We start from the raw sequence: 144,179 nt of genomic DNA, 5'->3' as shown, positions 1-144,179 counted from the left end.
CGCCATCTGAGCTCTCTCTCTCTCCTAAGGTTCCTCGCTAGTACTCTCTGTGTAGGTCGCGATCTTACTAAGTTTTTATGTTGTGTTTTCTAGTGCTTTTTACCTATATATATTAAATACTTAGGTCTAGATCTTATTATTTTTTAGTGTTTTTCTGTTCAGGTTTAGCTTAGTTTTTAGGGAGTTTTTGTAGGGGGTAAAGTTTCTTAGAGATTTACAAGAGATAGAGAAGGCACAAGATAAGCAAGCACAAGAGGCAGAAGACGTGCGAGAGGAGCAAGCACAAGAGGTGGAGATTAAGGTGGAGAAGGTAGAGAAGGCACAAGTGAGCAGGCACAAGAGGTGAAAGAAGTGCGAGAGGAGCAAGCACGCGAGGTGGAGATCAAAGTGGAGAAGACACAAGAGCAGCAAGCACAAGAGGCTCAAGAGGTATGAGAGAAGCAAGCACAAGAGCTGGAAAAAGCACAAGAGGTAGAGAAGGCACAAGAGGCACAAGAGGAGCAAGCTTACGAGCATGGTATAACCTTACGAGCAATACATAAATTAAATAGTAGCATCTCTTTCACTCATATATATATGCTACTGACAAAATCGAACATGGCAGCACCTGAGGGCAAGATTACTCCTTCTAATGATGATTAATTAATATGTCTGTTTAGCTAGAAAAAACAACTATGTTTTAGATTTTGTTATCAGTGATGATGATTTATATGTGCCCATTAGGAACAACAATTCCGTTTTGGATTTTGTTATCAGTGATAGATATCTAGCTAGGGGGTCCTTAATTTTGTAACTACTCTTGTATGAGTTGAATACAACTTGCAGGTATTAATTATATATATGATACAATTAGTCGTTTTTGTTTATATTAATTTTCTATTCATATTAGCTTTCATGGTTTTATATTATTTGTTGGTACCTACTATTGCGTATTTTTTTAATATAAATGGATGGATATATAATATATAAACGTATGGGGGCTAGACCGTAATAAAAGCACAATTAAAAAAAATATATTCATATAAATTACCAACGGCTAAAAATTAGTTAGTAACAGATGACATAGCTAAAATAATCAAGAGACCTACCAAATGCCAACGCAGTAAAACAGATGGTGTAAGTGACATCTGTCATCAGTCGAACAACCACAGAAGATGGCATTAAATCCTAAACGACGTCAAATATCAAACACCGTATGTATGATCGCCATCAGTTCATTACCAAAGTAGATCTGATGGTGTTTCTACATTAAACGACTTATTTAATGACCAGAAAACTATTACTCCCATCGGTCCCTAATTTTTCAACCGATGACGTTGGAGCTGAACGCCATCGGTTTCAGTCGATGGCATATGTGTGTGCATTTCCTATCGGGGCGATAAGCAACAATTCGGAACTCGATGACGAAACACGACTTCGACCGATATAGAAGTGTTTTTCTCCAGTAGTTCCCTAATATTAACATTTTCCCAACAGCGAGGAAATATATAAAAAAAGGAAAAAGATTAAAAATAGAAAAATAAACATACACATGTGACACACACTCCTATGCTGTGAGATCTAATTAAATACGTGACGTGTTTTGTTTTGCTATGATTATTTTCCGAAAGATAATTACGATCATGGCGGACTTATATATATACATGAGGGTCAATTAACCTTTATTTTTATTTTTTATTTATAAATAATTTTCTATATAATTTAAAGTAAAATATCATAGATATCATAAATTGACTCTCATTTTCAGTATGAAAATTTTATATGATTGATCCTTATTGTATGTTTGACCCTCATAGTTCGAAAGTCTGGCTTCGCTCCTAGTCACAACACGTTAGTCACGTTGTAATTAATCACATTTAACTTTTTTTTTTCATAATTTAAGTTAGTTTTAAATTAAGATTCACCATTTGATTAATATTTAACGGTCCTAATAACACGTGACTTACATAACTACATGCTGTGGCAATTTTCCGAATGATGGTTGTTACGTTACGAAATTTTTACAATTAAATTCAAATGAATTAAAAGCAAGAATCAAGTTAATTGTGCTAACAAAATGGAAGTTAAAACCTTAATTTAGATTCCTCTAATTAAGTAAGTTAAGTGTGAATCGAAACCGCGTCGAAATTTCGAGAATTTGAGACTTTACAGGCTCACTGCGTCCGCACTGGTAGGTGACTTTGGGTGACTGACCCGCACTGACTTCTGTTTTCCTTAAATTGCCTTTGAAATTTCTGTGAGTGCGGGTGAGGCCACCCGCACTGCGGGTGGGTGCGGCCGCACTCATGATTTTCTGTGTTGAACTGAAATTGGCTAAGTACTGAGTGCGGGTGAGGCCACCCGCACTGCGGGTCAGTGCGTCCGCATTACGCTCGGACTTTTTCTGAAATTTTGCCAAAAATCTACTAAGTTCTGAGTGCGGGTGAAGCCACCCGCACTGCGGGTGATTTCTGTGTTAAAATTCATTCCAAAAATCTACTAAGTCCTGACTGCGGGTGAAGCCACCCGCACTGTGGGTGATTTCTGTGTTAAAATTCATTCCAAAAATCTACTAAGTTCTGACTGCGGGTGAAGCCACCCGCACTGCGGGTGATTTCTGTGTTAAAATTCATGCTGAAAACTGACTAGGTGCTGAGTGCGGGTGAAGTGACCCGCACTGCGGGTGGAGGACCCGCACCGACACCGATTTTTGCACTGGAAAGTGCTGGAAGGACCTACAAACTGCCGAGTGCGTCCGCACTTAGATCCAGTGCGGGTGAGTGATCCGCACTGGGTGATTCCAAGGGCTTATTTGCATAATTCTTGCTCTCTCTCTCTCTCCCACTTCATTCCTTTACCATTTTAAGTGAAATTTCTGCCAAGAGAGAAGAAAAAGAGCGAGAGAGTTTCCCGTTCCTCTCAAACCCCCGATTGTTGCGAGAAATCAAAACCGGAACCGAGTAAAAGCCCGTGGATCTCTTCTAACTCTCCTATTCGGTATTCTTTTCTCTTTTTGTTTCTCTCTAAAATCTACGATTTCTCGATTTCTCTGGTTTTCGTTTTAAACTCGAGATTTGTGTTCGAATTGCTTGAGGACTAGTTCCTCTACACTCCTTGCTCATTTATTTGTCAATCTTTTTCCTGATTTCCTCCGATTTGTGAATTCTGATTTCTAGGGTTTCGTGCCAAAACCCAAATTGAGTATAATCATGAATTGACTAGTTTAATCCAACTGATTAGACTTATAATCGGTAAGGTTACCTTTTGATCTTGAATTTTTAGAACGTTTAACGGTTAATTTGAGGTTTTGACCAAATTAGGGTTTAACCAATCGGTAAATTGAATTGATCCGAGAACCAAAGTAGTGAAACGGTGATTGATTGTTACCAAAGTGAAATGGTATATGGCTAGAGGGCCTAGATGCATTTGTTCACCGCTATATGAGATTTTTAATAAGAAAGAAGGAACCAAAAAGAATTGATTTGGGACTGTACAAACCCTAAGTAAACGTATAGACCACTGAACCCGAATTAAACTAAGTAAACGGATAATATAGGTGTAGGCTCGGTCGAGCAAGATATCGCGAGACAATTCGAGACGCCCGATCCTTAAATTAAGCGGTACACTCGTCATACTAAGGTGCGGGATTCTTGGACTTGTTTGATACTTTATTTTCAGGAATTAAACTGTTATTCGTTTGTCATGTTGAATCTCATTGATTGCATCATTGAATTGTGTAAAGCATTTGAATAGCCCAATCAAATTAAACTCGAATTGATATGACTTGAGTGATTTGCATGCTGGTATGGTTGTAGGTTGTGTCGATCTATCATGATCTGATTTGATTGAAAGTCACCACGATTTGATTTGATATGTATGTGAATGGATTTACGAAGTTAAGCACTTGAATCCAATGAATTTGCCATGTCGGGCTGTATGCTGACTTGGATTCCCAGGATCCTAAATGACCTTAGGTGAACGGCCCTCGATATTCCCAGTACCGGTTGGGACGAGGGAGGGTGATTATGTTATGAGATGTGATTGGAAATCGTGGGTGACTTGTGTAACGTCTGTGGCTCGGTGGCATTCTCCTACGTGTTAATGCATTTGGAAGGTCAATTGAATATTACGACTATTGGAATGATTCCAAAGAGGATTTTCTTTATGTGATTTGAAACCAGACCGTAATAAACTGTTAAGCCAAGCGATTGCAGATGAGTGTCAGATAAAGGGTCCAGCGGTTGGCCATCTGTAGGTGTCAGTAACCCTACAGATGTGGGTTTGATAATGGTTCAGCTCGAAAGAACATATGTAATTGCTACAAACCCTATTGAATTGAGTTATTGAATTGAGTTAAGCCAAAATATATGTTGTGTTTGAAATTCATCTTGGAAATTCCGTAAACTGTGTTTCAGGTTGATTAAACTGTTGTCGAGCATTGGCATTATGTTATTTATGATTATATATATCTGTTTGAACTGTTATTGTTTGGGTTTCATTGTTGAATATAGAGTTTGATTGCAAGTCCAATAGTCTAAACTGTGGCAAAATTCGCACTGAGAATTTATTCTCACCCCCACCCTCCCGGTTATTTTACAGGTACTGGTGCGACTGATTCCGGAGAGGCACGAGAGTAGTAGGCCTTAGTAGCTTACCACTTGATAACCCTAGATATGTTTTGTTGTATAGATTTAGGGTAGGCCTTATGGTTGGTATCCGGATGAGATACTTATGTTGTATTATATTCTGACCAGACTGTGTACTCTGATTTGTGTATCTATAAACTTAGTTTATATTATTATCTGTTGAATTGTTGAGTAAAATTTGAATAGCCTTGTAAGTATACACGGCGTTGTATGCTTACGGCGGGAGACTGTTACGAACCAGGACCGCGGGGTGTGACAATGGTCATGCCACACAAATAGTTATAATACGGAACACGCAAGTCACAATATGTGATCAACACGTACCGAACTGTGTCGTGACAAAATTATATATACCATGCCATGTTCAGGTGTGTCGTGACAAAACTATACCATGATTGTGTCGTGACAAAACTATACCATGCCATGGTTACAATCAGGGGCGGACCCATAATTTTCGTCAAGGGGGGGACAAAAAAATATCGAATCGAATTTAAATAGCTTATCGGATTTAAAACCCATTAACTAATTGGGTACTCGATAAAAAAAATAATGTTTTGACTTATATTTTCCAATACCCTGACTTATAATTTATGATCCTATAACTTATAATTAATATTACCAATCATAATTCAAGAAATTGATTTTGATTTTAACACTAAATTTAACCCGAATTACAAATCAAACATCCAGAGAGGGGCAAAAAAAATTCCAGGAAGGGGCAAAGTTGATCGGTACCAATAAATCACCACTAAAACTCGAAATCCAAGGAGGGGCGGCTGCCCCCCTCCCGTGCTACAGTAGATCCGCTCCTGGTTACAATACACATAGTACAAATTGGTCTGTAATACGGATTAATGTTTTCGTTTTCAAAATCTTAACTGTCAATTCGAACCGTTCAACATAATTTCCATATAAATATTTACTTATAGACTGAATTTCCATATTACTATTTTTTAAGATAGGTAGCTTGATCTAAAATTCTAAAATTCTTGACATAAAAAAAGTGATTTTCTACCCATCTTAAAAAAGAGTAAAAAAGTTCTGAAAAATATAAAATTTGATATGCAAGTACATATTTATATGGAAATCATGTCGAACGGTTCAGATCAACTATTAGAATTTTGAAAACGAAAATATTGATATATATTACGGACCAATCCGTGCTATACATAGTAACATAGACTCACTCTTGATTTTTTTGTTGTGTAAACTAACCATATGTGTTTTGATTCTATAGTCATACACTGGATAATATCCAGTCAAAACTATTCTGTTAAAATCGTTACCAAACTGGACTGTTGCGGAGAGAAGAGTTTGTTGAAATTAGTTTGCAGACAGAGACTGCTTCAAAAAATAGTTTTGTTGGAAGTGCGTGGAATGGAAATTTTGTGGAAATTAGGTAGGAGAAATAAAAATCTCCTTTCTCTTCACAATTTGTCTGGAGATTACATAGTTGAATGCTGCTGCTCCATCGTGGATCCTAATTGCTGTACTACTTCTACCAGTTATTGCGTACAGAAAATTAGAAACCACTGAAAACTGGGACCTAGCAGGTTTATGCTTCTAGAAATTCAATTATCGCCGAGGGACCTATAGAGTGGACAAAACGTGCTGTCCCGTGACCAAGTTAATTTTTCACGTGCCGTGCCGTGACTAAAATATCAAGGGGTGGTCATGACACGCGAATAGTCATGCCACGTGAGTCATGCTGTGCCTAACCGTGCCGTGACCAAACCTACCTCGCGTGACCATTTAATCATAATTTAAGTTAGTTTATTCAAGATTCACTATTTAATCAATATCTAATGGTTCTAATTACATGTGACTCGCGTGACTACGTGCCGTGCCGTGACACCAAGAAGTGCACGTGACGTGACGTGACGTGCAGTGTCGTGCCAAAGTTTTAAAAGAACTTATTAGCAACAACATTCCAAAGGTAAAAATTACATGACCATATGAAAAGATTAACCTCCTTAATCAACTTTCGGTTTCCATGCCGTCACATGGAAAAGTGCCCTTCCCTTCCAACCCTGCACGAGCCAATTATCATCTTCTTCAATAAAAAATCGCTTATCATAAACATTTCTCACCAGATTACTACATTCTTTCACTATGTCTGGATCCACTGGTAATTGTTCAAAGCCGGCTCGTAGGTTCCTGCGCTGCCACTGCTTATGGGTCTCTGGTCTCTCTATCCAGTCTGACCCCTCGCATGCTACAACATTGATAATATCATGTACAAAATACATATTTTCTGGCAGCTGCCTTTCTTTATTTCCACGTGGAATTGTTGTGTCTAGCAGATCAAATAACACAGAGTAAGTTGACAAGACCTGCCTAAAGCGGGTGAGGAAGTAGGGGCTGTATGATCTGCACAACCCTCCTAGGATAAAAACTTGGGGTTTGATTTGCCGAATGAGTTTGAGAACTCGATTTCTCGGACTATCAATTTCAAAGGATTCATCTTTCACTTTCTTGAAGCTAATCATGCTATTTACAATAACCACTTCATCATCTTTAATGTTAAGATCCTCAATATGAATCAATTCCCACTGCGAAGCAATTGCTTTGTACTCGAAAGGTACGCTAAAACTTCTAGCATACTCTTCAAACCTTCGTCCCATATCTTCTACCCGTTTAGCAGGGCGAAACCCTGGCTCAGGAAACTCTATACCAGTAATTCTAAGTTGCGGAGGCCTGCCTTCCCTTTTAGAAAGAGCTTGGATCAGAGATGGCCACTGAAAGCCATAACTAATACCAAGATCAATTACGTGCAGTTTTCTGGCATTCTTTGCGGCATTAAGTATACTGTGGTTAGAAAAACAGTAAAAAACCCTTGCAAATGGAGCTGCTTTGAGGAACAAATGGTAGGCCTTGAGGAAGTAAATGTCTGGAATGCTGACTCGTTTAGAAACAAGTCCCTGATAATACTCCCTTCCAGCACCAGCCAAGCGAGCTTCCAGTGCATCAGCAAGGACAGATGCAAGCCTTTGGATTCCATTTCCATTTGGAGAGGATTGCATTCTTATGTTGTTTAGTAGCTCCTGAGCTCTAAGTCGATCATTTATAGCAACTGCCTCAGAACAATTGATAAGTAGTGTGTAATGATCGATATGACCCTCTTGGATTTCTGCTTTATAGCCTGAGCTTGCTTCATGTTGCAAGATTTCTTGTAGACTCCAAATTTCTTCTTTCATGTGGTCCTCTCCATGGTGAAGCAGCACTTTGTCGAAAACATCATCTGTAATGGGCTCTTCAGAGTATATCATAGACATTTTGCGGTTTGGCCCCTCTAAAGTATCCAAGTCCCAGCAATTTGAGTTCCTTTTAATCATCGATTTCGACATTGTCCTGACATTCCCTTTCTCAACCAATTTGAACCCTACTGTGTTTTCATCTTTCACCTCAGCATTATCCACATAAATCATCTTCTCTTTAATATCAGTAGCCAAAATGTTGATATTTGGAAGGAACTTCAATCCTTCTTCAATTCCTTTATGGAATTCCATGACTGGTATTGTCCTTATCAACGAGTCATGCATGGAGATCTTACTTGTTGAATTGAAGCCAACTTGAACTTCTGAAATGCAAAAGGTGGAGCTACTGTCTGCTTCTGATTGGCAAGGAGCTACCGGCTGTTTATCCAGAGAAAATGGGTACTTTTGACCAAGGATTTCATAGAAGGGCTTCTCGATCTCTTGGAGAGCATCCTCATCTTTACGAGCGGTAATGTTTAATTCATCTATTTCTTCTTCCAGTAAACACCTACTTATGAAATCCAACGTTGGGTCCATCAGAAAGGCTTGCTTACCTGTGTTCGGCACAAGATTGTTATTTGGTTGTTTTTAGGGGCAATTTGTGTAAAATTTGTGGGATTTTAATTGTTTTTTCCTGACAAAAGTTATCACACTGGAGGTTGAGTGGTTTGATAACATTGACCTGGGACTTAAATTCAACGAAACAAATTCAGTGCAGATACATTTTGTTGATTGTTGAAGAAAAAGTTTGCAATGCATAACTAGAAAGATGACAAGGAGCTGAAATTATTTTGGTTACAAGCATATATACTTCTGGCCTTCTGGGGCTATGAACAAATTTCTGATTTTGTTTCACATAGAATTCCGAACAGACTTATTAAAAAAAAAATGAAATTTTTGAATCGGCCGATCTTTCTGTATCAAAAATTGAATGTACTCTTTGTCTAGAGTATTTAATAAATCAGAATATTTTATATAAATAAAAAATTCTCCAAATTATTGGTTTGATTCTCTGGTGGAGGGTCTACAGTTGTACGGTTGAAAAAATAGGAGATTATCTCAGGATATAATATTGTTAGCAAAATTTTAATTTTGGTCACGAAGCTTCAAATATTTTACTTTGGTCCATATGCATCAGGCTCCGTTCTTTCACCTGGTATTCAGAAAATATGATAATGGCAAATCAACTTTCAGACTTCCAATTTTTTTTACCATCTTATTTAAAAAAAAAAACCATTTAACTACTTTTTTCAGAAATTTGATTTTATTATGTTCGCAGTTTAAAACTGCAGAACTAGAAATGTAATTTCACAGTTTCAAACTACAAAACTAAACGAACTCTGCAGTTTAAACTATACGGAACCGTCTTTACTAGTTCACCAAATATTATTTTTTTTATTTTTTTTTTCACACAAGTCACTTCTACATTTCAAAACGTGCTACTATATTTCAAAAAGATAACACACTGATTCGTTGAGAAAAAAAGACCACTTACCAAGGGATGTGGTTAAAAAAGAAGAAGTTGGTTTTGTAGTTAACAAATCTGGTCCGCAGTTTCAAACTGTGAATTCGCAGTTTATAACTGACAAAGTATATTTCGAAATTTCAGAAATAAGTGATTATTAAGTTTACTTATCACATCTTCGATTCGTAGGTGCGACGACCTACAACGTCTATTTACCATTCAATATACGTAACACAAGGTATGAATCTTTTTTATGCATTGCTGATAGCATCCTTTATTTTTACCATATCCCAATTTATTTACAATAATTATCTGACATTTTATAGTGGGTGATGCTAGAGATATAATATTTGCACCTTGTCAGATACAATAAACTCAAATCTCATACCTTTAGATGGCCCTGCTATCAATTATAACTTCAAAAGCGTTTCACTGTCTTCATCTAACAAACCTGTAAATCACACAAGGAGAAACGGGTGATAAATAATAAATTATTTATGAGTGCTGATTGCCACTCAGATTATTGGATTCAAAGGAAATTCATATTTAGAATGAAATCACTGCATGAGAAACTAACAATTCATTTCATAATGACAAATGCAAATGCTCAATAACAATATCCAATTGAACAACAAAAATTTCATAAATAAATCAAAACTCTAAGAATTATCAGAATAAATGGTTTGAGTCAAAATATTTTAAACCATAAAAATCTGATAATGTTGGGACATAATCTTTACAACCACTAAGTCTGGTAACATTTGGTTTTTTAACTTTACAATTTCTAATCTGGTAACGCTGATAGTTACCATAACATGTATATGTCGTGTCAAGGCTTACAATGTTATAACTATCCTGACAATTTATTAACGAAACCAATACGAAACCAATATTACAATACTATCATTATCAGAAAGAAAATCAATGATAAGACAGTTACCATAGTTCATTAGTCTTATAATAATAATAAACATTTATTCAATATCCCTACCCAACTGGTACTGGATTCAGTTGGGGCCATTCACCGTATGCGCATAAGGGTCCTGGAATAAAGTCTACTAACTAGCTAGACTTTACGATATATTAATCATTTTTCTCCACTATATGGAGGTTTAAGGATTACAATAGTCAATATTCAATCAATTCAATCACTGTGGTCTCAATCAATCATTTGCAATAAGAATCAACCAATCGATAAACAATATCAACATGATAGTCAACAGACTTACATGTAATTCAGTTTCAATTGTATTGGGCTATGCATATGATGCAACAGTTCAATCAATGTAGTCAATCAAATATTCAAAATGTACATCGAGTTATGATTTAATTCCTAGTAATGGATCTCAAACTAATCCAATAACCCCGCACCTGATATCGTAGGGCAACATGTGAGATCACTAGCAGTCTATTCTTCCTAAATACTCTGTCTTGTCATTCTCTTACTTAATTTTGCCTATAACAAAATAATATATATACATATGTCATGATCAATATTTATACTAATTAAGTACAACATAACAATTTACGTATTCTATTATTTAAATCTCAATTATGTGCTTATTCAATAAGCTATGTTCATTATTTCTAATAAAACATTTGTTAGCGTTTTATTTATATTTTAAAGTCATATAGTGCTCCATATATTCAGTCCAATAAGTCTAGTCCAATTCATTTTCAGTCCAATCAATCATTATAATTCAATTATGTTAGGGTTCTCTTTTTAGAGATTTATGTTGCTATAAATTATGTCATTTGTATTCTATGTAAGAATGAAGTCAAGAATACAATTAAGCTTCCTCATGAATTTTGTCTATTATTTCTTGCCTCTCCTTCGTCGAAACCCTAACAAATTGGTATCAGAGCCATGTTAGATAGAAGAGGGTTCAATCATGGCGAAGAAGAAAAAGAAGAAGAAGAAAAGGAGGAAGTTTGATATTTGTTTCCGCTATTAAGATCTGTCGATCCATATCCCTCTCCTCTTTCGCTTTTGAGTTCGTGGATGTGCTAACACTGATTGTTAATTGCCAATTCCTCTTGTTGAGCTGCTTAGTCAGTGCATACACCAAGTCGCGTGAGTCGATTCTTTTGGACCACGCCATGACCATTTTTGAATTAAGTCCGTGAAGTTATACATCAAGTCAATTCAGACAGAAGATCAGGCATAGGCGCATTTTGGCCAGGATTTTCAGGTAATTCCAATTTTGATAATTTGTTAATTGGAATTTTGGTGATTTGGTGATTTGGTGGTTGGTTATTTGGGTGGTTTGGTGTATTTTGGTTATGGGAGGATTTTGAGAATCGGGTAATTTTGGCGAAAATGTGTTTTGGTTGGTAATGGTTATATTATCATGGATTCAAACCCTAATGGATAACACCACAAGGATCTGATCTGTACAACTACATCACGTTTGTATCACACCGATACACAAAGTGTAGTTATGGTGAGTAGTTTTCAGATTTTGGATGATTTTCTGATAGTTTATGTGATGATAGTTGTGTTGTGGTAATTCCAATTTTGGTGATTTTGGAGATCAGATATTTTGGTATTTTGGTGTTTTATGTCATTTAGGAACTTTTGATTTGGATGATATAGTTCGACCATGTTTGACATCACGAGTTTTGTGCTTTGACATGTGCGGAGGATAATGACTATTATTGTCGGATATTGGAGGGATTGGATAATAGGGGTCTTTTATTTCAGGATGAAATTTCAAGTCAAGGGGAGGATTATTATGTATGCCTCTTATCTTATCATATATTTCATCAGGCTTGATTTAGCAGGATGTGAGAATAGTAGGCAATGTTTAGCAGGCTATATTAAGGAGGAAGAAATTAGTATTTTAGTATATGATATTTTAAGATGGGTCATTTATAGGGTTATCTTTTTAGAGATTTATGCTGCTATAAATTATGTCATTTGTACTTTATGTAAGAATGAAGTCAAGAATACAATTAAGCTTTTTCATGAATTTTGTCTATTATTTCTTGCATCTCCTTCGTCGAAACTCTAACAAATTCATTTTTAGTATTTATTTCAACTAAGCTCTGTCATATGAATTTCAATTTCCTTCAAACTTTTACAATTGATCTTTATATATGTACATTCGCACCAAGGCCACTCTAAAAGGTTTTATTTACCAACTCCTAATATTTTTGCAAATTCAACCTTCTACTTTCCATTTCTTTACAATCACGACACTGAAATTTATATTGGTATACGAGTAACGGAATTCATCTGGTACGGATGGGTACTACTTTTCATATTGTACCGAACACCATGCAAATCACTTATTAACATATTAGAAAACAATTAAATAGTCGGTACAAGATAAGTTGTTCGTACCAAAAAGGTATAACCGGCCAGAGATGAGTTCTAAACGAAAGATTCGAGAATCAAATCACCAACGTAACCTTGTTACGTCCTAGATATCTCAACTAAAACCAACATAAGTAATTTAAGCACCACCATAATTATATAGTTCAGATTCGATTAAAGAACACATGGAAAAAGAGGAGGCCTTAGTCAATTCAATTGAAATGCATAATTAAACAAGTGAAATGGAACTGATTAATTTGAACAAGATCTTAACTTTATATTATTTAACCTAATTAATCAATTTCCAACTTACAAACAGGACTTTCTAATTCAATTTACATCAAAATCAACCAAATCAAGTGAAATGGAACTGATAATTGAGATAGAGGAATACCAAATAATAGCTCTAGTTGCATTGAGAGAATAAGAGCACATCCATCCAGTGATTTAATCACCAGCTCAACCAACCAACTTCTCTGTTTTCTTCATTTCTTTTCCAATTTTTTTGCTTGTTTCTTGTTATTTACTTCTCTTTCATTTACGGGAGAGAGAAGCAATCCCTTTAATTAAGGGAGAATAAGAAGGTGGTGTCTCAGTCAACACAGGCCGCGTGGCCTTGTACCATTTATTCATTTTTTTTTCTTAAGTTTTTTTTTTTGAGAGAGAGGAAAAAAGAATGTTATTGTTCATATATTCAATCTTCAAAGAATGGTACACGGTGGAAATTTTTAAGAGAGAAAAGTACACGGTGGAAATTTTAGGAGAGAAATGTACACCGAAATTTTTATTAATAGAAAATTAATTAATTAAATATCGATAATGGAGAACGAATCTGAGTTTTTTCGAGATATAGGAAAAAAATTATAGTTTATAACATCCTCTGGACATTATAGATTATCACGGCCTGGAACGGCCTGGAACGGCCTGGAACAGTGTTTGCTCCTGGCCAAAACAGGGTCTGCTTCTGCCAAAGCAGGGTTTGTTTCTGACAGAAACAGAGGCCGAAACAGGCTGTTCCTGGCCGTGATGGTCTATAACGTCCAGAGGACGGATGTTATAAACTCTCACGTTTTCTCTCAAATCCATTCTCCATTATCGATATTTATTTAAATATTTTCTATTAATATACGGTGGAAAATTTTAAGTTGATTGATCCAAAGATGGAAATAAAAACGTGGGTACACATACCATTTAAAAATTCACTTTGCAATTCAACCATTAAATTACCAAGCTTCAAAAATTAGTCCACATGTAGCAAATTATTTATTCTTAATATGCTGATTACTTCTATCTTATTTATACTAATCCAATTGATTATTTCTTATGTCTGCAATCTATTAAAATTCTCATTTCAGACTTTATACATTTCTTAATATTTTAGAATTTTCAATTAGTAACATATCTTTATATCAATCAAACATAATTTTAAATTATCAATTTCACAGTAATTCATGTCAAATTAACTTAGTCATTCTTATTAACCAATTCAGAAAAATGATATTTTCATTTTAAATGTCAATCACTCACTGAACTGTATTGATATGTATTACGGACCAATCCGTGATATACATAGTACAATAGACTGACTCTCTCTCTATTTTTTTTTTTTTTTTGTAGACTAACCATATGTGATTTGATTTTATAGTCGTACACTAGATAATATCCAGTCAAAACCATTCTGTTAAAATCGTTACCAAACTGGACTGTTGCGGAGAGAAGAGTTTGTTGAAATTAGTTTGCAGAGAGAGACCTGCTTAAAAAAATAGTTTTGTTGGAACTTGGAAGTGCGTGGAATGGAACTTTTGTGGAAATTAGGTAGGAGGAATAAAGATCTCCTTTCTCTTCACAATTTGTCTGGAGATTACATATATAGTTGAACGCTGCTGCTCCGTCGTGGAATCCTAATTGTACTACTTCTACACGTTATTGCCTACAGAAAATTAGAAACCACTGAAAACTGGGACCTAGCAGGTTTATGCTTCTAGAAATTCAATTATCGCCGAGGTACTTAGCAGGTTTATATTCTTAATTTATAAGATCGCATTCAGAATCAACATTTGAAGTACACAGCATTACACTACAATTATTTTAAAGATAATTCTAAGGTACAGCTAAAAAAAGTTGATCATTGACTAGTCATCAATAAAATTTGGGACTAAAATTCTATTAATGGAATACATAACTATTTAGCAACAACATTCCAAAGGGAATTTCTTCTTCTTTTTTTTAAAAGGAAAATTACATGACCATATGAAAAGATTAACCTCCTTAATCAACTTTCGGTTTCCATGCCGTCACACCTGCACGCACCCGCTCTTCGCTTACATCACATGAGAATCAGGATTAAGTAAAATGACAAAGAGGTTGCTAGAAAGTCTTAGGCAATCAATTCAGGTAAATTCGTCCATATAAATGTAATTAGACTTGTGAGGCCGGTAAATAGATGCATTTTACCTCAAAGGAAGTGCTGGGTGATTAGGATGAAGCAGCGGAGAATGCTAATTGGTTAGTATGATTTGGGGTGTTGTGTGTGTGTGTGTGTGTGTGTTTCAAATTGGTTTGATTCTTTGGTGGTGGGGCCTGCGGTGGAAAAATAGGAGAGGATGTGTATTCTAAGCAAATTTTCCACAAAAAATCTTGATTATATGCATAGTTGCATACAATGTTTTAATATTTGGTCTATTCGGCCGAATATTCGTATTCGGTTGGAAACCGATTAGGAAATGAGTATTCAATACAATATTCGGTTTCGAATACTTGGCCGAATGTTCAGCCGAATATATTTTTCTGCATATTATCTATTCGGCCGAATATTTCCGAATATATAACAAGAATCCGAATAAGAACCGAATATTTCTGAATAGAGAATAATAATTTGAATAAGAACCGAATAAGTTATAATTTCATTTATTTAAGTTTGAACTTATGTTTTATTTATGCTTATTTGTAGTTATATAATTTGTACTGTGAGTTGTTAACTTGTTTTAACTTGTGTTATGTTTTATTTATGTTTATTTGTAATGTTTATCTATATTTATCTACGTTTATTAGAGTTAATGCCTATAATTTTTCATTTGAAAATATGAATATATAAATCCGAATAAAAATCCGAATATTCGGCCGCATACTGTATATTCGGTATTCGATGGCTTTCTGAATATCGAATAAGAACCGAATATTAAAACACTGATTGCATACAACTCATTACGAGAGTGAATCAGTACAAAAGTAGATTTATTATTAAGACTGGTTGAACCAACAATTTTTCATAGTTTCCATTCACACCGAACACACCTTGTAATTCACGATGAACGAGCACTAATTAAACATAATGATGTACGCATGACCTCATACAATTGTGTAATTCATTTATCTATTAAGAGAGGTTTCAGTCCCTTATGATCACAATAAATTTTTTTATGAACAGTATATAATTCTTTTCTAAAATAGCCAACATCAATACAAAACCTCATGTGTATATTTACATTTATATATTGTTTTAATGAATCCTTAGACCGGCCAACTTAACAGAAATTTACATCGACAACAATAAGAACTACATATACTTGAAGTTTTTAAAACCTATTCTTTCGATATAAATATTAATAGTTTTATTCGCCGTGTTCTTACAAAATTATTTAATCTTTCCAAAAAAAAAAAAAATTGGAGGTGTATTCAGGAGTGGAGTTAAAAAAAAATAGAACTGAAAAGACCGTAAAAATAAAATAGTGTTATTTAATTTTATGCGAAGACAAAAAAATGTTTGTGTTTATAAGAATTATAATGATTTAGTGGACAAATAAATTGTTCTACTTGCGGGTGCAATCTGTAAAGTTTCATGCAGTTTCTTTTAATTATTCCAAAATAATGTTATAATTTTTAGGAAAAAATTAATTTCTAACACTTAGGATGTTGAAGAGGGTCCCAATTAAATTAGGAGAAAAAAGAGTACTGTACTTTGGGAGGATCATGAAACATAGCATTACAGTTTGTTAGGTTGGTACAGAGCAGTATCAAATCAAGAATGTTTTAGTTAATTTCATGACCGAGCAAATAAAAAGAAATTTTTTAGAAAATAGGATCATGTAATAAATGCATGTTTAATGTACAATATAATTGAGGTGTCCGTAAGAGTTTGGTGGTTGCAAACTTTCAATTTTAAAATAAACTGGTTTTTATGTATAACGAATACATAACACAGTTTTGCTACCATCTGAAGAGAACGATAGGAAGTAAGATAAAAAATAAATATATGAAGTAGAGTTATAAGATTAACATGTTGAAAAAAATAGCTTAAAGTATACATGCATTACACCATAATTATTAAATATAATTGTAAAGTAACCCAAAAAAGTATTGACTAGTGTCATCAATAAAATTTGGAACTGAAATTCTATCAATGGAATAAATAACTTATTAGCAACAACATTCCAAATGTAAAAATATATAATTAAAAAAAAAATGAAAATTACATGACCATATCAAAAGATTAACATCCTTCATCAAGTTTTGGTTTCCATGCTGTCACACCAACAATTACCCTTCCTTTCCAACCTTGCAGCAGCCAATTATTATCTTCTTCAATAAAATATCGCTTATCATAAACATTTCTCACCAGATTACTACATTCTTTCACTATGTCTGGATCCACTAGTAATTGTTCAAAGCCGGCTCGTAGGTTCCTACGCTGCCACTGCTTAACGGTCTCTGGTCTCTCTATCCAATCCGACCCATCACATGCTACAATATTGATAATTTCAGGTACATGAAATATATATTCTAGCAGCTGCCTTTCTTTATTTGCACGTGGAATTGTTGTGTCTATCATATCAAATAACATAGAGTAATTTGACAAGACCTGCCTAAAGCGGGTGAGGAAGTTGGAGCTGTATGATCTGCACAGATCTCCTTGGATGAAAACTTGGGGTTTGATTTGCCGAATGAGTTTGAGAACTTGATTTCTCGGACTATCAATTTCAAATGATTCATCTTTTACTTTCTTGAAGCTAATCATGCTATTTACGATAACCACTTCATCATCATTAATGTTAAGATCCTCAATATGAATCAATTCCCACTGTGATGAAGCAATTGCTTTGTACTCGAAAGGTACGCGAAAGCTTCTAGCATACTCTTCAAACCTTCGTCCCATATTGTTTATCCGTTTAGCAGGGAGAAACCCAGGCTCAGGAAATTCTATACCAGTAATTCGAAGTTGAGGAGGTCCGCCTTCCCTTTTAGCAAGAGCTTGGATCAGAGATGGCCACTGAAAGCCAAACCAAATACCGAGATCAATTACATGCAGTTTTCTGGCATTCTTTGCCGCATTAAGAATATTGTGGTTTGAAAACCAGTAATGAAACCTTGCAAATGGAGCTGCTTTGAGGTACAAATGGTAAGCCTTGAGGATGGAAATGTCAGGAATGTTGACTTGTTTAGCAATAAGTCCATGATAATACTCCCTTCCGGCACCAGCCAAGCGAGCTTCCAGTGCATCAGCAAGGACAGACGCAAGCCTTTGGATCCCATTTCCATTACGAGAGGATTGTATTCTTATATTGCTTAGAAGCTCCTGAGCTCTACGTAGATCATATATAGCTACTGCCTCAGAACAATGGATAAGTAGTTTGCAAAGATCGATATGACCCCCTTGGATTTCTACTTTACAGCCTGAGCTTGCTTCTTTTTGCAGGATTTCTCGTTGACCCCAAATTTCTTCTTTCATGTGGTCCTCTCCATGGTCGAGCAATACTCTGTCATAAACATCATCCGTATTCGGCTCTTCAGAGTATATCATGGACATTTTGCTCTTTGGCCCCTCTAAAGTATCCAAGTCCCTGCAATCTGTGCTCCTTTTAATCAAGGACTTCAAGTTCGCCCTGACATTTTCTTTTTCAACCAATTTGAAACCTACTGAGTTTTCATCTTTCACCTCAGCATTATCCACAGAAATCATCTTCTCTTTAATATTAGTAGCCAAAATGTTGATATTTGGAAGGAACTTCAATCCTTCTTCAATTCCTTTATGGAATTCCATGACTGGTATTGTCCCCATCAATGAGTCATGCATGGAGATCTTACTTGTTGAATTGAAGCCAACTTGAGCTTTTGAAATGCAAAAGGTGGAGCTATCCTGATAAAATGGGTACTTTTGCCCAAGGATTTCATAGAAGGGCTTCTCGATCTCCCGGAGAGCATCCTCATCTTTACGAGCGGTAATGTTTAATTCATCTATTTCTTCTTCCAGTAAATACCTACTTATGAAATCCAGCGTTGGGTCCATCAGAAAGGCTTGCTTACCGGTGTTCGGCACAAGATTGTTATTTGGTTCTTTTCAGGGGCAATTTGTGTAAAATTTGTGGGATTGTAATTTTTTTTGCCTGATAATAGGTATCACACTGGAGGTTGAGTCTACATGTAATAAAATTTAATTTTGAAATTAATTTTACATATAGTCAAGTGGTCCAAATACGTTCAAAGAATGAATGCATTAAAATTAATTTGTTAACCTTTTTTTTATTTTGACCGCTTGACTTTAAACTAAATTAATTTGAATGTTTAAAATTTTCACATGTAAAAGCATCACTCGTAAGGTAGGTGAGTTTCAACGGTTCGGATTCATCATTTGAAATCGATTTGACGGGTTTTAGACCTGAGTTCTACTCACAAGCATATATACTTAGTGTTTTCTTTCTCAATTACCATAGTTGAAGAATAAATTATAAATAAATATTTTCAGCCAGGTGGGACTCTGCACCCATGCATAGCTAGAGAATTATGAGAAAAATGCTTGAAGCTATTAATCCTCAACTCCAAAATAATACCTAGACCAACGACTCGAACCTAAAATCACAAAAAGAAGGTAAAAAAAAAAATGTTGTAAATAGAAACATATTACCTCAAAGGAAGTCCCGGGTGATTAGGATGAAGAGTGGAGAAGGCTAATTGGTAACTCATCTCGGTATGAAGTAGGTATTAGTATGATTTGGGGCTAGGGATTCTGAACTGGGACTTCTGTTAACAAAAATATTATAAAATAATAAAGGAAACAGAAAATATTATAAAATAATATAGTAAACAGAAAATTTTATAAAATAATATAGGAAAGAAGAAATAGGTACGACTTCTGGGGCTATGGATTCTTGGAAAAAAAGTAGGTATGACTTCTGGGGCTATGAACAAATTTCAAACATTCAAAAAGAAAATAACCTTTAAATTTCTGATTTTGTTTCACATAGAATTCCAAATAGACTTACGAAAAAAAAAATTGAAATCTTTGAATCTGCCGATCTTTCAGAAATAAGTGATTATTGAGTTTATTTCTTTTAAAATATGGTAAATAAATAAAAAAAATTCAGTTCAGTTTGGAAAACCATACTGTAACAAGTCGTGAAAATCTGCACTACACAAAGTTGTAACTTTAAATTTTATCACCGAAGAGGTTCTACGAAAAGAAATTGTTGTTTTTCCGTTGGTAACATATGCATGCCACAAAATATCATGATTATATGCATATGACTCATTTAAGAGAGTGCGTATCCTCTTAGATATCTCAACTTTTGCGTGACGAACGTGTCCGGTGCCTATTTGGGGTGATGTAGGGGTCAGTATTATGTGCGCTTTGAGATTTGTGCAGAGCGTATTTAAACGGTTGGGATTTTTCATAAAATCACGCAAAGTTTGAGATATCTCAGAGGATACGAATTCCATTTAAGAGAGAGATAATCAGTAGAAAAGTAGTTTTATTAGTAATATAAAAAGACGAGTCAGACTAACATGATACTAGTGTTATTTCAAAATAAATAACACCACATCTTAAATCATTAAATCTGCTTTAATATTCGTACAAAATGAAGTAAAAGCGGGGAACCGGGACGGAAGAGGTCTTAGAAGTTAGAACCCTCCGTTAGCGCCTTCGTTAGACAACACAACCCCCACGCCCACTCTCTCTCTCTCTCTCTCCTTGGCTCTCGTCTAGCCCTAGCCTTCCGCTGCCCTCAGTCGCGCTCGCCTCAGCCGCACCCTCGCCTTAACCCTTGCCTCACCCGCCTCATCTTTCCTCAGTTACCCTAGCCCTAACCTTCGCTGCTTCGCCTCAGCCGCGCATTCGTCCGAGCCACGCGACCTCATCTAACTATGCCTTGCGTCGTCCGGCTCAGCGCCTCCGCTAGTATGAAAACTAACCCGATTTCATGCTATCCGCTTTATTAATTTAAGATATGTTGCCTTGTTTGTCTTTTGATTTTAGAATTGGTGTAAATGGAGAATTCTTACTTCAATGTGTCCTAAAGTTGCTCGATGAAATGCCAAAATGAAAATAAAAGGTTGTCTCTTATGTTTGTCTCCTGATTTGAGAATTGGTTTAAATGGAGTTTGCAATTTAACTCCTTTCTAATTTATTTTTTGTTATGTAAGAACTTGGAGTTTGCAATTTGTCTCTTAATTTAAGCATGTTATGATAATAAGTCAGCTAAGCTGATGTTTAAATACACTTAGAACATTCTAGGCTGAAAGAAGATCTCAGTGACTGAAACCTCCGGCTGAAGTAAGAAAGGGGATGCGAATGTGTAGTTATTGTCATGGAAAAGAGGGTCACAACATGTCTACTTGTCCGAATGTAAAAGCATTTGTTACTAAATTATGTTCAAAATATAGATTGATTTTACAAATATTTTCATTCTTATTTCTCAATTGTAGAGAATGAGGCTGAAAGTTCATTCAAGAGTCTACTTGTCCGAAGATAAAAGTATTTGTTACTAAATTATGCCAAATAGTTGATAGTTTGATTTTACTAAAATTTGCAGTCTTATTTTCCAATTGTAGAGAATGATGGCTGAAAGTTCATTCAAGGGTTAAGCATAAGTGTTTTGGAGCGCATGATCATGAAGACAACAATAAATACAACAACGAGCGTGAGAGTGAAAATGACAACTTGTATTGACCGTGTTTATTTCGGTATATAATGGAATAGTAATATTTTGGTAAAGAAAGGGATAGTTATATTTTGGGGTATATGCACCATGGGGTATATATGAGAATGTTCACAAATCTTATAAATTATGTATCTATCTCTTTGTATTTTTTGAACTGAGAATTGGTATGAAATGCTTCTTTTGTATTTTTTGAACTGAGTGCTAGTTGCACTATGTGATTTACCTGTGATGTTTCTGGTTGGTACCAGCAGATTTTTTGTTATGTTTTGGGGTTTGTTGTCGTTAAACAAATCAAGCAAGTACCACTGTACCAGTTCCTGACATTCATTATACCAGTACAAATTGTTATAGTTTTTTTCTGTTGAAACCTATCAAAATAATTTTGTACTCAACAATTATTTAAATAAAGAAATGGAAAATGAATGATTAATAGAAGAGGAATCTGCCTCATGCAACAATTTGTATTCACTTATCTTTCTTAGGTATGTGTATCAGTATCATGAGAGAGAGAATCAACTGGTCACTAGACTATCATTTTCTTACAGTTTAACATTCTATTTATTATGATTGTAATTTATTTAATTTTTTTCATTACTATAATAATCTGTACCATTACATAACATTTTGACCTGTGAGTATGTTGATATAAAATGATCACTAGTATCGTGCCCGTGCGTTGCAACGGAGACGTATTACAAGTTATCTTTGCATGTCAATTCATACACAATTGTTTTTTTTTAGAATTATTTACAACACATGAAAAATATATATTAAATTTGAAGTTAGATGTTGCTAGCCAACAAAAACAAAAATAAACAACAAAAATAACTTGTATGTTGCTAGACAACTTGGATGCAAAATGTACAATGACAAAGTATTCCATCTTAAAATATATGCAACATACTATCATAAAAAAAAGAGTAAAAAAATCAAAAGAAGAAAAAAGAAATCATGCTTTGTGTTCTTACATTTACTGACAGATCATTCTTTTTGTTCGTTATTTTTGGGAAGGTTATAACTAAAACCAAGCATGTTAGACCCTACATCTTTTACCTACAATTAACTCATTAATCCTCTTGTCTTGTTACTGTTCTGATTCCTCTTCCTGGAAGATTGATGAGTCCAGTTCCATTTGCAAACCCATATCACATTTGAACTGTGTACTTGGTACCTGGCCCTTGAAAGCTTGTGTTATTTCTGCTCACCCAATTTGCAATTTGATGCAGCTATTCCAACGATTTCCTTGGCATATAGGTTAGTTTAATGTGTACTCCTTGTGTGCCTGGTACGTGGCTGCACAGTGTGCCACCGATGCTGCCGCTCTCCAGTATGGCAGTACCTACAGGTTCTGAGAAGTTGTTGATGTCACCGTGATCCTACAGTCCGAGAAAATGTCGAATCTTCCATTTTAACAAAGAACAACAGATTTATAGTAAGTAATACAATAACAACAACCAAGCCTTTAGTCCCAAACAGATCTGTAGTAAGTAATAGAATTACCTTTTTTAGTGTATTACCTTCTGGCAATAGTACAAAAGTATGTCGGAAGTTCTGGAAATAAAATAAAAAAAGTCAGAGATTGGTGACTTAAGAAAAAAAAATCTTGAAAGTACAAGCAATTAATTACCAGACTTGTGGCATTCATGTTTTCGTTTGAGTTCTTTCTTTTTGATTTTGCAGCCCTCATTCCAGATTTATGAATATTCTAAATAAATAAAAGGATATTAAATATTTAATCAACAAAGTATAATTAACAATTGTTGAATTTCAAAACTTGTGCAAAGAATACTACAAAAGATAGTATAAAGTTTGACAATATCAGACACTATAATTCAAAGGGTAGTTTAAAGTTTATGACAAGAGGCGCACCATAATTTAAAGGACTTAATGGCAGCCATATTTTTGCAAAGAAGCCCAAAATTTGTTACTTATTTTTTGTTTGAGATTCCTAGCAAGTTGACATTTTGTTTTATTGATTTGCAAAGAAGCCCATTATAAAGGAAAATCATAAACACACACAGAGATATATAAATAGAGAAAGAGAGACCTTGGAAGTAAGTTCATCTAAAGTCGGGTAGGCGACAGTCTCAAGCTCAGTAATGTGTGCATCTAGGAAGCTACAAATTGCTTCTAGTGCTACTTCTAAAGCACCAAACTCAAATGTTGACTCTAAAATTGAACACAATACAAGAAAGCATTATATAATATAAGATTTCATACATAGTTCGACGAATCTGGCATACTGCACAAAGATATAACTACCAATAGTGAATAGTTCAAACTATCAGTTTAAATTGCCTAAAAATCCTAGCTACCCACCTCTTTCTATTTTCCAAAAATAAAAGGACCGAATTGTAAAACTGTCTCCCTCACCTTCTGACTACTCCTAGTCTATTACCAGTAAACTGAAAACAAGGCCTCTGTTGCGCTTTTGAACATATATAATACTCAAGGAAAACTCAAACATAACGATTATATTATATAGGATCATACCTATACAGGCACAAGTGAAGAATGAAAAGAAATTGCCAATAACAGACAACAGCCTAGGAAGCCCATAACCTTTAAATTTAAATAAACAGAAAAATAAGGTAAAGTCAGTTAGCAAAAGAGCAAAATTAAATAATTGAAAGTGTTAATCCTGTACCTGAAAAAATAGCCTGAAATCCTTGCCAAGGGTTATATCATGAGCAATCATTAACATACTATTAAACCTAGCACGAAATGTAGCAGCTGCACTGTTAACCATTTCTTCTGACACGACCAATTCTGACAGAGGCTTCAATTGCCTGATCAATGTAAATTCCTTTTCAAATTTGATTTATGGACTGTAAAAGAGAGGGAACTTTGCAAAAAAAAAAAATTACAAGAATTTATGTGAATCGGCAATATCAGACAATCTTTTGTGTTGTACTAAGTGCAAAAAAGAAACACCCACCAAAAATAACATGAGTTCCAGTGGTTCAAAAAATCGAAGAGAGGGAGAGAGAAAACCTTCATTCTAACTCAAAAATGTCTACAAATTTCAAACACATTTGTACCTTGTGTGACCAATTAAAAATAATATAACTGCTAAATTGAACCTCACTCTTATTGCTAAAAATAATATAACATTTTTATATAACTGCTAAATTGACACAGTCTCAATTGCACAGCCGATGGCCCGAGGAGCAGCGCTGTTTCAAAAAGCTTGCATTGTTTGCCATGACATGGGAGTCAACATCATACAACCTGTAATTTTTTTAATACTTATAATTAGGAATTATAAGCAATATTTACAAACTTCAATTTATTCAAATGTATCTTTTTTCAGGGTGCCACTCTTTTCACAAACGATCTACAAGGTAATGCATCTGAAATTTCTTTTTTCAGAAATACTGGTAGAAAACAACTTATGACAGAACCAATAATTTGATCTCTTGTAGGAATGGGATTGTAACAGAGGAGGATATATACAACATTACTATGGAAAAGGAAGAATGCCGGTACGTAATTCACGCATTGCATTCTTCTTATGATTGACTGGTACCAGTCTGGATTAGGATTACCAATATTATAATTGGGCATGTTTTGCTGAAACCTAAATATGCTTGGTCAGTACCCAACTGGTACCTGTTCTAAACTGCAGTGTACTGGTACACTGATGATAATGCGGATATTGATATAGGGTTTTGGAGAGAAATGCATGCCGAGAGGTCAGTGCACATTCGGGCCCCGCTTACAAGAGGAAGAGATCAGGTTTTTTGCAGAGTTTGTCAAGTCACAGGCTGATAATGGATGGCCAAAGGTCGAAAGCTATGCCGATTGATTGTTCTTCACAAATTAAATTAACATTTCAAATATTCATGCTAGCAGAGTCTGTGGAGAGGAAGAAATTAGGATATTTTTGTAAATTTAATAGATGCATGGCAAGTGTTACATTCAGAAATTTTAAAACTTGATTAAATTGATAAACCGATCAATTTGCTTAAATAAAAAGTTTAATTAACTTAACGATCGTTCAGAAATTTTCTGACCGACTAAAACGAAACTAAAAATTTCGTAATATTAATAATGTATGAAAATATGTATAATAAAATTTAGAGATTAGAAATAAAATAAAATATAGCACTAGGAATAAAATTATAATTATTCGGTAAATTAGAAACTTAGAAAATTCGTTACAATTCTTTTTAAGTTAGGAAAGAAGAAATTTATTTAATTAGATTCGTGTAAATAAATAAATAAATTGAATTCCAAATAAGAGCATAATTATACGAAATTATTCGTGCAATTGGATTTTAGAATTTATAAAACTAGTTCATTTAGGAATGTTATAGAGTTAATGGAATATATAAAAATTATATGAATTGAGAACGAATTATTCGAATCTTAAATTGAGAACGAATTATTCGAATCTTAATTTGAGAAATAAATGTCCGAAATATACATACGAAATTAATTAAAAATTTACGAAACCCGATTTGGATTTTTATAACCAAAACAGATTATGAAAACAAAGAATGAAAACCAAATTAGAATTTCAGAATTTGTTGAACCCTTGGATTTAACCCAGCACGAATCTTGATGCATCTTTTTTTTAATACACTCTTCTCTCCATCCTCTCCTCTCCCTCCACGGGACAGAACCCTCCCAAATCAGCCCCCCCCCCTTCCCTCTCTGTTACGCCAAGGAAAAGAAAAAAGACAGGGGGCTCCGCCCCCCCCCCCCCCCGACCCCGTCGCCGGCGAGCCACCCACGGCCACCCTCTCCCCTCTCTCCTTCTCGACTCGGACAGCCCCAAGCCGCCTCTCTCTCTCTCGGTTTCTGCCCTCCCCTCCCCTCCCATGAAACCCTAGTTTCTAGGGTTTAGGCGTGGTGCTGCCCCGGGGTTGGCTTGGTGCCGTGATGGTGATGGCTTGGTGCTGCCTTGGTGCCCGCTTGTGCTCGAGTGAGGTGGCCGCAAGGCGAGACGAAACCCTCGGACCCGATCAATTTCTTCCGACATTTTTCTCCTTCGGTTAATTTCTAAAATTCGTGAATTATGTATTGATGAATTGATTAATGTCGTAGGATGTGAATTGACTAATTATCGAAGTACGGGTTGTTGATTTTCCCGACTCGATCGAATTGCTAGAATAAATTAAGTATAAGGGACTATGTTGCAAATGATTTTTATTAAGGGTCGGAATTGTAAAATGTATGACCATGGTGATTTGTATGAATTAAAGGGGCTAAAATATTGAAATGAATATGACATGATGTGTATGTGTAAATAGAATTGGGTTTCGGCTTTGAGAATTAAAATAATGGAATTGGAGTAAATTGTGAATTGTTAATTAGAGGCTTAAACCTTTGCAAAAATTTGGTCCTTTAATTAAAGTAAGTAGATGTGATGATTTTAAAAACTACTAGGATCGAATTGCAAATGTTTAAAGTAAAGCGGTTTAATTGCAAAGTAGACACCAATGTGTGAAATTATATTAATTGAGGACCAATATGAAAAAGATGTGAATTTATATGAATGATAGCCGTGACTTTGCGGTTGGGATATACTCGAATCGAATTGAAAGGATTGATTGTTTTGGGCCTTAGTAAATTGGACTTGAATTAAAATGATTATAAATGAGCCGAAAGGTATAAAAGAATTGACGAATTGAAAGACGGCTTTTGGAAATTAAGTTTTGAGAATGTAACCGAACTAAACCAAGTAAACGTATAATATAGGTGTAGGCTCAGTCGAGCAAGATTTCGCGAGGCAATTCGAGACGCCTGATCTTTAAGTTAAGCGGTACGCTCGTCAATCAGGTGCGGGATTCTTGGACTTGTTTGATACTTTGTTTTCAGGAATTAAACTGTTTATTCGTTTGTCATGTTGAATGATTAATTGTTGCATATTTTGGAATTCATGCTGTATATTGATTATTGCATAAATGAGAATGATTGAATTGTTTTAGTTAAGGTTGATTGGCATGTTGGTATGGTTATTAATTGTTTAGTTCTATGAATTGTGCTTGTTGTGAATGAATCTGCCAGGCCGACCTGTTTAGGTGGCTGGATAAGGTAACGGTGACCTATCCGTTGACCTGTGTTTACGAATTTGCCAGGCCGACCTGTTAAGGTGGCTGGATTCAGGTGACGCTGCTGACTTATGCGTCGATCTGTAGAATTTGCCAGACCGACCTGTTTAGGTGGCTGGATTCAGGTGACGCTGCTGACTTATGCGTCGATCTGTAGAATTTGCCAGACCGACCTGTTTAGGTGGCTGGATTCAGGTGACGCTGCTGACTTATGCGTCGATCTGTAGAATTTGCGAGACTGACCTATATGTGTGGCTTGAGATATATTTGCTTGAGATTTAGCAAAGTTGACCTGTATAGGTAACTTTGAGTCCGTGTGTTTGCATAAGTGTCAAGTTGACCTGTATTGGTGACTTGTAACCGGACCTTAGGAAATGGTTAAGCCAAACAGCAATTGCAGATGGGTGTCTGATAAAGGGTCCAGCGGTTGGCCATCTGTAGGCGTCTGTAACCCTACAGATGTGGGTTTGATAACGGTTCAGCTCGAGAGAACATCTGTAATTGCTACAAGCCCAATTGAACTGAGTTAGGAATCGAGTTAAGCCAAAATATATGTTGTGTTTTGAAATCCATATTGAAAATTCCGTAAACTGTGTTTCAGGTTGATTAACTGTTGTCGAGTAGTGGCATTCTGTTATTTATGTTTTCTTATATAACTGTTGCATTGTTTATGGTTTGGGTTTCATTTTTGAATATAGAGTTTGATTGCAAGTCCAATAATCTAAACTGTGGCAAAATTCGCACTGAGAATTTATTCTCACCCCCACCCTCCCGATTATTTTCAGGTTTATTTTACGGACGCAGCGAGTGAGGATATTGGTAATGCATATAAAAGATCCACTGCCTTGCGTGTATATGTGACGCTTGATTTATACACGCGGCAGACTGTCAGACCCCCGGTGGATTTGGGGTGTGACAGCAAGTCAGCTAGCACCGAAGAGAACAACAAAACGGCCGTCAGAAAATCAAGCACCAGAACAGCACAAAGCCAGCATCAGAACGGCAACAACTAACACCAGAACGGCAACAACCAAGCACCAGGACAGCAAGGGCCTCGATCAAGAATCGCAATCGAAAGCTTTAAAGCTTCGATCTCTCTCTCTCAATCAACGAAAACCAGAAAATAGAGGGGAATAGGGCAAAAATCTCAGCACATGAGCACAAATAAACAACAAGCAAGCAAGCAAATCCAAAACGAGAGAGAGAAAGAGGTACAAATACTCGAGGAGAAGAGAGAGGCGCCCCAAACCGTACCCTTCTCTGCCATGGACAAGATCCGCGTCAATTCGAATTCAATACGGGCGGCCTCCTCCATTCCTTTCTCCAAGAAGCAACAAAGAGAGAGATAGACCGAGTGGGGTCGGAAATCAGAGGGAGAAGGAGCGTGGAAGTGAGAGGAGGCAAGAGGGGTGAAGAGACGGAGCGGAAGGAAGAGAACGGGGTGAAGAGGGAGCGCCAGGAAGTGTTTTAGGTTTTTAGGGATCCTATGTGGCGCGAACAGTGGGGTCTTGTGTGTTGAAGAGTAAAATTTAGAAAATTCTGATCTGAAAATTGAATGGCTGATATTAATTCCGAAAATTTAACTTTTAATCACAACCCTTGCAGGATCTAGACATTAAGCTCCTTAATAAGGTAGGGAGATAACCGACTGTCATTAGTCTCCAGTGATCAGACTCTTTCTTTCTGTATATATACGTATATACATGTTCTCCATTGATCATTTACTTTTCTCATGTATTTTTTTTTTGAGTAAACAACTTTATTTGGATTGTATGGATATTTATTTGAGAAGTTTTACTTGAAAAAAATTGTAATGTAATTGTATTAACCATTAAATTTAAATAAATTTAATTATTTATTCTAATACATACCATCATATTGAACTGAGGGTTAGATTTAATTTTGGTTAAAAATTGGATGAGGTTTAAAAATTACCTAACAATACTAATGTAACGTGAATCAAAGAATATATAATTGCAAGAAAAGATTTTATTTCAGAATTTAACCAAGTACAGGATACAAGAAATGGCGAAAGTCAAGTTCAGCTGAAAAATATAAAATTGCTTAAAAATTCACTAATCCAACCTAATACACATCTTGTCTTTTATACGCAAAACTGAATTCAAAGAGAAATTTCAAATTTCACTGATTAAATCATGCTAATCGTTAATCTGTGCTCATCTGATCCTTTCTTCATAAGACGAATTGGGCCCCTCTTCAGATCGAAACAAACAGAGAGCAGCGGTGGGCGAGGGAGGGCATGGACGGGGTTCTGCGAGAGCGAACGCGAGAGAGAGCGTGTCGGTGGGAGTGGGGTGGGGTGGGGGCTGTAACGAAAGAGGTAACGGAGGGTTCAATATTAGATTTTCTTCCGTTTCTATTTCTTTGATGGAGCGCTGTACTTTGTACGAATATTAAAGCAGATCTAATGGATTAAGATGTAGTGTTATTTAGTTTGAGATAACACTAGTGTTATATTAGCCTGACTCTAAAAAGACTGATTGGATTACTTTTCTATTGTGAAAAAACACTCATCTCCTATTGTATCAATAATAGGATAAATTATGTTTTTGATAAAAATCACAACGTTCTGTTTCTATTTGAATCAGTTTTATTTTTCCTAAATAAAAATAATCGTTTAATTGTGAGTTTCTTTTGGATGAAAAATTGTGAGTCCAATCAGTCTTTTTATATTAATAATAAAACTACTTTTCTACTGATTCTCTCTCTCGTAAATGAGTCATATGCATATAATCATGATATTTTGTAGCATGCATATGTTACCAATGGAAATATAGTATGATGATCATTATTGTAGAAATTAAAAGAACCAAATAAGTAATTTGATATGATTTCTTGTGACTGTCAAAAATTAAAAGTTACAACTTTGTGTAATGAAGATTTTCACGACTTGTTACAGTATGGTTTTCCAATCTGAACTCAATTTTTTATTTATTTACCATATTTTAAAAGAAATAAACTCAATAATCACTTATTTCTGAAAGATCGGCAGATTCAAAGATTTCAATTTTTTTTTTAGCAAGTCTGTTTGGAATTCTATGTGAAACAAAATAAGAAATTTAAAGGTTATTTTCGTTTTGAATGTTTGAAATTTGTTCATAGCCCCAGAAGTCATACCTACTTTTTTCCAAGAATCCATAGCCCCAGAAGACATACCTATTTCTTCTTTCCTATATTATTTTATAATATTTTCTGTTTACTATATTATTTTATAATATTTTCTGTTTCCTTTATTATTTTATAATATTTTTGTTAACAGAAGTCCCAGTTCAGAATCCCTAGCCCCAAATCATGCTAATACCTACTTCATACCGAGATGAGTTACCAATTAGCCTTCTCCACTCTTCATCCTAATCACCCAGGACTTCCTTTGAGGTAATATGTTTCTATTTACAACATTTTTTTTACCTTCTTTTTGTGATTTTAGGTTTGAGTCGTTGGTTTAGGTATTATTTTGGAGTTCAGGATTATTAATAGCTTCAAGCTTTTTCTTATAATTCTCTAGCCATGCATGGGTGCAGAGTCCCACCTGGCTGAAAATATATAGTTATAATTTAATCTTCAATTATGGTAACTGAGAAAGAAAACACTAAGTATATATGCTTGTGAGTAGAACTCAGGTCTAAAACCCATCAAATCGATTTCAAATGACGAATATGAACTGTTGAAACCCGTCTACCTTACGAGTGATGCTTCTACATGTGAAAATTTTAATACTATAATTTGTTTTAATTATTGCTCCATTCAATCCAAACAAGGCTTGTTCCGTTGAAATAATTAATACAAATTCTATTTAAAAAAAAACAATCCCGGTATAGATATATACACTAGACAAAAGGACTTGGTGCCACAAAATCGTCACTAAATACAGGGAAGCCAAAACATTTATGTATGGAGCGGGACACATAAAAATATATATATATGGACACATTTTTTTGTCAATATACAACTTTTTTCTATATTAGGTGAGGCAGAATTCCCCAAGTATTTTGGTTACAAGCTTACTTTGTGTTTTCTTTGTCAATTACCATAGTTGAAGAGAAAATTATAACTAAATATTGTTAGCCAGGTGGGACTCTGCACCTCTGGCTAAATAATTATTAGAAAAAAATCTAAAAAAAAGGTGAGATGCTCGAAGCTATTAAACCTCAAACTCCAAAATAATAATCAGACCAACGATACAAACCAAAACACACAAAAAGAGGGTTAAAAAAAAACAAAAAAGGATTTCTAGTAAATAGAAGCATCTCACCTCAAAGGAAGTCCTGGGTGGTAAGGATGAAGCAGCGGAGAAGGCTAACTTAACTGGTCAGGGTGATTTGGGAGCAGATCACCTGCCCCCCGGGGTGCAGGATTTTCCTGCCCCCTCAGTCACTGTGGGGTGGGGTCGGGTTTAGGGTGGGTGGGGCCGGGTTTAGGGTTTGGGGTGGGTGGGACCCACTAACAGTGACTCTGGGGGCAGGAGATTCGATCCCGGGTGATTTGGGGTCTGGGCTAGCGCTGGTCAAATTGGTTTGATTCCTTGGTGGTGGGACCTACCGGTGGAAAAATAGGAGAGGATGTGTATTCTAAGCAAATTTTCCATTTTGGTTCCGAAGCTTCAAATATTTTATTACTCAGTTCATACCAACTTTCGGACTTGGAAAACCATATTTGTAAAACGTCATGAAAAATCTTCTTTGTAACTTTTAATTTATCACCGAAGAGATTTTGGGAAAAATATGGTTTGATATTATTGCTATGGAAGAATTTTGGTTTATTGATGCTTTAATTTTTTTTTAAAGACAGGTATTTAATTGAACTCATGAGAGGGGCATTACTTTGAGTTATATATGTTGTTAAACAAGGAATAAGCTTTGTTTTTAGAGGATTTATATACTTTTATTAGATCTATAGGATCTCAAATTATTTTTTTAACACAATTTGAATAAGATCTAAAAGAAGGGGTAATCTTTTTATATTATTCTTGGTTCTACATACAGATGTGATGCAATTGTTTTTTTTTATTTTTTTTTATATAATTTTCTATTGCAGAGGAGAGGGTAGCTGAAACAAGTGGTTTAGAACGTCATGTTGATGACAGTAGTTTCCAGTAGGACAACATAGTTGGAATAAGTGGGTTAGAGCCAAGAAGTGAAGCAGAGTCTATAGGTTAATTGGCTGTTAGTAGTGTTTAGTTAGTTAGTTGTTTTGTTATGTTTTGATGTTAAGTAGTTTTGTGATAGATATCAGTAGGAAATATGTTGGTTGTTCATTTGCTTGTGTAATGTTAGGTTATAGGTAAGTAGATATATGGTAAAGATTGGTATCAGCTTGGTACCAATATCCAGCCACAAAAAAAAAAAAAAAAAATTATGCGCCGAAAACTTTACTAGCAAACTAGTCCTTAAAACTAGATCAGAGATGCATTTAAAATATAAGAAACCATAGATTAATTATAACATATTATAGAAAATTAAAGGTACACAAGGTCACAGCAAACTAGTCCTTAAAACTAGATCAAAGCCGCATTTAAAATATAAGAAACCATAGATTAATTATAACATATTATAGAAAATTAAAGGTACACAAGGTCACATACATTAAGCGTTCTCTAAAATTCATTATTTAAATGAGTTAATTAATTGAAATAATTTTAATTATCCGATTTAATTTGTGAAAGTCACAAGAAATCATATCACATTATTAATTTTATTCGTTTAGTAGTTCTAATTGTAAAAAAAATAAATAAACAATCTGTTTAACTATTTGGCGCACTTTTAATTTCTACAATTATCATCAATAAATCATACAATATTTCAGTTGTCAACATATGCATGCCTCAAAAAAAAAAAAAATTATATGCATGCAACTCATTATGAGAGTGAATATGTACAAAAGTAGATTTATTATTAAGACTGATTAGACCAACAAGTTTTCATCTGGAAGAAACTCACAATTAAACAATATAAAAATCAATCCATATTTAATTTGATTTTTGACTATCTACGGTTTCAGTTTTACTAGCTAGGTCAAAACTTGACTTTGAGTGGTTTCTCATAGTTTCCATTCACACCGAACACCTTGTAATTTTAATAACCTGGTTTCAACAAAAACAAAACAGTAAACATAAATGTTGTATGCATGACCTCATACAATTGTGTAATTCATTTATTTATTAAGAGAGGTTTCAGTCCCTTGTGATCACAATAAATTTTTGTATGAACAGTATACAATTCTTCTCTGAAATAGCCAACATCAATACAAAAACTTATGTGTATATTTACATTTATATTGTTTTAATGAATCCTTAGGCCGGCCAACTTAACCGGAATTTACATCGGCAACAATAAGAACTACATATACTTGAAGTTTTTAAAACCTATTTTTCGATATAAAATATTAATAGTTTATTCGTTGTGTTGTCACAAAATTAGTTAATTTTTTTCAAAAATAATACTTTGGAGGTGTATTCAGGAGCAGAGTTAAAAAAAAAATAGAATTCAAAAGATAATATAAATAAAATATAGTGTTATTTAATTTTATGCGAAGACAAAAAAATGTTTGTGTTTATAAGAATTATAATAGTTTAGTAGACAAATAAATTGTTCTACTTGCGGGTGCAATTAATCTGTAAAGTTTCATGCAGTTTCTTTTAATTATTCTAGAATAATGTTATAATTTTTAAGAAAAAAAAATAATTTCTAACACTTAGGATGTTGAAGAGGGTCCCAATTAGATTAGGAGAAAAAGAGTATTGTACTTTGGGAGGATCATGAAATAGATCATTACAATTTGTTAGGTTTGTATAGAGCAGTATCAAATCAAGGATGTTTGAGTAGTTAATTTCTTGACCGACTAAATAAAAAGAAAATTTTAGAAAATATATAAGCTAATGTAACTGCCAAATGCATGTTTAATGTACAATATAATTGAGGTGTCCCTAAGAATTTGGTGGTTGCAAACTTAAAAGTCTGTAGGCAATTGCATTGAACTAACAATATACAAGATAGCTATTAAGTACACATGTTTCATTTGATTAAAATAGAAAGTACGAAAACCTATACATTGCGCTACCTGTAAAATTATCTAATTTACTCTGTCAGAAAATAACAGATATGTGAAGCCAGAGAATGCAAATTGGTCTATTCACTCCCAATTAGCAAGTAAGGTTTTCCGATTTTCTTCTCTGGGAATGTGTTATGCTCCAAGAGCTTAATTGAATAGAAAATGGAGTATATTTTGTGGCAAAGTAAGAATTAAGAAAGAAATTGGGTAATTTGGTAAAATAGCAACTAAGCATATAACTTGAAATAAGAGTTTTTAAGAGTTACAAAATTCATCTCGCCTAATAAACTTCTCCTCTCTGGCCTTTATATATATAAGGCTTAAAAGAAAATGGAAATAAATCTTCTAATTGGCTGACAGAGCTGTAATTCCTGAAAGTTCAGAAGTTTCTAACAGAACCTTATTCTTAGCAATCCTCTCCAGTGCCTTATCTATACCGCTCTACAATTCTTACAGAACAGTTGTCTCCAGTACTGCTTCAATGGTGAGATGACAGCGATAATTGAAGCGGTCCCCTTCGCAATACCTGATTTTCCTGTTCACGCCTTTAGAGAGGTTTCTTACAGCCTGGGCCCCTTTACGTAGACTCCCATCCTTTTCAGTCGATAATTTCCCCGACAAAAGCCCAGTGTCCGAGCTGATTGACTTAGGCCCAACAAGCCCGTGTAAATAATCAACTTCCATCTCCTCTTCTCTCTTTTCTAGTTACAACGGTATTTCCTAAATTGGAGATCACCATAGCTGACAGAATGTAGACACAGCAGTAATTTTTTGAGTTGCATGTAATTCTTTCTTGAAGGCAAAACGTCTTCTTCTTTTCCAAACTGATGTCGCCGCTCAAAGGAATGTGCAGTCGAGAGACACTGAATCAAATCGGACCAGAATAGTCACCACTTAGAGAGGAGGAAGAAAATGACACTGAATCTAATCGGACCGGGACAGTCACCACTCAGCCGAGAAGGCACTGAATCAAACCGGACTAAGAACTGAATAACTGGCTCAGAACAGTCACCACTCAAAGAGGTGGAAAAAGAAGGAGAATGTTGGGGTTTATACACGGAAACACTTAAGGAGTGATTTCGTCGAACACCTTACGGGCATACACCAATACCCGAATCAAATGGAGAAATATGAAAGTTAAACAAGAAGCTAACTCAAACAAGCAATCAAGCACAGAAAATAAAAGAGAGACAAGATTTTATATAGAAACCCTTAAGGAAAAAAATCACGATAGTACACGGCACAATTTCACTAGTTCAAAGAGTCTTTACAAGTACAAGGAGATTTACAAGTCAATAACACTTTTTTTCACATTCTCTTACAATCTCACACACTAATATATAAGATTCTCAAGTGTATCAGTGAATTGGTACAAAGAGAGCAAATCCTAGAACAAGGCTTCGTTTAACAGAGAAGAGAGTAGCTCACAATATTTCATTCGGCTCAATCAAAGGATAGTGACATCACCTTTTAATTAAACTCAAAACCAATTGCCATCGGTTTTCTTCCTTTGCCGATATAAGAAGTACCAAATCAAAGCAGCAGCTTTAATTAAAACAATCAAAGGTCATTGCCAACGGTTGACCAAAACTACAGATGGCAAAACATCAAACATCAAGCCGATGCTAAAATCAATCAAAGTCATCTGTTTTGGCTTCTCTGCCGATGGCAAAGCTCAAATGGGCTGAGCCCATTTATTTAACTTCATATTATAATAATTTCTCACTTGAAGTCAAAGCTCTCACTTGATCTCACAAATATCGCACCGCGTTTCAATATCCGAGTTACTCAACCAACCCAGATCATCTCCTTGTCTGGAGGCACCACCTTCGTGAACATGTCGGCAATCTTTTCAATCACATGAACCTTTTTCACGATCAATTGCCCACGATCAAGCACATCAACATGAATCAAGTGGTATTGCACATTTATGTGCTTCATCATCTTTGAGTGATACGTTGCATTCTTTTCATGGTGTATAGTGTTTATATAATCACAGTGCACAACATACGTACTCATTTTGCTTCAATTTAAAGTGTCAAAACAAACCCTTCAACCAAATCATCTATTTGGTCACTTCATTCAATGCAACGTATTTTGCCTTGGTTGTAGACAAGCCAACAATGTCTTCCGTACAAGACATCCAACTAACGGCTCCACTGTTGATACGGCTCAACTATTATGGCAGCAGAAGATATTGTTGATACGGCTCACCTGTTATGGCAGCAGGAGATTTATCATTTGCTATGTTTCCCATTTATCATTTATTATGATTCCTTTTGTATTATTTTAAATATAGCAGAAAAAATATGTAAACTAATTAGGAAAGAAAATCTTGGTTACTTAGCCTCCAAGAAATCTTAGTTATAAGAGGAGGATGGCGCCTCTCTTGTAAGTATGAATTCAGTTTTTACCATTAAAATAAAATAAGGGTGGGAAGGGAGTTTCAAAGGAGTTGTGTGTTCTTTCTTGTATTTCTCATAAGTTGTCATCCACCACTGATAGTAAAAACACAACGCATTGTAAAATTTATTGCCTTTTCACAACCTGCATGAATAGCGTCAACATACATATCATCATTCTCCAACACAAACTCCTATCTATTTTTCAATGATTTCCTTTCCTTTGAAAGTTTCACAAACTCCCAAGTCTCATCATGTAGATGCAATAAGTTCATTTCATCCTTCATTATCCCTAGCCACTTGGTTTTATCCGAGCAATCAATAGCCTCATGAAATTACTCGGGTTCATCCGCTTCCACAAATAATGCATAACATAGAGAAGGGGAATACATTTGTGTAGGTTGAGAAATCCGAGTTGATCTCCTCAACTCTTGTACCGAGGTATTAGTGTGCTCATTTTCGCTTGCACCTCCATCCTCATGCGCCTCCACCGACTCACTCTCATCCTCATGATTATCACCATCATCTTGAGGACGTGTCACCATTCTAGGTGCAACACTTGCATCAACATGCTCCTCCACATGTCAATCTTCATTTTGCTCATTCTCATGATTTTCCATGATCACATTTTCACGGAATATGACATCTCGACTTCTAATTGTCTTATTTTCAATAGGATCCCAAATCCTATAACCCAAATCATCACCGCCATAACCAACAAATACACACCTTCATGACTTGACATCAAGCTTATTCCTCTTCACATTTGGAATTTTCACATAAGCTTCACAACTAAAAATTTGTAAGTGAACATAAGAAATTTTCTTACCACTGCACAAAGTTTCCGGTATGCCACCGTCTAATGCCACGCTTGGTGATCAGTTGATTAGATAAACCACAGTGTTGGCCACTTCGGTCCAAAATGATTTTGGAAGACCCGAGTGAGACAACATACTTCTAATATGCTCCACAATGGTCTAGTTCATTCTTTCAAGGACTCCAATTTCTTGCGATGTATATGGAACTGGCTTCACTCTCTGAATGCCATTTCTCGCACAAAAAGTTTTAAAATTCATAAGAGCAAAATTCACCACCATTATCCGTTTGTAAACATTTGATGGTATTTTCAATCTCATTTTCAATACAGATTTTTAACTTCTTAAAAGTTTTAAAAACTTGATCTTTTGACTCCAAGAGATAAATCCAACACTTTCTAGAAAAATCATCTAAGAAAATAACAAAGTAAAATACTCCACCAAGAGATTTGACATTAAATGGGCCACACACATCGGAATAAATCAATTTCAATGATTTCATTTTTCTATGGGATTCATTCATCTTAAAATTCACTCTCTTTGTTTTTTTTTATAATACAATGAACACAAAATTCAAGAGATGAATAATCAAAACAAGGAATAAAATTTTCATGTTGTAACACCTTCATATCTCTTTCACTTAGATGACCAAGTCAGTTGTGCCACACTTGCATATCCGCATGCTCACTTGTCGTAGCCACAATACTTCTTTGAGGTGCTCCATGAAGAATGTACAAACTTCCATTTTTTTGCCCTTTCATTAATGTCATGCAACCTTTTGACATCTTCCACGATCCCTCGCCAAAAGTCACAACAAAACTGTCATCATCAAGTTGACCCGCTGAGATTAGATTTTTTGTAATTTCGGGTACATGCCTCACATTGCTCAATTTTAATTGCCTTCCATTAGCTTGCTGAAGCTCAACATCGCCAATTCTGACAATCCTACATGGCTAGCCATCACCAAGATAGACATTTTCACCATCTACCTTTTGATAATTGACAAAATAAGAACGATCCGAGCATATGTAGAATGAGGCACCGGAATCCAACATCCAAACATCCATGTTTGAACTCACACTACAAACCACGCTTAGTGTCACCGCATCTCCTCTTTCATTGGAAACTATACTTATTTCACCATCATGCTTCTTATACTTTTGCTTGCCTTTCAAAAGAGGACAATCTCTCTTCAAGTGCTTTTCCTTTTTGCAAGGCCAACAAGAAAATTTTCGGCCTTAAGATTCAACCCTTCTACCGGAGGAATTGTTCCTAGTAACCGACTTTCCCTTTTCACCAACCGTTAATGCCTCACTAGGACCGGTTTCCAATTGGGTTGTAGCCTTCCTAATTTCCTCATTCAACAATGAAGCAACAACATCACTTAACTTGAATTTGTTGTTGTGTTGGCAACGGTAGTAACAAGAGTATCCCAACTAGTAGGCAAATAACTCAAAAATAATAAGCATAATACTTTTTCATCAAGATTTACCTTCAAGTTGAGCCGCAATCGAGTTGAACTCGCTCACATGCGTTCTTATTGATATGCCATCCTTCATCTTCAAGAGAAATAACAGCTTCATAGCATGCATCTTGTTTACACCCGAAGGTTGCTCATATGATTGCTCCAATGTGGTCCAAAGCTCATGAGCGGTCTTACATTAGTAGACATCAAATAAGATAGATGGTGAAATACACGGCCTTATAGCCGCCAAACATTTCCGATCAAGCTTCTCCCATTCATAATCTTCCATATTCATAGGTTGCGCACTACTACCAATCAATGGTAAATACAACTCCCTCGACACCAAGTAGACCTCCATCATTATTTTCCAAATAGACCAATTGCCATCATTCAACTTCTCAAATTCCATAGCCTTCTCCATTCTTCACGTGTAATCACGACACAAGCTCAAATTAAACCAACTCAAGGTTCAATCACTTCTACACCAAAGCCCAACGTGCTCTAATACTAATTATTGGGGTTCTTACGCTGAAGGTCTCAAGGAGTAATTTCGTTGAATATCTTGCTGACATACACCAATACCCGGATCAAATAGAGAAATATGAAAGTTAAACAAGAAGCCAACTCAAACAAGCAATCAAGCACAGAAAATAAAAGAGAGATGAGATTTTACGTGAAAACCCTTGCGGGAAAAAACCATAGAAGCACATGGTGCAACTTTACTAGAACAAAGAGCCTTTACAAGTACAAAGAGATTAACAAGCCAATAACACTCTTTCTCACAGTCTCTTACAATCTCACACACTAATCGATAAAATTCTCAAGTGTATCAATGGATTGGTACAAAGAGAGATGTTCACACAAAAGTATGTACAAAGTTTCAGTACAGCAAGCTGTACCTTTTAACCTTGTTTACACCTTTCGAATCAGATTGCAAGTGTACAATCCTATCGAGCAGTATACTCAGGGTATCAATCCACAGGACGGTTCAAGTCTAATCTAGACAATTACTCAAACTAATTTGGTTCTAGAAGTTCTGCAAATGGTTGGTTTGTTTTAAGTTCCTAAATTTGATTGCAATAATTAAATGACAGTAATTAAAAGTTTGGTTTTATCAGATAATAAAAGGTGTTTCCAGGGTTTCAGATTTCATCTTCCAACTCTGCCTCTCAGCACCATTCACGCAACCCGCTTCCTTTCAGAAGCGACCCTTATGACGCGGCCGGCGTGGGCATCGAGTGAATACAGCATGTTCAGTTTTCTGTGTCGGTTCTCTGCGTAAGGCTCTACTGACTGTACCTAATTCTCCTAAACCTCAACTCTCGTTTATTGGTTTAATAAACCTGGTAACAAAAATGCAATTTCACCTTCTTAGGTTTCCAACCCTAAACTCATGTTTATTGGTATTCAACCTGAGTTATTTGTTTTGTTTACTAAGGCATCCATTATCTCATGATAATTAGAAAGGTTCACCTAGCAGTTACTAATTGGTCTCGAAGACCTACCTCAAATACTTGGTCTGGTTGAAAGAAACATCAAGGCCAAAATACTAGAAAAGATGCTATAGACATCTAACAGTAGACAATCAAGAATCATCCAATCAATTTCAACCAAGCAATTAAAATAGTACTCAAATCAAATAAACACAAATATTCAACACAGATTCAAACATGCATAATAAAACAGAGTTTCTGACTACATCATAACCCTAGAAACTAAGATATATACTCAGACATAATCAAAAAGTAAATAAAACAATTGGAGAAAAGAGAGTTCATAATGAAATGATAAAACCCGATGAAGACAAGCTTCCTGCCGAGCCTCCCTCTTCCAAACCCTTGAAACAAAGTGGAGAATAATGGTGGTTGTGTAAAGATTGCTTCCAAAAAGGAGATATATCCTTCTTCCTGCTGTCTCCCCCTTATTTATAGCTATTTTGTGACTTGGGGAGCAACCAACCAATGATGGAAGGTGAATCAATCGAGATCTCATGGGATATGGCAATAAATTCAACTGATGCCTTTCTAAAATGATTTCTATGATTGGCACATTACAAATTCTGATTTATAACCTTCCTAGAATTGTAGATCATGTTGTCCTCTTTCCAGCAAGCTTTTATTTTCATAAAACAGAGTTTGTATGACCAAGATATGGTCAAAATACGAAAAGATGTTCAATCGAGATCTCATGGGATATGGCAATAAATTCAACTGATGCCTTTCTAAAATGATTTCTATGATTGGCACATTACAAATTCTGATTTATAACCTTCCTAGAATTGTAGATCATGTTGTCCTCTTTCCAGCAAGCTTTTATTTTCATAAAACAGAGTTTGTATGACCAAGATATGGTCAAAATACGAAAAGATGTCGAAAGCTGGAATTTCCATATTTGCTCTGTCGGCTTTCTGCGAGATCCGCGTCACAACTGACGCGACCTGCGTTCTGCCTCTGTTTATGCTGTGAGCCAAACTTTAAATGTGCATAACTCATTATCCGTAACTCTGTTTTCAGTGTTCTACCACTTTTCAGAAAGCTTGCGAGAAGATCTATAATTTGCTCCATTTCTTGTAATTTAAATAGACTTCGGTAGTAACTTGATTCTTGGTATAATTCTAAACTAAATTAAACTAAATTAACCTAAATGCATGAAAATTGGTCAAGTTATTGATTTGAAACCCTAGGCAAAAGTATACATATATCATGGTCATCAAATTTCGCCAAGCTTAAACCTTGCTTGTCCTCAAGCAAAAACCCAAACCTAGGCATCGGGCCAGTATCTAAACTTACCAAAGTTCCATTTAAATTCCTAATTGCGAAAAACTTACATTATCTTGCCATTATTAAAAACCTCGAGAATCCTTTTGGAGAACAATTTGTACTTCCCTTGATCAATTATAATTCACCCCACAATTCGATCAATTAAATTTCATATTCAAAGATGCTTTAATATTTGCAAAAACTAATCATTTGAATTTATCAATATTTCATTCTTCTACCAAAATTATGCCCTCATTTTGTGGTGATTTTCTTTTGTCACCCCCCAAACTTGGAACAAGCTTAGGTTAGAAAGTCACGGACTTCGTGTGTTGATGTATGCAAAAGTTTTTTTCTTTTTAAAGTTTGGGAGACGAGCTCAAAGGCACCCAATAGGACTTATTGGCAATACTCTTATGTTCTCCATCTTTTCATTTATTTCATCACTTTTTCTTACTTTTTTTATTATTTCTTTTATTTTCGCATACATCATGAATACACACATCCAATGGTATTCTTTCATATCAATGGATATCCCAATCTTTCTTTATTTAAATCCTCATTTTCCTATTTAAAAGACATAAATCGGTTTCCAAATGCTTTTTTTCGATAAAATTCAATTTTTCATTTTTTTTAAATCTCAAAACATCTCATCCTATACAATTTTTTGATCAAACATGGGGTTATTTCTAATTTTTCAAAGTCATCCAAATTACAACCAAAAATTTTCAAATAAGTCCTTAATCCTAGCAATCACACAAATTTATCACCTAAAAATGTAAATTTTTGAAAAATAAACATGACCTAAATACAAATACAGTTTTCTTCTATTCAACCCCCCCCCCCCCCCCCCAAGCTTGAATGAAGCATTGTCCTCAATGCTTGAATTCACACAAGAAAAAGTAAATAGAAGAAAATATGAAAACTAACCAGACATGGAGTGAGGGGTGAGGTGGGGGCGCCTCACTGACTGGTGAGAGGTGGGTCGGGTGGATCTGGACGAAGTGCCCACTTCTGAGGTGTATAGACTGTGTGCTGATCTGCACAGTCCGTATGGTGGTTTACTGGTAAAGTCCTGAGCATACATGTTGCTGGTTGCGCGCTTGTCAGCTTCTCGATCAAGTCCCAGATCACAGTTTGCTGAGCTTTCATTATAATACCTCGAATCACCATTTGCTGACCTTTCAAATCCTCCAAGAATCTGAGGTTGCGAGCCGGGTCGAGGTCTGCATTTAAAATCACAGGACAAGATTTATTTGGGTCTGGGAACTCATACCTGAGGTTAGCTAGAAGAGGCTTGAGCTCAGGAGTCGGCGACTCTGTTTGGGTTTTGACGCGGTCCGCGTCAGGTGTACGTGACCCGCGTGCAGACCTCACGTCAGCTTGATCCGACCCGCATTCTCTATTTTCCAAGCCTTCGGACTGTGGCACGCGGCCCACGTGGGATTCATCCGGCTCGTGTATTAGATCCTCTAGACTGTCAAAATTTGCTTCTGCCCGCATCTGCTCCTGCAAATTAGCCAAATAATCGAAATAATCCATAATTATCCGTGTATCAAATCCTTCCGGTCCGTATTGCTTACGAGATTGTTCTTTGGCCAATTGATCGACCACATTAAGCCAGCAACATGTTTCTGTTTTGGAGGGGCGCTTCATAGCTCGGTTGAGATTAAACTCCACTTTCTCATCTCCAATCCGCAGAGTCAGAGTTCTGTTCTCTACGTCAATGAATGTTCGAGCTGTCTTCAAGAATGGTCATCCTAGAATTATAGGGATTTCCTTGTCCTCCTCCATCTCCATGACAACGAAGTCAACAGGTACATAAAACTTACCAACCAGTACCGGCACGTCTTCTACTATGCCAAGTGGTAATCTGACAGAAGAATCAGCAAGTTGCAGAGTCATGCCTGTAGGTTTGAGCTCGCCTACTCCCATGCGCTCGAAGATGGTGCATGGCATGAGACTCACGCTCGCCCCTAAGTCACATAGGGCTTTCTTGATCGAGACCTTTCCCTTTGGTGCAAGGAATTGAGAATTTACCAGGGTCCTCCAGTTTTGGCGGGAGTTTGCTACTCAAGATTGCGCTGCACTGCTCCGTGAGTTTCACCTTTTCATGTTCCCCCAAGCTGTGCTTGATCGAGAGGATGTCCTTGAGGAACTTAGCATATGTTGGTATTTGGGTCAAGGCGTCAGTGAATGGAATGGTGACATGCACCTGCTTTAGCGTCTGGATGAAGTTGGCGAACTGTTCATTGAGCCTAGACTTAGCTAGTCTCTGAGGAAAGAGTACAGGTGGTCTATAGGGCGATGGCTTTTGGGCCCCCTTTCTGCCCTGGTTGTCAGGTTCCTTTGATGCGGCCCACGTGTCAGTGATGCGGCTCGTGTTCATAAGGTTCTCGGTGCTAACTACTGGTCGAGTTGACTCAACGCGGCCAGGGTTTCCTTCTCCAGGTTGTAATGCGGCCCGCGTGAGATTGACGCTATATGCGTGCCTTGTGGTCTGGTCTGTTGGCATTTTTGGTCCTTCGTACTAGGTCCCACTTCGTAATGTGATCGATTTTACCTCTTCTCTCGAGCTGAGCTCTGGTTGACTGGGCAGCCTTCCAAGTTGTGGTTGGTTGGAGGCGGCTTGTTGATCGATTGCGTTTCCCATTCCCTCTTTTGAGCAATCAAACCGGCTAGTTGAGCATTCATTGCTTGTAGTTGCTCGAACATCATCTGGTTCATCTTCCCTTGCTCATTCATGAAATTACTCACAGCGGGAGCGATATATGGCTCAGAAGGACCGGATTGAGGTGCTTGGTTGTTCTAATTGGGGAAGGAAGCATTCTGGTAGAAGTTCTTGTTGTTGTTACTAGAAGGGTTGTTGAAGGAGGGATTGTTGAATTGGGGTCTCAGAAAGTGGGATGATTCATTGTTGAGATAGTTTACTTGCTCGGGTTCCTCATCCCTTTGCGGTAGTGGGCAATGCTCGTAAAAGTGCCCTTTGTCCCTACACATGACACAAGACTATGGCTGTTGGTTGACTGCCTTCACACTCAACTTTTCAACTGCCTTCTGCATAGCGTCCAGCTTGGTGGTCAGAGCAGTGATCTGATCGACCTCAAAGCGGCCGCCACCTCCAGCTCGGGTGTTGTCGCGGCCGGACCACTGTTGGTTCTGCGCCATGCTGTCGATTAGGTTCATCGCTTCATGAGGTACTCTTTCCATCAAGGCTCCACCTGCAACAGCATCAACAGATGTGCGAGTGCTTTCTATTAAACCATCATAAAAAGTCTGAATAAGCAACCAATCAGGTATACGGTGGTGTGGACAAGAGTATTGCAATTCCCTAAACCTTTCCCAGGCCTCATTTAGGGGTTCATCAGACCTTTGTCTAAAACTGGTCAATTGGGTCCTAACCTTAGCAGTTCTTTTGTGGGGGAAAAAATCTAGTCAAAAACAGTTTTGATAATTCCCTCCAAGTGTTTATTGAATCCCTTGGTAATGACCCTAATCATTTCTTGACCTTATCCCTAAGAGTAAAAGGAAACAATGCAAGTCTGGTATAATCAGTGGTTGTGCCATTTGTTCTAATGGTAGTGCAACACTCAAGAAAAGTTTGGAGGTGAGCATGTGGATCCTCATGATCCAAGCCATGGAAGGTGTTCTGCTGCACTATGTTGACAACACTCGGATTGAAGTTCGGTTGGTATCCGACAATCCTTGGCAGCCTGATTGCTTCTCTCACGTCTCCAGCTCTTGGTACATTGAACTCTCGCAAAGTCCTTGGCACGAAGTTAGCCATGTCATCATCAGAATAAGCATCATTGAAGTCCTGATCCCTGTCTTTATCATCCGTGTGGGTACTCATCTTTGTTGTGCTCGAATGGTGAGAGTGCTCAGACTCTCTCTTTGACGCGGGTCACGTCTGTTGTGATGTGGGTCGCGTCAATGGTGGAGCGAGTCGCGTCAAGAGGCGGTTGTGCAGGAACAGTGGCGTCTGGAGGAGTTTCGTGAGAAAGTGGTCCTTTGCTCCTCAGTTGGTAATCACCTGTGGGAGGTGGTACGAAAGCCAGATTATTCCTATGATAAGAGAAAAAAAAAAGATACAAATTAAAATATAGATTAATTAATAAAACTAAAAATCCAGAAAATAAATGATGCCGTCCCTGGCAACGGTGCCAAAAACTTGTTCACACAAAAGTATGCACAAAGTTTCAGTACAGCAAGCTGTACCTTTTAACCTTGTTTACACCTTTCGAATCAGATTGCAAGAGTACAATCCTATCGAGGAGTATACTCAGGTATCGATCCACAGGACAGTTTAAGTCTAATCTGGACAATTACTCAAACTAATTTGGTTCTAGAAGTTCTGCAAATGGTTGGTTTGTTTTAAGTTCCTAAATTTGATTGCAATAATTAAATGACAGTAATTAAAAGTTTGGTTTTATCAGATAATAAAAGGCGTTTCCAGGGTTTCAGATTTCATCTTCCGCTTTGCCTCTCAACACCATTCATGCGACCCGCTTCCTTTCAAAAGTGACCCTTGTGACGCGACCCGCGTCAGGTATGACGCGGCCGGCGTGGACATCGAGTGAATACAGCATGTTCAGTTTTCTGTGTCGGTTCTCTGCGTAAGGCTCTACTGACTGTACCTAATTCTCCTAAACCTCAACTCTCGTTTATTGGTTTAATAAACCTGGTAACAAAAATGCAATTTCACCTTCTTAGGTTTCCAACCCTAAACTCATGTTTATTGGTATTCAACCTGAGTTATTTGTTTTGTTTACTAAGGCATCCATTATCTCATGATAATTAGAAAGGTTCACCTAGCAGTTACTAATTGGTCTCGAAGACCTACCTCAAATACTTGGTCTGGTTGAAAGAAACATCAAGGCCAAAATACTAGAAAAGATGCTATAGACATCTAACAGTAGACAATCAAGAATCATCCAATCAATTTCAACCAAGCAATTAAAATAGTACTCAAATCAAATAAACACAAATATTCAACACAGATTCAAACATGCATAATAAAACAGAGTTTCTGACTACATCATAACCCTAGAAACTAAGATATATACTCAGACATAATCAAAAAGTAAATAAAACAATTGGAGAAAAGAGAGTTCATAATGAAATGATAAAACCCGATGAAGACAAGCTTCCTGCCGAGCCTCCCTCTTCCAAACCCTTGAAACAAAGTGGAGAATAATGGTGGTTGTGTAAAGATTGCTTCCAAAAAGGAGATATATCCTTCTTCCTGCTGTCTCCCCCTTATTTATAGCTATTTTGTGACTTGGGGAGCAACCAACCAATGATGGAAGGTGAATCAATCGAGATCTCATGGGATATGGCAATAAATTCAACTGATGCCTTTCTAAAATGATTTCTATGATTGGCACATTACAAATTCTGATTTATAACCTTCCTAGAATTGTACATCTCGTTGTCCTCTTTCCAGTAAGCTTTTATTTTCCTAAAACGGAATTCGTCTGACCAAAATATGGTCAAAATACGAAAAAATGTTGAAAGCTGAAATTTTTATATTTGCTCTGTCGGCTTTCTGCGCGACCCGCATCACAACTGACGCGACCCGCTTGGAGTCTGCGCGGCCGGCGTCCTGCCTCTTTTTATGCATGCATTACACTATAATTATTTTAAAGATAATTCTAAAGTAACCCAAAAAAGTATTGACTAGTCATCAATAAAATTTGGGACTGAAATTCTATCAATGGAATAAAGAACTATTCGAAATTATAATTGGATTGTGGTATTGGATATAGAAGAGAAGAGTTAATATAACAATTTCTTTTATTTAATTGAGAAGAATTTACAAGTACAAGCTTTGTATTCACGCCTCACATACATTCTCTGATTCATTTCATTTACACAAGCTCTATATCCTATATATACTAATATATGTTGGTGTACTAAAGTTGTTAGATTTTACATATTTATTCTACCGACGTTGATTACTCTTATACTAACTATGATAAATTACAAGAGTATTGAACTTTCTAGAATAATCCACTTCCATCATAACCGGCAATATATCTTGAATACTCTAGAATTTATTAATGGGCTTGGGCCTTCCTATAGTAATTGGTGCTGTAAATTTTAACACTCCCCTTCAGCACCAACTTGATTCTCAAAATTTTGATTTGTCGATCGATTTTTGTATCTTCTATTCTCTCCCCCTTGATCTGAAATTCCGTATGGATTTATTGCCAATGACTTCACGATCTTTTGGTCGATCTACAATCTTCCGAGTGTTATTTTTGAAAGTTTTGATGCTTAGATAGCAAGGAATAAAACAAAAATTTATTCGACTCAAAACAAACGATCTAGTTATTGTAAGTGCAAGAAACAATCTTAATTAGCCTAATCAAGAATGGAATAACATAATACCTTGGATTTGATCTCCAAATCAAATCAAGAAGAGTTGTCTTGCTTAGCAACTTCTTATTCCCTTCCTCCTTCAATGGTGGTTGTGCTTTAGCCCCTCAAATGACGAGCCTCCTTAGGTATCCACCGAGAGATTAAAGAAATACTTGTATCTCTAAGGCTAGTAAGAGATTAACAAGTTGAACCTTAATCCTAGTTTCACCCTCTTCTTAATTTCTGAAAACTTATTAGAGGATTTCTAGATCTCAACACATGAGAAAAATTGGAAGAGAGGAGAAAAGAGCAAATTTCGGCCAAGATATATTTTACAGAATTTCTGACCTTTCGGTACTAAAATCCTTATATCTTTTTCTAGGTAACTCCAAACGATTTGAAATCTTCACCATTGGATTCTAGACTCCAAGGGATACAGATTACATAGGTCATGCGTCCAGAATGATTAGTATTTACCCTTTCAAATTCCAGTTCAAAGTTACCTAAAAAATCTGTCCAGAAACTTCTTTGCTCTTTAATGAGATTGATTAGATTTAATGACATATTTAAATATTCCTTAAATCATGCCATTACTAATCAATTCTCCCCAGCATATATTTGGGCTTTGGGCTTAAACATATTAATCATATTAATATTTAATTAAGTCCACAATCCCATACATTAAAAGAGGCCAACATATAAATTAATATTCCATGTTAATTTATATGCATCTCTCATTTGTCAAAAGCTATTTAAAATATGTCAAACATACTTTAAATATTACTAGGATTATTTTATAACATCTCCATGTCATAAAATTGTTCATATATTAATAACATATAATTTGTACAAATTAATTATAACTTCTTATAATTAACATAGCACATATTATATACATATCACATATGCTTTATTAATATATTTTCTTTTAATCTTTCATATGGTGTGACCCTATGGGATCCCATCATTATGGCAATAGAATTAAACATTTTAATTCTATAAATCAATGATACAACTAGCCATGGTATATTGATTACCCAAATGATGTGGATGAAAAAGCACAATGCAAAATCACGATCCCTGTAACATTAAAAATGTTGTTGTGTCAATTCCTTGCCACATGATATCCAAATAATCGTAAGGTAGGAATGTGTCATCCTTACCAATTATTCTTTCTTGATTTCCTGAAGTTTAATTATGATATGATTATCATATAATCATATTGCATGCACATAATATAAACTTTATCAAGGGGCCCAGAGATATCATCACTTATATTAACATATAAGGGACAATGGTTTCTTGATACGAATCGTTCTTCCGCATAAGTTATATGCACTGCAGTAACTGCCTTTATAACTCCTGGTTAAAGAGAGCGTTGGACAGTACCAACAATACACATCCCTTATGTAAGAAAAATAAATATCTCAACCAAAGAATTCTAGACACAATGAAATATCAATGACACAGAACACAATCCATATGATATTTCATTCTTGGGTCTGTCCAGTGCCATACATCTCCATGTATGCACATGTGTGATTAGATCGATAACTCCTTATCGTATAACCTATAGAACATGGCCATCATCTAATCACCACACTTATCTTATATGGTCAACCAGTGTACCTTTGCTGATTGCCAAGATAAGGAACATTTAAGAGTAAACAAATTTATTCATTGTGAAGTTCTACAATTTAAGTCATCAACTCAAATGATCCACTAATATGAATACTCAAGGTACAAAATGATAGAATCATTCACTAATAAACTAAACATATCATAGATATGATATGGGTCTAGGACACCAACACTAACAATTTTTCTCAATCATTTGCCTTTTTTCCTTTATTGTCTTTGTCAAATTTTCATGCTTCACAACCTCTTCAAAGCTTTTGAGGTTCAACAAATGAAAAATTAGATGACTCGCAAATTTCTGGTAAAGATCTTACTTGCTTGGGGAATGAATACGATATCGTAGACCTTTCTTTAGCTCTTCGAGTAGCACTTAGGTTTGATCCTGGACTGGAAGTAGTGCTTGAACTTGACCTGTCTTGGCGTTGTGTTTCACCTACATCTCGTGGCTTAATCACCTCATTTCTTAGCGTCAAATGCGGAGCGTAGCTTATGTGGAGTGGGAAGCTTCTAGACTTCTCCATTTGTATTCTTGCTATTATTTGATTTTTATTTCTTCGATCGAAAATTTTGCAGCCTCCATCTTCAAAATGAACAGCATATCCATTTTTTACTAGTTGTCCCACACTCAACATATTTTGTTTTAGCTAGTAGTACATCTCGGATAAATTTTGGACCCATCTTGGTTTGTACAACAATACTTCCTTTGCCTTTTGATTCAACAATTGAGCCATTTCCCATACATACCTTTGTCTCATACGAAGTGTCAATGTGCTGAAATAATTAACCATTCCCGGTCATGTGATTTGTGCAACCGCTGTCAAGGTACCAAATATTGCCTTTTTCTTCTTTGGCTGAGTGGCACGCATAGAAAATGCTTTCATGACTCTCACTTTCTTCTAGGAAGTTTGCTCGGTCATTAATTCTTGATCTGGACATTCGTGCTTTGTGGCCAATCTTCTTGCATTTGTTGCATCTCTTTGTTGACCAACATTCAAATGTACTATGGTTCGATCTTTTGTGTATATCGCACCATAAATTTGAATAACTCAAACCTGGTGTTTTCTCTTTTGCGCTGACTGCTTTTCTACATCTTGTCGCAGACCGCCGCATTGGTTATCTTGTTGACTTATGGGGTTATATCGTGATCGGAAGCCCAGCTTGGAATGGAATGCATCTTCCACTTAATTTCCTTCGTGTTGGAGCTTTCTTTCTTCATGTGACTCTAAGAAGCTCATCAGTTGTTGAATTGAAAGCGTCGATATATCTTTCGATTCGTCTATCGCAGTAACGATGTAATCATACTTATCTGTGAGGCTAATTAAAAATTTTTCGACTACCTTCTGATCAGAGATGTCTTCTCCATACATCCACATTTGGTTGACAATTTCAAGAACTCGCAAGAAGTACTCCTTGATCTTCTCCGACTCCTTCATTTGGAGGTTTTGAAATTGTCTTCTTAGTGTTTGCAGCTTCATTGCTTTCACCTTCTTGGAGCCTTCAAACTCCTCCTTCAAAGTCTCCCATGCTACCTTGGATGAAGTTGCTACACTTATTCGTGGAAATAGACTTTCAACAACACCCTGTTGAATTAGAAACAGGGCCGTAGCATCCTTCATTTATTGTTGTTGTTGCTCCGGCGTCAATGCTCCCGTTGGTGCCATAAAACCTTTTTCAATGACATCCCACAATCCCTGCGAGAGTAGCAGCGTCCGCATCTTGATCTTCCACATGGCATACTTTTCTTCCGTAAATATGGGAACCATCGACTGTGCCATAGTTACGTCAATACCTAAAGACATCGACTTAAGATGCTTCTTATTCATGAACGCCCTTGTGTAGTTCGCTAACTTCATACTAGCTCTAACCTGAAGCTCTGATACCAAATGTTCGAAATTATAATTGGATTGTGGTATTGGATATAGAAGAGAGGAGTTAATATAACAATTTCTTTTATTTAATTGAGAAGAATTTACAAGTACAAGCTTTGTACTCACGCCTCACATACATTCTCTGATTCATTTCATTTACACAAGCTCTATATCCTATATATACAAATATATGTCGGTGTACTAAAGTTTCTAGATTTTACATATTTATTCTACCGACATTGAATACTCTTATACTAACTATGAGAAATAACAATAGTATTGAACATTCTAGAATAATCAAATTCCATCATAACCGGCAATATATCTTGAATACTCTAGAATTTATTAATGGGCTTGGGCCTTCCTATAGTAATTAGTGCTATTAATTTTAACAAGAACTTATTGGCAACAACATTACAAATGTAAATATATATTTATATATATATATATATATATATATATATGAGAAGGGATCAAGTTATAACAATTTTTGAGTTACAACAAGTTACAACAAGCATTTTTTACATTTTCAAAGTCCAAATCGTTGATCCAAACCATTAGATGTGATCTCTACAATAAAATGTGCTTGGAGACCAAATTTTACATTTTTTGGAGTTTTTTTACTATTTATTAAGATGGGTACAAAATTCAATGGTATGAATTTGACTACTTTTTGTACCCATCTTAATAAATAGTAAAAAAAAAATACCAAAAAATATAAAATTTGGTCTCCAAGCACATTTTATTGTAGAGATCAGATCTAATGGTTTGGATCGACGATTTGGACTTTGAAAATGTAGAAAATGAAAATGTTGTAACTTGTTGTAACTCAAAAATTGTTGTAACTTGATCCCTCCTATATATATATATATATATATATATATATATATATATATATATATAGAGTTAGGCTGGGGTGCTATGGATAGCATAGTGGCCTCTATGCTACGGCTCAATATTCGAGTTTTCAAAATCCAAACGGTCGATCCGAACCGTTCATCTTATTCTCCATATTAATATCTGCTTGGAGACCAAATTTTACATTTTTATGAATTTTTTTACTATTTATTAAGTATTTTACAAAATTGTTGATCCAACGGTGGCTGCACAAAACAGTAAAACCGTTGGATTAGCGATTTTCAAAGTGGCTTAATAAATAGTAAAAAAATTCAGAAAATTATAAAATTTGGTCTCCAAGCAGATATTAATATGGAGAATAAGATGAACGGTTCGGATCGACCGTTTGGATTTTGAAAACTCAAATATTGAGCCGTAGCATAGAGGCCACTATGCTATCCATAGCACCCCAGCCTAACTCTATATATATATATATATATATATATATATATATATATATATATATATATATATATATATATATATATATATATTTAAAATGAAAATTACAGTATCATATGAAAATATTAGCATTCTTCATCAAGTTTTGGTTTCCATGCTGTCACACCGACAAGTACCCTTCCCTTCCAACCTTGCACGAGCCAATTATCATCTTCTTCAATAAAATATCGCTTATCATAAACATTTCTCACCAGATTACTACATTCTTTCACTATGTTTGGATCCACTGGTAATTGTTCAAATCCGGCTCGTAGGTTCCTGCGCTGCCACTGCTTAAGGGTCTCTGGTCTCTCTATCCAGTCAGACCCCTCGCATGCTATAATATTGATAATCTCAAGTACAAAAAGCATATTTTCTGGCAGCTGCCTTTCTTTATTTCCACGTGGAATTGTTGTGTCTATTAGATCAAACAACACAGAGTAAGTTGACAAGACTTGCCTAAAGCGGGTGACGAAGTTGGGGCTGTATGATCTGCATGCATCTCCATGGATGAAAACTTGGGGTTTGATTTCCCGAATGAGTTTGAGAACTTGATTTCTCGGACAATCAATTTCAAAGGATTCATCTTTTACATTCTTGAAGCGAAGTATGCTATTTACAATAACCACTTCATCATCATTAATGTTAAGATCCTTAATATGAATCAATTCCCACTGCGAAGCAATTCCTTTGTACTCGAAAGGTACGCTAAAACTTCTGGCATACTCTTCAAACCTTTGTCCCATATCTTTTATCCGTTTAGCAGGGCGAAACCCAGGCTCAGGAAATTCTATACCAGTAATTCGAAGTTGAGGAGGTCCGCCTTCCCTTTTAGCAAGAGCTTGGATTAAAGATGGCCATTGAAAACCAAATCTCATACCCAGATCAATTACGTGCAGTTTTTTGGCATTCTTTGCCGCATTAAGAATATTGTGGTTAGCAAACCTGTAAGACACCCTTGCAAATGGAGCTGCTTTGAGGTACAAATGGTAAGCCTTAAGGAAGTAAATGTCTGGAATGCTGACTTGTTTAGCAATAAGTCCATGATAATACTCCCTTCCGGCACCAGCCAAGCGAGCTTCCAGTGCATCAGCAAGGACAGACGCAAGCCTTTGGATCCCATTTCCATTACGAGATGATTGTATTCTTATCTTGCTTAGTAGCTCCTGAGCTCTACGCAGATCATATATAGCTACTGCCTCAGAACAATGGATAAGTAGTGTGCAAAGATCAGAAGGATCCCTTTGGATTTTTGCAGTACAGTTTGAGCTTGCTTCTTTCTGCAGGATTTCTCGTAGACCCCAAATTTCTTCTTTCATGTGGTCCTCTCCATGGTCGAGCAATACTCTGTCATAAACATCATCTGTATTGGGCTCTTCAGAGTATATCACGGACATTTTGCTATTTGGACCCTCTAAAGTATCCAAGTCCCTGCAATCTGTGCTCCTTTTAATCATGGACCTGGAGTTCGCCCTGGCATTTTCTTTATCAACAAATTTGAAACCTACTGAGTTTTCATCTTTCACCTCAGCATTATCCACATAAATCATCTTCTCTTTAATATTAGTAGCCAAAATGTTGATATTTGGAAGGAACTTCAATCCTTCTTCAATTCCTTTATGGAATTCCATGACTGGTATTGTCCCTATCAATGAGTCATGCATGGAGATCTTACTTGTTGAAATGCAAAAGGTAGAGCTACTGTCTGCTTCTGATTGGCAAGGAGCTACCAACTGTTTATCTAGAGAAAGTGAATACTTTTGCCCAAGGATTTCATAGAAGGGCTTCTCGATCTCCCGGAGAGCAGCCTCATCTTTACGAGCAGTAATGCTTAATTCATCTATTTCTTCTTCCAATAAGTACCTACTTATGAAATCCAGCGTTGGGTCCATCAGAAAGGCTTGCTTACCTGTGTTCGGCACAAGATTGTTATTTGGTTGTTTTCAGGGACAATTTGTGTAAAATTTGTGGGATTTTAATTGTTTTCAAAGTGGTAGGATTATCACACTTGAGGTTGAGTGGTTTGATAACATTGACCTGGGATTTAAATTCAGTGAACCAAATTCAGTGCAGATACATTATGTTAATCATTGATAATCTTAAATTAATTCAGTCGGTTCTTTCTCTGATGGCGTAGGGGCATAATTAACCGAAGATCCTAAAAATTTAATTGTCGATAACCTTAAATTAATTTTTATTACAAAGAAGTTTAATTAGATATATTTTATTTTATTTTGTGGTTATTTTTTTACCGAAGACTCTCAAAATTTAATCATTGATAGTCCAAAATTAAATTTTATTAGAAAGAAATACAATTAGATATATTTTATTTTATAGTTATTTTTCATCGAAGATCCTAGTTACAAAAAAGTCCAATTAGATATATTTTATTTTATGATATGGCTATTTTTCACTGAAGACCTTAGAAGTTTAATCGCCGATAGCTTAAATTAATTTTTATTACAAAGAAATCCAATTAGATATATTTTATTTTATTTTGTGGTTATTTTTCACCGAAAATCCTAGATGTTTAATCGCCGATAGCCCTAAATTAATTTTTATTATAAAGTAGTCCAATATTGGTCAAAATCTGTGAAAATACCACCGGTTTGGTCAATTTTCAAAATCGATCGAAAATGTGGGTAGTTGTCACATCCCCGGTCTGGAGGTGCGACAACCTACCGCGTATATTTATCATTCAATATATGTAACATAGGTCATGAATCTTTTTATGCATTCCCAATAACATCCATTATTTTTGCTACATCCTTATTTATTTACAATAATTATCTGACATTTTATAGTTGATGATGCTAGAGATATATTCTCTGCACCCTATCAGATATAATACACTCAAATCTCATACCTTTAGGTGGCATTGCTGGTAATTATAACCCCAAATGCATTTCTCTGTTTTTGTCTAAAAAAAACCTGTAAATCCCACAAGAAAAATGGGTGAGTGCTAATGGCCACTCAGATTAATTATTGGATTCTAAGGAAATTCACATAATTCACATTCAGAATGAAATCACTGCACGAGAAACTAATAGTTCATTTCATAATAATGAATGCAAATGCTCAATAATAGTATCCAATTGAATAACACAAATTTAATAAATAAATCAAAACTCTAAGGATCTCATCAGAATAAATGGTTTGTGTCAAAATCTTTTAAACCATAAAATATGGTAATGTTGGGACTTAATCTTTAGAACCACTAAGTCTAGTAACATTTAGTTTCTTAACTTTACAATTTCTAGTTTGGTAACACTGACATATACCATAACATGTATATGTCGTGTCAAGGCTTATACTGTTCTAACTATCATGATAATTTGTTAACGAAACTAATATTATAATACTATCATTATCGGAAAGAAAATTAATGACAAGACAGTTACCACAGTTCATTAGTCTTATAGTTATAATTAACATTTATTCAATATCCCCTACCCAACCAGTACTGGATTCATTTGGTGCCATTCACCATATATGCATAAGGGTCATGGAGTAAAGTCTAGTAGCTAGCTAGACTTTACAATATATTAATCATTTTTTTTTCCACTATATGAAGGTTCAAGGATTACATTATTCAATATTCAATCAATTCAATCATTGTAGTCTCAATCAATCATTTGCAATAATAATCAATCAATCGATAAACAATATCAACATGATAGTCAACAATCTTACCTGTAATTCAGTTCAATTGTATTGAGCTATGAATATGATGCAACAGTTCAATTAATGCAGTTAATCAAATATTGAAAATGCACAACGAGTTATGATTTAATTCCTAGTCATAAATCTCAAACTAATCCAATAACCTCGCACCCGATATCGTAGGACAATAGATGAGATCACTAGCAGTCTATCCTTCCTAAATACTCTGTCTTGTCGGTCTCTTACTTAATTTTGCCTATAACAAAATAATATATATACATATGTCCTGATCAATTTTTATACTAATTAAGTACAACATAACAATTTACATATTCTAATATTTAAATCTCAATTATGTACTTATTCAATAAGCTATGTTCATTATTTCTGATAAAACATTCGTTAGTATTTTATTTATATTTTAGAGTCATATAGTGCTCCATATATTCAGTCCAATAATTAAGTCTAGTCCAATCAATCATTAAAATCCAATTCATTTTCAGTATTTATTTCAACTGAACTCTATCATATGAATTTCAATTTCCTTTAAACTTTTACAATTGATCTTTATATATGTAAATTCGCACCAAGGCCCCTCTAAAAGGTTTTATTTACCAACTAATATTTTTGCAAATTCAACATTCTACTTTACATTTCTTTACAATCACGACACTGAAATTTATATTGGTCTACGAGTAACCGAATTCATCTGGTACGGATAGGTACCAGTTTTCATATCGTACCGAACCCCGTGCAAATCACTTATAAACATATTAGAAAACAATTAAATAGTCGGTACAAGATAAGCTGTTCGTACCAAAAAGGTATAACTAGAGATGAGTTCTAAACCAAAGATTCGAGAATCAAATCACCAAAGTAATTTAAGCACCACCATAATTATATGGTTCAGATTCGATTTAAGAACACATGAAAAAAAGAGGAGGCCTTAGTCAATTCAATTAAAATGCATAATTAAACAAGTTTTCTGTTAATTTGAACAAGATCTTAACTTTATATTCTTTAACCTAATTAATCAATTTCCAACTTACAAACAAGACTTTCTCATTCAATTTACAGCACAATCAACCAAATCAAGTGAAATAGAAATGATAATTGAAATAGAGGAATACCAAAAACTAGCACTAGTTGCAGTGAGAGAATAAGAGCACATCCATCCAGTGATTTAATCACCAGCTCAACCAACCAACTTCTCTGTTTTCTTCCTTTCTTTTGCAATTTTTTTGCTTGTTTCTTGTTATTTACTTCTCTTTCATTTACGGGAGAGAGAAGGAATCCCTTTAATTAATAAGGGAGAATAAGAAGGTGGTGTCTCACTCAACACTGGCCGCGTGGCCTTGTCCATTTGTTCATTTTGTTTTTTTTAAAAAGAATGTTATTGTTCATGTATTCAATCTTCAAAGAATGGTACACGGTGGAAATTTCACAGTAATTCATGTCAAGAAATTATCAAGAAATTGTTGTTTTTTTCTAGTAAATAGAAGCATCTTATCTCAAAGGAAGTCCTGAGTGGTTAGGATCAAGCAGCGGAGAATGAATTGGGGTCAAGGATTCTTTGGTGGTGGGACCTGGCCGTGGAAAAATAGGAGAGGATGTGTATATATTCTAAGCAAATTTTCATTTTGGTTACGAAGCTTAAAACATTTTATTACTTAGTCCATACCAGACTTTCGGACATGAAAAACCATATTTGTAAAAAGTCATGAAAAATCTTACATTATACCCAGTTTTGATTATACAAAGCTGTAACTTTTAATTTATCACCGAAGAGGTGCTGGGAAAAAAAAAATGTTGTTTTGACAAGATTATAATTTCTGCGCCGAAAACTTTATACCAACAAACTAGTCCTAAAAACTAGATCACAGGAAGCCGCATTTAAAATATAAGAAGCCATAGAATAATTATAAAATTTTATAGAAAATTAAAGTCACTGAAGGTCACACAAAATCATGAAGGGTTATCTGAAATTCACGATTTAAATGAGTTAATTGATTGAAATAAATTATAATTTTCAAATTTTAATTGTCCGATTTAATTTGTGAAGTCACAAGAAATCATATCACATTATTAATTTTATTCTTTTTGTAGTTAGACGTGTAAGAAAAATAAACAATCTGTTTATTATTTGACATCCTTTTAATTTCTACAATGATCATCATATTATCTATATATATCTCAGTTGTCAACATGTACATGCGTCAAAAAAATAATAATTATATGCATGCAACTCATTACGAGAGTGAATCTGTACAAAAGGTAAATTTATTATTATAAGACTGGTTTCATCTAGAAGAAACTCACAATAAACAATACAAAAATCAACGCAGATTTGATTTTTTTGACTAGCTACGGGTCAAAACTTGACTTTGAGTGCTTTCTCATAGTTTCCATTCACACCGAACACCTTGTAATTTTAAAAACCTGGTTTTAACAAAAACTGCACAGCACTACGCGCAAAAGCAAAACAGTACCAAAAGAGGGTAATAATTCAGAGACCAGCCCTGAACGAGCACTAATTAATCATAAATGTTATATGCATGACCTCATACAATTGTGTAATTCAATAATTCATTTATCCATTATGAGAGGTTTCAGTCCCTTATGATCACAATAAATTTTTGTATGAACAGTATATAATTCTTTTCTAAAATAGCCAACATCAATACAAAACCTCATGTGTATATTTACATTTATATATTGTTTTAATGAATCCTTAGACCGGCCAACTTAACAGAAATTTACATCGACAACAATAAGAACTACATATACTTGAAGTTTTTAAAACCTATTCTTTCGATATAAATATTAATAGTTTTATTCGCCGTGTTCTTACAAAATTATTTAATCTTTCCAAAAATAATAATTTGGAGGTGTATTCAGGAGAGGAGTTAAAAAAAAAAATAGAAGTGAAAACACTGTATAAAAATAAATATAGTGTTATTTAATTTTATGCGAGGACAAAAAATGTTTGTGGTTATAAGAATTATAATGATTTAGTGGACAAATAAATTGCTCTACTTGCGGGTTTAATCTGTCAAGTTTCATGCAGTTTTTTTATAACCGGTTTAGAAGACAAATTTGAAACCTTTAAATTTGAAGATGGTGAAAGTATCCATGATATGTATAATAGACTTATGAATATTCAAAATGAATTTACCGAATTGAGAGAGCCGCTTTCTAACAATAAGCTTGTAGGAAAGCTATTGAGGGTGATACTCATGAGGGATAGATGGTCCGGATTGGTGAATGCCCTTGAAGCAATCCAATGCACACATGACTCATTCACACTGGATGACCTCCACGCACATTTTCGAAGCTTTGAAGAGAAACTACAGCAATCTGGAGAGCTAAAACAAAACTAAAAGTCAAAGACCATAGCTTTCTCAGCACAAAACTGTAACTTTCCTAGCTCCTCAAACACCCGTTTCTCAAATGATCAATTTATAAACAAAATTGATTATGAATCATTCAAAGATGCCCTTCTTTTATCCAAAATGTTCCAAGGAATGCTCGATTTCGAAAGAAAATACAATAAGAAATGAGAAGAGAAAAGCAAAAGAGTAATGTACTTTGCTTGCTATAGAGAAGGGCATACTATCCAAACATGCTTCAAGCTATTTCCACAATTGAACAATACGGATGGTGAAGGGCAACAAGACTGAAAGCCAAGGCAAAAATATGAGGGATACAAGAAGAAAAATGCCAAAGCAATACAAGCCTTATTTTCGGATAGCAAGGCGGAGCAATCCAATACGGAATCTGAAAATCAAGAAGAGACCAACCTTGCCTTGATGGCAAGTGTAGGTGAAGGTCCATCAACAATTGACATAGACTCAATTATCACAAGCAAGAACATAACCGATGAAACTACCATCAACTTTTTCATAGAGCTTGCAAAATCAAGGAACGCTAAGAAGAGATATAATGGAGTCGAAACCAATGATACAAGCACCAATGAGGGTGGTGAAGAGTATAATGGAACAATTGATGATGCAAATTGGATAATCACCAATGAGACCAACAATGACTTGTATTCCAATCGGTTAGAAACCAATGATACAAGCACTTTCATAAATGAAATTCTAATGCAATCCAATGATAAATCTAGGTTGCAATCTCTCCTTGATGAGTCAAATAAAATCTTGATTGAAAATGAATGTTTTATTCAAAAAATGCTTACCAAAAATAACATGTTAGAATGTGAAGTTAGGAATTTAAAAGCATCACACATAGGTACACTAAGTATTTTAAAAGTTAAAATTCAAACTTTGAAAACCGAAAACTGGGCATTAAGGTCTCCTAGTGATCTTTCAAATATCACTAGTTTAGATCCTTATTACGTGGATAATTTGATCAATGGCCAATTGTATCGCAAAATGGATACAACGGGTCTTGGATACAAGAAGGATCAATCCTCATTTGCATCCAACCATTCACAAAGCCCAAAAGGAAAAATGGGACACACTCAATCTTCAAACACTAAAAATTATAAATTTAAGTTCAATTGTGATCAATACTCTACTTACTAATTTTTCACCAAAAAAGGCAAGACTCCCTTGAGAAAGGAGACATCCGAAGTGAAGCATTCTCATGACTTAAATGCTAAACAAGATCAAAAGTCATCAAATTATGCATTTAGGTACAAGTATAATAATAAAAATTATAAAAAAAATAATTTTCAAAACAATAGTAGAAGTACATTTAATCCAAAAGGGTCAAATAAAACTTATTTTAAAGGACTGGATGGATGGTTTTATGAACTTAAAAATAAAAATCTTTACAAAACCAAACTCAAAGAAGGAGTTTGGTAAGAGATGTTCCCCAACATTATAACAAACCTAAGTGTATTTCATCTCGTGTCACACCTAGGTTTTGTGATACGAATAATAAGATTCATGAGGTAAAAAGAAAATACCAAACCACTTTCAAGCAAGGTTCTACTACTAAAAAACAATCAATTACATTGTGTAATTATTGTTGCAAAATTGGTCACACCTCTTTGGAATGTGTATTTAGGAATGCAAACAACAACCAAAATATTGTTTGGGTTCCTAAATGTAAACTAGCTTAGGTTCACATTTAATCTCCCCTAAATTATTATAATTGCCAAAAATTGAGGGGGAGATTAAAACAAGGTATATGTTAGTTACTAACTCAACAATAACTAATATATACTTTGTAGGTGCGTTTGATTACAAGTCAAAAGAAGAGTGCTTGGATTATTGATAGTGGATACTCACATCATATGACCGGTGATAAATTAATTTTTAAATTTTTAGAGCCATATGATGGAGGTACGGTTACCTTTGATAATAATCAAAGAAAGGGCTCTATTATTGAAATAGGCTCAATTGGTAACCAACACTTGACCATATCCAATGTATACCTTGTTGATGGGTTAGACTACAACTTAGTGTTAGTAAGTCATGTGACTCGGGATATTATGCTAAATTTGATATTAATGCTTGTCACATAGTTAGGTCTTCGGATGATGCTTTAATTTACTCGGGTAAAAGAAATATAAATGTTTATTACTTGTATTTCATCCACTTTGATTCCGGTGAAACATGCTTAAGTGCCATATCAAGTGGATCTTGGCTATGGCATCATAGATTATATCATGTTTCAATTGATACCATTAAGAAATTTGTCAAATTAGACCTTGTTCGTGGTTTACCAACACACAAACTAGAACTTGAATGATTTGCGATGTATGTGTTCAAGGTAAACAAATTAAAAGTAGTTTTAAATCCAAAGACATGGTTTCAACCGATCAACCATTACAATTACTACATATGGATCTATTTGGACCAATTAGTATACTTAATTTGGCCAAAAAGAAATATGCATATGTGATTGTAGATGATTATAGTCGCTTTACTTGGATTTTGTTCCTACAACACAAGAGTAAAACAATTAGTAACTTTATTCAATTTTGTAAATGTGTTGAGAATGTAAATTAATTACTTTAACCCTTTCAAAATGTAAATGAAAGATATGTACCGATTTAGTTTAACCCTTACAAATTAATTACTTTAACCCTTACAAATTAAAGAACCTTTTCAGTATTAAAAATGTAAATGAACGGTATGTACCGATTTTTTCATCGGTAGCATAAAAGAATATCAAAATTTCACCCATACCATCGATTTCGGGCAATTTCATTTTCTGAATTATTCCGCAGCAGCTGTTAAAATCTGCGTTATTCTCTTTTGAAAAATCGGTCGTCTCATAACACAGATTTCAACTGCTGAATAATTCAGCGGTTGTGGTATAAAATGAAATTGTCCGAAATCAGATATTTGTTTAATTTTTTTTTCTATGAATAAAAAAATGGCAATGTGTGTATGTGTGTGTGAGAGGGAGAGAGAGAGATGAGACCTGGTAGGTGCACAACTTAACATAAAGAAGGGGCATGCCCTGGTGCGAACAGGTATACTGCCTGGTGATCCGGTTTACAGTATCTGGTACAAAATCCAGTACCAAGTTCAGGTACACCTGATCTCTGTCGGTGGTAGAATAGAAGTAATGCTTGAGAGAGACTATGTTGGGGAGATCTAACATTTGCATTATCTGTAATTCCCTGTTTTTGTATCTTTTATCTTGTAGCACCTTTTTTATGGCCACCATTTATCCCGTTTCTCTGCATTTTGCTTAAAAAGAAAGATATATTTCATTTAGTAAAGATCAATTGACTAGACTGTCAAGAAGTGAAAAATTTTGGCATCTGTGCTTGAGAATTGTTGGATATTTTCACTCTTCAAGTACTTTATATATATATATATTTTTTTTTTATTTTGGAAAGTTCACGTGTTGGTTCTGAAACTTACAAAGTGAAAGTAGTTGGTTTTTGTAGATAGAGAAACTGGTAGGGTGTTAGAAAAAGTAAAGATGACTGTATCGTCCAAAATTTGAACCCATTAATAACTCCCGTAGATGCCAACAAAAATATTCTCATTCAATTGATTTCTCCTTTCTATGCCTCAGTGTTCTAGAATCGGAATCAAATGGAGTAGTTTACTTAAAAATAATTGAAATTATCCATGAATTGTACCAACGACAATCAAAGAGAAAAATAATTATAAATATCAGACTTTTTGTCAACAGTTCCATTCCTCATCTTTTTTAGAATTAGTGCTTTATTGCAACCACTATATAAAACTACATGCTTTCTACGAATGAGAATGACAATAAGTGTCATCTGCGAATAATCTTATAAACAAATATTGTGATACCTGACATATAATGCACTTGATCACCTTCATCTTTTTTACCAAGCAAGTTTAAGTGAGAAGTTGTTTGTACATATCGGTTTCTCTCCAGGCATTCTGACAAGCCAGTATTTACTGTCCCAATTCTCTCACAAAAGGCCAATAACTCCTATAACCAAGATAAAGCAAAACTTTAAACAATTGATAAGTATAGGCATTGTACATTACCTCAGGTCAACAATTGGCCCAGGACCCTAATACTAATAGTTTAATAACAGCTGACTGGTACAACAAAACTGGTACACACCCAAACCTATTTCGATTTCTAAGTAAAAACAGCAAGCTATTTCAATTTCCAAATCGATCTCGGCTAGATCCAAACATGAGTCCAATTAGTTAGTGGAATTTACTGGATTCACATGAGAAGCCAATCATGTGGATCCTGATATTACAGAACGTAAACCCTCATTACTGTTTGTCACATACAGTACAGTATGCGAAACCTGATATTACAGAAGTAACCCTCCTTACTGCTTCTAATTTACAAATGTATTAATTCAAGCCAATTTTAATTTAAATAAGGAATTACCAATCCATCTAACTAAAATTATTATGGTAAGTGTGCAAGGTTCAGACCAAAACCAGGAATCACAACATACTAAACAGGTACATCAATAAATCGGTTAATTGCTAGGGATAGAACCCAAACCAAAGAAAAAACTTCATCAAAAGAGATTAGCATTTGCCTGGTTCTGTTATTCTACATTGTTATGTAAGTATTTTTGCCAATAATTATTCCTACCTCACTGCATTACCTCAAGTACGAAGTATTCAGGTATGTCACAGAAGTCATTAGGTCTGCAAATTAGCAAAATATTATCTTAACTTGTGCATCAACAATCTAATAACATTTTTCATACACTTCTGGAGAAGTAAAGGAAAGAACCTGGGTAATCCTATATCAGGAACAAATCGGCGACTCTTGTAGAACTTAACCAAATGGAGTAAGCCTGTCAAATCAGTTTCCTGCATATTAATAAAAAGTACAGACAAGATCAGCACCTATATGCTTATATTAGGAACCATTATTGCAGAAAGGAATTCTATATATCAAGTGTCTTGTCATGATAAAACTGAAGAAGAGCAAAGGTCATAGGAGAACACATTACAAAAGGAAAGAATGGTACCTCAGAATCCGTCACTGCTAATGTGTATGCCACCTCCATTCTTACTCTCCAAAACGCCTATGAAGCCCAAATTATAAAACTAATCACAAAAGGGAACAAAAATATAAATTTTTTTTGCATGTAGCATTAATAGATTTACCTTTGAATCATGGAGGAAATTATTGAGAGCATTAACAATGGAGAAGGAGAGCTGGGAGAGTTTCTCCAACACTGTAGAACTGAGAACGACAGACCTGAACCTAGGGTTTGGTGTCAGTGCATGCGACACCTTGTCTAGGGTTTACATCGCGCGTCGCCGCTTTGCCAGAGAGAGGAGATTGGGTTTACATCGCGCGCCGCCAGATCGGGTTTAGCAGATCGCATTGCCATCAGTTTATTTGAAATGGGGAGAAGGAGATCGCGGGAGAAGGTAACCTCAATTTACTTTTTTACCCTCCCAACGAAAATTTGGAGTGAAAATCTATAATGGTAGCAAAATAACCTGAGCTGTTTGATTAACCGAAAATGAATAGTACCAGTTCAAACTTAATCCATAGAAGCCTTTGCCTTAAATAAACTGGTTTTTATGTATAACGAATACAAAACACAGTTTTGCTAACATCTGAAGAGAATGATAGGAAGTAAGATAGAAAAAGAAATTCATGCTAATTTGATTTATAAGATCGCCTTGAGAATCAATATATGAAGTAGAGTTATAAGATTAACATGTTAAAAAAAATAGCTTGAAGTACACAAGCATTACACACTAATTATTTTAAAGATAATTCTAAAGTAACCCAAAAAAGTATTGACTAGTATTCAATAAAATTTGGGACTGAAATTCTATCAATGGAATAAAGAACTTATTAGCAACAACATTCCAAATGTAAAAATATTTACAAAAAAAAATTACATGACCATATCAAAAGATTAACATCCTTCATCAAGTTTTGGTTTCCATGCTGTCACACCAAGAAGTACCCTTCCCTTCCAACCTTGCACGAGCCAATTATCATCTTCTTCAATAAAATATCGCTTATCATAAACATTTCTCACCATATTATTACATTCTTTCACTATGTCTGGATCCACTTGTAATTGTTCAAAGCCGGCTCGTAGGTTCCTGCGCTGCCACTGCTTAAGGGTCTCTGATCTCTCTATCCAGTCTGACCCCTCGCATGCTACAATATTGATAATATCAGGTACAAGAACCATATTTTCTAGCTGCTGCCTTTCTTTATTTTCACGTGGAATTGTTGTGTCTAGTAGATCAAAGAACACAGAGTAAGTTGACAAGACTTGCCTAAAGCGGGTGAGGAAGTTGGAGCTGTATGATCTGCACGTATCTCCTTGGATGAAAACTTGGGGTTTGATTTGCCGAATGAGTTTGAGAACTCGATTTCTCGGACAATCAATTTCAAAGGATTCATCTTTTACTTTCTTCAAGCGCATCATACTATTTACGATAACCACTTCATCATCTTTAATGTTAAGATCCTCAATATGAATCAATTCCCACTGCAAAACAATTCCTTTGTACTCAAAAGGTACGCTAAAACTTCTAGCATACTCTTCAAACCTCCGTCCCATATCTTCTATCCGTTTAGCAGGGCGAAACCCTGGCTCAGGAAATTCTACACCAGTAATTCGAAGTTGCAGAGGCCCACCTTCCCTTTTAGCAAGAGCTTGGATTAGAGATGGCCACTGAAAGCCAAATCTAATACCTAGATCAATTACGTGCAGTTTTCTGGAATTCTTTGCTGCATTAAGTATATTGTGGTTAGAAAAACAATAATACACCCTTGCAAATGGAGCTGCTTTAAGGTACAAATGGTAGGCCTTGACGAAGGAAATGTCTGGAATGCTGACCCGTTTTGCAACAAGCCCTTGATAATACTCACTTCCGGCACCAGCCAAACGAGCTTCCAGTGCATCAGCAAGGACAGACGCAAGCCTTTGGATCCCATTTCCATTACGAGAGGATTGTATTCTTATCTTGCTTAGTAGCTCCTGAGCTTTACGCAGATCATATATAGCTACTGCGTCAGAACAATGGATAAGTAGTGTGCAAAGATCGATATGACCCCCTTGGATTTCTACTTTACAGCCTGAGCTTACTTCTTTTTGTAGGATTTCTCGTAGACCCCAAATTTCTTCTTTCATGTGGTCCTCTCCATGGTCGAGCAATACTCTATCATAAACATCATCTGTATTGGGCTCTTCAGAGTATGTCATGGACATTTTGCGGTTTGGACCCTCTAAAGTATCCAAGTCCCTACAATCTATGTTCCTTTTAGTCATGGACCTGGACTTCGCCCTGACATTTTCTTTTTCAACCAATTTGAAACCTACTGACTTTTCATCTTTCCCCTCATCAGTATATACAGAAATCATCTTCTCTTTAATATCAGTAGCCAAAATGTTGATATTTGGAAGAAACTTCAATCCTTCTTCAATTCCTTTATGGAATTCCATGACTGGTATTGTCTCTACCAAGGAGTCATGCATGGAGATCTTACTTGTTGAATTGAAGCCAACTTGAGCTTTTGAAATGCAAAAGATCGAGTTACTGTCTTCTGATTGGCAAGGAGCTTCCAGCAATTTATCCAGAGAAAATGGGTATTTTTGACCAAGGATTTCATAGAAGGGCTTCTCGATCTCTCGGAGAGCATCCTCATCTTTACAAGCGGTAATGTTTAATTCATCCATTTCTTCTTCCAGTAAATACCTACTTATGAAATCTAGCGTTGGGTCCATCAAAAAGGCTTGCTTACCTGTGTTTGGCACAAGATTGTTATTTGGTTGTTTTCAGGGGCAATTTGTGTAAAATTTGTGGACTTGTAATTTTTTTTGTCTAGCTAAATTTACCACACTGGAGGTTGAGTGGTTTGATAACATTGACCTGGGACTTAAATTCAGCGAACCAAATTCAGTGCAGATACATTTTGTTAATCGTCCATAACCTTAAATTAATTCAGTCGGTTCTTTCTCGGATGGCGCAGGGGCAGTATTAACTGAAGACCCTAAAAATTTAATCGTCGATAACCTTAAATTAATTTTTATTACAAAGAAGTTTAATTAGATATATTTTATTTTATTTTGTGGTTATTTTTTACCGAAGACCCTAGAAATTTAATCACTAATAGTCATAAATTAAATTTTATTACAAAGAAATACAATTAGATATATTTTTTTTATGGTTACTTTTCACTGAAGACCCTAGAAATTTAATTGTCGATAGCCCTAAATTAATTTTTATTGCAAAGAAGTCCAATTAGATATATATTTTATTTTATGGTTATTTTTCACCGAAGACCCTAAAAGTTTAATCGTTGTTAGCCCTAAATTAATTTTTATTACAAAGAAGTCCAATTAGATATATTTTATTTTATTTTATTTTGTGGTTATTTTTCATCGAAAATCCTAAAAGTTTAATCGCCGATTGCCCTAAATTAATTTTTATTATAAATAAGTCCAATTAGATATATATTTTATGGTTATTTTTCACCGAATTCAAATCAGCGATTAAAATTCTATGGTCTTCGGTGAAAAATAACCATAAAATAAAATATATCTAATTATATTTTTTTTGTAATAAAAATTAACTTAAGGCCATCGGCGATTAAACTTCTAGGGTCTTTGGTAAAAAAATAACCATAAAATAAAATAAAATATATCTAATTGGACTTCTTTGTAATAAAAATTAATTTAGGGCTATCGGTGATTAAACTTCTAGGGTCCTCGGTGAAAAATAACCATACCATAAAATAAAATATATCTAATTGGACTTCTTTGTAATAAAAATTAATTTAGGGCTAACAACGATTAAACTTTTAGGGTCTTCGGTGAAAAATAACCATAAAATAAAATATATATCTAATTGAACTTCTTTGCAATAAAAATTAATTTAGGGCTATTGGCAATTAAACTTCTAGGGTCTTCAGTGAAAAGTAACCATAAAATAAAATATATCTAATTGGATTTCTTTGTAATAAAAATTAATTTATGGCTATCGGCGATTAAATTTCTATGGTTTTCGGTGAAAAATAACCATAAAATTAAATATATGTAGTTGGACTTCTTTGTAATAAAAATTAATTTAGAACTATCGGCAATTGAATTTTTAGGATCTTCGGTAAATAATAACCACACCACAAAATAAAATATATATAATTAAACTTCTTTGTAATAAAAATTAATTTAGGACTATGCGATTAAACTTCTAGAGTCATCAGTGAAAAATAATCATAAAATAAAATAATATAATCTAAAAATTTGAATTTGATGAACTGAAATATCAATCAAATTTTGGCTTAGTACCGGTGAGTTCTTCACTGGTTAAATAGTTAACAATATGGTTATTTTGTTGCTGGAAAGATTGGTCAAAATCGGTTAAAATACCACCAGTTTGGTCAATTTTCAAAATCGATTGAAAACGTGGGTAGTTGTCGCACCCCTGATCCAGAGATGCAATAACTTACTACGTCTATTTATCATTCAATATACTTAACATAAGACATGGATATTTTTATTCATTGCTAATAGCATCCATTATTTTTGCCACATCCTAATTTATTTACAATAATTATCTGACATTTTATAGTGGATGATGCTAGAGATATACTCTCTGCTCCCTGTCAGATATAATAAACCCAAATACCATACCTTTAGGTGGCCCTGCCGACAATTATAACCCCAAAAACATTTCTCTGTCTTCGTCTAAAAAAAACCTATAAATCCCACAAAGAAAAACGGGTAAGAAATAATAAATTATTTCTCAGTACTTATTGTCACTCATATTATTGGATTATAAGGAAATTCACATTCAGAATGAAATCACCGCACAAGAAACTAATAGTTCATTTCATAATAACGAATGCAAATACCCAATAATAGTATCCAATTGAACAACACAAATTTCATAAATAAATCAAAACTCTAAGGATCTTATCAGAATAAATGGTTTGGGTCAAAATCTTTTAAACCATAAAATCTGATAATGTTGGGACTTAATCTTTACAACCACTAAATCTAGTAACATTTGGTTTCTTAACTTTACAATTTCTAGTCTGACATATACCTTAACATGTATATGTCGAGTCAAGGCTTATACTATTATAACTATCTTGATAATTTATTAATGCAACCAATATGAAACCAATTGTACAATATTGTCATTATGTCGTGTCAAGGCTTATACTGTTCTAACTATTACAATACTATCATTATCGGAAAGAAAATCAATGATAAGATAGTTACCACAGTTCATTAGTCTTATAGTCATAATAAACATTTATTCAATATCCCCTACCCAACCGACACTGGATTCAGTTGGAGCCATTCACCAAATGCGCATAAGGATCCTGGAGTAAAGTCTAGTAGCTAGCTAGACTTTACAATATATTAATCATTTTTCTGCACTATATGGAGGTTCAAGGATTACAATATTCAATATTCAATTAATTCAATTATTGTGGTCTCAATCAATCATTTGCAATAATAATTAATCAATCGATAAACAATATCAACATGATAGTCAACAATCTTACCTATAATTCAGTTTCAATTGTATTGAGTTATGCATATGATGTAACAGTTCAATCAATGTAGTCAATCAAATATTTAATATGCACAGCGAGTTACAATTTAATTATTTGTCATGAATCTCAAACTAATACAATAACCCCGCACCTGATATCGTAGGGCAACAGGGGAGATCACTGGCAGTCTATTATTCCTAAATACTCTGTCTTGGCAATCTCTTACTTAATTTTGCCTATAACAAAATAATATATATACATATGTCATGATCAATATTTATACTAATTAAGTACAACATAACAATTTACGTATTCTAGTATTTAAATCTCAATTATGTGCTTATTCAATAAGCTATGTTCATTATTTCTGATAAAACATTCGTAAGTGTTTTATTTATATTTTAGAGTCATATAGTGCTCCATATATTCAGTCCAATGAGTCTAGTCCAATTTATTTTCCGTCCAATCAATCATTAAAATTCAATTCATTTTCAGTATTTATTTCAACTGCGCTCTGTCATATGAATTTCAATTTCCTTTAAACTTTTACAATTGATCTTTATATATGTAAATTCGCACCAAGCCCCTCTAAAAAGGTTTTATTTACCAACTCCTAATATTTTTGCAAATTCAACCTTCTACTTTACATTTCTTTACAATCACGACACTGAAATTTATATAGGTATACGAGTAACCGAATTCATCTGGTACGAAAAGGTACCAGTTTTCATATTTGTACCGAACACCATGTAAATCACTTCTTAACATATTAAGGATTCTAATTGCATTAGAAAACAATTAAATAGTCAGTACAAGATAAGTTGTTCGTACCAAAAAGTTATAAACCAAAGATTCGAGAATCGAATCACCAATGTAACCTTGTTACGTCCTAGATATCTCAACTAAAACCAAGATAATTAAGCAATTTAAGCACCACCATAATTATATGGTTCAGATTCGATTTAAGAACACATGGAAAAAGAGGAGGCCTTAGTCAATTCAATTAAAATGCATAATTAAACAAGTTTTCTGTTAATTTGAACAAGATCTTAACTTTATATTTTTTAACCTAATTAATCAATTTCCAACTTACAAACAAGACTTTCTAATTCAATTTACAGCAAAATCAACCAAATCAAATGAAATGGAAATGGAAATGGAAATGATAATGAAATAGAGGAATACCAAAAAATAGCACTAGTTGCATTGTGAGAATAAGAGCACATCCATCCAGTGATTTAATCACCAGCTCAACCAACCAACTTCTCTGTTTTCTTCTTTTCTTTTCCAATTTTTTTGCTTGTTTCTTGTTATTTACTTTTCTTTCATTTACGGGAGAGAGAAGGAATCCCTTTAACTAAGGGAGAATAAAAAGGTGGTGTCTCACTCAACACTGGCCGCGTGGCCTAGCTTGTACCATTTGTTCATTTTTTTTTCTGAAGTTTTTTTTTTTTTTGAGAGGAAAAATGAATGGTGTTGCTCATGTATTCAATCTTCAAAGAATGGTACACGGTGGAAATTTTAGGAGAGAAAAGTAAGAGATAAATAATTCAATCTTCGAAGAATGGTACACGGTGGAAATTTTAGGAGAGAAGTAATAAAGATGGAAATAAAAACGTGGTTTCCACATACCATTTAAAAACTTCACTTAATCACTTTGCAATTCAACCATTAAATTACCAAGTTTCAAAAATTAGTCCACGTGTAGCAACTTATTTATTCTTAATATGTTCATGACTTCCTAATATGCTAATTACTTCTATCTTATTTACACTAATCCGATTGATTATTTCTTATGTCTACAATTTATTAAAATTCTCATTTTAGACTTCATACGTACATTTCTAAAAAATTTAGAATATTTAATTAGTAACATATATTTATATCAATCAACCATAATTTTAAATTATCAATTTCACACTAATTCATGTCAAATTAACTTAATCATCCTTATTAACCAATTCAGAAAAATGATATTTTCATTTTAAATGTCACTTACTTACTGAGAAATATATTCAGACAATTCGTATATTATTTTCAGTTATCAATTTCATTATATATATTTTACGTAGTGTTACATTATTTATTTTTAAATATGGTAAATAAAAAAAATTAAGTTCAGACTGGAAAACCATATTGTAACAAGTCGTGAAAATCTACATTACGCAAAGTTAAAACTTTTAATTTTATCTCGGAACAGGTTCTAGGAAAATAAATTGTTTTTTTTTTTTCTAGTAAATAGAAGCATCTTACCTCGAAGGAAGTCAAACTGGTTTAATTTTTTTTTCTAGTAAATGAAGCAGCGGAGAATGATTTGGAGTCAAACTGGTTTGATTCTTTGGTGGTGGGGCCTACCGGTGGAAAAATAGGAGAGGATGTGTATTCTAAGCAAATTTTCCATGTTGGTTCCGAAGCTTAAAATATTTTATTGCTTAAAAATACCAGACTTTCCGACATAGAAAACCATATTTGTAAAAAGTCATGAAAAATCTTACATTATACCAAGCTGTGATTATACAAAGCTGTAACTTTTAATAAATTTTTGTATGAAGTATACAATTCTTCTCTAAACAGATCGTGATTAAAACCATATTTGTAAAAAGTCATGAAAAATCTTACATTATACCAAGCTGTGATTATACAAAGCTGTAACTTTTAATACAAAACCTCATGTGTATATTACATTTATATTGTTTTAACGAATCCTTAGGCCGGCCAACTTAACAGGAATTTGCACCCCTTATTAACATAGCAAAACATCTCAAAAATCATGAAAATTGACCGACATGCAGTGTTGACATCATAGAACAAGGTTGTGAAGTTTTGTACGAAATCTCCAAACAGATCGTGAGATATCAAGACTGTATGTCGGTCAATTTTCGTACACAATTTCACTCAATTCCAAAAAAAAAAAAAAAAATTGGACCGTAAATATTCTGTGTGGTCCGAAAAAAAAATAGATTTTAGACTGTAAATATTCTGTGCGGTTCGGAATTTTAATTCCGGACCGCAAATATTATGTACGGTTTGGGCATTTTTATAATTTTTTGTAAAACCTGGCTATTTTTAATAAAATATTTATTTAAATGGGTAAAAATAAAAATCACGGGAAGTTTTTAAAACCTATTCTTTCAATATAAAATATTAATAGTTTATTCGCTGTATTCTGGAGCAGAGTTAAAAAAATAGAACTGAAAAGACCGTATAAATAAAATATAATGTTATTTAATTTTATGCAAAAACAAAAAAATGTTTGTGTTATAAGAATTATAATGATTTAGTAGACAAATAAATTGTTCTACTTGCAGGTTCAATCAGTAAAGTTTCATGCAGTTTCTTTTAATTATTTCAGAATAATATATAATTTATAAGAAATTTTTTTTATAACATTTAGGATGTTGAAGAGGGTCCCAATTAGATTAGGAGAAAAATAGTACTGTACTTTGGGAGGATCATGAAACAGAGCATTACAGTTTATCAGTTTTGTACTGAGCAGTATCAAATCAAGGATGTTTGAGTAGTAAATTTCTTCACCGAGCAAATAAAAAGAAAAATTTTAAGAAATACGATCGTGTTTCTGCCAAATGCATGTTTAATGTACAATATAATTGAAATGTCTGTAAGAGTTTGGTGGTTGCAAACTTGCAATTTTAAAATAAACTGTTTTTTATGTATGACGAATACATAACACTGTTTTGCTACCATCTGAAGAAAACTATATAGGAACTAAGATAAAAAAGAAATTCAAGCTAATTTGATTTATAAGATCACCTTGAGAATCAATATATGAAGTAGAGTTATAAGATTAACATGTTGAAAAAAATAGCTTAAACTATACATGCATTTGTTGTACCCTAAAATGTTACCAATTAAATAAATGGAAATTGGTACCTATTTTTAAAATGCTTGAATAATGCTAGATATGCATAAAATCTCCCCAAGATGAAAGGGAATGACATATTAGAATTCATAACAATATTCTATATGCAAAACCATGAATTTTGATATTTTATACAAATTCTAACTCAAAATGGTTGGAGAGTTATGAATTTTGAAAGAAATTGCTGACATGGCATGCCCTGATTGGTGCCACATAGCACAGGGTACCCCTAGCAATAAACATGGTTTCTCTGGGTGCAAATTGGGAGTTCCTAAGCTTAAACCTAACCCTAGGGCCCACTGTCAGCCCCTCAGAGTTAAATTTCGCTGAGTATTGGAGATGGATGAATCCCAGTACATGAAAAATGAACTCCATGCACCAAGCTGACAGTGAAATGGTGCACCATGCACCCAGCTCAGCTAGTTTAAACTCAGCCCCTTTGGTCCCTTCGATTTGAGTGCGCTTGGAGCTCCATGAGCCATACCACTGCCCCTTGCGCGGCTCATAATACACCAAGCCTATATATATTTAAATCAAGAAGGGTTATGTGCTCTAAGCCGTTGACATGCGGGGCCCGTGCCCTGACATCGTCCCCTTCCTCTCTCTCACGCGCCATAGCCGAAGTTTAAAGCTAAAATCCGAAGCAATTAAAGAGATTCAATGCAAACTCTCACCTCAAAATCAAAAGGTGTCGGAAATATCCTTTCTATACCCGAGAATTGAACAATGTCTCTCTCTCACAAGCTTTGATTTTAGCCGAGAAAGGAAAAGGGACAAAGTTGTGAACTTGAGTTTAGAGCATAATTGGGCTTTGGGATTTCACAGGGATACTCAATACACTCAGGCGATGCTATCTATGCTCTCAATTTGAAGTTTAATGGACTCAGAGAGATGAATTGAGCAAAGAGCACCAGCTCAGCTCCTGCCATGGCTGAGAGCGTCGAATTGATTATACAAAATTTAAAAGAAATTGATTTAAAAATATTGAGAAATGTATGTTCTTCATATCATTTTGATCCAGAATTTGATTCAGTACAAATCAATGCTTCCAAGATGATCTAAATCTTTCCAGATGATGTATATGACCCCATCGAATGTTTAATTTTACTCAAAATACTTTGTACCACCTATTGGTACCAAGTCGGTATTGAAACCGAAACTATAAAGTTCCAATCATGCCTAAAGCTCCTACAAACATAAAATTGGTGCTTCTAACATCTTCTATAGCCTCACACAATCTCAAATGATCAAACAATTAAAAGAAATCCCAAGGAAATCGACTAAAATCGACTTGAGGCTCAACCGGTACCGATAGGTACTGTAGATGCCCATTACGCCGCCTCTGATGGTCGCCGACGACCGACAATGGCACCAATGGACTCCTGGTAACCTCACGATCACAACCATGCCCTTGGCCGGCGCCGCCGTGGCCTAGATCGGCCGGACTTAGTTTGTCAGAGAACCCTAAGCTGGAAAACCCTCTGCACGATCCTCAAAGCAAGAAACACAGGTCTTAAAGCAATCTGTTTAATCCAATGAACCAAATTCAAAATCAAACCCAATGACTCTCTCACAGCATAGGGCCCACTTATCAATTTAAATAAATCATCTCTGCACCAATCTCAAAGCTCAATGATCTCAATCCAATGGCTTGTGCACATCTCAAAAGCCCAAAAGCCCAAATCTCAAAGACCTGCACTAATCTTAAAATCCACATGTGACCAGAAGATGATCTTTTGTATATAAGCCCCTTTGTTTATTTAAAATATGCAGAGAAACCCCTGTAAATTTACACAAAGGCCCTTGTCAGCATAAAACCTTCTCAAATAAGCCCTTAAAGGTCCATTTTACAATCCAGACCCTATCAAAAGCCAAAATCACAGCTTCAGGTCCCAGGGAATTTACAAACAAGTCCCTGGAAATATAAAATCTTTACAAATACGTCCTTTTTGACTATAACTTTCTCATACTAAGTCCAAATCAACTCAAATCAGTCCCAAATGAATCCAAATTCAATCCTCTATAATTCCAAACAATATTTGAACATATTCATGTCTCAGCCATAATCTGAAATTACCAAAATGCCCCTCTTAACATATTTTCACAAATAGAAATATGAAAATGATATTTAAATACTCCTTTCAAATTAAGAACATATAAACCAAAACATGCCTGTAAATTAAATGAGAACCAACCATATGACCAAAACAGACTATACATGAGCCCTTTTTAGCCCTATTATTCAATTCAACCCAAATTGGCACAAATCCTGGAATGCATGAGGTATTCAGTCTGACCCGAAAGGTCTTTCTGATGTAATTAATGGCGGGGGCTTGCGCTCGTCGGGAGTAAAACGTCCTCACAATCGAAAATAAGAAAACCTCCGACAACTGATCATGAACGTAGGTTGTCACAAGGGGTGAACCAGGAGGAATGCAGGAAGAAATCCCGAGTGAATGTCTTCCCCTGAGTTCGGTGACCTGTTCACATTCAAAGAACCAGAGCACTAAACCCAGCTGGGAGCATTTCCACTCACCCACATATATAAAATCCGCACCGTTAGCTAACCTGACGCCGTGCAACTTTCTGCGCCCTACAGCATTACACCATAATTATTTTAAATATAATTGTAAAGTAACCCAAAAAAGTATTAGTCATCAATAAAATTTGGGACAGACATTCTATCAATGGAATAAATAACTTATTAGCAACAATATTCCAAATGTAAAAATATATAATCTTTTAAAAAAAAAACGGAAAATTACATGACCATATCAAAAGATTAACATCCTTCATCAAGTTTTGGTTTCCATGCTGTCACACCGAGAAGTACCCTTCCCTTCCAACCTTGCAGGAGCCAATTATCATCTTCTTCAATAAAATATCGCTTATCATAAACATTTCTCACTAGATTACTACATTCTTTAACTATGTCTGGATCCACTGGTAATTGTTCAAAGCCGGCTCGTAGGATCCTGCGCTGCCACTGCTTATGGGTCTCTGGTCTCTCTATCCAGTCTGAGCCCTCGCATGCTACAATATTGATAATCTCAGGTACAAAAGCGATATTTTCTGGCAGCTGCCTTTCTTTATTTCCACGTGGAATTGTTGTGTCTAGTAGATCAAAGAATGCAGAGTAAGTTGACAAGACCTGCCTAAAGCGGGTGAGGAAGTTGGAGCTGTATGATCTGAACAGATCTCCTTGGATGAAAACTTGGGGTTTGATTTGCCGAATGAGTTTGAGAACTCGATTTCTCGGACTATCAATTTCGAAGGATTCATCTTTTACTTTCCTGAACCGAACACTGCTATTTACAATAACCACTTCATCATCTCTAATGTTAAGATCCTCAATATGAATCAATTCCCACTGTAAAGCAATTGCTTTGTACTCGAAAGGTACGCTAAAGCTTCTAGCATACTCTTCAAACCTTCGTCCCATATTGTTTATCCATTTAGCAGGGCGAAACCCAGGCGCAGGAAATTCTATACCAGTAATTCGAAGTTGAGGAGGTCCGCCTTCCCTTTTAGCAAGAGCTTGGATCAGAGATGGCCATTGAGCGCTAAATCTAATACCTAGATCAATTACGTGCAGTTTTTTGGCATTCTTTGCCGCATTAAGAATATTGTGGTTAGAAAACCAGTAATACACCCTTGCAAATGGAGCTGCTTTGAGGTACAAATGGTAAGCCTTGAGGAAGTAAATGTCTGGAATGCTAACTTGTTTAGCAATAAGTCCATGATAATACTCCCTTCCGGCACCAGACAAGCGAGCTTCCAGTGCATCAGCAAGGACAGATGCAAGCCTTTGGATCCCATTTCCATTACGAGAGGATTGTATTCTTATCTTGCTTAGTAGCTCTTGAGCTCTACGCATATCAAATATAGCTACTGCCTCAGAACAATGGATAAGTAGTGTGCAAAGATCGATATAACCCCCTTGGATTTCTACTTTACAGCCTGAGCTTGTTTCTTTTTGCAGGATTTCTCGTTGACCCCAAATTTCTTCTTTCATGTGGTCCTCTCCATGGTCGAGTAATACTCTGTCATAAACATCATCTGTATTGGGCTCTTCAGAGTATATCATGGACATTTTGCTGTTCGGACCCTCTAAAGTATCCAAGTCCCTGGAATCTGTGCTCCTTTTAATCATGGACCTGGAGTTCGCCCTAACATTTTCTTTTTCAACCAATTTGAAACCTACTGAGTTTTCATCTTTCACCTCAGCATTATCCACAGATATCATCTTCTCTTTAATATCAGTAGCCAAAATGTTGATATTTGGAAGGAACTTCAATCCTTCTTCAATTCCTTTATGGAATTCCATGGCTGGTATTGTCCATATCAATGAGTCATGCACGGAGATCTTACTGGTTGAATTGAAGCCAGCTTGAGCTTTTGAAATGCAAAAGGTGGAGCTACTGTCATCTTCTAATTGGCAAGGAGCTACCAACTGTTTATATGGAGAAAGTGGGTACTTTTGCCCAAGGATTTCATAGAAGGGCTTCTCGATCTCCCGGAGAGCATCCTCATCTTGACTAGCGGTAATGTTCAATTCATCTATTTCTTCTTCCAGTAAATACCTACTTATGAAATCCAGCGTTGGGTCCATCAGAAAGTCTTGCTTACCTGTGTTCGGCACAAGATTGTTATTTGGTTCTTTTCAGGGGCAATTTGTGTAAAATTTGTGGTATTGTAATTGTTTTTTCCTGACAAAAGTTATCACACTAGAGGTTGAATGGTTTGATAACATTGACCTGGGACGACTTAAATTCAGCGAACCAAATTTAGTTCAGATACATTTTGTTGATTGTCGAAGAAAAAGTTTGCAGTGCATAACTAAATAAAATTACATGTATGAATACATGCAAGTTCAAATGAATAATTGTCTGCATATCATGCAACAATTTTTGGCTGAAAATATCCTCCTTTTAGTTCCTGTAAGCAACCGATTAAGTAAAATGACAAAGAGCTGAAATTATTTTGGTTACAATTGAGCATATATACTTAGTGGTTTCTTTCTCAATTACCATAGTTGAAGATTAAATTATAAATAAATATTTTCAGTCAAGTGGGACTCTGCAGCTCTGGCTAAAGAATTATGAGAAACATGCTTAGGGGTGTCAATGGGTACGATACGGATCGGGTGGAGATATTTTCATACCTGCACCCGTTATGATAATAAAAAAAAATCTTTATCCTTACCCGTATTTTCAAATATGGTACGGGTCGGGTAAATGGATAAAAAAGTGCCATGAACATTTCGATTTGTGTTTTCGATAAAATATTTTTTTAAAATAAGAAAAAAATAATAATGAATACAACTAATTTGTATTATGAAAATTTAATAAAATACAAAAACTTTATTGTATCATGTATCATCTTCATACAAATATATATCTATATATAATTTTATTTTTTTTAAATTGTCTTATATGAAAACGAGTAAGATAACCGAAAAAAATCATTACTCTTACCCGTACTCAATTAGCTAACGGAAAAAAAATCTTATTCTTACCCGTGTTTTCGGATAAGATACTGGTCGGGTAAACAGGTAAAAGAGTGCCATTGACACCCCTAAACATGGTTGAACCTATTAATCCTCAACTCCAAAATAATACCTAGACCAACGACTCAAAACCTTCAAGAACAAAAAAAGGGTAAAAAAAAAATTAGTGTTGCAAATAGAAACATATTACCTCAAAGGAAGTCCTGGGTGATTAGGATGAAGAGTGGAGAAGGCTAATTTGGGGCTCGGAATTCTGAGCTGGGACTTCTGTTCACGAAAAATATTATAAAATAATATAGCAAACAGAAAATATTCTAAAATAATATAAGAAAAAAGTAGCTATGACTTGTGGTCTTCTGGGCTATGAATAAATTTCTGATTTTGTTTCACGTAGAATTCCAAACAAACTTATTAAAAAAAAATGAAATTTTTTTAATCGGTCGATCTTTCTATATCAAAAATTGAATGTACTCTTTGTCTAGAGTATTTCATAATATTTTATATAAATAAAAAATTCTCCAAATTATTGGTTTGATTCTCTGGTGGCGGGCCTACAGTTGTACGGTTGAAAAAAAATAGGAGAGGATCTCAGGATATAATATTGTTAGCAAAATTTTAATTTTGGTCACGAAGCTTCAAATATTTTACTTTGGTCCATATGCATCAGGCTCCGTTCTTTCATCTGCTATTCAGAAAATATGATAATAGCAAACCAACTTTCAAACTTCCAATTTTTTTTTACCATCTTATTAAAAAAAAAGCCATTTAACTACTTTTTTCAGAAATTCGATTATATTAGGTTCGCAGTTTAAAACTGCAGAACTAGCTAGAAATATAATTTTACAGTTTCAAACTACAAAACTAAACGAACTCTGCAGTTTAAACTTATATGGAACCGTCTTTACTCCGAGATTTTTATTTTTACCCAAAAAATAAATTATTTTATTATAAATAACCAAAATCACGACAAAATTTTATTTCTACCCAAACCGTAAATAATATTTACGGTTTGAATTCTTAACAAACCTGTAAATCACACAAGGAAAAACGGGTGAGAAATAATAAATTATTTCTCAGTATTGATTGTCACTCAAATTATTGGACTCGAAGGAAATCCATATTTAAAATGACATCACTGCACGAGAAACTAACGAATTTCATAATGACAAATGAAAATGCTCAATAACATTATCCAACTGAACAACAAAAATTTCATAAATAAATCGGAACTATAAGAATTATCAAAATAAATGGTTTGGGTCAAAATATTTTAAAACATAAAATCGGGTAATGTTGGGACTTAATCTTTACAACCACTAAGTCTGGTAACATTTCATTTTTTAACTTCACAATTTTTAGTCTAGTAACACTGACAGTTACCATAACATGTATATGTCGTGTCAAGCCTTACACTGTTATAACTATCCTGACAATTTATTAACGGAACCAATACGAAACCAATATTACAATACTATTATTATTTGAAAGAAAATTAACGATAAGACAGTTACCACAGTTCATTAGTCTTATAATCATAATAAACATTTATTCAATATCTCCTACTCAACCGGTACTGGGTTCAGTTGGGGTCATTCACCATATGCGCATAAGGGTCCTGAAATAAAGTCTACTAACTAGCTAGACTTTACGATATATTAATCATTTTTCTCTACTATATGGAGGTTTAAGGATTACAGTATTCAATATTCAATCAATTCAATCACTGTGATCTCAATCAATCATTTGCAATAATAATCAACCAATCGATAAACAATATCAACATGATAGTTAACAGACTTACTGGTAATTCAGTTTCAATTGTATTGGGCTATGCATATAATGCAACAATTCAATCAATGTAGTCAATCAAATATTCAAAATGCACAGCGAGTTACGATTTAATTATTAGTAATGGATCTCAAACTAATTCAATAACCCCGCACCTGATATCGTAGGGAACATATGAAATCACTAGCAATCTATTTTTCCTAAATACTCTGTCTTGTCAGTCTCTTACTTAATTTTGCCTATAAAAAAATAATATATATACATATGTCATGATCAATATTTATACTAATTAAGTACAACATAGGAATTTCTGTATTCTAGTACTTAAATCTCAATTATGTGCTTATTCACTAAGCTATGTTCATTATTTCTGATAAAACATTTGTTAGTGTTTTATTTATATTTAGAGTCATATAGTGCTCCGTATATCAGTCCAATAAGTCTAGTACAATTCATTTTCAGTCCAATCAATCATTAAAATCCAATTCATTTTCAGAATTTATTTCAATTTCCTAAAAACTTTTACAATTGATCTTTACACAAGTAAATTTGCACCAAGGCCCCTCTAAAAGGTTTTATTACCAACTCCTAATATTTTTGCAAATTCAACCTTCTACTTTACATTTCTTTACAATCATGACACTGAAAATTATATAGGTATACGAGTAACCGAATTCTTCTGGTACGGATAGGTACCTGTTTTCATATTGTACCGAGCATCATGCGAACCACTTATTAACATATTAGAAAACAATTAAATAGTAGGTACAAGATAATTTGTTCATGCCAAAAAGGTATAACTAGAGATGAGTTCTAAACCAAAGATTCGAGAATCGAATCACCAATGTAACCTTGTTACGTCCTAGATATCTCAACTAAAACCAACATAATTAAGCAATTTAAGCACCACAATAATTATATGGTTCAGATTTGATTTAAGAACACATGGAAAAAGAGGACTTAGTCAATTCAATTAAAATGCATAATTAAACAAGCTTTCTGTTAATTTGAACAAGATCTTAACTTTATATTCTTTAACCTAATTAATCAATTTCCAACTTACAAACAAGACTTTCTAATTCAATTTACAGTAAAATCAACCAAATCAAGTGAAATGGAAATGATAATTGAGATAGAGGAATACCAAATAATAGCTCTAGTTGCATTGAGAGAATAAGAGCACATCCATCCAGTGATTTAATCACCAGCTCAACCAGCCAACTTCTCTGTTTTCTTCTTCTCTTCCAATTTTATTTGATCTATGTTTTTTTTCTTGTTTCTTGTTTCTTGTTATTTACTTTTCTTTCATTTAGAGGAGAGAGAAGGAATCCCTTTAATTAAGGGAGAATAAGAAGGTGGTGTCTCACTCAACACTGGCCGCGTGGCCTTGTACCATTTGTTCATTTCTTTTTTCTTAAGTTGGCATTGTTCATGTATTCAATCTTCAAAGAATCGCACACGGTGGAAAATTTTAGGAGAGAAAAGTACACAGTGGAAATTTTTAGGAGAGAAAAGTACATCGAAATTTTTATTAATAGAAAATTAATTAATTAAATATCGATAATGAAGAATGGATCTGAGTTTTTTCGAGATCTAAGGTAAAAGTGATAGTTTATAACGTCATCTGGACATTATAAACTATCACAGCCCGAAACAGTGTCAGTTTCTTCCAAAACAGTGCCAGTTCCTGACCCAAACAGTACCAGTTCCTGGCCAAAACAATGTCAGCTTCTGCCAAAACAGGGTCTGTTTCTGACAGAAACAGAGGCCGAAACAGGCTGTTCCTGGCCGTGATGGTCTATAACGTCCAGAGAACGGATGTTATAAACTCTCACGTTTTCCCTCAAATCCATTCTCCATTATCGATATTTATTTAAATATTTTCTATTAATATACGGTGGAAATTTTTAAGTTGATTGATCCAAAGATGGAAATAAAAACGTGGGTCCCACATACCATTTAAAAATTCACTTTGCAATTCAACCATTAAATTACCAAGCTTCAAAAATTAGTCCACATGTAGCAAATTATTTATTCTTAATATGCTGATTACTTCTATCTTATTTACACTAATCCAATTGATTATTTCTTATGTCTGCAATCTATTAAAATTCTCATTTCAGACTTTATACATTTCTTAATATTTTAGAATTTTCAATTAGTAACATATCTTTATATCCATCAAACATAATTTTAAATTATCAATTTCACAGTAATTCATTGCAAATTAACTTAGTCATCCTTATTAACCAATTCAGAGAAATGATATTTTCATTTTAAATGTCAATCACTCACTCTCTCTCTATTTTTTTTTTTTTTTTTTGTAAATTAACCATATGTGTTTTGATAATATCCAGTCAAAACCATTCTGTTAAAATCGTTACCAAACTGGACTGTTGCGGAGAGAAGAGTTTGTTGAAATTAGTTTGCAGAGAGAGATTACATAGTTGAACGCTGCTGCTCCGTCGTGGAATCCTAATTTAATTGTACAACTTCTACACGTTATTGCGTACAGAAAATTAGAAACCACTGAAAACTGGGACCTAGCAGGTTTATGCTTCTAGAAATTCAATTATCACCGAGGTACCTAGCAGGTTTATGTTCTTTTATTTATATAAGATCGCATTCAGAAATGATCAGAATCAACATTTAAAGTACAGTTATCAACATTTGAAGTATACAGCATTACACTACAATTATTTTAATTTTTAAAGATAATTCTAAGGTACAGCCAAAAAAGTTGATAATTGACTAGTCATCAATAAAATTTGGGACTAAAATTTTATTAATGGAATAAATAACTTATTAGCAACAACATTCCAAAGAGAATTTATATATATATTTTTTTAAAACGGAAAATTACATGACCATATAAAAAGATTAACCTCCTTAATCAACTTTCGGTTTCCATGCCGTCACACCTGCACGCACCCGGTCTTCGCTTACATCACATGAGAATCAGGATTAAGTAAAATGACAAAGAGGTTGCTAGAAAGTCTTAGGCAATCAATTCAGGTAAATTCGTCCATATAAATGTAATTAGACTTGTGAGGTCGGTATAGATATATACACTAGACATACAAAAGGACTTGGTGCCACAAAATCATCATTATATAATGTCTAGATTCTGCAAGGGTTGTGATTAAAAGTTGAATTTTCGGATTGAATATCAGCCCTTCAATCACATAACTTATCTTTTTTTTATGTGTAGAAGTCTATATTTAGTTAAATATTTACCCGCTACACGTAATGACATACTTACTGTGCACCATTTCGATTGTAAGATCTGTAAAAATCTTTCACTAAGCGCCTCCCTCCCCGATCCCACCCCTCCCTTCCCGATCCCTTCTTCCAAAAAAGAAAAAAAAACCCTAGAAACTAACGGTCCAGATGTAATTATTGTTTGATTAGACGGTTCACATGTGGCTTGATTATGTTTTTGGTGCTTTCGGTAGTGCACGGTTGAGCGGTTCGCATTCGATCTTGTGGAATCAACACGACATATTGGCACCGTTAGATGGAACACGTGTCATGATCCTGAAGGAAACAGTTCGGCTGAGGTTGAATGTCGACATTGTGGCGCGATTTAATAAAACAAGTGGGCCCACTAGCTGATAAATAATGCTTTGCAAAGGCTTCTATGGACATAAGGATCTATTTGTAAAATGAACATATTTTTATTTTCAAAGTTCAAACAGTCGATCCGAACCGTTCATCTTGTTCTCCATATTAATATGTGCTTGGAGACCAAATTTTACATTTTTCTGAATTTTTTTACTATTTATTAAGATGAGTACAAAAAATATCAAATTCAGACCATTGAATTTTGTACCCATCTTAATAAATAGTAAAAAAATTCAGAAAAATGTAAAATTTGGTCTCCAAGCACATATTAATATGAAGAACAAGATGAACGGTTCGGATCGACTGTTTGAACTTTGAAAATAAAAATATGTTCATTTTACAAATAGGTCCTTATGTCCATAGAAGCATCACTCATAATGCTTTGTCGATCCTTCGTGCGATGACAATTTTTTTTAAATGCCCAAAATACTAAAAAGAGTAACATTTACCCATGCTATTAGGTGGAGCAATTACAGATCTAACGCATCTATAAAAATAAAATTACATATTTTAGTTTGCTTATTCAATAAATTTATTTTGCTTTACTTTCTCAATATCATCCTACGTTAGTTCATGTCCCCTTTGAACATTTAACTTGGTGAAAGTGTTTTTGTCTGTACTGTTTCTTAATTATTCTATAAAGGAGTCTATCACGTATTGGTTTTTCAGGCAACTTAGCAACATCTTGGGTTTCAGCAGCTTGCATTGTCAACAAGTTAATGATGTGTGTTTTCATCAATCTATGTTAATTTGTCAAAACTGAAAATAGTATTTTATTATATTTTTTTCAATTTGGACAATTATAATATACTTTTTATATTTTATTTATTTATTTTCAAAAATGTTAGACTATATCGAAGAGGATCAATAGCAATAATACTTCAAAAAAATTTCATGTTATATTTTATCTTCTTTTTTTCATTTATTGTTGTTTTTTTTACTGTTATTTATTATTTGGATCTCTGTTTTTTTCTTAATTTTGTGCGAATATCAATAACAAAATCTTTTCATATTCTATTCAATTATATAATATGGCCCCGTCGCAACGCACGGGCACGATACTAGTATATATATATGGACACATTTTGTGTCAAGGTACATCTTTTTTCTATATTAGGTGAGGCAAAATTCCCCAATTATTTTGGTTACAAGCAAACTTTGAGTTTTCTTTGTCAATTACCATAGTTGAAGAGAAAATTATAACTAAATATTTTCAGCCAGGTGGGAGACTCTGCATTTCTGGCTAAAGAATTATTAGAAAAAAATCTAAAAAAGGTAAGATGCTAGAAGCTATTAAACCTCAACTCCAAAATAATAACCAGACCAACGATACAAACCAAAAAACACAAAAAGAGGGTTAAAAAAAAAAAAAGGATTTCTAGTAAATAGAAGCATTTTACCTCAAAGGAAGTGCTGGGTGATTAGGATGAAGCAGCGGAGAATGCTAATTGGTTAGTATGATTTGGGGTGTTGTGTGTGTGTGTGTGTGTGTGGTTCAAATTGGTTTGATTCTTTGCTGGTGGGGCCTGCGGTGGAAAAATAGGAGAGGATGTGTATTCTAAGCAAATTTTCCACAAAAAATCTCGATTATATGCATAGTTGCATACAACTCATTACGAGAGTGAATCAGTACAAAAGTAGATTTATTATTAAGACTCGTTGGACCAACAATTTTTCATCTAGAATAAACCCACAATTAAACAATACAAAAATAAACGCAGATTTGATTTTTGACTAGCTACAGGTTTTAGTTTTACTGGGTCAAAACTTGACTTTGAGTGGTTTCTCGTAGTTTCCATTCACACCGAACACCTTGTAATTCATGATGAACGAGCACTAATTAAACATAAATGATGTACGCATGACCTCATACAATTGTGTAATTCATTTATCTATTAAGAGAGGTTTCAGTCCCTTATGATCACAATAAATTTTTGTATGAACAGTATACAATTCTTCTCTAAAATAGCCAACATCAATACAAAACCTCATGTGTATATTTACATTTATATTGTTTTAATGAATCCTTAGGCCGGCCAACTTAACAGGAATTTACATCGGCAACAATAAGAAATACATATAATTGAAGTTTTTAGAACCTATTTTTTCGATATAAAATATTAATAGTTTATTCGTCGTGTTGTCACAAAATTACTTAATTTTTCCAAAAAAAATAATTTGGAGGTGTATTCAGAAGTGGAGTTAAAAAAAAATAGAACTGAAAAGACCGTATAAATAAAATATAGTGTTATTTAATTTTATGCGAAGACAAAAAAATGTTTGTGTTTATAAGAATTATAATGATTTAGTAGACAAATAAATTGTTCTACTTGCGGGTGCAATCTGTAAAGTTTCATGCAGTTTCTTTTAATTATTCCAGAATAATGTTATAATTTTTAGGAAAAAAATAATTTCTAACACTTAGGATGTTGAAGAGGGTCCCAATTAGATTTGGAGAAAAAGAGCACTGTACTTTGGGAGGATCATGAAACATAGCATTATAGTTTGTTAGGTTGGTACAGAGCAGTATCAAATCAAGGATGTTTTAGTTAATTTCATGACCGAGCAAATAAAAAGAAAAATTTTAGAAAATAGGATCATGTAACTGCCAAATGCATGTTTAATATACAATATAATTGAGGTGTCCGTAAGAGTTTGGTGGTTGCAAATTTGCAATTTTAAAATAAACTGGTTTTTATGTATAACGAATACATAACACAGTTTTGCTACCATCTGAAGAGAACGATAGGAAGTAAGATAAAAAAGAAATTCAAGCTAATTTGATTTATAAGATCACCTGAAGATAATCAATATATGAAGTAGAGTTATAAGATTAACACGTTGAAAAAAATATCTTAAAGTATACATGCATTACACCATAATTATTAAATATAATTGTAAAGTAACCCAAAAAAGTAATGACTAGTGTCATCAATAAAATTTGGGACTGAAATTCTATCAATGGAATAAATAACTTATTAGCAACGACATTCCAAATGTAAAAATATATAATTTTAAACAAAAAATGAAAATTACATGACCATATCAAAAGATTAACATCCTTCATCAAGTTTTGGTTTCCATGCTGTCACACCAACAATTACCCTTCCCTTCCAACCTTGCAGGAGCCAATTATCATCTTCTTCAATAAAATATCGCTTATCATAAACATTTCTCACCAGATTACTACATTCTTTCACTATGTCTGGATCCACTGGTAATTGTTCAAAGCCGGCTCGTAGGTTCCTGCGCTGCCACTGCTTAGGGGTCTCTGGTCTCTCTATCCAGTCTGACCCCTCGCATGCTACAATATTGATAATATCAGGTACAAAAAAAATATTTTCTGGCAGCTGCCTTTCTTTATTTCCACGTGGAATTGTTGTATCTAGTAGATCAAAGAACGTAGAGTAAGTTGACAAGACCTGCCTAAAGCGGGTGAGGAAGTTGGAGCTGTATGATCTGAACAGATCTCCTTGGATGAAAACTTGGGGTTTGATTTGCCGAATGAGTTTGAGAACTCGATTTCTCGCACTATCAATTTCGAAGGATTCATCTTTTACTTTCCTAAAGCGAACAATGCTATTTACAATAACTACTTCATCATCTTTAATGTTAAGATCCTCTATATGAATCAATTCCCACTGTGAAGCAATTGCTTTGTACTCGAAAGGTACGCTAAAGCTTCTAGCATATTCTTCAAACCTTCGTCCCATATTGTTTATCCGTTTAGCAGGGCGAAACCCAGGCTCAGGAAATTCTATACCAGTAATTCGAAGTTGAGGAGGTCCACCTTCCCTTTTAGCAAGAGCTTGGATTAGAGATGGCCATTGAGCGCTAAATCTAATACCTAGATCAATTACGTGCAGTTTTCTGGCATTCTTTGCCGCATTAAGAATATTGTGGTTCGAAAACCAGTAATACACCCTTGCAAATGGAGCTGCTTTGAGGTACAAATGGTAAGCCTTGAGGATGGAAATGTCTGGAATGCTGACTTGTTTAGCAATAAGTCCATGATAATACTCCCTTCCTACACCAGCCAAGCGAGCTTCCAGTGCATCAGCAAGGACAGAGGCAAGCCTTTGGATCCCATTTCCATTACGAGAGGATTGTATTCTTATCTTGCTTAGAAGCTCCTGAGCTCTACGCAGATCATATATAGCTACTGCCTCAGAACAATGGATAAGTAGTGTGCAAAGATCGATATGACCCCCTTGGATTTCTACTTTACAGCCTGAGCTTGCTTCTTTTTGCAGGATTTCTCGTTGACCCCAAATTTCTTCTTTCATGTGGTCCTCTCCATGGTCGAGCAATACTCTGTCATAAACATCATCTGTATTCGGCTCTTCAGAGTATATCATGGACATTTTGCTCTTTGGACCCTCTAAAGTATCCAAGTCCCTGCAATCTGTGCTCCTTTTAATCAAGGACTTCAAGTTCGCCCTGGCATTTTCTTTTTCAACCAATTTGAAACCTACCGAGTTTTCATCTTTCACCTCAGCATTATCCACAGAAATCATCTTCTCTTTAATATTAGTAGCCAAAATGTTGATATTTGGAAGGAACTTCAATCCTTCTTCAATTCCTTTATGGAATTCCATGACTGGTATTGTCCCCATCAATGAGTCATGCATGGAGATCTTACTTGTTGAATTGAAGCCAACTTGAGCTTTTGAATTGCAAAAAGTGGAGCTACTGTCTGCTTCTGATTGGCAAGGAGCTACCAGCTGTTTATCCAGAGAAAATGGGTACTTTTGCCCAAGGATTTCATAGAAGGGCTTCTCGATCTCCCGGAGAGCATCCTCATCTTTACGAGCGGTAATGTTTAATTCATCTATTTCTTCTTCCAGTAAATACCTACTTATGAAATCCAGCGTTGGGTCCATCAGAAAGGCTTGCTTACCGGTGTTCGGCACAAGATTGTTATTTGGTTCTTTTCAGGGGCAATTTGTGTAAAATTTGTGGGATTGTAATTGTTTTTGCCTGATAATAGGTATCACACTGGAGGTTGAGTGGTTTGATAACATTGACCTGCGACCTAAATTTCAGCGAACCAAATTCTGTAAGCAACCGATTAAGTTAAATGACAAAGAGCTAAGAAGAAAGCCTTACGCGATCAATTCAGGTATATTCGTTTGATTATCTGCATATTTGTCGTCGATATGATTATGACTAACCTTATGAGGCCGGTATGAATAGATGAAGGACTTTAATGTGACTAAATACAGATAAGCAAGAACATTTATATATTGAGACATTGTTTTTAAATACATCTTTCTATATTAGAAGAGACATAATTCACCAATTATTTTGGTTATCAGCATAAAGTCGAACTAGGTGAACTAGGGTGTTCTTCATCAAGTCTCTTGGTGAACTCAAGTCTAAAACTAATCGAATCGGCATTAAATGACGAATCCGAACCGTTGAAACCTGCCTACTTAACGAGTGATGCGTCTACATGTAATAAAATTTAATTTTGAAATTAATTTTACATATAGTCAAGTGGTCCAAATACGTTCAAAGAATGAATGCATTAAAATTAATTTGTTAACCTTTTTTTTATTTTGACTGCTTGACTTTAAACTAAATTAATTTGAATGTTTAAAATTTTCACATGTAAAAGCATCACTCGTAAGGTAGGTGAGTTTCAACGGTTCGGATTCATCATTTAAAATCGATTTGACGGGTTTTAGACCTGAGTTCTACTCACAAGCATATATACTTAGTGTTTTCTTTCTCAATTACCATAGTTGAAGATTAAATTATAAATAAATATTTTCAGCCAGGTGGGACTCTGCACCCATGCATAGCTAGAGAATTATGAGAAAAATGCTTGAAGCTATTAATCCTCAACTCCAAAATAATACCTAGACCAACGACTCAAACCTAAAATCACAAAAAGAAGGTAAAAAAAAAATGTTATAAATAGAAACATATTACCTCAAAGGAAGTCCTGGGTGATTAGGATGAAGAGTGGAGAAGGCTATTTGGTAACTCATCTCGGTATGAAGTAGGTATTAGTATGATTTGGGGCTAGGGATTCTGAACTGGGACTTCTGTTAACAAAAATATTATAAAATAATAAAGGAAACAGAAAATATTATAAAATAATATAGTAAACAGAAAATATTATAAAATAATATAGGAAAGAAGAAATAGGTATGACTTCTGGGGCTATGGATTCTTGGAAAAAAGTAGGTATGACTTCTGGGACTATGAACAAATTTCAAACATTCAAAAAGAAAATTACCTTTAAATTTCTGATTTTGTTTCACATAGAATTCCAAACAGACTTACTAAAAGAATCTTTGAATCTGCCGATCTTTCAGAAATAAGTGATTATTGAGTTTATTTCTTTTAAAATATGGTAAATAAAAAAAAATTCAGTTCAGATTGGAAAACCATACTGTAACAAGTAGTGAAAATCTGCATTACACAAAGTTGTAACTTTTAATTTTATCACCGAAGAGGTTCTACGAAAAGAAATTGTTGTTTTTTCAAAATTATAATTTATGCGCCCTAAAAACCAGATAAACCGCTTTTAAAATATAAGAAGCCATTGATTATATAATATCATAGAAAATTAAAGTGACAGAAGGTCACATTAAACCATGAAATGATCTAATTCACTATTTAAGATTAAATGAGTTAATTAATTGAAATAAATTTTAATTGCCGGATTTTTGACAGTCACAAGAAATCATATCAAATTACTTATTTGGTTCTTTTAATTTCTACAATAATGATCATCATACTATATTTCCGTTGGTAACATATGCATGCCACAAAAAATCATGATTATATGCATATGACTCATTTAATAGAGAGAGAATCAGTACAAAAGTAGTTATATTATTAATATAATTAAAAAGACTGGTTGGACTCACAATTTTTCATCCGGAAGAATTCACAATTAAACGATTATTTTTATTTAGGAAAAAATAAAACTGATTCAAATAGAAACAGAACGTTGTGATTTTTTATCAAAAAAATAATTTATCGTATTACTGATACGGTGGGAGATGAGAGTGTTTTTTCACCGTATCAATAATATGAAGCTTTTCTCTTTTATTTGAGAAAAGGTTTCTATTCACCTCTATCCGTCCACGATTTGTCCACTAACGAATTTTATCCAATTCTAACGGATTATATTGTGTCATGAGCTTAACTAGTGCCTGTGTCCATTTAAAAATATAAAATTATATGCCCAACATGCAAAATATATATTTTACATACATCTCTCGACATGTTCGAAACCAAATATCTCTCGACTGACAAAGCAGCAATGCATCCTGAATCAGCTCCACTGCAGCCTGCCTCCACTCATGATCCTATCATTTTGTATGAAAAGAAGTCAAATTAACAATGCTTCATATCAAGGAATTCAATCCTATACACATTCCAAATATAAAATCAAATGGTGCCGTTTTAACAAAACCAAATCACAATTAAGCCTCAATTGTGCAATTAAGCCTCCATTTATAACCCAATTTTGCCTCAACTATCCCAGTACTCAAGTTTAATTTGACACAATTTACTCAATTTTACATGAGCCGTGAAATTGACCATTAAATCAAGCCAATTATTTCACTGTTACCCTTGATACATGTGACAAGAGCATTAAATCAAGCCAATTAAATCAAGCCGTGAAATTTCAAAAATCAGTGAGAACTGTTTACTTACGAGGAGAGAGGAGGTTTGACTACGATTACCTTCCTCCAGTGATACATCTGACAAGAGCGACCTTCGCCTGAGTCTCTTGCTCAACCGCGATGCGAGAGATGAGAGGTCGGTGTCGTCAAAATCGTCAGCGAAGGAGTTGAGCGACGGAGGGAGTAAACCCTAAGGTGAGCGGCGGAGGGTGGTGAGCGCCGGAGGGAGTAAACCCTAAGGTGAGCGGAGGGGATATGCTAAGGTGAGCGGGAGGAAGAGCTGTGCGGAGGGAGAAAGAAGCAGTTTTGAAAAACCCTAGAGATGCACATTTTGATGAGTGAAAAATGGTGTGCGGGAGAGAGAGAGAGAGTGGCGGGAGTGAAATACAATTTTCACTGCATTAGTATCAGTTTTTTACAAACAGCCGACACTAAAGTATTTGTGTCGACCTTTTGTAACAGCCGACACTAATAAATACTATTTATGTCGGCCTTTTGTAAACAACCGACACTAATAGTAAACAGCCGACACTAAAAGTATTAGTATCACATTTTTAAGACGTCCGATACTAATGAGGCCACACTAATTGTACATTCTCCACTAGTGTCCGTGGGCTCCTGGAATATACTCTTCACGGTCGACACGTTCCTCAATCTCTAGATATGAACCTAAGTTTACTAACTTAAATTATTTTTGTTTCCAAATAATAAATAATTATAATATGTAATTATTTAAAGATTAAAATATTCAGTTTGTAAAGATAGAGAGTGTGAAATATGAAAAAAAATATATGATAGATTATAATAGTGTGAAATGAATTGTGACAGTGACTATAGTTAACAAATGAAAAGTAATTTTTGGAGATATTTAGATACTTCGTATAGTTTAATGTAAACAATGTTGAACGCAAGTTTTATATTTAAAATAAGCAAATTACGATGAATATACGGAAATAGATAATAATAGATAAATATCACATACCTATAGAAGTAATGAAGAACATAGAAGAAACGGTTTAAGTCAAAAACTGAGAGGTCAGACCGGATCAAAACAGAGGGGAATTATTGTTCACGGTTACTGTTTACACGAGTTATTGTTCACGGGTCAAGAGAAGAGGGTGAGTGTGTTTTGTGAAGAGAGAGAGACTGTGCATGTTAATATAATTAATGACTAGTCTTCATGAATAGATGCAATTGCACTCTTTGGTTGTTTAAAAGGTTCAATATGAAATGGCGCAAGTAAAATGCTGCTTAGGAAAGGATAAGGGCAGTAAAGAAAATTGGACTCGACCAGTAAAGGATTGATTTTCGAATATGGGCTGGGGTTTATTTAAGGAAATATGGGCTTTAGAAAATTAATTAATTAAATTGGGCTGAAGATAAATTAGAAAATATGGACTGCAGATAATTAATTGGACTAAGGTCTAAGTTGTACTTTAATTTAAATTTACGTGGTGTTACAGTTCTTTCCTCCTCTTCTAGTAGAGATCTTACTATTCCTTATTGATATCTCCTTTGTATAGCCTCCACTAGAGTGAAACTCTAGTTCTATATGCTCTCTGATATGTATAATCTTCTGTGGTTCGAGAGAACTCTTTCTCAGGCGTCCATATGCTTATATAGGTCTTGATTGGAAAGTTAGATCTGTAACCGTTATTTCTTGCAGCTTTTGCGTGTGGATGCCTGAATAACATGCGGTTTGGCTGAGATCCACACAAGCGGTTATAACCAGCTGCGATAGCTCTTTTGGGTAGCATGGGGATGAAGGCATCCGTGTGGCTGAGGATGAGATGTCAGAATTGCTTGTTTTATAGCTGTTTTTGCTCCAATATCATTGAAAATCTGCAATTCTCTAAAATTAGGTGAAATAACAAAAAGTAATCTGAATCTCTAAAAAATAAGTAATTGTAACTCGATAAATGACAATAATATAGATTAAGTGATAGGGAAAATAATGACTTATTTGACCATATCACATCGGCAACAATAAGAACTATATATACTTGAAGTTTCTAAAACCAATTCTTTCCATATAAAATATTAATAGTGTATTCACCGTGTTGTCACAAAATTACTTAATTTTTCCAAAAATAATAATTTGGAGGTGTATTTAGGAGCGGAATTAATAAAAAATAGAACTGGAAAGACCGTATAAATAAAATATAGTGTTATTTAATTTTATCGTGTTATTTAATTTTATCGTGTTTATAAGAATTATAATGATTTAGTAGACAAATAAATTGTAAAGTTTCATGCAGTTTCTTCTAATTATTCCAGAATAATGTTATTATTTTTAAGAAAAAATTAATTTCTAACACTAAGGATGTTGAAACAGAGCATTAGAGTTTGTTAGGTTGGTACAGAGCAATACCAAATCAAGGATGTTTGAGTAGTTAATTGCATGACCGAGCAAATAAAAAACAAAATTCTAGAAAATAGGATCATGTAACTGCCAAATTCATGTTTAATGTACAATTAATATAATTGAGGTGTCCGAAAGAGTTTGGTAGTTACAAACTTGCAATTTTAAAATAAACTGGTTTTTATGTATAAGATTATCATGTTAAAAGAAAATAGCTTGAAGTATACATGCATTACACTATAATTATTTTAAGGTAACCCAAAAAAGCATTGACTAGTCATCAAAAAAATTGGGACTGAAATTCTATCAATGGAATAAAGAACTTATTAGCAACAACATTCCAAATGTAAAAATATTTTTTTAAAATAAAATAAAATTACATGACCATATCAAAAGATTAACATCCTTCATCAAGTTTTGGTTTCCATGCTGTCACACCAAAAAGTACTCTTCCTTTCCAACCTTCCACAAGCCAATTTTCATCTTCTTCAATAAAATATTGCTTATCATAAAAATTTCTCACCAGATCATTACATTCTTTCACTATGTATGGATCCACTGATAATTGTTCAAAGCCGGCTCGTAGACTCCTGCGTTGCCACTGCTTAAGGGTCTCTGGTCTCTCTATCCAGTCTGACCCCTCGCATGCTATAATATTGATAATCTCATGTACAAAAAGCATATTTTCTGGCAGTTGCCTTTCTTTATTTCCACGTGGAATTGTTGTGTCCAGTAGATCAAAGAACACAGAGTAAGTTGACAAGACCTGTCTAAAGCGGGTGAGGAAGTTGGGGCTGTATGATCTGCACACATCTGAAAAAATGAAAACTCGGGGTTTGATTTCTCGAATGAGTTTGAGAACTCGATTTCTCTGACTATCAATTTCAAAGGATTCATCTTTTACTTTCTTGAAGCGAAGCATGCTATTTACGATAACTACTTCATCATCATTAATGTTAAGATCCTCAATATGAATCAATTCCCACTGTGACGAAGCAATTGCTTTGTACTCGAAGGGTACGCTAAAGCTTCTAGCATACTCTTCAAACCTTCGTCCCATATCTTTTATCCGTTTAGCAGGGCGAAACCCAGGCTCAGGAAAGTCTATACCAGTAATTCGAAGTTGAGGAGGTCCGCCTTCCCTTTTAGCAAGAGCTTGGATAAGAGATGGCCACTGAAAGCCAAATCTAATACCTAGATCAATTACGTGCAGTTTTCTGGCATTCTTTGCCGCATTAAGAATATTGTGGTTAGAAAACCCATAAGACACCCTTGCAAATGGAGCTGCATTGAGGTACAAATGGTAAGCCTTGAGGATGGAAATGTCTGGAATGCTGACTTGTTTAGCAATAAGTCCATGATAATACTCCCTTCCGACACCAGCCAAGCGAGCTTCCAGTGCATCAGCAAGGACAGACGCAAGCCTTTGGATCCCATTTCCATTACGAGAGGATTGTATTCTTATCTTGCTTAGTACCTCCTGAGCTCTACACAGATCATATATAGCTACTGCCTCAGAACAATGGATAAGTAGTGTGCAAAGATCGGAATGAACACAAATTTGAACTTGCTTCTTTTTGCAGTTTGAACTTGCTTCTTTTTGTAGGATTTCTCGTAGACCCCAAATTTCTTCTTTCATGTGGTCCTCTCCATGGTCGAGCAATACTCTGTCATAAACATCATCTGTATTGGGCTCTTCAGAGTATATCATGGACATTTTGCGGTTTGGACCCTCTAAAGTATCCAAGTCCCTGCAATCTATGCTCCTTTTAATCATGGACCTGGACTTCGCCCTGACATTTTCTTTTTCAACCAATTTGAAACCTACTGAGTTTTCATCTTTCACCTCAGCATTATCCACGGAAATCATCTTCTCTTTAATATCAGTAGCCAAAATGTTGATATTTGGAAGGAACTTCAATCCTTCTTCAATTCCTTTATGGAATTCCATGACTGGTGTTGTCCCTATGAATGAGTCATGTACGGAGATCTTACTTGTTGAATTGAAGCCAACTTGAGCTTTTGAATTGCAAAATGTGGAGCTACTGTCTGCTTCTGATTGGCAAGGAGCTACCGGCTGTTTATCCAGAGAAAATGGATACTTTTGACCAAGGATTTCATAGAAAGGCTTCTCGATCTCCCGAAGGGTATCGTCATCTTTTTGAGCGGTAATGTTTAATTCATCTATTTCTTCTTCCAGTAAACACCTACTTATGAAATCCAGTGTTGGGTCCATCAGAAAGTCTTGCTTACCTGTGTTCGGTACAAGATTGTTATTTGGCTGTTTTAAGGGGCAATTTGTGTAAAATTTGTGGGATTGTAATTGTTTTTCCTAACAAAAGTTATCACACTGGAGGTTGGGTGGTTTGATAACATTGACCTCGGACTTAAATTCAGCGAATTAAATTCAGTGCATATACATTTTGTTAATCGCCGATAACCTTAAATTAATTCAGTCGATTTTTTCTCGGATGGCACAGGGGCATTGTTAACCGAAGCCTCTAAAAATTTAATCGTCAATAACCGTAAATTAATTTTCATTATAAAGAAGTTTAATTAGATATATTTTATTTTATTTTGTGGTTATTTTTTACCGAAGATCCTAAAAATTTAATTACTGATAGTGCTAAATTAAATTTTATTACAAAGAAATACAATTAGATATATTTTATTTTATGATTATTTTTCATCGAAGATCCCAGTTACAAAAAACTCCAATTAGATATATTTTATTTTATGGTGTGGTTTTTTTTCACCGAAGATTCTAGAAGTTTAATCGCCGATAGCTAAATTAATTTTTATTACAAAGAAATCCCATTAGATATATTTTATTTTATTTTGTGGTTATTTTTCACCAAAAACCCTAGAAGTTTAATCGCCGATAGCCCTAAATTAATTTTTATTATAAAGAAGTCCAATTAGATATATATTTTATTTTATGGTTATTTTTCACCAAAGTCAAATCGACGATTAAAATTCTAAGATCTTCGGTGGAAAATAATCATAAAATAAAATATATCTAATTGAATTTCTTTGTAATAAAAATTAACTTAGGACTATCGGTGATTAAACTTCTAGGATCTTCAGTGAAAAATAACCATAAAATAAAATAAAATATATCTAATTGGACTTCTTTATAATAAAAATTAATTTAGGGTTATCAGCAATTAAACTTCTAGGGTCTTTTGGTGAAAAATAACAACATCATAAAATAAAATATGTCTAATTAGACTTATTTGTAATAAAAATTAATTTGAGGCTAACGGTGATTAAACTTCTAGGATCTTCGGTGAAAAATAACCATAAAATAAAATACATATCTAATTGGACTTCTTTGTAATACAAATTAATTTAGGGCTATCGGTGATTAAACTTCTAGAGTCTTTGGTGAAAAGTAGTCATAAAATAAAATATATATCTAATTGGACTTCTTTGTAATAAAAATTAATTTAGGACTATCCGCGATTAAACTTCTAGGGTCTTCGATGAAAAGTAACCATAAAATAAAATATATATCTAATTAGACTTCTTTGTAATAAAAATTAATTTAGGTCTATCAGCAATTAAACTTCTAGAGTCTTCGGTGAAAAATAACCATAAAATAAAATATATCTAATTTGATTTCTTTGAAATAAAAAATAATTTAGGACTATCGGCTATTAAACTTCTAGGGTCTTCGGTGAAAAGTAACCATAAAATTAAATATAGCTAATTAGATTTCTTTGTAATAAAAATTAATTTAGGATATCGGCTATTAAATTTCTAATTTTTTCAGTGAAAAATAACCATAAAATAAAATATATCTAATTGGACTTCTTTGCAATAAAAATTAATTTATGACTATCGGCAATTAAATTTTTAGGGTCTTCGGTGAAAAATAATCACACCATAAAATAAAATATATCTAACTAAACTTGTTTGTAATAAAAATTTATTTATGAATATCAGCGATTAAACTTCTAGAGTCTTCAGTATCGGCGATTGACTTCTATATTCTTTGGTGAAAAATAATCTTACAATAAAATAATATATATCAAAAAATTTGAATTCGATGAACCGAGATATCAATCAAATTCTAGCTTAGTACCGGTGAGTTTTTCACTAGTTAAATTGTTAACAATCTAGTAATTTTGTTGCCGAAAAGATTGGTCAAAATCGGTGAACATACTACCGGTTTGGTCAGTTTTCAAAATCGATCGAAAAAGTGGGTAGTTGTCAACCCCCCCCCCCCCACAACCCCAATCTGGAGGTGCGACAACCTACCGCGTCTATTTATCATTCAATATACATAAGGCATGGATCTTTTTATGCATTGCCAATAGCATCTATTATTTTTGCCACATCCTAATTTATTTACAATAATTATCTGACATTTTATAGTGGATGATGCTAGACATGTACTCTCTGTATCTTGTCGGATATAATAAACCAAAATCTCATATCTTTATGTGGCCCTGCTGGCAATTATAACCCCAAAAGCATTTCTCTGTCTTCGTCTTAAAAAACCTATAAATCCTACAAAGGAAAACGGGTGAGAAATAATAAATTATTTCTTAGTGCTGATTGCCACTTAGATTATTAGATTTTAAGAAAATCCACATTCAGAATGAAATCACCGCACGAGAAACTAATAGTTTATTTCATAATAACGAATGCAAATGCTACATAGCATTATGCAGTTGAACAACACAAATTTCATAAATAAATCAAAACTCTAAGGATCTTATCAGAATAAATGGTTTGAGTCCAAATCTTTTAAACCATAAAATATGGTAATGTTGGGAATTAATCTTTACAACCACTATGTCTAGTAACGTTTGGTTTCTTGACTTTACAATTTCTAGTCCGGTAACACTGACATATACCATAACATGTATATGTCGTGTCAAGGCTTATACTGTTCTAATTATCCTGATAATTTATTAATGGAACCAATAGGAAACCAATATTACAATATTGTCATTATGTCGTGTCAAGGTTTATACTATTCTAACTATCGTGATAATTTGTTCTTGAAACAAATACGAAACCAATATTACAATACTATCATTATTAGAAAGAAAATCAATGATAAGACAGTTATCACAGTTCATTAGTCTTATAGTCATAATAAACATTTATTCAATATCCCCTACCCAACTAGTATTGGATTTAGTTGGAGCCATTTACCATATGCACATAAGCGTCCTGAAGTAAAGTCTTGTAGCTAGATAGACTTTACAATATATTAATCATTTTTCTCCACTATATGGAGGTTCAAGGATTACAGTATTCAATATTCAATTAATTCAATTATTGTGGTCTCAATCAATCATTTGCAATATGAATTAATCAATCGATAAACAATATCAACATGATAGTCAACAATCTTACCTATGATTCAATTTCAATTGTATTGAGCTATGCATATAATGCAACAGTTTAATCAATGCAGTTAATCAAATATTCAAAATGCACAGTGAGTTACAATTTCATTTCTAGTCATGAATCTTAGACTAATCTAATAACCCCGCACCTAATATCATAGGGCAACAGGTGAGATCACTAGTAGTCTATTCTTCCTAAATACTCTGTCTTGTCAGTCTCTTACTTAATTTTGCCTATAACAAAATAATATATATACATATGTCATGATCAATATTTATACTAATTAAGTACAACAGAACAATTTAAGTATTCTAATATTTAAATCTCAATTATGTGCTTACTCACTAAGCTATGTTCAGTATTTATGATAAAACATTCATTAGTGTTCTATTTATATTTTATAGTCATATAGTGCTCCATATATTTAGTCCAATAAGTCTAGTCCAATTCATTTTCAGTATTTATTTCAACTGAGCTCTGTCATATGAATTTTACAATTGATCTTTATATATGTAAATTGGCACCAAGACCCCTCTAAAAGATTTTATTTACCAACTCCTAATATTTTTGCAAATTCAACCTTTCACTTTACATTTCTTTACAATCACCACACTGAAAATTATATAGGTATATGAGTAACCGAATTCATCTGGTACAGATAGGTACCAATTTTCATATTGTACCGAACACCATGCAAACAACTTATTAACATATTAGAAGAGTAGAATTAGGGTGTTCTTAATTTCACTAACCCCTTTGATGAACTCAAGTCTAAAACCCATCTAATTTGTTTCAAATGACAAATCCAGATCGTTAAAACCCGCTTATATTACGAGTGATGTGTCTATATGTGAAAATTTTAAACATTCGAATTAATTTAGTATAAAGTCAAGCGGTCAAAATTAGAAGGTTAATAAATTAATTTTAATGCATTCATTTTTTGGAACTTTTTCGACCACTTGACTCTATGCAAAATTAATTTTAAAATTAAAAATTTTTACATGTAAACGTATCACTCCTAAGGTATGCGGGTTTTAACAGTTCAAATTCGTCATTTGAAACCGATTCAATGAATTTTAGACTTGACTTCACCAAGAAGCTTGATGAACTTAAGAACGCCCTAGTTTTACTCCATATTAGAAAACAGTTCAATAGTCTGTACAAGATAAATTGTTCGTACCAAAAAGGTATAACTAGAGATGAGTTCTAAACCAAAGATTCGAGAATCAAATCCCAGATGTAAACCTTGTTACGTCCTAGATATCTCAACTAAAACCAACATAAGTAATTTAAGCACCACCATAATTATATGGTTCAGATTTGATTTATAAGAACACATGGAAAAAGAGGAGGCCTTGGTCAATTCAATTAAAATGCATAATTAAACAATTTTTCTGTTAATTCGAACAAGATCTTAACTTTATATTCTTTAATCTAATTAATCAATTTCCAACTTACAAACAAGACTTTCTAATTCAATATACAGCAAAATAAACCAAATCAAGTGAAATGGAAATGATAATTGAGATAGAGGAATACCAAATAATAGCACTAGTTGCAGTGAGAGAATAAGAGCACATCCATCCAGTGATTTAATCACCAGCTCAACCAACCAACTTCTCTGTTTTCTTCCTTTCTTTTGCAATTTTTTTGCTTGTTTCTTGTTATTTACTTCTCTTTCATTTACGGGAGAGAGAAGGAATCCCTTTAATTAATAAGGGAGAATAAGAAGGTGGTGTCTCACTCAACACTGGCCGCGTGGCCTTGTTCCATTTGTTCATTTTCTTTTTCTTAAGTTGATATTGTTCATGTATTCAATCTTCAAAGAATGGTACACGGTGGAAATTTTAGGAGAGAAAAGTAAGAGATAAAGATGGAAATAAAAACGTGGGTCCCACATACCATTTAAAAACTTCACTTTGCAATTCAACCATTAAATTACCAAGTTTCAAAAATTAGTCCACATGTAGCAAATTATTTATTTTTATTATGTTCATGATTTCTTAATATGCTAATTACTTCTATCTTATTTACACTAATCCGATTGATTATTTCTTATGTCTATAATATATTAAAATTCTCATTTCAGACTTTATACATTTCTTAATATTTTAGAATTTTCAATTAGTAACATATATTTATATCAATCAAACATAATTTTAAATTATCAACTTCACAGTAATTCATGTCAATAATTAACTTAGTCATCCTTATTAACCAGTTCAGAAAAATGATATTTTCATTTTAAATGTTACTTATTGAGAAATATATTCAAACAATTCGTATACTATTTTTAGTTATCAATTTCATTATATATATTTTACATAGTGTTACATATATTATTTCTTTTTAAATATGGTAAATAAAAAGAAACCTTGTAATTCAGTTAAGACTGGAAAACTTGTAACAAGTCGTGAAAATCTACATAACGCAAAGTTGTAATTCATTGATGGTGGGACCTGGCCGTGGAAAAATAGGAGAGGATGTGTATATTCTAAACAAATTTTGCATATTGGTTCCGAAGCTTAAAATATTTTATTACTTAGTCCATACCAGACTTTCGGACATGGAAAACCATATTTGTAAAAAGTCATGAAAAATTATACAAATTAAACCATAGTTGTGATTGTACAAATTAAGCTGTAACTTTTAATTTATCACCGAAGAGGTGCTGGGAAAAGAAATGTAGTCCTAAAAATTATAATTTATCACCGAAAACTTTATACCAACAAACTAGTCCTAAAAACTAGATCACAGGAAGCCGCATTTAAAATATAAGAAGCCATAGAATAATTATAAAATTTTATAGAAAATTAAAGTTACAGAAGGTCACGTACATGAAGCATGTTCTCTAAAATTCACGATTTAAATGAGTTAATTAATTGAAATAAATTATAATTTTCAAATTTTAACTGTCCGATTTAATTTGTGAAGTCAAAGAAATCATATCACATTATTAATTTTATTATTTTTGTAGATCTACATGTAAAAAAAAAAAAACAATATGTTTATTATTTGGCGTCCTTTTAATTTCTACATTGATCATCATACTCTCTATATTTCAGTTGTCAACATATGCATGCCGCAAAAAATAATAATTATATGCATTCAACTCATTACGAGAGTGAATATGTACAAAAGTAGATTTATTATTAAGACAGATTAGACCAACAAGTTTTCATCAAAACTTGACTTTGAGTGGTTTCTCATAGTTTCCATTCACACTGAACACCTTGTAATTTTAAAATCCTGGTTTTAACAAAAACAAAACAGTAAACATAAATATTGTATGCATGACCTCATACAATTGTGTAATTCATTTATCTATTAAGAGAGGTTTCAGTCCCTTATGATCACAATAAATTTTTGTGTGAACAATATACAATTCTTCTCTGAAATAGCCAACAGCAATACAAAAACTCAAGTGTATATTTACATTTATATTGTTGTAATGTATCCTTAATTAGGCCGGCCAACTTAACAAAAGTTTACATTGGCAACAATAAGAACTACCAAGGTTTTAAATAGGGATATGACGCGGAAAGACTAAAAAAAAGCTATCGCGAATAGCAAAAGCTATTCTACATAGTGTTTTTTGTTTAAAAATTTATATTTTATATTTCTACTAATTATCAACATTATCTAAAATCTCATAGAGTAATAAGTAACACAAAATTGATTAAGGAATTAGAATATTCATATTGAATCAGTACAAAGTCCAAATTACTATTCAAAATATCCCTAATAATATTATAAACTATCTATCTTTTTCTATTCAAAATAACCTAAGCAACATGGTATAAACTATAAAAAAATTTCTATTAAAAAAACCTAAGTATCATGGAATAAACTATCTATATTTTTCTATTTAAAAATAAAATCAATCTGGACATCAAACAAATTGATCTTCAAAATTAATTTTCAGTTGCGTCTTTACATAAAAGCTCATGTAATATAGCGTGTGCTATAGCATATAGCGTGTAGCGCAAATAGTGGTCCGCTATTACCGCTATAGTGGTCGTAGCTGAAAGAGTGTACTTTTAACCCATAGCTTAGTGTTTAAGTTCGAAAACACCATAGCGTCGCTATTTAGAACACTGAGAACTATACATACTTGAAGTTTTAAAACCTATTCTTTCGATATAAAATATTAATAGTTTATTCGCCGTGTTGTCACAAAATTACTTAATTTTTCCAAAAATAATAATTTGGAGGTGTATTCATAAGCGGAGTTAAAAAAAAATAGAACTGAAAAGACTGTATAAATAAAATATAGTGTTATTTAATTTTATGCGAAAACAAAAAAATGTTTGTGTTATAAGAATTATAATGATTTAGTAGACCAATAAATTGTTCTACTTGCGGATTCAATCTGTCAAGTTTCATGCAGTTTCTTTTAATTATTCCAGAATAATATTATAATTTATAACAAAAAAAAATTATAACACTTAGGATGTTGAAGAGGGTCCCAATTATATTAGGAGAAAAAGAGTACTGTACTTTGGGAGGATCATGAAACAGAGCATTACAGTTTGTTAGGTTGGTACAGAGCAGTATCAAATCAAGGATGTTTGAATAGTTAATTTCACGACCGAGCAAATAAAAAGAAAATTTTTAGAAAATTGGATCATGTAACTGCCAAATGCATGTGTAATGTACAATATAATTAAGGTGTCCGTAAGAGTTCGGTGGTTGCAAACATGCAATTTTAAAATAAACTGGTTTTTATGTATAACGAATACATGCATAACACAGTTTTGCTACCATCTGAAGAGAACGATAGGAAGTAAGATAAAAAAGAATTCAAGCTAATTTGATTTATAAGATCGCCTTAAGAATCAATTTATGAAGTAGAGTTATAAGATTAACCTGTTAAAAAAAATAGCTTAAACTATACATTCATTACACCATAATTATTTTAAATATAATTGTAAAGTAACCCAAAAAAGTTGACTAGTCATCAATAAAATTTGGGATTGAAATTCTATCAATGGAATAAATAACCTATTAGCAACAACATCCCAAATATAAAGACCATATCAAAAGATTAACATCCTTCATCATGTTTTGATTTCCATGCTGTCACACCAACAAGTACCCTTCCTTTCCAACCTTGCAGTAGCCAATTATCATCTTCTTCAATAAAAATCGCTTATCATAAACATTTCTCACCAGATTACTACATTCTTTCACTATGTCTGGATCCACTCGTAATTGTTCAAAGCCGGCTCGTAGGTTCCTACGCTGCCACTGCTAAATGGTCTCTGGTCTCTCTATCCAATCTGACCCATCACATGCTACAGTATTGATAATATCAAGTACATAAAATATATATTCGAGCAGCTGCCTTTCTTTATTTCCAGGTGGAATTGTCGTGTCTAGAGATCAAAGAACACAGAGTAAATCGACAAGACTTCCCTAAAGCGGGTGAGGAAGTTGGAGCTGTATGATCTGCACACATCTCCTTGGATGAAAACTTGGGGTTTGATTTGCCGAATGAGTTTGAGAACTCGATTTCTCGGACTATCAATTTCAAAGGATTCATCTTTTACTTTCTTGAAGCGAATCATGCTATTTACGATAACCACTTCATCATCATTAATGTTAAGATCCTCAATATGAATCAATTCCCACTGTGAAGCAATTGCTTTGTACTCGAAAGGTACGCTAAAGCTTCTAGCATACTCTTCAAACCTTCGTCCCATATCTTTTATCCGTTTAGCAGGGCGAAACCCAGGCTCAGGAAGATCTATACCAGTAATTCGAAGTCGAGGAGGTCCACCTTCCCTTTTAGCAAGAGCTTGTATCAGAGATGGCCACTGAAAGCCAAATCGAATACTTAAATCAATTACGTGCAGTTTTTTGGCATTCTTTGCAGCGTTAAGAATATTGTGGTTCGAAAACCAGTAATGCACCCTTGCAAATGGAGATGCTTTGAAGTACAAATGGTAGGCCTCGATGATGGAAATGTCTGGAATGCTGACTTGTTTAGCAATAAGTCCATGATAATACTCCCTTCCAACACCAGCCAAACGAGCTTCCAGTGCATCAGCAAGGACAGACGCAAGCCTTTGGATCCCATTTCCATTACGAGAGGATTGTATTCTTATCTTGCTTAGTAGCTCCTGAGCTCTATGCAGATCATATATAGCTGCTGCCTCATAACAATGGATAAGTAGTGTGCAAAGATCGGCATGATCCCTTTGGATTTCTGATGTATAGCTTGAACTTGCTTCTTTTTGCAGGATTTCTCGTAGACCCCAAATTTCTTCTTTCATGTGGTCCTCTCCATGGTCGAGCAATACTCTGTTATAAACATCATCTGTATTGGGCTCTTCAGAGTATATCTTGGACATTTTGCTGTTTGCCCCCTCTAAAGTATCCAAGTCCCTGCAATCTATGCTCCTTTTAATCAAGGACTTCGAGTTCGCCCTGATATTTTCTTTTTCAACCAATTTGAAACCTATTGAGTTTTCATCTTTCACTTCAGCATTATCCACATAAATCATCTTTTCTTTAATATCAGTAGCCAAAATGTTGATATTTGGAAGGAACTTCAATCCTTCTTCAATTCCTTTATGGAATTCCATGACTGGTATTGTCCTTATCAACGAGTCATGCATGGAGATCTTACTTGTTGAATTGAAGCCAACTTGAGCTTTTGAAATGCAAAAGGTGGAGCTACTGTCTGCTTCTGATTGGCAAGGAGCTACCAGCTGTTTATCCAGAGAAAATGGGTACTTTTGACCAAGGATTTCATAGAAGGGCTTCTCGATCTCCCGGAGGGCATCGTCATCTTTACGAGCAGTAATGTTTAATTCATCTATTTCTTCTTCCAGTAAATACCTACTTATGAAATCCAGTGTTGGGTCCATCAGAAAGGCTTGCTTACCTGTGTTCGGCACAAGATTGTTATTTAGTTGTTTTCCGGGGCAATTTGTGTAAAATTTGTGGGATTGTAATTGTTTTTGCCTGACAAAAGTTATCACTGGAGGTTGAGTGGTTTGATAAAATTGACCTAGGACTTAAATTCAGCGAACCAAATTCAGTTTACATACATTTTGTTGATTGTTGAAGAAAAAGTTTGCAGTGCATAACTAGATATGATGACATGTATGAACAATTTTCAGCTGAAAATATCCTTCTTTTTAGTTCATGTAAGCAACCGATTAAGTAAAATGACAAAGAGCTGAAATTATTTTGGTTACAATTGAGCATATATACTTAGTGGTTTCTTTCTCAATTACCATAGTTGAAGATTAAATTATAAATAAATATTTTCAGTCATGTGGGACTCTGCAGCTCTGGCTAAAGAATTATGAGAAACATGCTTAGGGCTATTAATCCTCAACTCCAAAATAATACCTAGACCAACGACTCAAAACCTACAATAACAAAAAGAGGGTAAAAAAAAGGTTGTAAATACAAACATTTTACCTCAAAGGAAGTCCTGGGTGACATGCTAGGATGAAGAGTGGAGAAGGCTAATTTGGGGCTAGGGATTCTGAGCTGGGACTTCTGTTCACGAAAAATATTATAAAATAATATAATAAACACAAAATATAATAAAATAATATAGAAAAAAAGTAGGTAGGTAGAACTTCTAGTCTTCTGGGTCTATGAACAAATTTCTGATTTTGTTTCACATAGAATTCCAAACAGACTTATTAAAAAAAAGGAAATTTTTGATTCGGCCGATCTTTCTGTATCAAAAATCGAATGTACTCTTTGTCTAGACTCTAGAGTATTTCATAAATCATAATATTTATTGGTTTGATTCTCTGGTGGCGGGTCTACAGTTGTACGGTTGAAAAAATAGGAGAGAATATCAGGATATAATATTGTTAGCAAAATTTTAATTTTGGTCACGAAGCTTCAAATATTTTACTTTGGTACATATGCATCAGGCTCCGTTCTTTCATCTGGTATTAAGAAAATATGATAATAGCAAACCAACTTTCAAACTTCCAATTCTTTTTTACCATCTTATTTAAAAAAATAAACCATTTAACTATTTTTTTCAGAAATTCGATTATATTAGGTTCGCAGTTTAAAACTGCAGAACTAGAAATATAATTTTACAGTTTTAAACTACAAAACTAATTAAACCAACTTTGCAGTTTAAACTATACGGAACCGTCTTTACTAGTTCACGAACTTATTTTTTTTAACACAAGTCATTTCTACATTTTAAAACGTGCTACTATATTTCAAAAATATTAGGCCCCACTTTTTTTTAACACGCTGATTCGCCAAGAAAAAAGACCACTTACCAAGGGATGTGGTTAAAAAAAAAAAAAAAAGTTGGTTTTGTAGTTAATAAATCTTGGTCTGCAGTTTCAAATTGTGAACTTTATATATGGTTTTGCAGTTTATAACTGCAGACAAAATATATTTCGAAATTTTAGAAATAAGTGATTATTGAGTTTATTTGTCACACCTTCAATTCGGAGGTGCCATGACCTACAGCGTCTATTTACCATTCAATATACGTAACACAAGGCATAGATCTTTTTTATTCATTCCAATAGCATCCTTTATTTTTACCATATCCCAATTTATTTACAATAATTATCTGACATTTTATAGTGGATGATTGTAGAAATATACTATCTAGACCCCGTTAGATACAATAAATACAAATCTCATACCGTTAGGTGGTCCTGCTATTAATTATAACTCCAAAAGCGTTTCACTTTCTTCGTCTAACAAACCTATAAATCACACAAGAAGAAACGAGTGAGAAATAATAAATTATTTCTCAGTGCTAATTGCCACTCAGATTATTGGATTCGAAGGAAATCCATATTCATAATGAAATCACCGTACGAGAAACTAACAATTCATTTCATAATGTCAAATCCAAATGCTCTAAGAATTATCAGAATAAATGGTTTATAACATTTGGTTTTTTAACTTTACAATTTATAGTCTGGTAACACTGGTAGTTACCATAACATGTATATGTCGTGTTAAGGCTTACACTGTTATAACTATCCTGACAATTTATTAACAGAACCAATACGAAACCAATATTACAATACTATCATTATCAGAAAGAAAATCAATGATAAGATAGTAACCACAATTCATTAGTCTTATAATCATAATAAACATTTATTCAATATCCCCTATCCAACTGGTACTAGGTTCAGTTGGGGTCATTCACCATATGCGCATAAGGGTCCTGTAAAATTAAGTCTAGTAGCTAGCTAGACTTTACGATATATTAATTATTTTTCTCTACTATATGGAGTTTCAAGGATTACAGTATTCAATATTCAATTAATTCAATCACTGTGGTCTCAATCAATCATTTGCAGTAAGAAACAACCAATAGATAAATAATATCAACATGATAGTCAATAAATTTACATGTAATTCAGTTTCAATTGTCTTGGACTATGCATATATGATGCAACAGTTCAATCAATGTAATCAATCAAATATTCAAAATGCACAGCGAGTTACGATTTAATTCCTAGTCATGAATCTCAAACTAATCCAATAACCCCGCACCTAATATCGCAGGGCATTATGTGAGATGACTAGCAACCTATTATTTCTAAATACTCTATCTTGTCAGTCTTTTACTTAATTTGGCCTATAAAAAATAATATATATACATATGTCATGATCAATATTTATACTAATTAAGTACAACATAACAATTTCTGTATTCTAGTATTTAAATCCCAATTATGTGCTTATTCACTAAGCTACGTTCATTATTTCTGATAAAATATTTGTTAGTGTTTTATTATATTTATAGTCATATAGTGCTCCATTATGTCAATTAAAATAAATTTATATCAATTATGTCCAATTCATTTTCAGTCCAATCAATCATTAAAATCCAATTATTTCAATTATGTCAATTAAAATAAATTTATATCAATTATGTCCAATTCATTTTCAGTCCAATCAATCATTAAAATCCAATTCATTTTCAGTATTTATTTCAATTTCCTTTAAACTTTTACAATTGACCTTTACATATGTAAATTTGCACCAAGGCCCCTCTAAAAGGTTTTATATATCAACTCCTAATATTTTTGCAAATTCAGCCTTCTACTTTACATTTATTTACAATCACGACACTGAAAATTATATAGGTATACGAGTAACCGAATTCATCCGGTACGGATAGGTACCAGTTTTCATATTGTACCGAGCACCATTCAAACCACTTATTAACATATTAGAAAACAATTAAATAGTAATTAACTACAAGATAAGTTGTTCATGCCAAAAAGGTATAACTAGAGATGAGTTCTAAACCAAAGATTCGAGAATCAAATCACCAATGTAACCTTGTTACGTCCTAGATATCTCAACTAAAACCAACATAAGTAATTTAAGCACCACCATAATTATATGGTTCAGATTCGATTTAAGAACACATGGAAAAAGAAGAGGCCTTAGTCAATTCAATTAAAATGCATAATTAAACTAGTTTTCTGTTAATTTCAACAAGATCTTAACTTTATATTTTTTAACCTAATTAATCAATTTCCAACTTATAAACAAGACTTTCTAATTGAATTTACAGCAAAATCAACCAAATCAAGTGAAATGGAAATGATAATTGAAATAGAGGAATACCAAAAATAGCACTAGTTGCATTGAGAGAATAAGAGCACATCCATCCAGTGATTTTAATCACCAGCTCAACCAACAAACTTCTCTGTTTTGTTCTTTTCTCTTCCAATTTTATTTGATCTATGTTTTTTGGCTTGTTTCTTGTTATTTACTTTTGTTTCATTTACGGGAGAGAAGGAATCCCTTCAACTAAGGGAGAATAAGAAGGTGGTGTATCAGTCAACACTGGCCGTGTGGCCTTGTACCATTTGTTCATTTTTTTTTTCTTAAATTGGCATTGTTCATGTATTCAATCTTCAAACAATGATACATGTTGGAAATTTTAGGAGAGAAAAGTACACGGTGGAAATTTTTAGGAGAGAAAAGTACATTGTGGAAATTTTTAGGAGATAAAAGTACACCGAAATTTTTATTAATAGAAAATTAATTAATTAAATATCGATAATGGAGAATGAATCTGAGTTTTTTCGAGATATAGGGAAAAAGTGATAGTTTATAACATATTCTGGACATTATAGACTATCATAGCCTGGAACAGTGTCAGTTCATGCCAATACAGTGCCAGTTCCTGCCAATACAGTGACAGTTCCTGGCTAAAACAGTGCTAACTTCTGCCAAAACAGGGTCTGTTTCTGGCAAAAATAGAGGCTGAAACAGGTTGTTCCTGGCCGTGATGGCCTATAATGTACAGAAACAGGTTGTTCCTGACCGTGATGGTCTATAATGTACAGAGGACGTTATAAACTATCACGTTTTCCCTCAAATCCATTCTCCATTATTGTAACATCCCGGAAAAAAATGAATTATTATTATTATTACTAACAAATACTAAATGTAACAATTATCGATATTTATTGAAATAATTTCCTATTAATATACGGTGGAAGTTTTTAAGTTGATTGATACAAAGATGGAAATAAAAATGTGGGTCCCACATACCATTTAAAAGCTTCACTTTGCAATTCAACCATTAAATTACCAAGTTTCAAAAATTAGTCCACATGTAGCAAATTATTTATTCTTAATATGTTCATGATTTCTTAATATGGTAATTACTTCTATCTTATTTACACTAATCCGATTGGTTATTTCTTATGTCTAATATCTATTAAAATTCTCATTTCAGACTTTGTACATTTCTTAATATTTTACAATTTTCAATTAGTAACATATCTTTATATCAATCAAACATAATTTTAAATTATCAATTTCATAGTAATTCATGTCAAATATTTATTAACCAATTCAGAAAAATAATATTTTCATTTTAAATGTCACTCACTCACTGAACTGTATTGATATGTATTACAGACCAATCCGTACTATACATAGTACCACAGACTCACTCTCTCTCTCTCTCTCTTTTGTAGACTAACCATATGTGATTTGATTTTATAGTCGTACACTAGATAATATCCAGTCAAAACCATTCTGTTAAAATCGTTACCAAACTGGACTGTTGCGGAGAAAAGAATTTATTGAAATTAGTTTGCAGAGAGAGACCTGGTTAAAAAAAAATAGTTTTGTTGGAACTTGGAAGTGCGTGGAATGGAACTTTTGTGGAAATTAGGTAGGAGAAATAAAGATCTCCTTTCTCTTCACAATTTGTTTGGAGATTACATAGGACACGTATCCTCTGCATTAATGTACCGTTTGAGTTAATTTCTGAACTGTACGATTAGAATTCGGATCAATTCGGCCCAAGCCTATAACGCACGGGGTCCTTTAATATTAGTACAGATCTCAATCGGATGGTCCACATATATAGTTGAACGCTGCTGCTCCATCGTGGAATCCTAATTGTACTACTTCTACACGTTATTGCCTACAGAAAATTAGAAACCACTGAAAACTGGGACCTAGCAGGTTTATGCTTCTAGAAATTCAATTATCGCCGAGGTACTTAGCAGGTTTATATTCTTAATTTATAAGATCGCATTCAGAATCAACATTTGAAGTACACAGCATTACACTACAATTATTTTAAAGATAATTCTAAGGTACAGCTAAAAAAAGTTGATCATTGACTAGTCATCAATAAAATTTGGGACTAAAATTCTATTAATGGAATACATAACTATTTAGCAACAACATTCCAAAGGGAATTTCTTCTTCTTTATTTTAAAAGGAAAATTACATGACCATATGAAAAGATTAACCTCCTTAATCAACTTTCGGTTTCCATGCCGTCACACCGATAACTGCCCTTCCCTTCCAACCTTGCAGGAGTCAATTATCATCTTCTTCAATAAAATATCACTTGTGATAAAGATTTCTCAAATATGATGGTTTCTCAAATTGCCTACCTGCACGCACCCGCTCTTCGCTTACATCACATGAGAATCAGGATTAAGTAAAATGACAAAGAGGTTGCTAGAAAGTCTTAGGCAATCAATTCAGGTAAATTCGTTTGATAAATTCGTCCATATAAATGTAATTAGACTTGTGAGGCCGGTATAGATATATATACACTAGACATACAAAAGGACTTGGTGCCACAAAATCATCATTATATACAGGGAAGCCAAAACATATATATATGGACACATTTTGTGTCAAGGTACATCTTTTTTCTATATTAGGTGAGGCAAAATTCCCCAATTATTTTGGTTACAAGCAAACTTTGAGTTTTCTTTGTCAATTACCATAGTTCGGATCGACCGTTAGGATTTTAAAAACTCGAATATTGAGCCATAGCACGGGAGGCATCTATGCAACTCATAGCATATTAGCCAAATCCTTGTTTTAATTAATGAATCCTTAGGCCGGCCAACTTAACAGGAATTTACATCAGCAACAACAAGAAATACATATAATTTAAGTTTTTAGAACCTATTCTTTCGATATAAAATATTAATAGTTTATTCGTCGTGTTGTCACAAAATTACTTAATTTTTCCAAAAAAAAATCGGAATTAAAAAAAAAAAAAAAGAACTGAAAAGACCGTATAAATAAAATATAGTGTTATTTAATTTTATGCAAAGACAAAGCAATTAGATTTGGAGAAAAAGTGTACTGTACTTTGGGAGGATCATGAAACATGGCATTACAGTTTGTTACGTTGGTACAGAGCAGTACCAAAGCAAGGATGTTTTAGTTAATGTACAATATAATTGAGCTGTCCGTAAGAGTTTGGTGGTTGCAAACTTGCAATTTTAAAATAAACTGGTTTTTATGTATAACGAATACATAACACAGTTTTGCTACCATCTGAAGAGAACGACAGGAAGTAAGATAAAAAAGAAATTCAAGCTAATTTGATTTATAAGTTTACCTTGAGAATCAATATATGAAGTAGAGTTATAAGATTAACATGTTGAAAAAAATAGCTTAAAGTATACATTCATTACACCATAATTATTAAATATAATTGTAAACCCAAAAATGTATTGACTAGTGTCATCAATAAAATTTGGGACTGAAATTCTATCAATGGAATAAATAACTTATTAGCAACAACATTCCAAATGTAAGAATATATATTTTTTAAAAAGAAAATGAAAATTACATGACCATATCAAAAGATTAACATCCTTAATCAAGTTTTGGTTTCCATGCTGTCACACCAACAATTACCCTTCCCTTCCAACCTTGCAGGAGCCAATTATCATCTTCTTCAATAAAATATCGCTTATCATAAACATTTCTCACCAGATTACTACATTCTTTCACTATGTCTGGATCCACTGGTAACTGTTCAAAGCCGGCTTGTAGGTTCCTGCGCTGCCACTGCTTAGGGGTCTCTGGTCTCTCTATCCAATCTGACCCCTCGCATGCTACAATATTGATAATATCAGGTACAAAAAAAATATTTTCTGGCAGTTGCCTTTCTTTATTTCCACGTGGAATTATTGTGTCTAGTAGATCAAAGAATGCAGAGTAAGTTGACAAGACCTGCCTAAAGCGGGTGAGGAAGTTGGAGCTGTATGATCTAAACAGATCTCCTTGGATGAAAACTTGGGGTTTGATTTGCCGAATGAGTTTGAGAACTCGATTTCTCGGACTATCAATTTCGAAGGATTCATCTTTTATTTTCCTGAATCGAACAATGCTATTTACAATAACCACTTCATCATCTCTAATGTTAAGATCCTCAATATGAATCAATTCCCACTGTGAAGCAATTGCTTTGTACTCGAAAGGTACGCTAAAGCTTCTAGCATACTCTTCAAACCTTCGTCCCATATCTTTTATCCGCTTAGCAGGGCGAAACCCAGGCTCAGGAAATTCTATACCAGTAATTCGAAGTTGAGGAGGTCCGCCTTTCCTTTTACCAAGAGCTTGGATCAGAGATGGCCACTGAAAGCCAAATCTAATACCTAGATCAATTACATGCAGTTTTCTGGCATTCTTTGCCGCATTAAGAATATTGTGGTTAGAAAAACAGTAAGTCACCCTTGCAAATGGAGCTGCATTGAGGTACAAATGGTAAGCCTTGATAATGGAAATGTCTGGAATACTGACTTGTTTAGCAATAACTCCATGATAATACTCCCTTCCGGCACCAGCCAAGCGAGCTTCCAGTGCATCAGCAAGGACAGACGCAAGTCGTTGGATCCCATTTCCATTACGAGAGGATTGTATTCTTATCTTGCTTAGTAGCTCCTGAGCTCTACGCAGATCATATATAGCTACTACCTCAGAACAATGGATAAGTAGTGTGCAAAGATCGATATGACACCCTTGGATTTCTACTTTACAGCCTGAGCTTGCTTCTTTTTGCAGGATTTCTCATTGACCCCAAATTTCTTCTTTCATGTGGTCCTCTCCATGGTCGAGCAATACTCTGTCATAAACATCATCTGTATTGGGCTCTTCAGAGTATATCATGGGCATTTTGCTGTTTGGACCCTCTAAAGTATCCAAGTCCCTGCAATCTGTGCTCCTTTTAATCATGGACCTGGACTTAGCCCTGACATTTTCTTTTTCATCCAATTTGTAACCTATTGAGTTCTCATCTTTCACCTCAGCATTATCCACATAAATCATCTTCTCTTTAATATGAGTAGCCAAAATGTTGATGTTTGGAAGGAACTTCAATCCTTCTTCAATTCCTTTATGGAATTCCATGACTGGTATTGTCCCTATCAATGAGTCATGCACGGAGATCTTACTTGTTGAATTGAAGCCAACTGGAGCTTTTGAAATGCAAAAGGTGGAGCTAATGTCTGCTTCTGATTGGCAAGGAGCTACCGGCTGTTTATCCAAAGAGAATGGATACTTTTGACCAAGGATTTCATAGAAAGGCTTCTCGATCTCCCGGAGGGCATCGTCATCTTTTTGAGCGGTAATGTTTAATTCATCTATTTCTTCTTCCAGTAAACACCTACTCATGAAATCCAGTGTTGGGTCCATCAGAAAGGCTTGCTTACCTGTGTTCGGTACAAGATTGTTATTTGGTTGTTTTCCGGGGCAATTGTGTAAAATTTGTGGGATTGTAATTGTTTTTACCTAACGAAAGTTATCACACTGAAGGTTGGGTGGTTTGATAACATTGACTTGGGACTTAAATTCAGTGAACCAAATTCAGTGCAGATACATTTTGTTAATCGCCGATAACCTTGAATTAATTTAGTCGGTTTTCTCTTGGATGGCGCAGGGGCATTATTAACCGAATCCTTTAAAATTTTAATCGTCTATAACCTTAAATTAATTTTTATTATAAAGAAATTTAATTAGATATATTTTATTTTATTTTATTTTGTGGTTATTTTTTACCGAAGATCCTAAAAATTTAATTAATGATAGTCCTAAATTAAATTTTATAACAAAAAAAATACAACTAGATGTATTTTATTTTATGGTTATTTTTCATTGAAGATCCTAGTTACAAAAAACTCCAGTTAGATATATTTTATTTTATGGTGTGATTATTTTTCACCGAAGATTCTAGCAGTTTAATCGTCGATAGCTAAACTAATTTTTATTACATAGAAATCCCATTAGATATATTTTATTTTATTTTGTGGTTATTTTTCAAAGAAAACCCTAGAAGTTTAATCGCTGATAGTCCTAAATTATTTTTTATTATAAAGAAGTCCAATTAGATATACATTTTATTTTAGGGTTATTTTTCACCAAAGTCAAATCGACGATTAAAATTTTAAGTTCTTCGGTGGAAAATAATCATAAAATAAAATATATCTAATTTGATTTCTTTGCAATAAAAATTAACTTAGGGCTATCGGTGATCAAACTTCTAGGTTCTTCAGTGAAAAATAATCACAAAATAAAATAAAATATATCTAATGGGATTTCTTTGTAATAAAAATTAATTTAGGGCTAAAGGCGATTAAACTTCTAGGATATTCAGTGAAAAATAATTATAAAATAAAATATATATCGAATTGGACTTCTTTGTAATAAAAATTAATTTAGGGCTATCAGCGATTAAACTTTTAGGGTCTTCAGTGAAAAGTAACAATAAAATAAAATATATATCTAATTGGACTTATTTGTAATAAAAAATAATTTAGGGCTGTCAGCGATTAAACTTCTAGGGTATTCGGTGAAAAGTAACCATAAAATAAAATATATATCTAATGTGACTTCTTTGTAATAAATATTAATTTCGGTCTATCGGCGATTAAACTTCTAGGGTCTTCAATGAAAAATAACCATAAAACAAAATATATCTAATTGGATTTCTTTGTAATAAAAATTAATTTAGGGCTATCGGCGATGAAACTTCTAAGGTCTTCGGTGAAAAGTAACATTAAAATTAAATATATCTAATTGGATTTCTTTGTAATAAAAATTAATTTAGGCTATCGGCTATTAAATTTCTAAGGGTTTCGGTGAAAAAAACCATAAAATTAAATATATCTAATTGGACTTCTTTGTAATAAAAATTAATTTATGACTATCGGCGATTAAATTTTTAGGGTCTTCGGTGAAAAATAACCGCACCGTAAAATAAAATATATCTAACTAAACTTCTTCGTAATAAAAATTAATTTAGGACTATCGGCAATTAAACTTTTAAAGTCTTCGGTATCGGCAATTGACTTTTATAGTCTTTTGTTAAAAATAATCATACAATAAAATAATATATATCTAGAAATTTGAATTCGATGAACCGAGATATCAATCAAATTTCGGCTTAGTACCGGTGAGTTTTTCACTGGTTAAATAGTTAACAATCTAGTAATTTTGTTGCCGGAAAGATTGGTCAAAACCGTTGAACATACCACTGGTTTGGTTAGTTTTCAAAATCGATCGAAAACGTGGGTAGTTGTCACACACACCCCCCCCCCCCACCCAATCCGGAGGTGCGACAATCTACCGCGTCTATTTATCATTCAATATACGTAAGGCATGGATCTTTTTTTGCATTGCCAATAGCATCTATTATTTTTGCCACATCCTAATTTATTTACAATAATTATCTGACATTTTATAGTGGATGATGTTAGAGATATACTCTCTGCACCCTATCAGATATAATAAACCAAAATTCCATACCTTTAGGTGGCCCTGTTGGTCATTATAACCCCAAAAATATTTCTCTGTCTTCGTCTTAAAAAACCTGTAAATCCTACAAAGGAAAACGGGTGAGAAATAATAAATTTTTTCTCAGTGCTGATTGCCACTTAGATTATTGGATTTTAAAGAAACCCACATTCAGAATGAAATCACTGCAGAAGAAACTAATAGTTTATTTCATAATAACGAATGCAAATGCTAAATAATATTATCCAATTAAACAACATAAATTTAATAAATAAATCAGAACTCTAAGAATCTTATCATATTAAATGGTTTGGGTCAAAATCTTTTAAACCATAAAATCTAGTAATGTTGGGACTTAATCTTTACAACCACTATATCTAGAAATGTTTGGTTTCTTAACTTTAAAATTTCTAGTCCGATAACACTAACATATACCATAACATGTATATGTCGTGTCTGTTAGTTTGTAATAATCTAGAAGTCAATAATACGATAAATTAATCATAAAGCTTTGTTCATGAATTGAATGTTTATTTATATATCATTTTGTTGCCTTGAGTATTATTGCATTTGTGGATCATTTCGAGTTCATGACTGAAATTGTGAAACTCCATAATATAGATAATATATACTCTTAAAAGGTCACTGACCAAGGTAATTAGCAGGAACACTAATTACCGCTATAAGGTTAGTATGTGGATTAAAAGATGGTTAAGTTTTACAAACCACCTGACACGAGATGTCATTTTAATCACATAGATACATGTTCTAGGAACATGGTATTTGACAGACCCCGAATGAAACATTAAATAGAATTGTGTTCGTGTCATTTATGTTTTCATTCAGTGTCAAAGTTCTACAGTATGAGGTATTTATCGTTCCCACTAAGAAATATATATGAGTGAGTGTTATCTAACGCTGTCCGTAAAAAGCAGCCATAACGATAGCATTCCCATATGTATAACTTAGCTGAGGAAGTGATAGTCTACCAAGAATACTACTTGTCCCTCGTATCTCTATACGAGCTATAGCATCACTGGGCCCCTTGATAGAGTTAGATTATCTGCATGCGGTATAATTACAAGAGTAATTATATTTGATAATCTACTCAAGATCAAGAAAAGATACAGTTACCAAGGATGACACACAGCTACCTTGAAACTGATCTGATAGCTATGAGGCAGAAGAACTGACACAAGTAAATTGTTTACCGAATCGTGATATTGTACAGTACAGCATCATCTGTGTAATTGGATGGTCATGATGTGTTGCCAGATGCCACCCATGACTAACAGAAGTTAAAACAGTTTTAACTCTGTTTACCAACATAACACAGATCCTATTGGGTCACACCATATAGGAGCTACTCGGAGAATCTTACTGATTAATTATAAATTGATTATAATTAATATTAAGATGGTTATAATTAATTATACGTGATATAATTAAATTATAAATGTCATTTAGAATGACAAGCAGAAACAACGGTTAATTTATAAACGTACACGTTACGTTGTATAAAAGTTACCGAACAATAACCGAAAAGAAATATAATTGTACATGACAATTATATATATATGATTTGGAATTTTAATTGTTAATTATGGATTTGAATTATGGGTTTAAAAGCCCAAAATAATCAAAGCCTTAATTAAAATTAAAGGCCCAAAGTCAAAGCCCAAAATCAAAGCCTTTTACTATTCATGCCTTAATGGGCCAAGGGCAAAATGGTCATTTCACACCTATGCCACCTTGCATGACACCTTAGGGGTGTAGAAACATGGAGAAGAGTGTGGAAGGGTGTGGAAGGGGTATTTTGGTCTTTTCACATATTAAAGGATGAGGTGTCAAGGGCTTTTGGTAAATAGATTTGTTTTGAGGGGTATTTTGGTCTTTTGCGAACCTCCTCAAAACACTATAAATAGAGGGGTGAGGGTAGAGAGAAAATTTGCTAATTCACATGTTAATCTGATTACTTCGTTAATCGATTTTTCCTCTCTTCCCTGATTTCGGTTATTACGAGATTCGGAAAAATATATTTTTAGATTCTGCGGTATTTCATGTTTTGCTTTATTAGTAAAACGGAATAACTTGCATTCTTAAATATATTTAAATTGTCCCTTTTTCGGTGAATAGTGTTTCTGCAGAATTCCGCGATTTACGGTATTTCTGGCAGAAGAAATAAATCGCTCTCCGGTTAGTCCTGGTGGATAACCAATAGAGGTATCACACGTGTGATACTGCGAGTCGATTCCATCCCTGGTGAGGCTCTACTCGTTCGGTCTGCATTCCAACTGAGATTTGGAATCAAGGTATAAATTGTTATATTAATCTATTTAATTTGTAAATAGATTTAATGCTTTAGGAAATCAATTATGGAGTAGATCTGTAAATAGGATTAAACAAATCTTCTTGATTCATTTAATCCGTAGCTTAAGTTAGATGTAAAATTTTTTGTTTTACTCTTTCCGCAGCTTAAGCTAATTAAATGGGTTTGAACCGTTCCTCGAAACCCAACAGTGTCAAGGCTTATTGTTACGTTACGAAATTTTAACAGTTAATTTCAAATGATTGAAAAACAAGAATCGGAAATCGTGCCAACAAAATAGAAGTTTAAAACCTTAATTAAGGTTCATCTAGATAAGTAAATTAAATATGAATCGAAACCGCGTTGAAATTTCGAGATTTTTGAGATTTTATAGGTTGAGTGCGGATGGGTTGACCCGCACTGCGGGTGGATGCGTCCGCACTCATGAGATCATGTGTTGATTTGAAATTTCTGAAATTCTTCTAAGTGCTGAGTGCGGATGGATGACCCGCACTGCGAGTGGAAGGCATCCGCATTAGGCTCAGACTCTTTCTGAAATTGTGCCTAAAATTGACTAAGTGTTAAGTGCGGGTGAGTGATCCGCACTGCGGATGGGTGCATCCGCACTCATGAATTTTTGTGTTGAATTGAATTTCCTGAAATCGGCTAAGTACTGAGTGCGGATGAGGTTGACCCGCACTGTGGGTGGAATTCATCCGCACTACGCTCGGATTTTTCCTGAATTTCTATTGAAAATTTTCCAAGTACTGAGTGCGGGTGAAGTGACCCGCACTGCGGATGAGTGCGTCCGCACTCGGAGATTTCTGTGTTAAATTTCACTTCCGAAAACGACTAAGTGCTGAGTGCGAGTCAAGCCACCCGTAGTGCGGATGGATGCATCCGCATTCAGGGTGTTTTTAACCCTAAAACCCAAATCAGACCTTCTCTCTCTCCCACTTCACCATTTTCCCCATTTTCAAGTGATTTTAGGCTAAGAGAGAAGAAAAAGAGCGTGTGAGTTTCCGTTCCTTCCAAACTCCCGATTGTTGTGAGAAATCGAATTTGGAACCGAGTAAGCAGCCGAGGATCTCTCCTAGCTCACCTATTTGGTATTTCTTTCTCTTTCTGTTTCTCTCAAAAAAACTCAGATTTCTCGATTTCTCATATTTTCGTTTTAAACTCGAGATTTGTGTTCGAATTGCTCGAGGACTAGTTCCTCTACACTCCTTGCTTGTTTATTTTCAATCTTTTTCCCGATTTCCTTCCGATTTGTGGATTTTGATTTCTAGGGTTTCGTGCCAAGACCCAAATTGAGCATAATCGTGAATTGATTTGTTTAATCCAACCGATTAGACTTATAATCGGTAAGGTTACCCTTTGATCTTGAATTTCTAGAACATTTAACGGCTGATTTGAGGTTTTTACCAAATTAGGGTTTAACCAATCGGTAAATCGAATTGTACGGAAACCAAAATAGTGAACTGGTAAAGGAAGTGCTACCAAAGTGGAATTGTATATGGCTAGTAGGTGTAGGCTCGGTCGAGCAAGAATTAGCGAGGCAATTCGAGACGCCCGATCCATAACTAAGCGGTACGCTCGTCGTAAACAGGTGCGGGATTCTTGGACTTGTTTGATACTTTATTTTCAGGAATGAAACTGTTTATTCGTTTGTCATGTTGAATGCTTAATTGTTGCATATTTTGAAATTCATGCTGTATATTGATGCTTGCATAAATGAGAATGATTTGAACTGTTCGGTTAAGTTTAATTGGCATGTTGGTATGGTTATTTATTGATTAGTTCTATTGGTTGTTCTATATGTGAATGAATCTGCCAGACCGACCTGTTTAGGTGGCTGGATAAGGTGACGGTGACCTATCCGTTGACCTGTTATGAATTTGCCAGACCGACCTGTTTAGGTGGCTGGATGAGGTGACGCTGCTGACTTATGCGTTGACCTGTGATGAATTTGCCAGACCGACCTGTTTAGGTGGCTGGATGAGGTGACGCTGCTAACTTACGCGTTGACTTGTGATGAATTTGCCAGACCGACTTGTTTAGGTGGCTGGATGAGGTGACGGTGACCTATCCGTTGACCTGTGATGAATTTGCCAGACCGACCTGTTTAGGTGGTTGGATATAGCTGACTTTGATTCTATTTGGATGAAATTGCAAAATTGAGCAGTATGGCTGACTTTGATTCCGCGTGATTGCATTGTTGTCAAGTTGACCTGTATAGGTGACTTGTAACCAGACCTTAGGAAACGGTTAAGCCAAACAGCTACAGATGTGGGTTTGACAAATGGTCCAGTTCGAAAGAACATCTGTAGTTGCTACAAGCCCTAATGAATCGAGTTAAGCCAAATATATGTTGTGTTTGAAATTCATCTTGGAAATTTTGTGAACTGTGTTTCAGGTTGATTAATTGTTGTCGAGCATTGGCATTCTGTTATTTATGATTATATATATCTGTTTGCATTGTTATTATTTGGGTTTCATTTTTGAATATGGAGTTTGATTGCAAGTCCAATAATCTAAACTGTGGCAAATTTCGCACTGAGAATTTATTCTCACCCCCCCTCCCTCCGGGTTATTTTTACAGGTACGGGTGCGATTGATTCCGGAGAGGCACGCGAGTAGTGGGCCTTATAGTTTACCTTCACTTGACCCTAGTTATGAACTGTTGTGTAGTTTAGGGTAGGCCTCGTGGTTGGTATCCGGATGAGATACTTTTGTGGTATTAGAATCTGACCAGACTGTGTACTCTGAGTTGTGTATATATAAACTTGGTTTGTATTATTTGGTTTTGAATTGTTGAGTGTAAATTGAATAGCCTTGTAAGCATACATGGCGTTGTATGCTTACGGCGGGGGACTGTTATGACCCGTGGCCGCGGGGTGTGACACTTATACTACTCTAACTATCCTGATAATTTATTAACGGAATCAATATGAAACCAATATTACAATATTGTCATTATGTCGTGTCAAGGTTTATACTATTCTAACTATCGTGATAATTTATTCTTGAAACCAATACGAAATCAATATTACAATACTATCATTATAAAGAAAATCAATGATAAGACAGTTATCACAATTCATTAGTCTTATAGTCATAATAAACATTTATTTAATATCCCTACCCAACCGGTACTGTCATTCACCATATGTGCATAAGGGTCCTGGAGTAAAGTCTAGTAGCTAGCTAGACTTTACAATATATTAATCATTTTTCTCCACTATATGGAGGTTTAAGGATTACAATATTCAATATTAAATCAATTCAATTATTGTGGTCTTAATCAATTGATAAACAATATCAACATGATAGTCAACAATCTTACCTGTAATTCAGTTTCAATTGTATTGGGTTATGCATATGATGCAGCAGTTCAATCAATGCAGTCAATCAAATATTCAAAATGTACAATGAGTTACGATTTAATTTCTAGTCATGAATCTCAGACTAATCCAATAACCCCGCACCTGATATCGTAGGGCAATAAGTGAGATCACTAGCAGTCTATTCTTTCTGAGTACTCTGTCTTGTCAGTCTCTTACTTAATTTTTCCTATAACAAAATAATATATATACATATGTCATGATCAATATTTATACTAATTAAGGACAACATAACAATTTATGTATTCAAATATTTAAATCTCAATTATGTGCTTATTCAATAAGCTATGTTCATTATTGCTGATAAAACATTTGTTAGTGTTTTATTTATATTTTAGAATCATATAGTGCTCCATATATTCAGTCCAATAAGTCTAGTCCAATTCATTTTCAGTCCAATCAATCATTAAAATTCAATTCTTTCTTTTTTTTTTCGAAATGCTTGGCAGTAGCTGCCAAGTTTGAATTTGATTGATATAAGCAAATTAAACAACATGCATCGGCCCTTGGCCTGGCACATAACAATACAGTAATTCTTCACCTAATCCTATTACTGTTTCCTATGTGCACGACACTGCTCTGCTCTGCTTTGCTTTGCTTTGCTTTTATCAATTCAATTCATTTTCAGTATTTATTTCAACTGAGCTCTGTCATATGAATTTCAATTTCCTTTATACTTTTACAATTGATCTTTATATATGTAAATTCGCACCCTTCTAAAAGGCTTTATTTACCAACTCCTAATATTTTTTCAAATTCAACCTTCTACTTTACATTTCTTTACAATCACGAAACTAAAATTTATATAGGTATACAAGTAACCGACCTCATCTGGTACAGGTAGGTACCAGTTTTCATATTGTACCGAACACCATGCAAATCACTTATTAACATATTAGAAAACAATTAAATAGTCGGTACAAGATAAGCTGTTCGTACCAAAAAGGTATAACTAGAGATGAGTTCTAAAGCAAAGATTCGAGAATCAAATCACCAATGTAACCTTGTTACGTCCTAGATATCTCAACTAAAACCAACATAAGTAATTTAAGCACCACCATAATTATATGGTTCAGATTCGATTTAAGAACACATGGAAAAAGAGGAGGCCTTAGTCAATTCAATTAAAATGCATAATTAAACAAGTTTTCTGTTAATTAATTTGAACAAGATCTTAACTTTATATTCTTTAACCTAATTAATAAATTTCCAACTTACAAACAAGACTTTCTAATTCAATTTACAGCAAAATCAACCAAATCAAGTGAAATGGAAATGATAATTGAGCGAGATAGAGGAATACCAAATAATAGCACTAGTTGCAGTGAGAGAATAAGAGCACATCCATCCAGTGATTTAATCACCAGCTCAACCAACCAATTTCTCTGTTTTCTTCTTTTCTTTTCCAATTTTTTTGCTTGTTTCTTGTTATTTACTTCTCTTTCATTTACGGGAGAGAGAAGGATCCCTTTAATTAAGGGAGAATAAGAAGGTGGTGTCTCACTCAACACTGGCCGCGTGGCCTTGTACCATTTGTTCATTTTTTTTCTTAAGTTGGTATCGTTCATGTATTCAATCTTCAAAGAATGGTAGACGGTGGAAATTTTAGGAGAAAAAAGTGCACGGTGGAAAATTTTAGGAGAGAAAACGTACACGGTGGAAATTTAGGAGAGAAAAGTTAAATTTGAACCTTTATTGGTCACGTGAATTAAGAACAACGAATATCTTCAAATGTCTTTTGGAGATAATGAGCATAGTTAGTTTTGTCCCTACAACTTTCTTTGGAAGAATTCACATGAAGAATTGCAAAGCGGAGGGTGAAAATAGCAGGAAGCCCTTTTGATATTAGCAGTTGAAAGAGGATTAAACGAGGATGGACAATGCTATAGTAAATTTTTAAAATTCGGAAAGAAATATCATTAGAGACTAAGGGGCATAGTCGGAATAAAAATTTGTTAAGTGTCTCATTTTAGTTCAAATAATGAAATTTTTATTAATATCCAAAAAAGAAAAAAATTCAAATTCTACCTACATTTGCTCATGAATTCCAGAAATGACCAAACTGGCGAAACAATCACTGGTTATTTAATTGCCGATTTTCTCATTTGAAACCAATTATTTAATTGTCGGTTTTCATTTGTTATTTAATTCTTGGCTTACACGTAGCAAGAACAGTGGAATGACCAAAGATAGCGATATACAGCTGCACCCTATTCATCTCCATTTAATATTTATATCAGCCACAAAAATGGATAAATTGTTAGTAAGAAGCTTAGTCGAACCTCACATCATTGCCTTCTAAAATCGGTTAAATTTTAACCAGAAAGTGAGTTCAAATCCGACCAAAATATCGCCAGTTTGGTCATTTTTGAAATTCGTGAGCAAACGTAGGTAGAATTTGAAATTAATTTATTTTTTTTAATATTAATAAAAATTTCGGAAATAATTCAAAGGACAAATAAGAAAGGTTTCTAAGAGTTAGAGGTTAAAGAGAATAAATTAAAGTCTTTGAGGATAAATAAGAAATGTAAAAGTTTTTGGAATTAAATATTTCAGTCAATAGAGCAGGCATTATTTGCTTTTTTTTCCCCCAAAAAAAAAATACAAGCTATTTAACTGATAAAAAAAAAACAATTCAGCAAGCTCATATGCAGAATAGCATAGCTAATCGAAACAACAGAAACATAAGGGGAGTCCACTATTAGTGGAGTTTTCTATTTCTGAATTGAAGCCTATAATGTATTTTAAGTTCAATATTTTGAAGCAAAAATTAAACTCATTAATGGTAAAAAAAAATGACAAATAAACGGCCTTCTCTACCCAACAGCGAGGAAATATATAAAAAAAAAGGAAAAAGATTAAAAATAGAAAAATAAACAAACAAATGTGACACACACTCCTATGCTGTGAGATCTAATTAAATACGTGACGTGTTGTGTTTTGCTATGATTATTTTCGGAAAGATAGTTACTATCTGTTACGTTACGAAACTTTTGCAATTAATTTTTAATGATTTAAAGGCAAGAATCGAAAATCGTGCTAACAAAATGGAAGTTTAAACCTTAATTAAGGTTCCCCTAAATAAGTAAATTAAGTATGAATCGAAACCGCGTCGGAATTTCGAATTTCTGAACCTTTATAGGTCCAGTGCGTCCGCACTGGTGATGAGTGCGAATGACTGACCCGCACTGGATTATGTTTTCCTTAGTTGTTTTCTGAATTTCTTCTCAGTGCGTCCGCACTGGATTTGAGTGCGTCCGCACTGGAGTATTCTTCTGTGTTGATTGAATTTCTTTCCAAAATCCGTCTAAGTACTGAGTGCGGGTGACCGACCCGCACTGAAATTGAGTGCGTCCGCATTACGCTCAGACATTTCCCTTGTTCAGTGCCGTTTTCATGAAAATTTGACTAAGTACTGAGTGCGTCCGCACTGGACTGAGTGCGTCCGCACTGGAGTATTCTTTTCTGTGTTTTCAAGCTGCCGAAATTCTACCAAGTATTGAGTGCAGGTGATCGACCCGCACTGAAAATGAGTGCGTCCACACTCGTGTATATTTCTGTGTGTTTTCAAATGCTGAAAAATGTTCCAAGTACTGAGTGCGGGTGGCCGACCCGCACTGAATTGAGTGTGTCCTCACTCAGGGTATTTTTAACCCTAAAACTCAAATCGAACCTTCTCTCTCTCCCCACAGCCCACTTTCCCCATTTTTATGTGATTTTCGCCCAAGAGAGAAGAAAACGAGCGTGAGAGCTTCCTTTCCCGCTCAAGCCCCGATTGTTGCGAGAAATCGAAGTTGGAACCGAGTAAGCTGCCGTGAATCTCTCCTAACTCTCTGATTCGGTATTTCTTTCTCTCCTTCTCTCTTTCGAAACCTCAAATTTTCTCGATTTCTCAGATTTTCATTTTAAACTCAAGATTTGTGTTCGAATTGCTCGAGGATTAGTTCCTCTACACTCCTTGCTTGTTTATTTGTCAATCTTTTTCCCGATTTCCTTCCGATTTGTGGATTTTGATTTCTAGGGTTTCGTGCCAAAACCTAACTTGAGCATAATCGTGAATTGACTCGTTTAATCCGACCGATTAGACTTATAATCGGTAAGGTTACCCCTTGATCTTGAATTTCTAGAACATTTAACGGCTGATTTGAGATTTGACCAAATTAGGATTTAACCAAACGGTAAATCGAATTGTCACGAGAACCAAATTGGTGAACTAGTAAGTGCATTGTTACCCAATTGAGAGTTTGTAAGGTCCAAAGGACCTAGATGAGATTGTGTGAGGTTTTAGAGGATTTTGGTAAGAGATAATGAACCGAACGAATTGGTACCAAAGGATAGGAGATTAGTTAAGGTATGAGCCCTAATACAACTCGAGTAAACTCCTCGATCAAGAACCAATGTTAAACCTAGTATACGTGTAATATAGGTGTAGGCTCGATCGAGCAAGACGTTGCGAGGCAATTCGAGATGCCCGATCCTTAACTAAGCGGTACGCTCGTCGTAACCAGGTGCGGGATTCTTGGACTTGTTTGATACTTTATTTTCAGGAATTAAACTGTGTATTCGTTTGTCATGTTGAATATCATTGATTGCATCATTGAATTGTGTAAAGCATTTGCATAGCCCAATCAAATTAAACTCGAATTGATGTGACTTGAGTGATTTGCATGCTGGTATGGTTGTAGGTTGTGTCGATCTATTATGATCTGATTTGATTGAAAGTCGCCACAATTTGATATGTATGTGAATGGATTTACGAAGTTAAGCACTTGGATCCAATGAATTTGCAAAGTCGGGCTGTATGCTGGCTTTTATTCCCAGGATCCTAATGGCCTTAGGTGAATGGCCCTCAATGTTTCCCAGTACCGGTTGGGACGAGGGAGGGTGATTATGTTATGATGTGTGATTTGGAAATCGTGGGTGACATGTGTAACGTCTGTGGCTCGGTGGCATTCTCCTACGTGTTAATGCATTTGGACGATCAATTGAATATTACGAATATTGGAAATGATTCTAAAGAGGATTTTCTTTATGTGACTTGAACCAGACCTTAATAACTATTAAGCCAAGCGATTGCAGATGGGTGTCAGATAAAGGGTCCAGCTCGGTGGGCCATCTGTAGGTGTCAGTAACCCTACAGATGTGGGTTTGATAAAGGGTCCAGCTCGAAAGAACATCTGTAGTTGCTACAAGCCCTAATGAGTCGAGTTAAGCCAAATACATGTTGTGTTTGAAATTCATCTTGGAAATTCCGTAAACTGTGATTCAAATTGGATTAATTGTTGTCAAGCATTGGCATTCTGTTATTTATGAATATATATATAGCTGTTTGAATTGTTATGGTTTGGGTTTCATTTTTTAATATGGAGTTTGATTGCAAGTCCAATAATCTAAAATGTGGCAAATTTCGCACTGAGGATTTATTCTCACCCCCACCCTTCGGGTTACTTTACAGGTACTGGTGCGACTGATTCCGGAGAGGCACTAGAGTAGTAGGCCTTAGTAGCTTACCACTTCATGACCCTAGATATGTTTTGTTGTGTAGATTTAGGGTAGGCCTCATGGTTGGTATCCGGATGTGATACTTTTGTTGTACTATTTTATGTCCAGACTGTGTACTCTGATTATATATTAGAAACTTGTTTTATATTACTTGTTGTTTGTTTGAATTGTTAATTGTCTTGTAAGCGTACACGGCGTTGTATGCTTACGGCGGGGGACTGTTACGACCCGTGGCCGCGGGGTGTGACACTATCAGAGCGGACTTATATACATTGAACGAGGGTTAATTAATCTCTATTTTTATTTTATTTTATTTATAAATAATTTTTTATATAATTTAGAATAAAATATCATAGATATCATAAATTGACTCTCATTTTCAGCATGAAAATTTTAGATGATTAATCCTTATTGTATGTTTTACCTCCATATATAGTTCGAAAGTCTAGCTTCACTCTTTGTCACGACATGTTAGTCACGTCGTAATTGATCACATTTAACTTTTTTTTTCATAATTTAAGTTATTTTTAAATTAAGATTCACCATTTGATCAATATTTAACGATCCTAATAACGCGTGACTCACATAACTACATGTTGTGCCAATTTTCTGAACGATGATCATGCCACACAAATGGTTACATTAATACGGAACACACGTGTCCCAATATATGATCAACATGTACCGGATCGTGTCGTGACAAAACTATACCATGCCATGACAAAACTGTACCGTACTGTAACGTTTTCGATCATGACGTGACCTTTCTACATCTCTAGACCCCACACGAGAGAAACTGGGAGTACAAAAATTAACCGATCAGTTTTTGGACTTCACACTAACCATATGTATTTTCTTTGAGTGAGTCTATGCTACTACGCATAGTACAAATTGATCTGTAATACGAATTAATATTTTCGTTTTCAAAATCTTAACTCTTAATTCTAACAGTTCAACATAATTTCCATATAAATATTTACTTATAGACTAAATTTTCATATTACTATTTTTTAAGATAGATAGAAAATCACTTGATTTAAAATTCTAAAATTCTTGACATAAAAAAAAAGTGGTTTTCTACCTATCTTAATAAAGAGTAAAAAAAATCTGAAAAATATAAAATTTGATGTGCAAGTACATATTCATATAGGAATCATGTCGAATGGTTCAAATCAACTATTAGGATTTTGAAAACAAAAATATTAATATGTATTACGGACCAATCCGTGCTATACATAGTACCATAGACTCACTCTCTTTTTTCTTTTTTTCTTTTTTTTTAAAACTAACCATATGTGTTTTGATTTTATAGTAGTACACTAGATAATATCCAGTCAAAACCATTCTGTTAAAATCGTTACCAAACTGGACTGTTGTTTGTTGAAATTAGTTTGCAGAGAGAGGCTGCTTCCAAAAATAGTTTTGTTGGAACTTGGAAGTGCGTGGAATTAATGGAAATTTTGTGGAAACTAGGTAGGAGAAATAAAAATCTCCTTTCCTCTTGACAAGTTGTCTGGAGATTACAAAATTTAACGCTGCTGCTCCATCGTGGAATCCTAATTGTACTACTTCTACACGTTATTGCGTACAGAAAATTAGAAACCACTGAAAACTGGGACCTAGCAGGTTTATGCTTCTAGAAATTCAATTATCGCCGAGGGACCTAGCAGGTTTATGTTCTTTTATTTATAATATGGCATTCAGAATCAACATTTGAAGTATACAGCATTACACTACAATTATTTTAAAGATAATTATAACACTAGTACAAAAAATCTCTTCACTGACTGTTCAAATACCCCTATACCGACTGTTATAGCGGCGTCAGTAAAGCCGGCGCCAATGAAGGTTACCCTATAGTGACTGTTAAAAAACAGTCACTGTAGAGTACCTACACTAACTATTTTTAAAAACAGTCACTGTAGGTACCCTACACTGACTGTTTTTTAACAGTCAGTGTAAGGTATTTATACTGACTGTTTTTAAAAACAGTCACTGTAACTACCCTACATTGACTGTTTTTTAAAAACAGCCACTGTAGGTACCCTACATTGATGGTTCAAAAACAGTCAGTGTAGGTCCTAAAAATAGTCGGTATTGGCATAAAAATTTTGGCATGGTTCCGCTTGTATCAAGGCTAGCCTCCATATTTTGTTAGCCATACAAGTATTCGACATTCATTGACATTAAATAGAATATCATGCAAATAATGTAGACAACATAAATAAAAAGCAACACAATTTAACAACATAACATATTCATTAACAAAAAATCACACTATAGCAAAATTTACATAACCCATAAAAACAAAATATGCAACTAAAATTAACATTGTATTTCTTGTAAATAGGTTAGAAGTTGTCCAAGAAAAATATACAATTCTTGTAGTTGACTGGACTGAGCAAGGACACGAGAAATCTAATTACCCAAAATTGCTCCAATTATCGCTTGACAAGAGTCGATCGGTATCAAAGCGGTGGTCAGACTTTGCTTGCCTCTATCTCCTCTAGTGATCAATTAAATTGTGTCCCTACAATTAGAGAAGGTATGAATAACAAACTTCATAATCTAAATTGACCAAAAGTCATTATAAGATCATATGAAACTATAAAATTAGTTTAATAGAAAAGTAAAAAAGTTGGATACTTCTTAAAATTAGTTGTAATATAAAACTATAGAAGCGTCTAATTGTCCACAGACTTTTGTCCACCATTTGTCCACAATTTTGACTTGCGCGAATACTGTAAAACTACTTCTACATGTTGTATAATTATATAATATATCACATAAAATATATCAATTAATCATAAAACATCCAGCAACTATTTGAAGTGGTCCCATGCTAGTTAAAAAAAGATTGCAACTTGCATTAACTTGAAAAATTACAGTTATAGGAAGTTATTGACAATTAATGTTAGTTATTAGCAATTATTTTGTCAAAAAAACATGATAAAAAGGCAAAATTAAAATTTATTTTTATTTTTTTATTCTCGATTTAATAAACACACAAATAAATAATCAAAATAATGAATACTGTAAAATTGACCACTTTAACTATAAAAATAAAATGTACAAACTATAGAATTACAGACATCCAAAATTCACAGATGAAAACGATAAAATAAAATATTAAAAAATATTAATTTTCAATAATGTAAAAATATCAAGTTAAACTGTGAAATCAAAATGTAAAAACTGTAAAATTACAAAATTGTAAGATTAGCAGATTAAATAAAATTTAAAAAATGTCAATTTTCAATACTGTAAAATTGTAAACTTAAACTGTAAAATAAAAAGTAAAAACTATAAATTTATAACAATATAAAATTAGCAGATGAAATATTAAATACAATTTAAAAATATAAATTTTTAATATTGTAAAATTGTGAATTTAAACTGTGAAAACAAAACATAAAAACTATAAAATTTTAATAATGTAAAATAAGCATATGAAAAAGATAAAATAAAATATAAAAAATACAAAATTTTAGCTTAAACTACAAAAACAAAACATAAAACCTACAAAGAATCAATATTGTAAAATTTATAAATCTAAACTATAAATCAATTCCATGTATACTGTAAAATTTCTAAATCTATACATACATTCATCATGTGTTCAACAAAACCATAATATTCACCATACACAATAATATTCACCACAAAATAGGAAACCTAATTATCACTTGCCATAATATTCAACACAAACTATAATGTCTACAACCCTAATTTCTGCAACATCATTCACGGTAGAATTATCACATGTCAAATATTCATTCAAATTAAAATCCATTGGAGCAAAACTGTAAAAATCAATAATATAGAATGTTAGACACAAACAAAAAAATATATAATGATATACATTAAAATGTCTTCATAACACTGTATTAGTATATCTTTTATACTTTAAATTACTTAATATAAAATGTAACATATATATCTCATAACAAATAATATAAAGTGCATATGAAAACATCACATATATACTGTAAAATGTGTCACCTATACCGTAAACCAAACCCATCTATAATAGAAAATGATATACATAACATTTAAAAATAACAACAAATATCATGTAAAACTGACTTGCGTCAATCTTGTAAAATTCCTAATTCAAAGCTGTAACTTATGTAAAAAAATCTAATAAAAACTAATTACAGTTTTCAAACATAAAAAAGGTGTCATTTGACTTGCACCAATCCTGTAAAATTTGTCATCCAGTGTTGTAACTTAAATAACAAATCTTATCAAAAACGTAATTCAAATTTTCAAAGCACAAAGAATAAAAATATGAACAACACCTAATGGTTGATAACTGATAAAAGCACAAGTATTAATTACTTAAACAGATCTAAAAAATATTGATTAAAATATTTATCACAAGTATGATAAAAACAAAATTCATTCATGCACAAAAGACATCCATAAGATTTATGAATTAAATAGGATACCGTACAAAGCATTCGAAGTTATCTTTAATTATTTATTCGCAGAAGGCATCCCTACAAATCAAAATAGGATATGCATCCGTCAATTATTTGTTCGCATAAGGCATCTTAGGATTTACGAATCAATTAAGAAATCGTACAAAGCATTCGGAGTTACCTGGTGTGGCGATGGTCTGATTAGCACTGTCAAAGCAACCTTTACGATTTCTCCTTTGATTATCGATATCTTGATGAGAGAGTTCATCATGGAAGAACGCCTTGCGTACAGTACGTTGGAGAAAACCTTACGTTTGGCACCGTTGGGACCTTGCTTGAAAGAGATCGGTGTCATCTGTAGAGAGATAAAGGGGTTAGCGAGACAAGCAGAGAGAGAACTCTGATCAGTGGTGCCGGGTCCGATCGGTGATGCCGGGTTCGATCGGTGGTGCCGTGCATGGTTGATATGATCTGATCTGATTAGGAAGGATAATCTGATCGGAAGTTTTTGAAAATGAGATTAAAAAAGGAAAGAGATAATCGTGAAGGAAGATTTAAATACGCGAATCTAGAAAGGTTTTGAATTTCCGTTGGAACACGGGAACCGAGTCAGTTAAAAATAGTTAAATGAAAGTAGATAAGGTTGTGGACATACCGTGGACAAAGGTCTGTGGACAAGAATCTTTTCTCTTAATTTTATTCTTTTTATAGTTAGACTTGTAAGAAAATTAAACAATCTGTTCATTATTTGGCATGTTTTTAGTTTCTACAATGATCATCATACTATCTATATTTCAGTTGTCAACATATGCATGCTGCAAAATAATTATATGCGTGCATATCATTACGAGAGTGAATCTGTACAAAAGTAGATTTATTATTAAGACTGATTAGACCAACAAGTTTTCATCTAGAAGAAAGAAACAATTAAAAAAAAGAGAAAATTGGTTATTTGTCACTCCTAAACTTTTAAACTGTCATGTACTACAGCCCAACCATTGTTCAGCTTGCCGGTTTCGCATCAAATAGCACTGCATTGGCACTTTCCTTGATCACTAGTGGGCTCAATGCCATTGGGTCCATTGTTAGCATGTACTTTGTGGAGAAGAAGAGGAGAAGAACAAGGGAGAGCATTTTAGTTATTAATATTTGGAGTGGCAAAATTACAAATTAGAAGTTTGAAGTGATATTTTTACAATTTCTAATTTCAGAATGGTATTTTTACAATTTAAAGGTTTTGGATTGACAAATAACTAATTTTTCCTTAAAAAAATTACAAAAATCAACGCAGATTTAATTTGATTTTTGACTATCTACGGGTTTCAGTTTTACTAGCTAGATCAAAACTTGACTTTGAGTGGTTTCTCATAGTTTCCATTCACACTGAACACCTTATAATTTTAAAAACCTGGTTTTAACAAAAACAAAACAGTAAACATAAATGTTGTATGCATAACCTCATAAAATTGTGTAATTCATTTATCTTTATCTATTAAGAGAGGTTTCAGTTCCTTATGATCACAATAAATTTTTGTATGAACAGTATACAAAGAGTTTCAGTTCCTTATGATCACAATAAATTTTTGTATGAACAGTATACAATTCTTCTCTGAAATAGCCAATATCAATAAAAAAAACTCATGTGTATATTTACATTTATATTGTTTTAATGAATCCTTAGGCCGGCCAACTTAACAGGAATTTACATCGGCAACAATAAGAACTACCAAGGTTTTAAATAGGGATTATCGCGTCATAGTGGAAAGACTAAAAAAAAAAGCTATCGCGAATAGCGTAGCTATAGCAAAAGCTATTATATATAGCGTTTTTTGTTTAAAAATTTATATTTTATATTTCTACTAATTATCAATGTTATCTAAAGTATCATAGAGCAATAAGTAACACAAAATTGATTAAAGAATTAGAATATTCATATTGAACCAGTACAAAGTCCAAATTACTATTCAAAATATCCCTAATAATATTATAAACTATCTTTTTCCATTCAAACTAACCTAAGTAGCATGGTATAAACTATATTTTTTTTTCTATTAAAAAAAATCTAAGCATCATGGAATAAATTATCTGTCATTTTCTATTTAAAAGAAAAATCAATCTGAACATTAAACAAATTGATCTTCAAAATCAAATGAACATTATGATTAAATGGCCACGTGGTTTAGTCACGGCACGTTTGGGCACGGCGTGACTTATGTGGCGTGATCACCCCCTAATATTTTAGTCACGGCACGGCACGTGAAAAATTAACTTGATCACGGCACAACATGGCACGAGATCAGAATCATGACATGTTAGTGACGTCATGACACGACGCAGCATGTTTTTTCCACTCTAACAATAATTGAACTTAATTGACTAAGATGACAGAGATTGAATTTAGTTCATGTAAGCAGCACAAGTTATCACAAAACAAAGAAATTAAATACCTTCTTAACTGCAAAACAGTTCAGCTAATAAAACAATTAATTTTGGAGACGCAAACACAAAAACAGGACAGAAGTGGCTTTTTTCAAGTACCCCAGCATACATCGTTCTTTATTAATTTATTCAGTATTTACACAATACACTATCTTCTTCGCATGTAAATCTTTCATACAAATTTCATGCCTCCGGTTCAGGTTTTTTAAAGAGCTTCTCCTTCAGCCAATCAAAAGGCTACCAAAAAAATAAAAAAATAAAAGCTGTTAGCCGAAAATTTTGTAAATACTCAAATTTAATGGTCCAAAATGTTGGTTCTGACATACATCTAGGGTCCCGAATACAAATTTTCATATCACAAGATGTCGCAACTTTATTCCAAAATCCAAATAATGAACCAAGTTATCGGCTTTGTTCTACAATAATGATAGAATTATAGATGCGCATTTAATTCAAGTATTATTGTAAAATGTTGAAATCCATTTAAAATTCTACATAAAAACTTTAGGAATGCCTTGGTTGCAATAAGGATTTTCAAAATCTTGATTTTATTCTTATGTATAATGGGCATATTTATGGATTTTAAATGGCCAAAATGGCCAATAACAGAGATTGAATTCACTCATGGCAGATGCAGGTACTGGTACCAACTACTTAGCATGCAGAGAGGTTTCCAGTATACACTTTCTGGTAAAGGATTAGTGACAATTGGTCAGTTTTTATTTTTTGAGAACATAGAAATCCTGTATGTGTGTTGATCTGTTTTGGCCAATGTTATCAGAACCGGACCAGACGTCAATCTGGTAAAGCTCCGGTTTAACGGTTCACTGGTCAGACCGATGGTTCAACCTGTTTGACTGCTGATTTTTTAAATACTTACATATTTATTTATTAGATATAATTATTATTATAAATAATTATGTTTTATGTAATAAAATTTCCAATATACATATTAACAATGTACTATAAAAGTAAATTTATATATTAGAAATAATTATTTTTTATTAGAAAATAATATATCTATTGTAGCTCAAATGTAGAACTTATTGTTAGAATTAGTAAAATAATTAAATAAAATATTATGAAATATTTTTTTCATCGAAAATTTTTTATATTTTATACTTCATAAATAAATTGAATAGCTACATAGAAATTCTTTAGTTTTTGTAATCAAGTGAATCCCTAATGATTCATATTAGAATTAATATTTAGTTTATAAAAAAATAATATTGCAACAAACGTTGGATTATTCTTAAACACATAATTATTTACAAAAGTATGTTACAAAATATAAATGACTACACAAAGTTAGCCACAGAATAATACACATTAGATTCCACTTTTTCTCTTAAAAAATTGTTTCCTTTTCTCCTCAAAAGTTGTTTCTTTCCATTCAAAATTGAAAATAGTCACATAACAACAATAGACAAAAAATCAATATAAAACCAGTTTTTTTTTACTTTTACTCCGGTTTTTTATATAAAACCGCCCGGTTTAATTAAATATATCCGGTTCTATTGCATATCCGGTCCAAATAGCGAACCAAACCGTAAACATGTCCGATTCCGGTTTATTCCGGTCGAACCGGCCGGTCCGGTCCGGTTTTGATAACAGTGGTTTTGGCTGTGTTGTAATTCAAACTCATGTGTAATCCTTTTTCAAAAAACAAAAAAAAGTTTCATCATATTCAAAATATTAATGCACAATCTATTACCAATGACTTCTGAGATTCTGACAGAACACTTAAAATCATAATAACCTACATATTTCGGGCTGTCACTTCAAATTATATTCATTTTTAAAAATTTACTATATTTTCTCCATTATTGTGCTGCGTGATAGATTCCATGTTTAATATTTATTAATATTTTATTAACAGGGAGCAGGAGAAAGAGAGAAGACCTGAACAAGCCAGAGAGCGGTAACGGCAGCGGCAGTGCCCCATCCAACGGCCGCAAAGATATCATCAGTCTGTGGTCGACGGTGCAGAGGCAGGGACTTGAACAGCCCGGTGCTGGGGCGCGCACTAGGCATTTTGAAATTTTATTCTAAATTTTAAAATAACTAGTTGATTTTCCAGAGGCCGGAAAGAGAAAGGAAGGTAAAAGTTGGGGAGGGAGAATGATAGTACCTCTTGTGTGTTAGAACCTATGTTACCCTGATACTTCATATTGGGTGCCGTACCCGTATCGGATACGTATCCGATACCGATACGTGCCCGATACGGCATGAATACGTATCTGATACGCCAGCTGGCGTATCCTTAACCACATGATACGGTCAAAGATACGTGTTGAAACTGTCCGGTACGGCTTGAAACGCGCTCCGATACGGAGCTGATACGCCAGCGACGTTTCTGATTCATCTTGTGAGCCTGGTCTATTTCTCTCAGTTATAACTTTTGTCTGCACACCCCCGTGAGCCGCGGTATACCGAATTGAGCTCCTATTAACACGCGTAGACCGAACAAAAATAGCACAAGCAAGAATCGAACTGGGGAGTCCTGGCAAAGAGGCGTACGCTCTAACCAACACACTACCTCACATTTTGTTGTTAGGTTTTAATTGGTTTTATATTTAATATAAAGTTGCGTTATTGTATTGTATATTTGTATTGCATCCCCCAGAATTTTTATATTTAATTTAAATAATATTAGTATTGAATTAATAATATTATCGAAATAATAAAAATAATATATATAATAGACGTATCGTATCTGGGATTTTTTCAAATTGCCGTATCCGTATCATATCTGATACGATACCCGTACCCGTATCCATGCAACATAGGTTAGAACGAAATGGAACAGTTTGGTATATGCCCTCTCCCATGTTCCCAGTTTTTGCTAGATGTCTCTAGATGTCCCTGTTTGTCTCTTTTTATTATTTATATTAGGGACACATTTTGCAATGTAACCCCCTGGCAAATATTTATTTTCTGAGTACCAAGCAATAATATTATACAAAATATGCATTGCACAGCTCATAATTGTGAATACCGCACATCATGAACAGTTAAATATATAATGTTAAATTAAATAATAAATTTAACCAAAAAAAAACACTAGCGTTTCTCATAAAAAAACCAAAAAAAAAAAAAATTGAGGAAAGGAAACCAAATTATACCACACTACTACTTTCAAGCAGAATGGAAGATTATCCTAACGGACCTAATCTCATAGAGACAAAGAAAGCTATAAAAATTATATCATTTAAATTCCTCAATTAAAACAGAATTAAATTTCATGGCCTCATAGTTACTGGTTGAGTCCATAATAAATTCTACAAAATTCAGAAGAAGAAAATTCCTCCTAGATAGAGTTGAGAAATCTCCTATCCGTCAAATCATGCTCCTCTCCATTTATCTTAACCGGGTTTGGCTTCCTTCTACCCTTATCAGGTCCCCCGATAACACCCCAAGTCTCAAACTGCCTTTGCCGGGCCCGAGCTCGCTCCTTTTCCTCCTCAGACTTAATTGAAAAACAATATGGGCATGAAACCCCGTACTCCCATTCTGGTGCCTTCATGTCTTCGTCACTAACAGGTTGCTTACACCCATAACAGAGCTTGTATGTACCAGGTACCATCCCATGCTCAACCGAGACCCGTTTATCAAATACAAAACACTCTCCTTCCCACAGACTTTCACTTTTTGGCACTTCTTCCAGGTATTTTAGTATGCCTCCCTCCAAATGGTAAACCTGCAGGAAAGAAATGCGACACAAGTCTAAACTAGAAGTACTGTAATTACTGCTCACAGCTATTATTGTACAAGAATTGGCTTTTCCACTAACAAAAGCACTGAAAAAGAGAATGGAATCTCACAAGTATATCACCTACGTACCTCTTTAAAACCTTTGCTAAGGAGAAAACTAGAGGCCTTCTCACACCTAATTCCACCGGTACAATACATGGCAACACGAGGCAAGCTCTTCTGTCCCGTAATCTCAGATTGTGTGTTGGTTCTCTCAACTGTGCCTGCAGTTTCTGATTCCTCGGATTTTTCCACATCAAACTGCTCATCAACCCAAGTGGGAAATTCCCGAAATGCATTGGTACATGGATCGACTGCACGTTTGAACTTACCAATGCGGATTTCATACATGTTCCGCACATCTATCACCACCTGCTTGTCAAAACAGTAAATGCTGGGATTTACTCTTCGAATAAAAAGATAATTTAAAAAACATTGTTAATAATGAGCACTTACAGTTTCTGGATCGCTGATCAATTCATTCCAGTCTTTTGGTTTGACATACTTTCCAACCATTTTGGTTGGCAACACACTTGGATCTCCAAAAGTCACAATCTATCAATGCCACACAATATAATGTAACCACATAAGAGAAAAGAAAAGCAACAACATATGCACCATGCTTGAGGTGGTCAAGTCTGATCCAAAACCAAAATTTCCATTCAGTATAGAAACATGATATCTCTGATAAATAAATTGGAAGTAATCACAACTTGAATCAGCTGACAACCTGACAAAAATGTGACTGGGGTCTGACTAACAACATGACCTCGACTCAGCCAGAACCCTGAATCCTAGACCCAATAATGACATAATATGAAACAAAAGATATTCAGATTCATTTTCATTTTCTTGGTATTAAGAACCACAAAGGCTCAGATTTCCTGACCCGTGCAACTTAACCAAGAACATAACAACACCATACCTCAAACTGACCCAAACCCAGTACAAGCCATCCAGAAGAACTAACATCCCAAAACTAACCAAATTCAATCAACATAGTTACCATCGACTCAAAAACTAAATTTGAGTAAAATCTGCTCAGCACTCAAGCCAGGCCAGACAGTTGCCACCTCTATTATTAGAGTTCAAATTTCTTTGAAAGAAATCATAACACAATGTTATTACCTCCTTTTTCAACTTGACACGCACATGGTCCCACCGAAATGGGGCGTCATCGCCAGCTCCAAGAGGAGAACTGCTAGTGTGGCCATGGTGGATAGCCTCATCCTCTGGTGTAACAGGCGATTCCACCATTCTCAGCCCCTTCAACCGCTCATCAGACTGGATGAAGCTCAGAACTCTCTCTACTGACTCCCGGGTCCCACATATGCTCCCATTTATCCCCTCGGGTGCCAAAATGATTCCTCCTGAAACACGCTGTTAAACATTCCATATGTTGCTTAATTTTTTTGAACTAAAAACGATGTAAATAATAACTAGGTAAAAATGTATTGGTGTTTCATTTACTCACCACTTCCTCGCAGAGGTCTTTCAATGGCTTCCGCATAGAAGCATGGTCTGGGAAATCAGCAAAGCGGTAAAAAGAAACCACCACGAGAGTTGGATGATCAGAACCGTTTGAACCCGATTCGACGGTCGTTCTTGCTGCAACACTTGGAATTTTAATCGCAGAGCTCGGGCAATGTAGAGGGTTTTGCAATGGAGAGGATTTACCGTCGGTCGTGGCCATAGAATGAAGGGGCCGAGGGAGTGGCGACGAGTTTAGAGGAGCGCCAGAGAGTGTTCGGAACAGAGCAGTTGCGGCGGCCGTACAGCGGCTGAAGCGGGAGGCGTACTTGGTAATGGAGAGAAATGGGGAGTACAGTGGTAGGGACAGAGCCATTTTTGCCCATGATAATACTATGTGCTGCCGTTGGTTAAGGTCAATCCCAGAACAACTTGTTTGAGTGATAATGGGTTGTACTTGGGCCTCACCAGGCCCAGTTTTTATACAAAGCTGTGTTTAAACTTTTCGGCCTGGTTTTTCTGTGTTTTTCTTTCCTATATATATATTTATAGAGAAAATTTCCAGTGTATCTATACATTTTTTTTGAAATAACCAATATTCCCATAAACATACAATAATATTCAATATCTCCATGAAAATTTAACACTCTTATTTCTATTCCCTTTTAAATATTTAACTTTTTATTAAATTATTTTAAAAACTGAACTAATCAATATATCCTTGAATGTTAACTGGAGATGTCCATTCTAATTATTTCTTCTTGTCTCTCTCAAACCCATTCTTCCTCACGTGCCTCTCTCACAGCAAAAATCAAGATTTTACAAGAGATTGTACGGAAAACCAGTTAACATTTTTAGATATAGTCAAAATCAATAGTTCTTCCTCTCTCGTGTGTCTTGGAACTGCCACAATCAACTTAACCGTCCCCATTAAGTTGTCAAATTAAATTGATGACATGTAAAAGGGTAATCTTATCCTAAAAAAATGCGCTGTCAAATTAAATTGATGACATGATTAAATTTTGGTGGTGGGTAAAAGACTAAAAGCATCTGGTCTGCTTCTTCGACGCTGACATCTGCTCATTCTTTTATTTATTAAAACTTTTGTCTGCTTATTTGTGTGGTGATTCGTAATTGCATAATATTTGAGTGGTATGATGCTATTCTAATTGGATAACGACATGCCCCTGCAAGAAACGAAGAAGCTAAGAATAGCATTGCTTCGTAAATTCATAATAAATGCTCCGACTCATTCTATTTTTTTTATTATTCTTATTTCATATGCATCTAACTCTAAAGTGGTAATTTGAAAACTTTAGTTGTTAAATTGACACATGGCAACGACCAGAGCAGCAAAATCACAAATTAAGTTTTACTGTGGATGGAAAAGAATAGAGATGTTTACTAATTACATCTTCTTAATATGACATTTATAGTCAATAGAGGTTTATTCAGTTAGTAATTTTATATATGCGATCTCCATCAAAATAAAAAAGAGAGACGCGTGAGGAAGAATGGGACTGAGAGAGACGCTAGAGAGGAAGAAACAATTAGGCCCTATTCGGCTGCACAGTGGGAATGGGAATAGGAATGGGAATAGAAAAAGTTTGAACTGAAATTTACTGTTCATGTGGGAAAAAAAAAAAAATTCAGTCTGAGTAATTTTTCTTTTCCCAC

General features: G+C 34.1%; 7 protein-coding genes, 4 long non-coding RNA genes and 2 pseudogenes across 28 annotated transcripts; 1 reads left to right on the top strand and 12 right to left on the bottom strand.

Moving 5' to 3' along the window:
• Window positions 1–6,553: 6,553 nt before the first annotated feature.
• LOC144573055 (scarecrow-like protein 14) lies at window positions 6,554–19,669 on the bottom strand. 6 transcript variants are annotated; one of them, XM_078322743.1, is made up of 3 exons: window positions 13,061–13,285; window positions 10,719–10,803; window positions 6,554–8,436 (listed from the first exon to the last, which is right to left on the bottom strand). In XM_078322743.1, exon 3 carries the CDS (start codon window positions 8,417–8,419, stop codon window positions 6,599–6,601), a length of 1,821 nt encoding a protein of 606 aa, XP_078178869.1. In that variant the 5' UTR covers window positions 8,420–8,436; window positions 10,719–10,803; window positions 13,061–13,285; the 3' UTR covers window positions 6,554–6,598. The 6 variants fall into 6 exon arrangements, 4 of the variants coding, with proteins under 4 accessions (XP_078178869.1, XP_078178870.1, XP_078178871.1 ...); XR_013517869.1 differs by lacking the exon at window positions 6,554–8,436 and adding an exon at window positions 9,525–9,798 and having other exon boundaries at window positions 13,061–13,273; XM_078322744.1 differs by lacking the exons at window positions 10,719–10,803; window positions 13,061–13,285 and adding an exon at window positions 19,565–19,669.
• On the bottom strand, window positions 16,901–18,791 carry LOC144573057 (scarecrow-like protein 14 pseudogene; annotated as a pseudogene).
• An 876-nt stretch (window positions 19,670–20,545) lies between the features above and the next one.
• Window positions 20,546–21,784, top strand: LOC144573454 (uncharacterized). 2 transcript variants are annotated; one of them, XR_013517977.1, is made up of 2 exons: window positions 20,546–21,283; window positions 21,471–21,784. It is a non-coding gene; the product is annotated as an uncharacterized LOC144573454 (long non-coding RNA). The 2 variants fall into 2 exon arrangements; XR_013517976.1 differs by having other exon boundaries at window positions 21,407–21,784.
• A 523-nt stretch (window positions 21,785–22,307) lies between these two features.
• On the bottom strand, window positions 22,308–24,019 carry LOC144573428 (uncharacterized). Its single transcript, XR_013517963.1, has 4 exons — window positions 23,647–24,019; window positions 23,227–23,304; window positions 23,100–23,150; window positions 22,308–22,975 (listed from the first exon to the last, which is right to left on the bottom strand). It is a non-coding gene; the product is annotated as an uncharacterized LOC144573428 (long non-coding RNA).
• Window positions 24,020–43,041: 19,022 nt separating this feature from the next.
• On the bottom strand, window positions 43,042–58,406 carry LOC144573056 (scarecrow-like protein 14). Of its 4 annotated transcripts, none has more exons than XR_013517871.1 (4): window positions 58,165–58,300; window positions 57,206–57,290; window positions 56,238–56,302; window positions 43,042–46,229 (listed from the first exon to the last, which is right to left on the bottom strand). XR_013517871.1 is itself a non-coding variant. In XM_078322746.1 (4 exons), exons 3-4 carry the CDS (start codon window positions 56,248–56,250, stop codon window positions 53,458–53,460), a joined length of 1,836 nt encoding a protein of 611 aa, XP_078178872.1. In that variant the 5' UTR covers window positions 56,251–56,302; window positions 57,206–57,290; window positions 58,165–58,300; the 3' UTR covers window positions 53,416–53,457. The 4 variants fall into 4 exon arrangements, 3 of the variants coding, with proteins under 3 accessions (XP_078178872.1, XP_078178873.1, XP_078178874.1); XM_078322746.1 differs by lacking the exon at window positions 43,042–46,229 and adding an exon at window positions 53,416–55,280; XM_078322747.1 differs by lacking the exons at window positions 43,042–46,229; window positions 57,206–57,290 and adding an exon at window positions 53,416–55,280 and having other exon boundaries at window positions 58,165–58,406.
• Window positions 58,407–62,833: 4,427 nt separating this feature from the next.
• On the bottom strand, window positions 62,834–65,944 carry LOC144573397 (uncharacterized). Of its 3 annotated transcripts, XR_013517951.1 has the most exons (7): window positions 65,590–65,944; window positions 65,451–65,507; window positions 65,210–65,289; window positions 65,079–65,121; window positions 64,288–64,432; window positions 63,434–63,705; window positions 62,834–62,946 (listed from the first exon to the last, which is right to left on the bottom strand). XR_013517951.1 is itself a non-coding variant. In XM_078323180.1 (6 exons), exons 2-6 carry the CDS (start codon window positions 65,487–65,489, stop codon window positions 63,683–63,685), a joined length of 330 nt encoding a protein of 109 aa, XP_078179306.1. In that variant the 5' UTR covers window positions 65,490–65,507; window positions 65,590–65,944; the 3' UTR covers window positions 63,102–63,682. The 3 variants fall into 3 exon arrangements, 2 of the variants coding, with proteins under 2 accessions (XP_078179306.1, XP_078179304.1); XM_078323180.1 differs by lacking the exon at window positions 62,834–62,946 and having other exon boundaries at window positions 63,102–63,705; XM_078323178.1 differs by lacking the exons at window positions 62,834–62,946; window positions 63,434–63,705 and having other exon boundaries at window positions 63,908–64,432; window positions 65,590–65,937.
• A 188-nt stretch (window positions 65,945–66,132) lies between these two features.
• LOC144573053 (scarecrow-like protein 33) lies at window positions 66,133–83,550 on the bottom strand. 6 transcript variants are annotated; one of them, XM_078322737.1, is made up of 4 exons: window positions 72,155–72,453; window positions 71,121–71,205; window positions 70,095–70,159; window positions 66,133–68,203 (listed from the first exon to the last, which is right to left on the bottom strand). In XM_078322737.1, the coding sequence occupies exon 4, from the start codon at window positions 68,184–68,186 to the stop codon at window positions 66,360–66,362; it is 1,827 nt and encodes a 608-aa protein (XP_078178863.1). In that variant the 5' UTR covers window positions 68,187–68,203; window positions 70,095–70,159; window positions 71,121–71,205; window positions 72,155–72,453; the 3' UTR covers window positions 66,133–66,359. The 6 variants fall into 6 exon arrangements, with proteins under 6 accessions (XP_078178863.1, XP_078178862.1, XP_078178865.1 ...); XM_078322736.1 differs by lacking the exons at window positions 70,095–70,159; window positions 71,121–71,205; window positions 72,155–72,453 and adding exons at window positions 79,272–79,478; window positions 83,291–83,550 and having other exon boundaries at window positions 66,133–67,966; XM_078322739.1 differs by lacking the exon at window positions 70,095–70,159.
• Window positions 75,546–79,264, bottom strand: LOC144573059 (scarecrow-like protein 14 pseudogene; annotated as a pseudogene). Its single transcript, XR_013517872.1, has 2 exons — window positions 77,615–79,264; window positions 75,546–77,442 (listed from the first exon to the last, which is right to left on the bottom strand). The product of XR_013517872.1 is annotated as a scarecrow-like protein 14 pseudogene (transcript).
• Window positions 83,551–88,790: 5,240 nt separating the features above from the next.
• LOC144572945 (scarecrow-like protein 14) lies at window positions 88,791–90,736 on the bottom strand. The gene is made up of 2 exons (XM_078322593.1): window positions 90,464–90,736; window positions 88,791–90,430 (listed from the first exon to the last, which is right to left on the bottom strand). The coding sequence occupies exons 1-2, from the start codon at window positions 90,651–90,653 to the stop codon at window positions 88,824–88,826; spliced, it is 1,797 nt and encodes a 598-aa protein (XP_078178719.1). The 5' UTR covers window positions 90,654–90,736; the 3' UTR covers window positions 88,791–88,823.
• A 5,273-nt stretch (window positions 90,737–96,009) lies between these two features.
• Window positions 96,010–126,454, bottom strand: LOC144573052 (scarecrow-like protein 34). The gene is made up of 4 exons (XM_078322734.1): window positions 126,218–126,454; window positions 116,865–117,122; window positions 107,783–108,040; window positions 96,010–98,034 (listed from the first exon to the last, which is right to left on the bottom strand). Exons 2-4 carry the CDS (start codon window positions 117,103–117,105, stop codon window positions 96,179–96,181), a joined length of 2,355 nt encoding a protein of 784 aa, XP_078178860.1. The 5' UTR covers window positions 117,106–117,122; window positions 126,218–126,454; the 3' UTR covers window positions 96,010–96,178.
• On the bottom strand, window positions 100,084–102,909 carry LOC144573060 (uncharacterized). Its single transcript, XR_013517873.1, has 2 exons — window positions 102,688–102,909; window positions 100,084–100,296 (listed from the first exon to the last, which is right to left on the bottom strand). It is a non-coding gene; the product is annotated as an uncharacterized LOC144573060 (long non-coding RNA).
• Window positions 126,455–137,309: 10,855 nt separating the features above from the next.
• LOC144573488 (uncharacterized) lies at window positions 137,310–139,410 on the bottom strand. The gene is made up of 2 exons (XR_013517986.1): window positions 139,182–139,410; window positions 137,310–137,516 (listed from the first exon to the last, which is right to left on the bottom strand). It is a non-coding gene; the product is annotated as an uncharacterized LOC144573488 (long non-coding RNA).
• A 993-nt stretch (window positions 139,411–140,403) lies between these two features.
• LOC144573487 (Rhodanese/Cell cycle control phosphatase superfamily protein) lies at window positions 140,404–142,918 on the bottom strand. Its single transcript, XM_078323269.1, has 5 exons — window positions 142,507–142,918; window positions 142,161–142,412; window positions 141,489–141,587; window positions 141,123–141,404; window positions 140,404–140,979 (listed from the first exon to the last, which is right to left on the bottom strand). The coding sequence occupies exons 1-5, from the start codon at window positions 142,876–142,878 to the stop codon at window positions 140,590–140,592; spliced, it is 1,395 nt and encodes a 464-aa protein (XP_078179395.1). The 5' UTR covers window positions 142,879–142,918; the 3' UTR covers window positions 140,404–140,589.
• Window positions 142,919–144,179: the final 1,261 nt, after the last annotated feature.

The sequence above is a fragment of the Carex rostrata genome, chromosome 21 (genome assembly GCF_964058835.1).
Source record: "Carex rostrata chromosome 21, lpCarRost1.2, whole genome shotgun sequence".
Classification (NCBI taxonomy): Eukaryota; Viridiplantae; Streptophyta; class Magnoliopsida; order Poales; family Cyperaceae; genus Carex; species Carex rostrata.
Note: the sequence above shows the minus strand (reverse complement) of the source record. Positions and strands in the feature narration are given on the sequence as shown.

Bases quoted from the DNA above. Each gene is read 5' to 3' on its own strand.
- LOC144573055 (XM_078322742.1), bottom strand. From the start codon at position 13,082: ATGCAACTAGAGCTATTATTTG. The intron at 8,437-13,060 runs GTATTCCTCTAT...TGCCGAACACAG, and splicing joins GCAACTAGAGCTATTATTTG to GTAAGCAAGCCTTTCTGATG.
- LOC144573397 (XM_078323178.1), bottom strand. From the start codon at position 65,489: ATGGAGGTGGCATACACATTAGCAGTGACGGATTCTGAG. The intron at 65,290-65,450 runs GTACCATTCTTT...ATTAATATGCAG, and splicing joins TAGCAGTGACGGATTCTGAG to GAAACTGATTTGACAGGCTT. The intron at 64,433-65,078 runs GTAATGCAGTGA...TCTTGGTTATAG, and splicing joins CTGAATACTTCGTACTTGAG to GAGTTATTGGCCTTTTGTGA.
- LOC144573053 (XM_078322735.1), bottom strand. From the start codon at position 72,176: ATGCAACTAGTGCTATTTTTTG. The intron at 68,204-72,154 runs GTATTCCTCTAT...TGCCAAACACAG, and splicing joins GCAACTAGTGCTATTTTTTG to GTAAGCAAGCCTTTTTGATG.
- LOC144572945 (XM_078322593.1), bottom strand. From the start codon at position 90,653: ATGGACCCAACGCTGGATTTCATAAGTAGGTATTTACTGGAAGAAGAA. The intron at 90,431-90,463 runs GTAGCTCCACTT...CAAAAGCTCAAG, and splicing joins TTGCCAATCAGAAGCAGACA to TTGGCTTCAATTCAACAAGT.
- LOC144573052 (XM_078322734.1), bottom strand. From the start codon at position 117,105: ATGGACCCAACACTGGATTTCATGAGTAGGTGTTTACTGGAAGAAGAA. The intron at 108,041-116,864 runs GTAAGATCTCCG...TGCCGAACACAG, and splicing joins AGTTGGCTTCAATTCAACAA to GTAAGCAAGCCTTTCTGATG. The intron at 98,035-107,782 runs GTAAGATCTCCA...TACCGAACACAG, and splicing joins AGTTGGCTTCAATTCAACAA to GTAAGCAAGACTTTCTGATG.
- LOC144573487 (XM_078323269.1), bottom strand. From the start codon at position 142,878: ATGGCTCTGTCCCTACCACTGTACTCCCCATTTCTCTCCATTACCAAG. The intron at 141,588-142,160 runs GTAATAACATTG...TGGCATTGATAG, and splicing joins GTGTCAAGTTGAAAAAGGAG to ATTGTGACTTTTGGAGATCC. The intron at 141,405-141,488 runs GTAAGTGCTCAT...TTTGACAAGCAG, and splicing joins TGATCAGCGATCCAGAAACT to GTGGTGATAGATGTGCGGAA.